General features: G+C 38.2%; 1 protein-coding gene across 1 annotated transcript; it reads right to left on the minus strand.

The window, feature by feature from the left end:
• Positions 1 to 14,457: 14,457 nt before the first annotated feature.
• Positions 14,458 to 103,987, minus strand: FCHO2 (FCH and mu domain containing endocytic adaptor 2). The gene is made up of 26 exons (XM_054397861.1): positions 103,946 to 103,987; positions 96,498 to 96,589; positions 91,978 to 92,052; positions 90,549 to 90,690; positions 90,319 to 90,471; positions 85,124 to 85,228; positions 79,311 to 79,409; positions 78,083 to 78,179; positions 57,952 to 57,996; positions 55,732 to 55,804; positions 51,613 to 51,637; positions 44,347 to 44,413; positions 41,723 to 41,907; positions 40,682 to 40,693; positions 40,226 to 40,250; positions 39,433 to 39,472; positions 38,714 to 38,808; positions 33,129 to 33,232; positions 31,410 to 31,539; positions 26,829 to 26,940; positions 26,088 to 26,243; positions 23,487 to 23,619; positions 19,079 to 19,278; positions 17,709 to 17,773; positions 15,042 to 15,206; positions 14,458 to 14,833 (listed from the first exon to the last, which is right to left on the minus strand). The coding sequence occupies exons 1-26, from the start codon at positions 103,970 to 103,972 to the stop codon at positions 14,811 to 14,813; spliced, it is 2,445 nt and encodes an 814-aa protein (XP_054253836.1). The 5' UTR covers positions 103,973 to 103,987; the 3' UTR covers positions 14,458 to 14,810.
• Positions 103,988 to 117,841: the final 13,854 nt, after the last annotated feature.

Raw genomic sequence — 117,841 nt, forward strand, 5'->3', positions numbered from 1 at the left:
TGAACCCTGCACACCCGTGGGTGTATCCCATTGGGTCCCATGGACTTGAACACTTTCAGATTCTTCAGGTGATCACGAACCTGATCTTCACTTATGATGGGCAGTTCTTCCTTCTGATTCTTGCCATTAGCTTCCATGAGTATTCCAGGAGTGTGGCTGGAGGCCCTTGCAGTGAAGACTGAGGTAAAGAAGTCATTGAGAACCTCAGCCTTTTCCATGTCACTTGTGACTGTTTCACCTGTTTCCTTTCTGAGGGAGCCCACACCTTCCCTAGCCTTCTTTTTACCATTAATATACCTGTAGAAATTCTTAGTGTTCCCTTTGATCTCCCTGGCTAGATTCAATTCAAACTGTGCTTTGGCTTTCCTAACCAGGTCTCTTGCTGCTCAGGCAGCTTCCTTATATACCCCCATTCCAGCTGTCATTTCTTCCACTCCTTTGTAGAGCTTCCTTTTAAGTGATGGCGTGTCCAAGAGCTCCTTGCTCATCCAGGCAGGCCTCTTAGGATTCTTCCCTGCTTTTGTCTTAGTTGGTATACATTGCTCCTGAACACAGAGGAGGTGATCCTTGAATACTGACCAGCTGTCCTGGGCCCCTCTTCCCTCTAGGGCTTTGTCCCACGACACTTTGGCCAGCAGATCCCTGAAGTGATCAAAGTCTGAATGCCTAAAGTCCAGGGTCGTAAGCTTAGAATATGTCCTCCTGGTTGCCCTGAGGATCTTAAATTCAACTACTTCATGGTCACTGCAGCCAAGGCTGTCTCTGAGCCTCACAATGGTCACCAGCCATTCCCTGTTGGTGAGAACAAGGTCCACCATAGCACCTTTTCTTGTTGGTTCCTCTACCATTTAGAGGAGGAAGTTGTCATCTATGCAATCCAGGAACATCCTGGATTGCTGGTGCCTTGTTGTGTTGTCCCTCCAGCAGATGTCAGGGTGGTTGAAATCCACCATGAGGACCAGGGCTTGTGACGTGGAAGCTGCTTCTATTTGCCTGTGGAGGGCCTCATCTGCTTGGTTGGACTGGTCAGGTGGCCTGTAGCAGACCCCTACAGTAACATCTCCTTCCCCTGTCTAGCCTTTAATTTTAACCCATACACTCTCAACCAGCTCATTATCCTTCCCCAGGTGGAGCTCCACTGATTCCAGCTGGTCACCGATGTAGAGGGTAACACCTCCTCCTCTCCTTCCCTGCCTATCCTTCCTAAAGAGCTTGTACCCATCTATCCCTACATTCCAGTCATGGAAATCATCCCACCAAGTTTCAGTAATAGCCACTCTGTCATGACATCCCAGCAGCACAGTGCCCCTTAATTCACCCTGTTTGTTGCCCAAGCTGTGTGCATTTGCATAGAGGCACTTCAGCTGGGCTGGCCCTGTCCTCCTCTTGTGACAATTCCCCTCAAGCTGAAAGCCTTTCTCTAAGTCGTGGTACCTATGTGATGCTACTGCCACACACAGAAGCTAGAATCATAGACTCAACCAGGTTGGAAGAGACCTCCAAGATCATGCAGTCCAACCAATCACCCAGCCCTAAGCAATCAACTAGACCATGGCACTAAGTGCCTCATCCAGTCTCCTCTTGAACGTCTCCAGTGATGGCGACTCCACCACCTCCCTGGGCAGCCCATTCCAATGGGAATCACTCTCTCTGTGAAGAACTTCCTCCTAATGTCCAGCCTATACCTCCCCTGGCACAACTTGAGACTGTGTCCTCTCGTTCTGCTGCTGGTTGCCTGGGAGTGATTTAAGTGGCTGTGCAGCACCACAGGTTGTTGGATTCTCTCAAATTCAGATTCCTTTTATTCAGGAAACTTGTAGCCTGAGGCAGTTTTGGAGACCTGTGAGATAAAGGGAGAGGATCGATTTACGTGTCACAAAGAAAAATTTCTCAGTATCATTTTTCTGCTAGATGGCCCGTAGGCCTTTGTAAACCATTAGTGACTCCAAGTGGGGAGTCCTTGATAAGCCTTGAATTAGCTGGATAAAGAATCAAGAAACATAAGAAAGTGTCTAGGAAACTGCTTAACCAAAATTTGTCTCTTCTCTGTATGATGCACTATAGAATTCAGATCAGCTTTGTGGGTGAGAGCTGTTATTTGAGGGGTGGGAACATCTGACTTGATCCCATAACATGTGCTCAAATCATACCAAACAGCCTAATCATCTGTAAGGGTCTGTGAGACAGTGGGAAAAGATGGGTGGAGATTGCAGAAAGGTCCTTGGAGAAAGCAACAACATAAATTTATGCTATACAAATAAAGAAAATCCAAGCTTGTTAGCATTTAAGGTAGAGAGTGTTGCTTCTGTCGTGGATGAACAAGATTTAGAACAGGATAGAGAAAGGGATGGTTTAGAGTATATGAATTTCAAAAATTACCTTTCAGTAGGGACTTGAGATCAAACTGAAGTGAACTTTGCCTTTGAATGTCTTTTGTATAGGCAGATCTGTAACACAGGCCTGTATCTCTTCTGGTCATTGTAGCTGAAGTAAAAGGCACGAGATATCAGGTTTTCAAGAGTAAATGAAAACAAGGCTTTACTTCACTATTCCATAAAATCAAGCTTTCTTCAGGAAGTTCATTTCTTCATTACAAGAAAAACTTGAAGGCAGATGCTGAGATTGGAGCTTGAGTCAAGTGCATGTGAAGCTTGAAAAGGGTAGATTTAGACTGGATATTAGAAATAAATTCTTTACAGTGAGGGTCATGAGACACTGGAACCTGGAGTTGTTCCAGGCCAGGTTGGATGAGGCCTAGAGCAATATGGTCTAGTGGAAGGTGTCTCTGCCCCTGTCAGTGGGCTTGGAACTAGATCTTTGAGGTCTCTTCCAATCCAAACCATTCTATGAATCTATGAATAAAAGTAGGAAAACAGTAAGGTAAGAATTACAGTTAAATAGATATTCAGTCAACTAATGGAAGGTCTACAAGGCAAGTACAGCCTAGAAAAGGTTGTTTTGGTAAATGGGGGAGGTGATTGATTCCACAGAAATCACTCTTTTGGACCTTCTCTTTGTTAAACTACATTTTAATCTCTTTGAGGGATTCATTAGTCTGGATCATTACTTTGGGAAGACTTCAGGTCTTTGTCCCTGGTTTGAGCAGGGGAAATGACTAAATGATCTCCAGAGTTCCCTTGAAGCCTAAGCTTTTCTTTGATCCCAAGAACACATGCAGATTTTCAGCCCTGGATGTCTTTTTAGAATAGTTCAGAAAAATCCTTAGTTATCCCAAAGAAATGTTATTTTGTCTTTATTTATTTGATCCTAAAGTCTCTTTCTACTATTTTGTGTGATGATTCAGTGGTAAAAACTGCTTATACATAAGATCTCACTTTTTTTGCTTTCTCCTTCCATCTTTTCTCATCTGCAAAAGTTCAGGTTTTTAACCTCAGGTAATTGGAACAATATTAGATACTATCAACTCTGCAGGAATTAACTAGAATTGTGCTTAAAGATAATTCCCTCTTTATTTACATCTTAATAATAGTTTTTTAATATATCATCTTCTTGCTTTGCTGTAGTTATAAAACAAAATATTGTGTACAACTAAATCAGGTGTCTTACATAAGTCTTTTTTCCTTTGACCCTGTTACTCTTATGATCCAGATTTTCAGCCTATCCTAAATTAGTTTAAGACCTCCATTCAGTACATCCATGACTGATAATAATTATCTTAACTGTATTTTAATTTTCTTACCAAGTTCTACATTATAATTACTTAGATTGCCACCTTTTCTTTTCTTTTTCTTTTTTTTTTTGGTTGTTGTTATTTTTGTTAAATGTAATGGTGCAGTGTTATCTTCATTCTAATCTTCTAATATTTTCCAGCCTTTTAAGACTCACTGAAATAAAAATTAACCGTCCATAGAATGGCTTGTTCAACTTCCTAAATCCTTGGGATAATGTTTATCTGATCTGCTCATTTAAAAATATTTAGCTTCTTTCTTTAGATACTGTTGGATTGCAAAGTATTTTCACCATGTGACTATATAATCTAGCTAGCCTTTAAGAATTTGGCAATGTGTTTATCACTTTTCTCTCTCTGTCTTTTGTGTTCTTACTGATTCCAGCATTTCCAGCCAGTAATGGGTCTACCAACACAATGGAGATGAAACATTTTTGTTGTTTTACAGAGCAAACTCCTTTCTATCATCCTCAGTTAAACTATCTACATGGACTTTCCTGCCCCCTGTGTTTATTTGCTCTTTTTATCAATCTCTTACAGTTTATGACATCAGGGTTTATAGCAACTATTGAGAAGTCTTCCATTGTGTCAGTGAAGCCAACTGCTTTTAATTACCCTTTCTGTCTGTGGTGTAGTGAACAGCTGAGCTGGACTGGTGACACATGGCTGCCAAAAGGGAGGTATCTTATTCCCTACAACTCCTCTGCTCTTAGGTTGGCAATTCCTGTGCCTGGTGTTGGTCAAACCTGATGCAAGCTGGTTTAGTGGGCTTAGCTTCGCATTTTTTTTTGTGGTTATAGTGTGTCTGGTTGGTGAATTGACTCATGAACAGATACTACACATGCTAGAGCTGGTATAGGTGTGGTGGGTGAAGATGGAGACCATGGCCTGTGTCTTCAGGCAGTATTGAACTGCTCAAATAGCTCATTGTGAAGCTGTAGCCTAATGCAGTTTGGTTGGCTGTAATAGGTGTAGGCATCTCAATCATAGGATTATTGCATTATGAACATCTAGCAAAATCTAAGTTTGAAGCACCTTTTAAAGTACTACCTGCCTGTACTATTTGAACCTAACTATAAACAACAAATGCAATCCAGTAATGCTGACTTTGTTGTCACTAATATTTGGTTGTGTAGTCCAGCCAGTCAGCTTAAGATGGGGTATTTTATGATTCTTTGGTGACAGCATCAGAGAGTGTTCAGTTTTTGTTCCTTTCTTTCCAGACCCTTTATGCTCCAACTTCCAGTTTTGAGCTCAGTTTGAAGCACTGCAGATGAACTGCCCATAGTCTGCTCACAGCCAGCAAGTGTGGCAGCTTCTGCAGAGTTTAGGACCCTCCCTCCCAGAGGAATGTAGCTGCTGTACAAAATGATCAGACCACAGAATTTCTTAGCTGAGGAAGGGGAGAGGCCAAAGGGAGTCTCCAAGATTAGATATGGCTGGGAGCACATTACTCCAATGCTAAAAGGATCTTTCTAAGTCAAGGTGTGAGCTGACTGTAAGTAGTTTCAATATGGCTCTTACCACTAACTCCCTGTATTTTAAAGTACAGCAATAAGATCTCTTGAATGTCAATGCATTGAGCTTTCTTCTACAAGGATGACACCAGATTATTCAGAAATACTGCCACATTACTTTTAACATATTCTTCACCTGGGATACAGAGATGACAGCAGAGCGTGTGCAAGATTCTGAGAGTTTTCTTTGGAGAGCCAGTAAACAAACATTTTTGGGAAATCACAGAATCACAGGGGCTGGAAGGGACCTTGAAAGATCATCTAGTCCAACCCAGAGCAGGATCACTTATAGCAGATCACACAGAAACACATCCAGGAGGGTTTTGAATATCTCTAGAGAGGAACACTGAAAGTACCTGTTGTGATCTAACACTATTTTGAATCATTATTTACAAATGTCTACTGCTAATGTCAGCAGTAATAATAAAAAACTCCTGCCTTTCTGGGAGAGAAGGTGGAGACATGGAGGCAAGCAGAGAATGTTTTAAAAGGTCTCAGAGAATGGAATATGCTTTAGCAAAAGGAAAATATTTAACAAGAATTGTAATGCAATTGGGTCACCCATCTTTGGACTGGCATACAGGTGATGGCAGATAATGCTGCTCACTATGCACACTAACCAGTTTCTACTGTTCTCTTAGTTCAAGAAAAACACAAGGGTTTGAATATAGTAGCAGGACATTCCCAATGCTACCAGTTAACTCTTGCAGGCCTTGATGCAAAACTCTTGTGTTCAGACTGTGTTGTATGTGGCCCAGTACGTTATGGATACTTTGCAGCTTCTGTGAAAAGGACATAGCAGAGTGCTGGTGATGCTGGACATAGGGGCAGGCTCTTAAGATTTGCTTCAGATGCTAAAATAATGGCTTGGACACTGTTTTGAGTAATGGACATGTTTTACTAGATACTACTGTTCCCTGCTGTGTGTAGGTACAAAGACACACTTACCTTTACCGATGACCTGAATAGGAGGTATAGCTGCAACTATGTTCCTCTGGGCTGGGAATGACTCTCTGAAGGTAAAACTCAGCACCATTTTTGCTAGTAAACTGGAATTGAGATGACAATCACCACTTTCAGGAAGATGCAGCATTTTTTGAAAGCTTTGACTTGTGAAAACTGTTGGCTTTTCCTAATCATTGGCAGCAGAGGACTCCACTGTTGCCGCCTGTTGCTCTACTGTTGCCACACAGGGGATGAACTGAAGCACAAATTATGGTTTTACCATTTTTGACCAAACCCAGGTTATTTTAAGACTTGTTCATTTTGAATCATCCCTTCAAGGAAACACTAGAAGATGCTGTTCACCAAAAACCTAATTTCTAATGTGTGTTTTCATGGTGTCTTTTGGGGACCAGTTGGCAAAAGTGCTGCCACCTTGAGCAATCTTGGGTCATAGCTGAGGGATGTAGGGGTACAGCTTCCCCATTTATTCCTCTAGGAAACTTACTGATGCCTGGAAGCAAAGGCAGATGCTTAGGTAAACTGTGGTTGACAACCTCAGTTACGCCTGAGTGCAGTAATGTAGCTCACAGCTGCACAGACAGAGCAGCACTTCTGCAAGGGAAGACATCCTGCATGCTCTTCCATGATGCTAAAGATACACCTTCAGTTTTGAGAAGGTTAAGTAGCTTCTCAAATATCTTGCGAAATGCCAAGAGAATAGCTGTAATGGCCCATCACCTTGACTTTTTTTCAACTCCTTTATGGGAAAGTTGTGTCAAATACATATTCTCCCCCTCACCTAAAGCAAACAGTAATCTTTTGTTTGTTTTTCCATGTCATTTCCTTATCCTGTCTCCTGTGAGTGCCAGAGTAACACTATGGTTATTTGGGACTGAGTTTGTTGTCCAAGATATACAATTCTTAAAACTTCAGAACATGGAGGAGTAATTTCAGAAGGAGAAAAGCTGCAGCAGCATTAGGCCTGTACAAGAGATTAAACTGATGGAACTTCAGAGATGTCAGCTGCAGAGATGGTGAATCACAGACTGTAACTCCTGTGTGCACAGACTGTAGTATTTAGTGTGTAGTCAATCTAGGAACAGCTTAGAAGCAAGAAGGGACTTTGTACACAGGGGCTCTGACATCTGGAGAAACTAACATCTAAGAACAGGGTCAGGTGCTTAGCGTCTGAAACTTTATCTGTTCAGACTTTGGTTTTCTGTCAAATGCCATTGTCCTGCAAGGCTCTAGAGAAACAGAGTGCAGCAAAAGTGGGAGGTAAGTAAGACTTCTTGAGCTTCTTTCTTGTGGGTTTTTTTAAAAAGTTGTACTGGGACATCTTGCCAGGATGCAATGTTGTAACAGTAGTACCACTGGAACAGCTTTAGTATGTCTGTATTAGTGATGAGTATTTATATAATCTACCAGTGACAGCAGTGAGAAGTGAAAGGAAAGGCTATGAATACTATGTAAGGAGTTCATCTAATTACAAAGAAGGAGGGGACATCTTGAAGGGAGAATCAGCAATTTTAAAAATTGACTGCTTCATTTAACCACAATGAATAAAAATTGCACTGAACATGTTACCTACCACTGCCAGCCTTCTGTCAAGAGAAGACTTTTTAAAAGAAATACAGCCTGGGACAATGGTAGACAAAACAGCAAGTTATATTAATTTAAAAAGTCATCCCAAATTTAAAACCAGAAAGAATGGATCCCGAAGGAAGTGAAAGCAGACACAGAAACTGCAGAATATAAGTATTAAATGTTTAATAAGTAATCCAGAAGAGGACTGCTTGTCTTTTAAAAGATTATTTTATTTATTAAAGACCGTATGCTTGCTCTTTTGGTTATTGAATGAACTAATGGTGAACTTAAAATTCAGCATGTCGGTAAATATGGGAGGTCAAACTGATTTGGAAGGAGTGTTCAGTAATGATATACAGAGTTAAAGATAAACTTTAAGTTTTCAATTAAGAGGCCTGGTAATCAGTTCAGTCAAGGGCACCACAATAAATATGTTATTTGCTTTAGTTCCTTGAACTGTTTTTAGCTTATTCTATCCAAAGCTTTTTTTCTTGCTTGCTCTAAAGTAAAACTGCCCTTTCATGACAACTGAAATGGAAAGCAATTATCTGGCAATTCCAAGAAAACAAAAGGTACACAGATATTAAGATCCCTAGCTTATGATTCTCAAACACATGACTTGAAATGTAATCCTTTTTGGAATGATGCAAGACCTTAATTTGTAGTTAGGGTAGCAAAACCCACCACATTTACAACTCCCACACTGTTCCAGTTGATAACCAAAAACCTTAGCTCCTTCAAATACTCTGCATAAACATTACTTGGCAGTGGCAAAGGTACTTATCCCTGAAAAACTACCTGATCATGTACCTAGATAATCATGAACCTGCTTGAGCAGTATAAATCCAGTTTATAGTAGTTGTGAGTAGTACATGGGCACTGACTTGACAATAACAAAAGTCAAATGTTAACAGAAGTGCCAGAGCAGTAATCCCTGACACTCAAAGTTCAGTGAATGCCAGAACTGAGCACCCTTTTACATCCCTAACCGATAATTGATGATGGTGAGTGGAGTTGAAAGTAAATTGCTAGAGTGCTCTCTGTGCCACAGTCTGTCCTTTGGACATTATTGAAGACAGACTACTGGGTAGATGGACCATTCCATCTGACCATCAGGCACTTGCATTCTTCACTCCTGCGTTCCAACAGAAGATAAGAATCAAGCTTTTGCGATTGCTGTTTTCCAGCACAAAAAGCACAATACTTATTGCAAAGATATCCATCCAGCTGAGAAAGTCAATTTTAAAAGTATTTCATTACCAAGATTATACAGGCTGTGGGATTAGTAGGAACAAAACAGATTTTGGCGCATTTGTTCAGTTTTGACTTTTGTATCTTTTCTCACAGCTTAGAAGGACTACTCTCTCAGACTGCTGAGGGCAGTAAAGTAGTACAGGTATACTTAAATTGTCTTCTTTTTTAGACTGGTGCCACACACAGAAAAGATAAATAATTTCTTCAGTCTTGCCACTGATTTTCTTCTTCTTCACTCAACAGAACACTGGTTTATAAAAAAAGTTTGGCAATGTACAGCCTTTGGTAGCATTACCTACAGAGAGCAGCTCATGCCTACAAAGCTGAGATCTTTCTGATAAACATATCCACAGTTTTGCCTAATCTAAGGTATTAGTTAGGCACAGCAATTCAGTAAAGGCATAAAGCATTGCATACATCTCAGGCTTTTGTTTAGTGAAGATGCAACTCTGCAGAAGTCATCTTTCCACCAGCTCCTCTATAGTGTTTTTCAAATATATAAAGAGGTCATGTATTATTTCTGCTCCTTATCACTTAAAAAAAAAAAAATCAATTAACAGTTTTATAATATTCAATACATGCTCAGAAGCTCTGTGGGACTAACTGCAAAAGCACAGGCAACATAAATCTGTATTTAAATTATATATTACATGTTTATTATGGGTGCATTTTTTTCTTTAAATTTACATATTATGAAAAATCAGCAGTATTTACAATTTTTGTACGATAAACTTGTATGCTCTCATTTACAGTCTGATGAATAACAATTCATAAAAATTCAGATCCTTTAGAGTTGTGTTTACAAATTAATTTTCTTAGGAGGCAGTTACAATGGATATTGCTGTATACACAAGCAAGAACCAGCTTGCTACATACCTTTTCTTCATCGGACAGCTACATGTACTTTTTACATTGTTTTTTAATTTCTTTTTTACAAAAAGTCTATATAAACTTGTATGGCTTCCAAATTGTAACCTGCACCCAATTCAAATATATGTATCCCCTGAATGAAGGCTGGTTCAAAAGTGCTGAAACATAACTACTTCACTTTACTTAGAAATGAAAGTAATGCTTCATTAAAAATAGCAACACAATTTTGGGTTTTCATTAATAAAATATTGCCATGTTAAACACAGTTTGATTACAGAGCAGGTTACAATTAAGATTCCAGCAAAAAGGCTGTACCATTTTATGAGCTACAAATTTACCATTCAATACGTTTAGCAAATTAAGAGCCAAATATCCCCTTATCATCAAATCTACAGTACAGTATATGCTTAGTGCTAACAATGGAACTCTCATCTGCAAAACTGTGTAGTATACATTAGAATTTACATAGCCTCTACAAGCTTGTAAAGCTCCAGCAGTCCAGTTCATTACTGGTTCTGCATGAATTAGTTCAAGCATGCTTTAAGGTTCTAATAGAGAATTTGAAGTAGATACTGGTATTCAGAATGGTCCTATGAAGTTCCTATTCCTATGTGCAGTTTATTGAATTATGTTGCACCAATATTTTTGTTTTCGCCATTGAAAAAAAGAACACTTAATACAAATATATAGTAATTTTTCTAAATTAGTGACTTGCTTTAAAAGCCACTACTAACATGTCAGTTCCCTGTGCTTAGGCTGTGTCAAGCAGATTAGATGACAATACAGTTGTTAAAATTGGTGGTTATAGAAAAAACTAAGAGACATGGCAGTACTTGTCATCCTGCTGCCTCCAAAATGCTATTCCTCCCACAGCACTACGTTTTTACATTCACATCACACAACCCCCAAAGCATCCAAAGTCCAAAGAAGTGCAGTCAAAGTGAAAGGAAATACTGTTTGCTTTTAAGAGGATGCTTTTACCATCTTCTGTGATTTTTCAGGATCCTCATCTTTGGTGACGTTAAGGTTACTATCTCCAAGTTTCGACGTCCTGCATGACGCATCTCCCTTTACCATAACTGTGTTTATTGCAATTACCCCATGAGGAAGCAATCCAGTATTTTAAACCTTTCTTAAAATGATCCCCAGTTTTTGCAAACCTGCCTTCTAAACAAATCCCAGTCAAAGGAATTTTCATAAAGTTGCGTGTATTATACAAACACCATGCTTTCTTGATGAAAAGCCAAACTTTGAAAAAGGAAGCGAGGCACATGAGTAACAAATTGGATAGGCACAGTTGTTTTAGAAAGGCACAATGTTATGCAATTCATATAAAAATAAATTAAATCTACAGCATTTAATTCAAACAATCACAACGCCCCAAAAATTTACCAACTGCAGAAGCAAATCTCTGCTGTCTTTTGCAATTCTGTAACTGGGCATCATGTTACGTTTCTTCTATACATCTCTAACTCAGCTGGTTTTGTGGCATGATTAGATAGAAGAACTACATGAGACTTTGCCTTGGCTTCCTTTAAAAACTGGTAGTTAAAGAATCTGAAAAATGAGTATTACTTGTGGAAAGCTCAAATATTTCTTACTCTCTTACATTTTTGTGTTTAATGTTTACAGAATAACATACAGTTTCATGCTTTTGTGTGATGGTTTGAAGGACCTGACAGAGAAATCCAGTTTCTGGGAGTGCGGTGGCAAGATGGTCGCCGTCACATCCAAATGGATGTGATAAACAGAGTCTCCACCATGGCAAATCCCATCAACAAGAAAGAAACTCTGCGTTTCTTAGGCATAGTGGGATTTTGGAGACTGCACATTCCTGGATACAGTCAGATTGTGAAACCTCTCTATGATGTCACTCGAAAGAGAAACAGTTTCCAATGGGGTCCTGAGCAACAAGCAGCCTTTGACCAGATCAAGCGAGAGGTAGTCCAAGCCATGGGTCTGGGACCTGTCCGAACTGATCCAGACATTAAGAACATTCTGTACACGGCCGCGAGTGACAATGGTCCAACCTGGTGCTTATGGCAAAGAGCTCCAGGGGAGACACGAGGACGTCCTCTTGGTTTCTGGGGTCGTGGCTACAGAGGCTCAGAGGCAAACTACACTCCAACAGAGAAAGAGATTTTAGCTGCTTATGAAGGAGTGAAAGCTGCTTCTGAAGTGATTGGAACTGAGTCACAACTTCTTCTAGCTCCTAGATTGCCAGTTCTGAATTGGATGTTCAAAGGCAAAGGTTCTTCACCACATCATGCAACAGATGCTACCTGGTCTAAGTGGATGGCTCTGATAACACAGAGAGCTCGAATGGGAAATCTCGAAAGGCCTGGTTTGGTGGAGGTGATCACAAACTGGCCAGAAGGCACAAGCTGTGCTAAACCTCCAGAGGAGAGAGTAACTCGTGCTGAGGAAGCTCCTCCTTACAGTGATCTGTCTGATGAAAAGAGATATGCTTTGTTCACAGACGGTTCCTGTCGTCTGGTTGGGAACAAGCGAAGGTGGAAATCTGCAGTGTGGAGTCCAATGCGCAGAGTTGCAGAAGCGAGAGATGGAGAAGGAGAATCCAGTCAATTCGCAGAGGTAAAAGCTGTCCAGCTAGCTCTTAACATAGCTGAACGTGAGAGATGGCCAAAGCTTTATCTCTACACCGACTCATGGATGGTAGCCAATGCCTTGTGGGGTTGGCTGAAAGACTGGAAAAAGAATGGCTGGCAGAGGAAAGGAAAGCCAATCTGGGCTGCAGATCTGTGGCAAGACATTGCTGCTCGCATTGAGAGAATCTCAGTGAAAGTGAGACACATCGATGCTCACATTCCTAAGAGCAAAGCTACTGAAGAACAACAACACAACCAGCAGGCAGATCTAGCTGCAAGAGTTTCCCAGGTGGACACAAACTCTGATCCTGATCCTGATCTTGACTGGAAACACCGAGGTGAGCTGTTCTTAGCTCGGTGGGCCCATGACTCATCAGGACATCAAGACAGAGATGCAACCTACCGATGGGCTCGTGACAGATCCATTGACATTTCCATGGATGCTATCACACAAGTCATCCATGACTGTGACATTTGTGCTGCTATTAAGCAGGCAAAGCGGATCAAGCCCTTGTGGTACGGTGACCGATGGTCCAAGTACAAGTATGGTGAAGCCTGGCAGATTGACTACATCACTCTACCTCATTCTCCATCTGGTAAGCAGTATGTGCTGACTATGGTAGAGGCAAGCACTGGATGGCTGGAAACTTATCCAGTTCCTCATGCAACTGCACGTAACAGCATTCTTGGTCTGGAGAGACAAATCCTGTGGAGACACAGAACTCCAGAGAGGATTGAGTCAGACAACAGAACTCATTTCAAGAACAATCTTGTAAAAAACTGGGCCAAAGAGCACGGCATGGAGTGGATATTCCACATTCCCTACTATGCACCAGCTGCAGGGAAGATCGAACGCTACAACGGTTTGCTGAAAATCACTCTCAAAGCCATGGGGGGTGGATCTTTGAAGAACTGGGAGAAACATTTAGCACAAGCAACCTGGTTAGTGAATAGTAGAGGTTCAGTGAATCGAGCTGGACCTGCCCAATCAGATTTGTTGCGAAAGGAAGAAGGTGATAGAGTTCCTGTTATCAGAGAAAAGAATCTGTTAGGCAAAACTGTTTGGGTATTTTCTCCTTCAGGAGAGGCCAAACCTGTCCGAGGGGTGGTTTCTGCTGAAGGTCCTGGTCACACCTATTGGGTGATGCAAGAAAATGGTGAAATTCAGTGTATTCCACAAAGAAATCTAACTTTGGCTGAGAGAGGTTAAATTCAGAGTGTTGCGCAGATACAGCATCGCGCCCAAGAGGAGAGTCCATGAGATCTACGGTGCACGAACCCTGAGAGCCCTGAGTCACCTGAGAGTCCCTGTTCCTTTCTTCGCTCCATCTGCGAGGAAACAAGCTGTTTGCTGTTTTTCCTGTGATTTGACTCTTTTGAATCACCTACATCTGAGATAGCCGGAATGGACTATGGTCTTTATTCACCTATTGTTGTAGATATTATTTTAGATTAGATAAATGATAGTAGCAGCCAATGGAACTGTTTAGAAGGGGTGGACTGTGATGGTTTGAAACTGTCTTTTTAATTTTTCCTTGCAAAGTTCAGAACAGAGAAAGTGAAAGAATGTGAATAAGTCACATGGGTGTAAGAAAGCAAAATACTGATTGTTCTAAACACTTCCATTGGATAGGTAGAAATGTTTAAGAACTATTACCCAAAACAAAGTGGGCACTCTGCACATTCTGCGTTCTGCAGTAGGGGCAGTTGCTGGGCTGAATGGCTGCTGTTTCTTCTTCTCTTCTGGCTGAAGATAACACACTGACCTTGGCAGCTAAGTTAACTACTTTCTGCTCTAACTAACTCTGCTTTCTGTTCAACAGGGGTCTGAGGGGGAAGCTCCTGGGAGAGGGAGGCCCCTTTGGGAGGGTCCCCTCGGGGGGAAGCAAAGGGAGATCGGTTGTGCTTTTCTGTTGATTGTATATATATTGTAAATGTTGTGAATTTTGTAAATGCAACCTTCATTTGCTTCCAGACTGGGCTAGCCTGGTTATTGTTGGGGGGGGGGGCAGAATTTCAGCTCACACTGACACATTTTGTTACAACTATGGATTACTATTTTGACTTCATCTATATAAACTTTAAAAAAATTTAAACAAATTTTTCCAGGTATTGCAGTTGATCATTTACAGACAGTGTTGAAGTTAACTTCAGTGCTATTATAAAGTAATAAAAAGTTTGCAAAATGACTTTTAAAAGTGCATTTTCTGTTCTGTAGTTCGGCCTCAAAGTAGGTTAATGTTTTGAAAAAATTAATGTATGTTGAAATAGTGTTTGAAAAGGATAGAGGGCAAGGTGAGCTTCCTGTACTCCTTTGATCCAATGACTTTCACAGGTACATCAGCAGTCTGCCATATACCGCCCTGAAAAATAAAAGTAGTTTTTTGCAGTCAGTAGATAAGTTTTTTGTCAGTACCTTCCTTGGAGCACTTTATGTAACTATGAAAAAAAAACCAAACAAAAAACCCCCTGTGAAAGTCTTCAGCCATGTTTTAACAAAAGGTAATTATTTATGCATCACTTAACAGTTTTGTATTTTATAATTTAACACTATAGAATATATTGTCTTACCAGTGGCAAATCTCTTCTTCAGGAGAGAAAGCCGATAGCCAGTGCCTACAAGCTCCACATCTACTCCGGAAAGGGTGCCTCCTTCACTAATGAATTGCACCGCAAGTGTTGCTGGTTTACTAGGTCCTTCTGAAACTTCAAATTTTGCCCTGAGGGATCCAGAACCTTAAAAATAACAAAACTGAAAAGCTGGCTGTTTTGCAAAACAAGGCAATCTCCCAAAACTTTTAGTATAAGAAGTGAAATTAACGTGGTGATTTTTGAGGGCTATTCCTAGCAGCAATCCTATGTAGATATTCAAAGAGGAGAGGACAAGTCTAGTTTTGTCCAGTACTGTTTACAGCAATGACTACTGAATGGTTTAAAGAGAAATAACACTCATCTCTGCAAGAGTATCATGAATGTGTGTATCAGACAGTCTGGTAATGGCCTGTTACCTCTGGTTGGTCCCTATAATCATTTGTGCTTGCTGCTCTGTTAGCACTTAATACCACCTGTACTTGTATGCAGTATTTTTCATTAGCAGATGTGCAAGTTCATCACAACATTTAAATGTTGTCATGATCTGTCTACGTGAATATACATGAACAAAAGCATTGGAAGAAATGCAGCTGTAGAGCAGTGTACCCAGAGGGAAGGAAGTCTTACTTTTTCTGATAAAGACAAGGTCTGATTAAATACTTTTCTCTAGAAATTTCTTATTTTTTATAGGCAGCGCTGAAGCACCATCACATTGATGCTATTAGAAAGCACTAACAGTTCAAAATTATTGTAAGTATGTTTCTATAGTCAATGTGAGCCATTAAACCTGCCCAAAACATTATTTCTAGTCTATTTTTCTAGTTTTTAAGCAAGTATTTTCTTATTCTTGCAAAATATGATGGAAAAAAGAGATTTAAATCATTAATAATGGAATAATGAATGTCAACTATTTTCACTTAAAAAGAACTTGCTACTACTAGTCAATATGAACTGCTAAATTATGAGGAAAGCAGGTAACTGAAATATTAGTGAGGTAAAAGTGGGAATTAATGCATGAAATTGCTTTATGCCATGGCTTTTTCTTGATAAATTTGGTTTAAGGTCCATTTAGTTTATTCAGTAGTGTCTGTCGTAGTTTGGGTTAACTGCTTTCCACTTTAAGTATGTAAACTCATATAGTCAAGTGCTTAGGAAGTTTGTTCTCTATCTGCAACTGAAGATCACGTAATTGTGTTGGACCATAAGGAAACAAACAAACAAACAAACAAACATTTTACCACTGTGTACAAGAGAATAAAGAAGACTTAAAGATATTTGTCCTAATATTAAGTGTTTGTGCAACTTCTCTCTTTGTTTCTAAGACCGGTATAGTATTACTTTCTCTTAAACACTGAATTGTGAGTAGTATGTGTTTATATTCAATGAAAAGGGGATGAAAGATTGTGGGAAGAGATGTAAATATAGCAGAAGCAGTGGCCTATTTGCAAGTCACATCCAAGAACACATGTAGGATGCCATCTGCACCACCGGCATTTTATGCTGCTGTGCAGGTGTATGGTAGCTCTTTGGCTGGCTGCATTTATGTTTTAGTGTATTTTTTTGTTTGTTTGTTTGCTTGTTTTTTTAAAGAAACTCCACAGCTTAAAAATGGTGGAGAGGGAAAAAAAAACAACCAACAAACAAAAACCAACAAAAAAAAAAATCAAGAAGGCTACATAATAGTAACAGAAGACAGAGGTGGCAAAGAACTGTGAGGTCAGGGAACAACAAAGTACACCAGATCATATCAACAACCTGTCAAATAAAATTATCTGATTTTGTTTGAATGATGATCACAACGTTGAAGCCTCTGCAGGAATGGAAGATGTCTTCCTTTCTCAGGCTTGTGGTATCTTTATGAAACCAGTCAGATTTAGCAGCAAATCTGTACTTTCATAATGCCCTTCATTAAATTCTTAGCAGGGCTAAAGGACTTTCCTTTGCACCACAAATTCAGTTCCCCACACAAAGTTCTGAGGATGAGATGCCTCCCTTCAGCTCCTGTTTTTTCTGCTTCAATAAAACATTGCACCTGCAGAGGCTGCAAGGGCTGTGACATCAACTGGACCTCACAGAAAGGCAGCTGGGCAGAGGACACCAATTGATACCTTACACAATGCTATATAGATGACCACTCTGGAGCAGCTGTGCACAGATTAATTTTTTTCCTGCAGTCATGTGTGGTCAGAATTAGCAACCTCAAAATGCTAGTCAAGATTCAAGGATTGCTTAGTCTGTTTCAGCAGAGGTTTTTCTAATTTTTTTTTTTAATTCCCCTCAAGTTTTCTGAGGGGAACCTCTCTTTCTACTTTATTTCAATCGTCAGTGTCTGAAAATACAAAGATACTAAACATATTTTCCTTTGAATTACCAAAGAGCATTTATGTGATTATTTAATTACTTTAGAGCTACTAACTGCTTTTAGAGGACTTCACTGTTTTTTTTTTTAAATAATTAATAAATTTGTATTTTACAATTGCTATTAAAAGAATTTCTCAGGAAGAAATTAAATGAGAAAAGATGAACAGGTAAATAGAACAGAACATGCAAAGACCTCTACGCAGGTGTGAGGAGGTAAAGGCTAAAATGATTAGTTTTTTACTGTTACAATGTTTCTGTATGAGAAAACAAAGGAGTTCAACTTGCCTCCATTCTCAGACTTCTCTGAAATGCTTGATATTTTCCAATATGCTTTCATCTGCTCTGCGTTCCTGTAAGAGAACAGTGGATTAGCAACAGGTACCAGATCCAGGATTTCCATTTCCATTCTAGTAAAACGAGTTATCATAAGTGGCACAGAGTTTAAGCTAACTTCTGACACTATGAAGGGTCAGAAAAGAGCACCAAGCACCAGAGTCTCTAAGCTGACAGGGCATTTTAACTCCTGGAGCACTACGCAGCAGTTCCATCAAAAGAAAGTTAGCAACTGAAAGCTGTGAGCAGTGCAAAGGGCTGATAGGCATTTGTGCAGCACAGATGTTAGTGGTTACTTGCAGGTCAAGTTACAAGACATTTATTTTTAATAAAACAAAACCCCACCACCTAATCCACTAAACCAAACAGGCAGCACAACACAAATACTAGAGATGCCTGGGACATGACTTTTTTTTTTAGTTAGCTTTCTAGGCTCAGCAACTACTTTGTCCAATTAACACATATCAATGAATTGCCTCTAGAAATTACCTGATAAATACATCAGATTAATTATTCTTCTGAACCTTGCTTTATAAGGTAAACTAATCTACAAGTAACAAGGCTAACAAAGCCCAACTTCCTTCAACTTATTTGCCCTCTTCATATTAAAAAGACCCTCTTTGAAATAAACAGTCCAGGAATTACATGACAGCTGGGCAAGTATCTATGTGCTGCTAAACCACAGACAGTGGCTGGATTCTGCTCACCTTTTGCTCTAGGCTTTGCCTAGTTCCACTACCCTCTGCTTGTTTTCACAAGCTTGTAGAAACATAATTACCTTAGATCTTTGCCTCACTTTCAGGTGCTACTGTAAATGCAGGCTTCTAAGGTGGTGGCAGGTAGCTAATAGTCAGATAATAATATGTTTGACTCTTGAATTGAGAGACAATGACATCTGGCTTATAAAAAGCTCCTCAGCTATTGAAATTAATTTTAAAAACATTTCAATTATAAGCTAATTTTTAAGTTAGAAACCCAAGATATCTTTTTAACAACTGCATTTTTTTCTACTCTCTCTCTAATCCTTATATTCTTATGGATATATCTATACACACACACAAAATGTTTTTAACCATTAAGAGATTTTGGTTTTGAATTACTGTATTAGAAGTATGTATCCTGTCTACTGACTGAAAGAAAGCAAACAACAAAAATATCATAAGCTGTATATTACTACTCCACTGGAATGGGTGTATATCGTCTCATTTTATTAAACAAGCAAACAAAATTATCTGTTTCTTCCTGTGACGTTTTCTGGGCTTCAACACTAATGATACATTGAAATAAATCTGAAATAATAAAACCGAAAGTATTACTCTTACCATTTTGCAGGTGGAAGTGACTGCATGTTTGTTACTCCTCCATCTACTGGTACCACAACCTGGACATTAGACAGCACACTAGGCACGTTCATAGACTCTGGGTTGTACTTATAATCCACTCTCACATCAGTAGTGCTAGCATTACATTTCCAGTAAGTTGCAAGATTCAAAGGAGTAGACTGGATGCCATTTGAAGATACCTGTAAAAAACCAAACCATTGTAAAAGAATAAACCATTGAGAAGGTAGCCTAATTAAATTTATTCCCCTTTTGGGCAGAACTGAGGAATGATAGTAATGAATGTAACTCTAAATCCTGACAAAGGATCAAGAGAGTATTTGTCCTCTGAGTCCTTAATCACAGACTTCTGAAGACTGCTGCAGTCTAAAGTAATTCCCATTCTTTTAACTTTAAACTGCAATAACTGAAATTTACACTCCTGGCCCAGAAGACTCCTTCCTGTTTTGGTTTTATAAGGCAAAAATAGTTTGAGTCTTATGTGAAGCAGGACACAAGACTAAAACAAAAGAAGCATACTTGTGGCAAAATGACTTCATCCTTAGTAGTTGTTTGCCATATCAATTTGTCTGCCCATGCAGCCAGAGCAGAGGTTAGTACCTGTCATTATGGGACAGGCAGTCAGCAAAACAGTTCTTACCTATTCAAAACATGAGGGCTGCATGCTGCTTCTGTAGCTGAGCTTGTGATACTGCACTGCCACATCTCTACCAGCTTCCTATTCTAATTGAGGAAAATCCTAGGTCATGTCCTGGTGTCCCCTCTGACCTTTCCTTGGCAGCCCAGAATCTTTTCTGTCTGCCAGGGCTTCTGCATGCCAATGCCTTATTTCTCCCTGATAGTAAAGACCTTAAATAGATAAGACACTTCCACACTACTCATTTCTGCAATCCCAGAATCATATAATGGTTTGGGTTGAAAGGCATCTTAAAGGTTACCTAGGGCCAACTTGCCCGTTTTGGGCACAGACATGTTCCACTGGATCAGGTTGCTCAGAGCCCCACCCAACCTGGCCATGAACATTTCCAGGGAGGGGAGATCTACAGCTTCTTTGGTCAACCTGGTCCAGTGTCTCACCACCCTCACTTCCTTTTATCTAATCCAATTTCTTTCTTTCATCTAATCCAAGCCTGCTCTCTTACAGCTTAAAACTATTTCCCCTGCCCTATTACTAAACTCCATGATAAAGAATCCCTCCCCATCTCTTTCTGTAGTTCTCCTTTAAGCACTGAAAGGCTGCAATAAGGTTCCCCCCACCCCGAGAGCTGTCTTTTCTCCACGATGAGCAACCCAAACTCTCCAGACTGATTCTCCCAGACCTCCTCTGGACCCACTGCAGCAGGTCCATGTCTGTCTTATGCTGGAGACCGCAGAGCTGAACACAGTATTCCAAGTAGGGTCTCACAAGAATGGAGTGGAGGGTCTGAATCACCTCCCTGACCACATTTCTTCTTATGCATCCCAGCATGTAACTGGCTTCCTGGGCTGCAAATCCAAAGTGATGTGTTTTTCCTTCCATCTTTCTAAGGAATTCTGTGTGCCCAACATGTTTTTTCTAGATTCAGTATGCCAAGGTTTTAAACTATACTGGGAGGATATGGACACTGCAATGGTACTAATAGCTGGACTGACAGGCTTATTTATTTTTTCATATAAAGAGCTGTCTCAGATGTTCAACTGTTTCAATGCAGACCTAGCAAGCACCTGTTCTCCTTTTGAGGTGAGTCTGCCTGTCTTGAATTTTTATGATAACCCCAAACATCTTGTCACAGAATAGTTGAGGCTGGAAGGCAGAGGTGCCAGAGGTGATCAGGTACAAGTACCCTGATCAAGCAGGGCCACCTTAAGTCAACTGTCCAGGACCATGTCCAGATGGCTTTTGAATATCCCAAGGGGTGGAGACTCCACCATCCCTCAGGGCAACCTGAGCCAGTGCTTGGTCACCCTCACAGGAAAAAAGTGTTTCCTGATGTTCAGAGGGACCCTCCTGTGTTTCATGCTGTGTCCAGCTCTTGTCTTGTCACTGGGCACCAATGTAAAGAGCCTGGCTCTATCCTCTTTACACCCTTCTTCAGAAATTTGTATATATTGATCTCCACTAAGTCTTCTCTTCTCCAGTCTGAAGTGTCTCAGCTCCCTTAGCCTTTCTTTATGGGAGAGATGCTCCAGTCCCTTCATCATCTTTGCGGACTCTCTCCAGTACGTCCCTGTCTCTCTTGCAATAGACACCCCAGGAACGGACAGAGTACTGCAAGTGTGGCCTCATCAGTGCCAAGCAGAGGGGCAGTATCACACCCTTTGACCTAAGAGCAATGCTTCTCCTAATGCAGCACAGGAGACCATTTGCTGCCTTTTCAGCAGGGGCACATTGCTGGCTCATGTTCAACACGGTGTCTCCTTTTCTGCCAAGCTGATTTCCCGATGGGTGGTCTCTAGCATGTATCAGAGTGCATGGGCTTGTTCCTCCCTTATTGAAGTTCATGAGTTTCCTGTAAGTCCGTTTTTCCAGTTGGTTGAGGTCCTTCTAGATATCTGAATGACCCTCTGAAGTGTTCCGAGGGTGCTCCCAGTTCTGTGCCATCAGCAAACTTGCTGAGGGGACACTTTGCCCCACCATCCAGATCATTAACAAAGCTGTTAAATGAGGCCTATAAACTCAGTATTGACCTCTGGGGTATATTGCTAGTTACTGACCTCCAGCTATATTTTATGCTACTGATCTCCACCCTCTGGGCCTAGCCATTCAGCCCATGTTCAGTCCACCCCAGTGTTTAGTCAATCAGCCTGTACCTCACCAGCTTCTCTGTGAAGATTCTGTGGGAGACAGCATGTTAAAAGCCTTCAAGAACTTTAAGCAGACAATATCCACTGCTCTCCTCTAACCACCAGGGCAGTCATTTTATCAAGTTTATCAAGCTGGTCAAGCATGACTTTCCCTTGGTAAATCCAGGCTGATGACTACTGATGACATTCCTGTCCTTTATGTGCCTGTCAATGGTTTGCAGGATGAGATGCCCATTATGCTGTGAGAGGTCTGAACGTCATATGTTCTCATATATTACAATTCATCAGCTACAGCATCCAAAACTGAAGCAATTACAAAATCAAGGACAGTACAAACACAAACTCAGAGAAGGCTTCACCAAACGCACTAAATTGAAAAAAAATGTGACTTTAGAACCATAGAATCAGCCAGGGTTGGAAGGGAGCACAAGGATCATCTAGTTCCAACCCCCCTGCCATGGGCAGGGACACCTCACACTACATCAGGCTGGCCAGAGCCTCATCCAGCCTGGCCTTAAACCCCTCCAGGGATGGGGCCTCAACCACCTCCCTGGACAACCCATTCCAGGCTCTCACCACTCTCATGGGGAAGAACTTCTTCCTCACATCCAGTCTGAATCTCCTCACTTCCAGCTTTGTTCCATTCCCCCTAGTCCTATCACTACCTGATAGCCTAAGAAGTCCCTCCCCAGCTTTCTTGTAGCCCCCTTCAGATACTGGAAGGCCACAATAAGGTCACCTCAGAGCCTTCTCTTCTCCAGACTGAACAGCCCCAACTCTCTCAGTCTGTCCTCATAGGAGAGGTGCTCCAGCCCTCTGATCATCCTGATGGCCCTTCTCTGGACACCTTCCAGCATGTCCGTATCCCTCTTGTAACAGGGGCTCCAGAACTGGATGCAGTACTCCAGGTGGGGTCTCACCAGAGCCGAGTAGAGGGGGAGAATCACCTCCCTTGACCTGCTGGCCACACTTCTCTTGATGCAGCCCAGGATCTAGTTGGCTTTGTGGGCTGCAAGTGCACACTGACAGCTCATGTTGAGCTTCTCATCCACCAGCACCCCCAAGTCCCTCTCCTCAGGGCTGCTTTCCGGCCAGTCATTGCCTAGCCTGTATTTGTGCTTGGGATTGCCCTGACCCAGATGCAGGACCCTGCACTTGGTCTTGTTGAACCTCATGAGGTTGGCTTGTGCCCACCTCTCCAGCCTGACCAGGTCCCTCTGGATGCCATCCCTTCCCTCCAGCGTGTCTGCTGCACCACACAGCTTGGTGTCATCAGCAAACTTGCTGAGGGTGCACTCAATGCCACTTTGCTAGCAAATACCTAAAGGAGCAGCACTTGAACCCTGCACACATGAATTGGAGTGACATGCTAACAAGCTGAAATGGGTCATGAATCTAAAGAAATGACACAAAGCATAGCCGGAATGCACTACGCCTAGACAAAGCCTATGCATTGTAAATAGTGCCATACCCAGCACTGCTTTAGATGAGGGATGACAGCTCATCTGCACGCTAGCAGGCAAAGAACCATTCTTTTAATTTTACTGTTGCTAATCAAGCCTGCCAAAGCTCCTTAAAAAAATTCCAAATGGAAAAAAATGTTTACCTGATACTTTAAAACATCCACATTGTAATAGGATGCAGATGGATTCTGCTCTGATAATTTCTTGAGGTAGACAGTTATAGCTTGCATGTTCATCCAAAAATCCTTAGTACTGGAGTCACTTTGTGACTGATCACTACAAAGAAAAAGAAAAGCAGGAGTCAGATGGTGACACTGAGTCTTATTATTATAGACTTACATGTTTAGAATTTTAAGTGAGAGATTTTTCCCTTTCTTCACTGTTACAAGCAAATTTTTTCTTCTCATGGTTTGTAACACATAATTGTACTTTCTTAAATATTAAGACAAATTAACTTCTTGCTGTATATGGTGAGAATTCTCCTTCCAGGTTATGAAGCAGCGAGTTTCCTCCTTGTAATGATCTACATTACAAGAAGTAGTTAATGCTCAGTTTGGATTTTACATATAACACCATGCCTGTGATATAAATACAATAGGGTGCCATAAGGATGTGTGGGAGGTGGGGATAAAAGTGGTAACTGAAAAGGAACGTTACCCAGTTTGGAATAAATCTTAAAATCATTATTAGCTTGGCCTGTGGCACAGTTTCACTAACACAGTAAATTACGATTTGTGCTTGTTTGTGTTACCATAGTTGCAAAAACCTGTGGAGAGTGTAGGCTTTCAGAATTTTTATAATGATTTTCAGATCATTATAAACAATTACTTCTCGGATAACTGCATTCAATCCGAGTAGCAATTTATTAGATCACTTCTCCATGAAGGTAAGAGTTCACGTGACAGCAGAGGCAAAATCTGCTTGGGAGCTACTGGTGCATAGAGTGCTGCAGACCAAGAACATTTTCAGTTCTGATTGCTGCAGGTTTATATAGAGTTAGGATGAAGCTTTTAAGGAAACTGTTTCAGAAACAAAATTCAAATTGCACAAGAATCTCCTACTGTCTGTAGATGCAGTGAGGTACTGCACTCATCTTAAGGGGGAGAGCAGAATATGCCTGGGGAGTGAAAACTGACAATGAGCACCTGAAACACAGTAAATATGACAACGATGGGTTGAATGTCCTGTAACAGTGACTTATGTCTGTCCAATTACCTAGATTTTGGTTCTCAATGTGCTGTTGTGATTAATGAAATTTCCATTTTCAGTAAACGCACAAACACCTACTTATCACTGCAGAGGCCTTCCACAATTTAAATAAATGAAACCAGTAGTAAAATCTTTCTGCTGCTCCACAACCAAATGCAATTTTAATCACAAATTCTGACACCACCACAAATATCACTCTTACTAAGAGCTTTAATCTCTATGAATACCAAAGAAATCACAGAATCACAGAGTGTTAGGGCTTGGAAATGACCTCTAGAGATTGAGTCCAACACTACTGCCAAAGCAGGATGATCTAGGCCAATCTGCACAAGAACGTATCCAGGCAGGCTTTTAACATCTTCAGAGGAGACTCCACAATCTCTTTGGGCAGCCTGTTCCAGTGCCCTCTCACCGTCCTATAAATAAGTGTCTCCTCGTGTTAAGGTGGAACCTTCTGTGTTGTAGCTTGTACCCATTGTTCCTTGTCCTATCATTGGGCACCACCAAAAAGAGACCATCAGCTTCATCTTCGCACCCACGCCTCAGGTATTTACAGATGTTGGTAAGATCCCTTTCTCTGCCTTCTCAAGATTAAACAGCCCCAGGTCTCTCAGCCTTTCTTCATAGGAGAAATGTTCAAGTCCTGCAATCAATCCTTGTAGCTCTCAGTTGAACTCTCTCCAGCACATCCCTGTTTCTCTTAACTGGGGAGCCCAAAATTGCACACAATATTCCATGTGTAGCCTCACCAGGGCAGAGTAGAGGGGGAGGAGAATGTCCCTAGACTTGCTGGACACACTTTTCTTAGTGTACCCCAGGATGCTGTTGGCCCTCTTGGCCACAATGATACCCTTTGCAGAGTATGATCAAAACCCCAATTATGCATGTGGTTTGACCTTCTTTTATTTCAGTAACTTAAAAAATGCAACATCTAAAAAAAGAAGAGTTGTTTTCAAATAATTTCTCCAGTAAGTGAAACAGAAAAAGCTCAGCTGAGACAGATGACTGCTAAATAATTCCAGATTTTTTTTCTTTTAAAAGATCTCTAAGAACCGATTCACCAATTATTCTACTTAATAGCAGCCTTTTTAATTAAGAATTCTTCCAAGCAGATACAGTTATGTGTCTGATCCACTATAGAAATGACACACCTTAAAAATACACTAGAGAGATTAGGTGTAGCTCCTACTATGGGTTTTCTGTTTAAAGCTACTGTTTCATGATTTAATCTTACTAAATTTAATTTAATCTTTATACTACTTTATAAAGAAATAAAATATAAGATGCAAGTAAGAACACAGCTGTACTTACAAACTATTTTGTATGATTCCTGTTATACCTGGAACAATTTTCAAGTCCAGTAATTGCTGACATTTTAAATAGTGGCAGTAGAGAGAATTGAGCTGAGCAAGATTAATTCAGGAAATTAAATATGCAAATCAACAGGACTGTAGGGAATTCTGATTTACATACACAACAACTCACATTTTACAAATAATGTAATATATTATGATAGTAATTAAAATATACAAAACCTGTATACAAGCTGCGCATTGGGAAGAATCTGATCTAGTTTGCTTGTGTTTTTCACTCGAAAGCAGAGCACAGCTGGAGATGGGTTGCTGGTGAAGACTTTAATAATCCCACTAGGGAATGATACTGTCATATCACCAGTAATCTTCACAATACATCTAGAAGAGAATGAAAACATCAGTTTCACTGCAGCTCCTTAACTGCCTAGTTTTAAATCTAATTTTAAATCAATTGGGTACTTTCACAATCTGATGAACTGAATTAAACCCAGAAAATTAATTTCAAAAGGGGTAATGTGACGAAGTACTGTCACATTCAACTTGGAAGTGAGATGAATTAAGTAAACAAAAATAAGTTTAGCTGGTTAAGCATACAGTAGTCTTGTGAAAATATTGCACAACTATGCTTAGGCAAGTAGCATAGTGAGGCACATAACAGAGAGGATGAGGTGCTTTTAAATGCCTATGTTTACATGTAGCACCTACTTGTTTATGATAAAAACCCTTCTCATTTTCAGCGTTCTTACTGAATGCATTTTTGTAAAGCAGGGATATATGAACTGCCAGTGGGATGCAGGCCAATACAGAGCAGTAACCCACTGTTGTCACTTATACCAAGGGAAAAAAACCCTTTTAATACCCCTTCTAATGTACATACATTTTCCCCAAAAATAGTAAAAGTAAAAACAATGTTCTTTCTCACTGTAACTTATCACATTCAAAACATTTCACTATTTAACTAACTTTGTGGGATCTGCTCCTTTAAAGTAGGCATTAACAGACTCAGTAAGGGCTACTGCAACAGGCAAGGTGTCCTGGTTTCCAAGGCTGACGGGGCTGGGACCACGTGAAACACCTAGAATACATACAGCGTATAGGTTTAATTTTCAAAAAGCTTAATAGAAGATTTCAGAACAGTCGACTAAGTCTGTAATTTTCACAAGAGGTTACTACCATCAAGGTCACAGAAGTGTCTGAAGTATTACTTCCAGAGTGGGTAGAAAGATATAAATACAGTGCACTACAATCATACCATCAGAACACTGCTTAGCAGCCTAAGGAAACAGGACTATCAGTATGATAGTAAATGGACGGACACAAGAAAGTACGTATGAGACAGAAGAACACTACATTAAAATGGCCATTGAAGAAAGTGAAGTCAACACATCCAAACAAAATTAGACACTGACTAGAGTACTTAATCCCTACTGTATGCTTATTGTATGGGAAAAAAATAAGTATGATAAAATAGTCACAAAAATGCAAGGCATACATTTACAGTATGCATGAACTTAAATGCAAATACATTAATATTACTCCAAATAAATAAACCATTGAACATTCTTTTAATTATTTCAGCCAACGATTATGATTCCCAAGCAGAAACTGCTGGCAAAGCCTTTGCCAACAAAACATGGTTGCAATGCATAAAATATAACCCCCAAATCAAACTTTATGCTAAGGCTTTGTTGAAATGTGTATGTGTGATTGATGAAAAAGATTTTACTCTTAACCAATTTTCTATATGTGCACTGACAATAGCAGAATTTCCACCTTTTTATTAGTGTAGCAGAGATCATCTTACTAATATTTTGTACCACTGCTAAAATAGCCTGTGTCACATAAAATTACCTATCACAAAGGAGGCACAATGCTTCTCAATTCATGAACAAAATGTGACCTTTTTTTCTCAGATTATAAAGTAGAAACAAAATTATTCTCTACAGTATTGTTTACAGCAAACTAATCCTATTTACTCTAAAACGGTGGCTATGCTTTCTGAGCTCTTTCAGAAGCAAAAAGGAAGTTGGGACCTTGTTCTTCACAAATAAATTATTAAATTCATAGATAGTGAAAAGAAATAGTAATAACAAGAAAGTAAAAGTCAAGGGTTGGTCTAATTCTGCTGCCTCGTACCTCACTGCACTAAGGTAGCAGAAAGCGTTCAGAATACTTTACAGCACCATGATGTAAAAATGGCTTAGTGCAACATTTAGGCCTTCTTAGATCAAAAGTGATACTCTAGTCACAAGCATTCATACCCCAAAATTCTTATATGAATAAACTATTCTGATGCTGGCTACAAAACGTATTTTTTTTCCCCAATATGAACAGTAGGTTGCTTTCTTTAATTCCTTCAGACAATACTTGGTTGATGTTTTCTTTCTCTCCCTGAAAACTATCAATAAAAGCTGCGATTCTCTATAGTCTCAGGAATCCAAAAATCATGATTTTGAGAAACAAATGAGCAATGGGACAATGAGTTAACAGCAACCAGAAACTCTGGTTGGTGAAATACTGAACTCTGTGAGTGTTCTCCACTAAATCTAAAATACACACTCAATGGATGTGGCACTATGTTTGCTCGAGTGTTTTACTGTCTTTTCCCCTCAGTTTACTAAGGAACAACAAACAACTGCAGAGCAGAAAGGAGGTGATTACTTTGCATTAATTATACCAGATTGTTTAAAAATGTACAAATAATATAATATTTTACTTGTAATGGCCTTTTGTGTATTTTAATGTTGGTATCTGAAAATAATGCAGAGTATTGCAAATACAAAAATAATATTCCTACCAGTCCAAGATAAATATCAACTTCTGGACTGATGAGTCAAGAGAAATAACAACAGTGTTTTACTTTTGTTGAACACCAAAGTGAAAATAAATATATGTGACTGCATACACATTTCTCTCAGATGTATTTGAGGGACTACAAATGAGATAGCTTCTCTCTTATTTGGCCTCTCCTGACTGCCACTTTTTGATTCACAGAAATCTCTCTGTTCTCCTAAAAAAATTAAAAAAAAAATCAATAAACTGAAACAAACACAACTGTTTCACCTAACTTCTAGAAGTCATTGCATTGTTGCTTTGCAGCTGGAAATACAACACAGTGCACTGGGCCTTCCGCACTTGCTGTGAGCATTCAGAAGGATGGGACATCACAGAGCTGCACCTCAGGCCGCAGCCCAGCAAAAGGCTCCAGTGATAGCAAAAATGGCTTTCATGTCCTGCCACCTGCCTCAGCCCCAGCAATCATTAATAGCTCAGGAGCTGTGCTTACATGCAGACAGTTGCACCAATACACTCAAGGAGGTTGCTAAACTGCAGAATAAAAGACTGCATCATTGGCCATAAAAAGGGCAAATAAACAAACTGGGTCAAATGGTTTGAGTTCAGTCTAGGAACAAAGATTCGGACAATTTTAATACTGGCTAAACAGATGTCATGAAAATATTTTTTTTATTATGCGTCTCTTCAAAGATTTGTATTATATGTAAATATAGAAACATTTTTTACCTACTTCTCTTATGAGAAAAAAGATTGTGAAAGTAAAAATGTATTCACTTTACTTGAAAGAAAGCAATGACACACTGAACAAGCAAGACCAAGTTTGTTTAGGGGGCATGGAAATAGACGGATGATTATATAAGTGGTTATACCAAGTTTTGGTGATTTCAGCAACACGTAACCTGTTAAGCAGTTGAGCTTTCAATCTACATGTATCTTCCAGATACCAGAAACAGCTGGAGAAATTTTTTTCAAAAGAAATACAGTTTTATTAGGTGTAGTGTATTAGGTTGATTAGTTAACATGTAAATCTGCTCTGAGTACAATACCTGGTGGTGTCTCACAAAGTTTTTCAATTGTAGGAAGATTTCCAATCAAATGATCATCCTCTATTACATTTAAATGAAACAAAACATTGCAAGAAAACAAAATATTTCAAGCAAAAATAGATGTTAAAAAGTTATATAAAAATACTTTGAAAATGAAAGTAAGGCTAGAGCATAGAAGAAGCATTCAATTATGCATGCCTTAAAGTTTGCGTGGAAAAAGATAAATTAGGGTCAATTCTCCAATATTAAGAACAAATGAGGTAAGGCCAACACTGGATTGTGACAAAGTCAAAAGAATATAGAGAGCAGCGCAGGGTATATCCTTATCCCCCAAATTAATTCAGCTGTCTGCACTAACCTTCCCTGCGCTCCAGGACCACTTAATTCACACAGTCACTGCAGAGAGAACTAGCCATGTTTGGTTTTGCTAGGCTAAGCTGACAACCATGTCAAATCTCAGTCTCAGCACACACTTCTTACGTCCTCCCTCACGATTTCACTCTGTCGTCTCCAACAACAAACACTCAGAGCTGGGGCTAATGATGCTGATGCCACCAGCAATCAGGCCTGAAGATGTGAACCTGGATTAACTTTGTCAACCAAAATATCAGTTATCTTTCTGTGATGCTTCTCAGTACTTGCGAACTCGTGGACACCAAACTGCAGCAGCTAAGGCGGAGCAAACCACCTTGGTAGCTTTGGTCCTACGCAGGGTGGAAACAGCTGCACTGCTTTCAGTGCAGAAATCCCACTAGAAGCTGTGCAGACACTATCCTGAGCTGCTAAGCCTCTGCAAGATATTCTTGGCATCAGTAACACTGACAGGTAACTGTATTAACTGAAGAATCTGATTTAACTTGGGACTACAGTGGTGTCAGTGTTCAGGAGTGAAATACTGAAATTCTGCCTAAGAAACAAGTTAAAGTGTCTTTTTAAAAAAGGGCAAACCAACCAAACAAAAAACCCCACCGCTACTATGTTTCCTTTTAATTTATAGAACCAGGTATAAGAATTGAAGGACTTTGCTTCAAAAACATGAGAAAACCTTCTGAAATACACATGAACACTAATATGCTTTTCATCTTCTTCCTTTTTGTTTGACTGGTTTGCTTTTACTAAACACCTCTGCTTAGCTTATATACTTCACTAACTTGAAGAGAAAGATGCATTAGTTTCACTTTTTGGAAATTGCAATTACAGGGTAACCAACAAAAAGAAAAAAAACCTCAATTTTGTGAACATTTATCACAGTTCATGTGAATTCAAAATTTCCAGTATCCCAAAATATTCCTGCTTTCTACATTAAAATCTTTATCAGTTGGACTTGGTGATCCTGAGGGTCTTTTCCAACTGGAATGTTTCTGTGATCTTCTGAACGGATACATGGTAACACCTTGTGCTTGATAAATGGATATACAAACATACCAAATAAGAATTCATGAAATATTAAGTTTGAAAAGTATTTCCCTATGGAACATACCATAATTGGATCCATGGTCTAATCTAATTAAATCCACTGTCCTGTCTCTGAATGTCATTTGTAAGCAGGTATTGAAAAGAATGCTTGAGGTACCTAGACTTCAAGACTAGCACTGAAGACTCACATATAGAACAGCTAACTCCAGCAAATGGTTTTCCTAACAGATGGAATCTACTGGCAGAATTATGCTACTTATAAAATAAGTTTAACTGGTTAATTTACCAACTGTAGGTGTGTTTGCTGCACTGAGAGAAGCAGAAGACGATATTGAGGAAATACTCTCTGCACGTGCCAAGGGAGCTGCAGGAGGTGGACTTGAGTTACAGGTCGATGGAGGGCTGAACGGCCTAGGCTGAACAAGAGAATTACAAGAGTATTACACAAAGTGGCTTTCAAGAGAGAAAATAAAGACTATAAATATAAGAGTTCTTAATTTCATGCCCAAATCAATTTCATAGTGTTGCTCAATATGCCTCCTTTAATGCTTTATCTACCCTAGTGTTTGGTGTAAAACAGAAGCCCCACATTTTCCATTGGAATCAATTCATTACTCCATAGATTATAATTTTTTTTGCCTCAGTAGTTAGGTCTAATACATTTGATTATGTAGTATAATTGTGCTACAACACAGTAGCAGAATCTAAGCCTACAACCCTACATATGTGTCCAGCAAATATGGATTTACAGAGCTGAAGAAGAGCTACTAACAAACTGGAAGTGAGTCCTGCTGAGGGCAACTAAAATAGTTGCAGGAGGTTGGCCTACAGACCTTCAAAAGTCTCTTCCATCCTAAATCCCTGATGGTTTTATGATTCACATAACTAATGATTATTTTGGGATTAAGCTATCCACTAGGTACTGGAACCCAGGAAGCTCATAGACCATGGGAATTGTAAAAGGAGTTGATACATAATGAACTGGCCGTCTTCCACTTGTATCCAGATGATAGCCAATTTCTAAAACAACAGTATAAAATGAATCTCGCTCTGTGCAGAATCATACCTTATAGAACAACAGCATCAGCTAAATTATTATTATTTATGATGACATGAAGGACAGATTCTTTGGTCTAAGAGCAGTTACTAGAGTTTTATATTGGAATGATAAAGGAATCTCAAAATTAACTGTATTTCAACCTTGTTCTGACCTTAAAAACATGCAAAACATTTTAAAAATGTTTCAGTTTTGTCAAAGCATAAACACAGAATTTTGTCCATAGCAAGAATATGGTGAAAATATCTTGCTGCTTTTGGAAGACATTAAGAGGATCTTAACTATTTTTCAAAGTCAGTAAGTCAAATGAAACTCAAAAGAATGCTAATATTCACAGAGGAGATTAGGCATGGCTTAGTCTAATACGCTGTTTGGGTATTTGCATTCTTTGCCACATTCCTTACCGTTAGGTGCACCTGCACTGCAGGCAGTGAGCAGATGCAGGCAGCGTGCAACCTCTCACTACCCAACTGGCAGCTGCTGTAATCTGCCAACTCCCATCTATACCAACCAGTACCAAGGGCAGGGAGAAGTCACAGCAGGGCTACTTGTGTTGACACATGACTGATAAAGATCTACTTAATACCACTCATTCCCCAAAGCTTTGGTGATATTCTTAAATCAATGGAGCTTTGTTAATATCATGCTAGTATTTCACATATTGAAAACTTCAATCTCATAGACATCATAGCCTTTCATTATCGAATTACTGATTTGTTTAATTGAAAGCATTCATCCATTTGGACCTCGGTGGTTGTGTTAAGAATTGTATTGTTACAGTAATATAGCTACTGTGAACAACTTCCATGCCTATCTGGCTACGGTGGAAAGTTGCCTATGTGATTCTTTGAATACTGGCTGGAAATTAACTCCACTGTAACAGTGTAAATAAATGGCATATCTGAAATGATGTTACAATGAAGAATTAAAAAAGCAATCAATACATACTATTTCATTAATCCCACTAAGTTTCGCAGTAGACAGCTTTGGTCTTGAAGCAGGCCTTGGAGGGGGTACAATGGTGCCTACAGAAAGAGGAGTTGTGGGTCTTGCTGAAAGAAAGCAAATACAAGAAAATAAATATTAGAAAAATCACAACTAACATAAATACGTACTCGCTTGCATAGAACAACCGATAGCTCCTTTTTAAAAATAATCATAAATGCTTTTAAAATAGGGTCATGTGATACTCTGAAAAGTGACTCTAAAAATGGCATCATGGTTTTTCTCATGCTTTCAAATAATTTTATACCAACTATTCTTCAAGGTTGTATGTAAAGAGATGGTTTTACCCAAGTTTCCTTTTATGCATCAGCTATATGAATTCAGAATATAGGACAGTCTTTCACGTCTCAACACAAATGGAAAATTCAGTGGAAATTCATATTTGGTCCTGGTTGATAATGGCATAACTGTGTTTACACCAGATGTTTGCCACTGAAATCCCATTGACTTCAGTAAGAACACACCAGTGTAAGAGATAAATTATTCCACTGAATGTAAGAACACACTAACTCAATATTCTCTTAGATGAGCTATCAGAAGTTAAAAGCAGTTAAAAAAAATACTGTCCCAAATATCTTTCTAACCCTAACAACTAACGGATGGTGGCAGTGTACAAAGATGCCACTTTTACAAAGTCACTTTTCTGAATAGAACAAATAGGAATGTATTTCAAAATAAATGTTAGATGCCATCCAATGAGTATGCCAGATCTAAAATTAACTTGAAGATATGACTGAAATCCTAATATACAAGTATGTTGTTGTGGCACGTCCTATTATCTTCCTCAAATTATTTTGGATGGTGCTTTTTTACTTAAAGCTGTTAGTTATTTTAAAATGTAACTTCTAAGTATGGTGTTTTCTCAGGCATTCAGTATAAGCCTGCTGTCATTTAAGCACAGGAGTGTCACTACCTTGGGAAAAAAGAAATGAAGCTAACAGTGAAGACATCCACCTTCAGAGCTGCAAACCCAAATGTCCCCAGATAAATTAACTCTAAAATATTAATCCTTCCTTTAAAAATCTTACAATGCCCCAAGACATCAGTGTGTGCCAAACACTAAGTAGCCTGCAGAAATACCATGGTACTCCGTGGATCATGGCATGCTTGCCAAATGCACTTGTCATTTGCTTTCTCACTATGCTGTGTTACCATCACATCATCTGCACTTCAACATACTGAGTGCTAAAAAGAAACAGTTTTAAATCCATTTTATTTAACTTGATTTAATATGAAAATATCTATACAGAATCATTTAGAATGGAATTGTTTTTACAAAATCACTCACTTATCTTTGAGATCTCACTGACATTCCACAAAACTACATTCCTGTTTCTAGAAAAGGAAAGTGCTGCAGAGTTAAGAGAAATCAATGCCTTTAGTGCAGTAATTTGAATCTTTCTTCTTATTTCAAGCCAAGTATTTACTTCATTGTCCTCATTTTCAAAGAAGCTGGTGCTAACAAGCAGTTTAGTATACTCAAGTAAGAAGACGAGTTAATTTTAACATCAGGTGCGTGGTAATAATAAAAAAGAAATAATGAGTCCAAAGCTTGCTGTTTGGAGTCAGTTATTAGCAAAGAGCAGTACACAATGCATGCTTGCCATACCCTTATTTGTATGAGCACAAGAAGACACTGAACTATAGTCCAGTAGTGCTGAAGATGATGTGGAAGAAATTTCAACAGCAGTGCCAGTTTCTTCAATGAGTAATTGTTCAAGGCATATAGTACTATTGAAAAGGTTACTTGGGTCCTCAGAAACACAGCTGTTTGAAGAACTCTCAAGCAAAGCAGAAGAGGCAAGGCAGACATTTTCAGTTTTAAAATGCAATCTTTGGGGCTCCTTCTTGTCTTGGCTTGTGTGTCTAATTGTAAGATGTCCATCAGCAAAGGAAATCCACTGACTCTGAGACTGTGAAACACTGGATAAAGTAATGGTACTCCCTGGTGGTGCTGCTGTAACACCAGATTTGCACAAAGTGCTAATGGTAAAGTCCGGTGAGGATGGGCTTGTAGACCCAGAATCTGTCTGGTGTCCAAGCAAAGACTGAGACACTCTACAACCAGGCAAATCAGTGGTAGATGAGGAGGAGCTCCTACTGTGCTCTTTTAGGGTAGCTGAAGAAAAAGGCAAGAATTTAAAGTAGGACCAACACTGAAAAGATAGAAATGGCAATATGAAAAAAAGAATTCAATAACTGCATGAGGATTACTAGCCAGCATGAAATATACCTGCTCTACTAGGCTAAAAATATCACACTTAGAAATAAAGTTAAAAAGCCAAACCACCAGTCACATGTCACATGTTCTTTGTTCATATTGCCAAATAATTTTCCATTTTGAGTAAGCCCCAAAGTAATTTACTGTGTTGCTCTCCACTTGAAATCTTATTTCTCATGACTTTCCTTATTCCTCTAATCTCCTCCCTGTAATTGTTTAACTTCCTCTCACCTTTGTCTTTTCTTTCTTGTGTCCTAATCCATTTTTATTTCCTCTCCATAGATTTCTGCTTTTAATTTTTTTAAAAGTTATTTAATCAAAGCTCTCCTATCCTGTTTCTTCTGAACCTTTTTATCCTTTTAACCTCAACATTTGCAATAGACACACCCAACATAAACGTCTGTCTGGTGAATGAATGAAGACAATGTTGTCATGAGATTTTGATATCCTTCTGTCTGTATTAACCCGTACACAGTCCCTAACTGTCCGAACAATACACCATCATCCCCAGTTTATTTTCTCCCTTATCCTATAGTCTTCAGGCTGCTGGAAAATAGGAGTTTTCCACAAGTATTCCCTGCTCTTGGCTGTTGCCTGGTGCAGTAGACGACAACGGAAGCAGAAAACGCAAGGTTAGTTCTTGACATCTTGCAGGTTGGCAAAGCTAGGAGCAACAGCAGAGTGGCATAAAGAATCAAAAAAGAAAGCAGCATGTTTAAAAGTTTATATCAAAAGTTCTCTCTGCAATGATTCTTATTCCCTAAGCCCCTATAAATAGGGTTTTAACTCATCTTTCCCTTTCTTACACTTTACTTTAAATATCTTGCAAAGGCTTTAAAATCTGACTATTAATACTATTCAAAAAACATTTAAAAAATACATATGGGTGAAAATGAGGAAGAGAAATAAAAAGAAGCATTTTTACAATATTTGTATCTGACTAAAATATGTGTGTTGTGTTTGTTCAAGATAACAAAGTTAGCTTAAACTTCTAATAAAGCAAGATTATTCATGGATGACCAAAGTTTACTTCAGTGATGCATAAACTGCTGTCTGCTCAAATACCATGGTAGTTTAAGTGTTCAATGATTAACACGGTTACGAAACAATATCCAACGAAAAGGTGTAACAGTAAAAAAAAAAAAGTAAGCTGTGGGACACACTACACCATGATATGTAGATATGCTGGATAAAACCCAGCTGATTCATGTAATTTAAGTTTTGGGTTGTGGTTTTTAAAAACTTTAAGCATCAGCTTACATGTTTTAAATTTCAAGCTGAAGATAAAGCACTGATTTCAAGGAAAACACAATCGGATCAAAGCTGTGTATTTTTGAAGTCTTTAGAATGGAAGTGTAGGTTAGTGAGCACCAGAACTTGATTTAAACAACATGACTGACATCGATCCAATATTTTTTCCCCCAGTTGTATTTTTTCCCCCAATTCATTATACTTTAGACCACTCACTTTCTTTTTAACTCCATGGATCAGTTCACAAGTGTAAATACCCTAGATAACTTCTGAAATAATTATTCAGCAGACAAAGTTTGCCAAAGTGCAGACATCTTTTACCTAAAAACCGGCTACTGCCCATAGGACACTACACTCCACCAACGTCAACAAAATGTAGGGCTCTCTTTCAAACACGAGGGGTGCAGGTAGATGATGCCTCCCCCCACCTCCAGATACGGCTACAGAGAGTATTATGGATCCAAATTACCTGTCACTACTTATCTGCCAGAGACTATTTTCTTCATGCAGTCCCTCCTGGCTGCAGAAGCTGGTACATTTCCTAACCTGCTTCAACTTCCCATTGGGGTGTAGCCATAAACAGACAGCCACCAGAACAACAGATTATGTATCCTCTGCCTTCCTCCACAAATTCCAACACCAGACCAAAGCTAGCAAAACAGATTATTTTGAGATAGGGCCACTTCTTTTCAGCATATTCAAGGAATGGAAATTTGTAGTGAAAGAGTAAGTTCCACTTAAAAATCAAAAGGGTTATACAGCTGTGCTGGTTGCTGCTAAAAGGATACTAATATGACCAAGAAGAATTGACACCAGCTGTGCAGAGTTCCCCTATTAATACACATACTTGCTGTTCTTCAATATGAATGTTTAAGCACAGAGGCAACCAGCTATGAAAGCCATGATAGTGAACAAGTGAGATCTATTACAATTTTTGGAGTATGAACACACAGCTCAAAGAAACTGTTAACAGTTTGTTAACAGGTGTGTGGAAGGAAAAGAGTATCTTCATTAAGACAGCAGGGTTTGGAAAACAGATACTCAGTGGGCAGAATGAAAAGAACTATGGAAACAGCATACCTGCACTGCTAGTAAATAGTAGATGCTGCTTTATGTCCTCTGAGATGAACAACATGAATAATTTAAGTAAATACTTTTTAGTAAGCAAGTGCTAATAAAGCCATAATATTTGGGTTTGTTTTGGTCTTTTTTTTCTGAACAAGTTTCTCAACATCTTCTGTTCTCAGGCTCTTCAACACACATACCCACTCATGCCATTTTGCCACCTCCTCCTTTACTGTCTTTCAACTGGACACTCAATATTGACTATTTTTTTCCAAAGATGAGGCTTCAGGAAGATCTGCCACTCCAGCGTCCTGCTGACACTAGTATCACTCTAGAATTTTGTGCCTCAACATTTCCATGCAACATCTGCCTTCCCCCTCCTATACTCCTGGGACCACCCTTTTCCTCCTAAATGTCCCTGCTCTCAGGTGGTGCCAGAAACTCCTCCTTAATTCTAGTCTCAGTCCTGCCATTTTTTTCTATCTCCCCATGGATTATGCCTCCGTATCTCCTAACAGAATCATGGTTTCCTACAGGAAACAAGCTCCTCACAGAAAAGCTTTGTGGTGCCTCTGTACTGCATAGCTCACTGGACCAACCCACCTCTGTTAACAGTGCAAGCTCAGCTTGTCTCAGCTACTGTGACAACCTCCATATGCTCTCCCAGCCCTACCAGCTGAAAAAAAAAAAAAAAATCACTAGAGGGTGCTGATTTTTTTTTCTTTGCAACTGAGAGAAGGTGATAAAAAAAGGCAGAAGCAAGATAAAACTTTCCTAAGATATTTACTGTTCCCTCTTCACCCTTGCTCCCTAGCTTGAAAGCCCGACACACTGCACCTTCAGTTGTTTATTACTTCCATGACAGTATACTGCTTGACAAAGTTCTTTAATTTCAACAGTCAAGACATGTCCCCTTGCAAGAACTAAAAAAGCAACAACAGAACACATTGAAGTATATAGAGAAAATATTTTCTACTATTAAATATTTCACCTGAGGAGGATGAAGATGTCAAAGAAGCAGAAGAAGAAGATTCAAGAGAACTGCTGAAGAGTGGATCCCATGCCAGGAGGTCACTGTTGCCCTTTCTATATTAAAAGTTATAAATTGGAGTATAAATGAAAAGTGCACAACAATTTGAAACATTTTTCTTTATTAGTTAGCCTTTGCATCTAAAAATCAAAACTACTTATAAACTCCAAGTCAGGAAAATGACTTTCATATAAGGAGACTATTTGAACTGACAGACTGGTGCAAGTTTGTGTGTGGGCATACTTCATAGTGTTAGATAAATGACTGTCATTTTCAAAGACACATATATCTTCCAATCATCTTATTTCAGTATGTAAAAGCAACTTCTATAGACCTGTCCAACACTGGGGCATGTAAACTTAAATACTTTATCATGGAACACTGTAGGACAAAAACTAAACCTCTCCTATTTAAGACATGAAATTTTAATAAAAATCAGTATTTTGTAATCATGCCATTATAAATGAGACAGATCACAATGAAACAAATGCATCAGAAGGGGAAAACTAATTAACAGAAATCTCCATTGTTATGTAAGTACTCTAACACTTATGATGCAATAGATGCCCAACTTAAAATAGGAGTCAGATGGCATTTCCAATGACTTTCTGAGTAGTAGCTCAAAATAAGACCAAATTCCTACAAAACTGTAATTGATAGAATTTTAAATTTGCACTTACTCATTAGCTGGAGCAGAAAGCTTTGATTTTATGTCTTCACCTAAGCAAAAGACAGTATTATCACCAAAATTGTGACATTCTAAAATAAAAATTTCAGTGTCACTGTAAAAGGACAGTAAATAACAGTTGGAATTTGAAACTAATTATGAATTACTACAATGAAAAAGAGAAAATACATTATTTCTGATAATACAATTCAGATACTCCTGAAATACTTTCTAATACAAGAGGGTTAGACAGAGCAATGTATTTTGAGATGAAGCATTGTTCACTGGAAATGTCTTTCTTAAATTATACTGTTTAAATCAATAGTATTCTTCAGCAAATCTGGCTTGGTTTCCCACTGAAAAAAACCTACAGGATGGAGACCGATGCTCTGTGTCCACTATCTCCATGGCCACGTTTTATGTGTTTGACTATAAAACCAAGAAAGCGTGCTTTGCTGAATTTTGGATCATACTAAACTTGAGTGGGCAGAAGGGTTTTAAAAACTTACACAGGAGTCTTTTCCACTGAGACTCCCCCTTTGGCTCATGGAGGTGGTTCCTCATCACTGCCATATATAGCCTCAGCTGCTTCCCAGAAAACAGGGTAACAGCTGAGTATGAATGTGTGTGTGTATATATACACACATACATATATATGTACACATACATATTTATATATATATATACACGCATATATGTACACACGCAGAGAGATATGAGAAAAGAGATGCCAAGAACGTGTATTTCTTCAATAATTAAAAAGAAACAACCTAACAATAGACTAAAAGTTAAAGATTTACACTTACTTGACGAATTTGGATTCATTAGTGCCTGAAACAGGTGAAGAAAGAAAAAAAAAAGAAGAATAAAAGAAACAGAGAAATAAATTGGTTTACCAACGGTCAAAAACCCCACTTATAAGTGACAGGGCCTTCATTTGCACTCTACTTTCTAAAAGATAGTTTGCTCTCAATGCCAGGCAAAGCACTCTGAGCAAGCAGAAGATCAGAACCTGAGCGGGATACAGGAGCTAGTGTGCACCTTCCACAACTGTTAGAAAACACAGGAACAAACATGGTAGAGCTGACAAAAGGTGTAGTATTACTAAATCCCTTTTACAGGCTGGGCCAGTAAAATCAAATAGCTTACATATCACATGATATATATATAAATATTCCTAAGGTTTTTGTATGTCCCCTTACATACTACACTTTAGTTGGTTTTAATCTAAAAATGTGAATAAAAAGCCATTCTGTACTTACAGGACTGTGTCTCTGCTTTCAAAATGTGGGGAAAAAATAGAGAAAAAACATTATTATTTTAACATGTTATGCACAGTATTTTCACTAAAATCAGAGCAGTTCTGATTCCTATATGAATACAGTACTAGCACATTCTGATACCATTTATAGGTAATCATAGAATCAACCAGGTTGGAATAGACCTCCAAGTTCATCCAGTCCAACCTATCACCCAGGCTCCATCCAATCAACCAGACCATGGCACTAAGTGCCTCATCCAGTCTTTTCTTGAACATCTCCAGGGACAGTGACTCCACCACCTCCCTGGGCAGCCCATTCCAATGGGCAATCACTCTCCCTGTGAACAACTTCCTCCTACTATCCAGCCTAGACCTCTCCTGGCACAACTTGAGACTGTGTCCCCTCGTTCTACTGCTGGCTGCCTGGGAGAAGAGACCAACCCCCACCTGGCTACAATCTCCCTTCAGGTAGTTGTAGACAGCAACGAAGTCACCCCTGAGCCTCCTCTTCTCCAGGAGGATCACTTGATGGATTGACAGAATACATCAGTAAACACACACTGCAAATGTTACATAGGTGTTCAAGAGGGGATTGGACGTGGCACTTGGTGCCATGGTTTAGATAGTCATGAGGTTTAGGGTGACAGGTCGGACTCGATGATCTTTGAGGTCTCTTCCAGCCTTCCTGATTCTATGATTCTATGTATCCACATTATATGTTTTAGAAGTTTGTATATTATGAAATACCAATTAGTAAACTACAGTAAAAGCCACACTCAGCTCCACAGTGTATTCAGATGTGCTGTGGTGGCAATAGCAGAAAGAAAAGGAATGAGCACTCCCAAGACTCAAAGTTAAAATCTGAGGAGCAACACTTAGTGTTATATTGCAATATTGTGTACCAAAGGTGCAAAGATAGAGGGTAATGACAACAACAAAAAAATCATTAAATTTAAAACTAGAATAAATTCTGAACAACAAAACACTAAAAATTGTTTGTCACTTTTTTTCTTCTATGCATTAAAAATACAAAATAACTTACAGATACAGGTGGGAAAAGAGTGATGTTCCCTATAGATACTTTTAATTCATCCAAGGAAGGCATGGTATATTGAGAGAGATTATTTGGCTGGACAGGTTTTATTTCCACATGGAATCTCCTGGGTTCATCATCTTCAGAGTCAGAATCACTGGATGAATAGAAATGGTTCTCTTTGGTATGTTTTTCTCAGTTAAGGTGGAAATACTTCAAATTCATCTGCTCAATCCATTTCGTAATTACACTCTACAAAACACTCTGTGAAAACCACAGGTAAAACAAAGCTGCCTAACCCCTTTGTGAGCCTACACAGACACTTCCTACATGTCTGCTGTCCAAAATCCACAATTTAGATTTTATACTCCATTTATTTTCGTAACTGGATTCTTTTCTGAACAGCACTTTGTATCACATAACTGAACAACTGCAGTATCTGCTATAACTGAATAACTGCATATTTGAAGCCATCCAAATAAATTAAGAATTCTAGACCGACCAATATTTCTGCGTGTTAAGCTCATGATTTCTAAGACTCAGCCAGGGATTCTAACACGTGAAGAGAGCACTCACCTTTTTGATTGGCAGTGAAAAAAAAGGAATCACAGCAAAAAACCCAGCTCTCAAAACATACAGATTAATTTAGCCTTAATTTTATATATGAACAGCAGCTGCAGTGACAATAGCTCTGCAAGGCCTATGCCAAGTTTTAAAATATTCATTTTTCTTGACAAGAAAGATTTTGAATATTTTACTCTACATAAACACAGAAATTTCATACCACCTATGGGGAGCATACATATTGTGTACCTCACTTGTTATTTTCACTTGGAAGTGTGTCAGCCATTTGAGTTAAATCTCTTCAAAATATTCCTTGACAAAGATTAAAATTTGACCTCTACAGACATTCCAAATTAATTTCAACAGAAAGAATCCCTGAATTGTGAGGAAAAAGTCAAACATTTTCATCTTGCAGCTTATCTGTCCCCTAAAATGGATCACATCTAGAACAGACAAGTTGTTCTTCATCAAAAGATCTTGTCTTGAAAGTTATCATCAAGTTTCGATATTAATTTCCTATGAACCAAGCAGCTCTTGTAAAGTGCTTTTCCAACACTTAAGATGGGCCTTCAGAATGACTGCCACTAGGGCAAAATAATGTCCTCCAAGAAATTATGTCAAGAGTTACACAGAATCACAGAATGTTAGGGGTTGAAAGAGACCTCAAAAGATCATCTAGTCCAACCCCCCTACCAGAGCAGGATCACCTATACCAGATCACACAGGAATGCATCCAGGTGGGTTCTGAATACCTCCAGAGAAGGAAACTCCACAACCCACTGGGCAGCCTGTTCCAGTGTTTCATCATCCTCACAGTGAAAAAATTTTTCCTTACATTTACATGGAACTTCCGATACTCCCATCAACAGATTAAAGATCCACATTTGGAGGCTAAGAGAGGAGAAGAGGAATAGAACTGATGATTTCCTGAATCTGGTCAAGGTTTTCAGAAGCTTAAGTACTACGTGGCTAATAGGGATTACAAATCATTGAGCTTTTTCACTGTTTGTGTAGCCTTTTCTATTGTTTCATAACAAAAAGGATAAGGTAGAAAAGGATGTCCAGATGAATCATTTACAAAGCATGAATGTTGTTCACCCCTCTCTCCCCTTAATAAATACATGCAAAGCATGAAACAATGGCCCTCTAAGTTTTTCACTTTTACATCAATTTTGTAAACAGGAGATAAGAGGAACTGCATTTGTTAGTACAAGAATATTCAGTGAGGCCAATAGAGGCATATTCTGCAAAGAAAAACAGGGAAGCTAGGATAATACACCAGCCCAGTCTAAGGTGCTGTTAATTACTTAAAATTTTTCATATAATTGCAAAGTGCTTTTATCCGTAGTATCCAGAGAATTCAGTGAACACATTACCAAATATAAGCTCTCTTGCTAACATATTAGGCTTGCTAAGACCTACAGCAAATATCCCCAGCTCTTAATAGAGCTTCCCTTTGTTTCTGATGAGATGGAAAAAGAGGGCAATTTTTCTTTTCTTTCAAAGGAATAGCAGAGAAAAAATAATAAAAAAGAACTTAAATCTATTCTACACATCAAAGCTATTTTTTAAAAGATAAAAATTAGGAGTGCCAATTAGAAAAATAGCATGTGGTGTAATGACTTCATTAAGTAACATAAATTTTATTTTCAGACTGCTGAAGCTCAGTTTTTTTTAAAGGTGTCAAAGTAGGAGGGTGCAGATACAGAACAGATAGCCACCCTATTTGCTTTAAAGAAGTTTACAAACTTTACCAATTATATGAGACTTTGTCAAGAAGAAAGATATGCATGATCACCTTAAAGCTTTTGTTCAGGCTTTTTTGGAGTTATTTTGTTTTTTTAATCTCAGGGAAAAAACATCCTCTTAATGTTTCCAAAGTACCTGACATCTTTAACATTTGCACACACAAAAATCCAAGATAGACAGAACAGTGCACGTTTTACAAAAGCTATGAACATAACACAAAGTTGCGACATAAGCATGAATGTTATTTGTCTTCCTTTACTTAGAACCTTAATCAGTATTTCCTCTCTCCAAAGCCCTATAATAACATGCTACAATAATACTGAAAAGGATATCTTGTGTTGCTTCTGGTTTAATGCTGTATCCTTCATCATCCACACCAGGCATGTTCTAAAAGCAATAAAAATTAGGATAATGTCAAATAACTAAAAATCATGTTTTTCTTACATCGGACTGAATTCTGTATTATTGAAAAATAAAAATTTTATTATGACAGCTCATGAAAGTCATTGCTATTCACCACTAATTATTACATTCACCTCAGTTATGATCTGTAATTCAGAAGTAGCATGACAAGATACTTCAGGAACAGAACAAAATAACCACCAAATTTCCTGTGAAAATTGCCAAGTTTAAATGCATCTGCTTTTACTGGTTAGAAACCAAGTGAAGCTTTTATCTTTACTACTGGGTGTTAAATAAGCTCACAGTTCTCTTGGCCCCAAATACTTTGCTAATTTTAACTTCTTATTCTCTCAGTGGAGTCACTAGAGACTCTGATGGTGCATGAGTAAAACCTTTCGTAAGTACCAGTCAGTACTTTCATTGTGAGTTAAAGCTTTCCAGGTCACACAAGTTGCAACTTCTTCTCCCTTGTTGAAAAGGCAGCAAGAGTGCATTGCTGCTTTAGCAAAGAATATCCACATTAATTAAAAGGCATGGAAGAAACTTAAATACAAGTGCTTAAAATTCCTTTACACACCTCCACCACCAGCCTGGATGTTTGAAGCTAATAAGCATCTGGCAATTAAATATAAATTGAAGAGAATTACGTTAAAATAATTTATTAGAACACTTAGCTAAGAGCTTGGTCTCATAAAAAAGCTTTGGGGCAGAGGGAAACAAGTCTCTAATAACCAAAATTTCAAAAGTGTGCAAAACCTCACATTTGCATTTACTGCGGATAGAAACTTGGATATACAGATACTTTTCCCATTCATAAAAGCCTACTCATGACTTTGCATGCAAAGTCAGTTGACACGAACTGCTCAGATGCTTCAGTATGTGTATTATCTAAAATCACAACCCAAGTACCTTCAAAATGCAGTGATTTCACCAGTTATAATAAAACTGACAAGGTTCACATAAAGAAGTGATTTATTGTGCCAATCGGTTTATTCTACCAGAAAGTAGGTACTGGAAGGCAGTTTGACTAATAAAGGTATATAGAGTATTGTCCAAAACAGATCTTGCTGTTTTAAGTCATGAGATACAAAAAAATTACTTGTACTGAAGACTTCAAGTGGACTAGCAAACAACTATATGACTTCATCTAAAATTTGAAGCCAAATTTAAGGATATATTCATTTTGAACATTTTTTTTTTGAGAGGATGATAAACGTAAAAATGTAGTTGTCCCTCCATTCTTTCTACAGATATCATAAATTGGGTGTCTGATATTTTACTAGTAAAGATTCTCTTCTGTACCCTTCTTTCAATTAAATGGAACTATTTTAAACTCAGATAAAACTTTCTGCTAAAAAGAGTAAGAAAGACAATTCTACATAGAAGTAATACTGTACCAAACTAAACTGTGCATCAAACTAAGGCCGAAGAGTAGTCTTTAAACTTGAACCTCAAAATACAGATGCAGTTTCTTGACATACTGGTAATATCTGGACCTTAGTGCTATTTGATTATTAAAAAAAATAAAGGAAAAAAAGAGAACTGAACAACAACAAAAAAAGCAGTAATAGTAGGATCACACGGTCCACTACCTTAGCTCTACTTGCTCAAATCAGAGTTCTTAGCTACGCTTGACCTCAGGCTGACCTTGTTTATATACCAAAAAACACTAATGACACTTGACATCAAAGTAAACAGAACAAAAACATATAGCTAGAGGGTAGGTACATTTTCCTACAATACCGCAAGTTCTGAATTCTGAAATTGTAGTTTTTATACTAGGTACTTTTCAATACTTTTTAACTGATCAGGATCATTCACAGTTAAGATGAACTGAATAGCAGCAAAAATCTTAATTAAACAACATACAGTTTTTCTTCCAGCTGGGCCATATATGTAAAGGATATTACTAGGCACACACAGCATACACAAAATAGTTGGCAAATCTGACTATTTTGATATATAATTATAAATTAACTTAGCTTACAGAAGTTATTTTCATTGCATTAATTTTAATTTACTAAATCTCTAGGATAACGTAAACCCTTAGAATGCACTAGAATCTTAAGTTTTAAAAGTATTAAATTTCTTTCTTAATATTTTTCTGTTAATTATTTCTGATCTTGATTGAAAAATAAGGACCATGAAAAAAAAAAATATCACCTATTCCCCAGCAATGTCACTTTACCATGTAGCCTGTATTGATAACTTTAGACAATAAGACAAATTTAATCCATACATAAGAGAGATGGATGCTTTACAGCTTAAGTTCTGAATATGGAACTGAAAAATTCCTTCCTTCTTTTTAATCATGCCCACCTTACTACTTTCTTCTAACATTGTGCAGAAAACCTACTTGCTTTTTTAAATTTCTAAAACTAAAATCTATGTAATTTAAAACATCTGACTCCACACAGGGTATACAAAGTCAGAAATTATCCATTTTGTATGTCCTACATTGTCAATCTTTCAGATACTGAATTCGTATGTTTGCAGAAGAAAAGCGTGTGATATTCAATGGACTTTTGTATTGACCAGACAAATTATGGCACATCTAAGCACAATGGTACCTTGAAATTTTACTTACAAGTTAACTAGTAATTTCAAAATATCATTTTCAACAATTTGAACAGTCAAACAAGTGAACAGTTTTGCTTTCTGAAACATCAGACTGACTTACTAACTTACATTCTGTAAAAGTGGCAAAGGACACAGCACTTTGAGAGATATTCACAAATCTGATGTTATTTAAGCAATTTACATATACCTGACTAACTCTTTGCCCCTTCTCCATGCTCCTGCAGTTAGAGAACTACATGTTATGTTGGTAACAGTGCATCGTTTTAATAGTAAAAAGATTTGTCTACTGTGCTGATCAAACACAATCTTCATGTACACATGTCATTTTTGAACTTCAACACAAAGGAAGTACACCTTTAGAAACTTTGGGCTTCTGTAAGAAGTAGCTACTAATATGATGGGGATGAAAGCCTGGTCTAACCCCCTAGCCACACCTGTTATTTGTAGTCTTTGCACTGAAAAACACCCTCAATATGGATGTGAGTTGAACTCTGCTGAAGTAACTGGAAAGGTGGACTTCCTTGGAAGTTTTCACATTCTCAGACATTCTGTTAAGCAATTAAAGACATAGGCATAAAAACCAGAGTTCTCCCTGTATTTGCAGATGTCAAGCAACACCTTACTAATTAAGGTATTATACATATTTTAAATATACATTGAAAATTTAGGGCTTGTAACTGTCTTTGCTTTAGGTCTTTCCAGGATGAGTAATTTTTTAAGAAATAAAACACAAGGACATAATAGACCATAAAGTGAAAATGCTTATAAAAAGAGCATGAGAACTAAGTATTCTATTAGCAAAAGTTATTTTTGAGTTTTGGCAAATACTGTCTCTGCTTCATTGCCCTCTCCCTATCTATTATCCAAAAGCAATTGAAGAAACCACACTACTACCCTGTCATTAGTTCCTCTGGGCTATATGCAAAGGACAAGAGAGGAAGATTTGGAACATATTGCAGTCTAGCTACTTCATTTGGCCTTTCCTCAGCAACATTACCACTGCTTTCAGATTGGTCATTGATCACGAAGGAAAAAACCTTCACTACACTTCAGCCTGACTTCTATTTTCTTTTCTCCTAGGATATCCACAGTGGTTATAAGAATTTCTTATGAAAACTTGACATGCTTCAAGATACAGTGCAGCTGAACAGCTCTTTTTTTCTGCCAGATAAACTTTCTGCATTTTACTGAACTGGACTAACTTCCTGATATCCTAATGAGACTGCAGAAAACTCAAAGTCAGCAGATAAAGTTCATAGCCTGGATCAAGATTTAAAAGAACCTCTCTGCTTTTTATATATTTGAGATGTAAATTTGACTCAGGTATAACCTTAGGTTAAGACACAGACTTTATGTATTATCTTCTGTTTAGGATGCCTATTAATCCAAAAGGCATGGAAGAAAAGAGTTAGGCAACAGTTTCGTCCATTGCCAGAAAGAAATAAAGAGGTAATCACAGTGCCCCTGATTTGTGTTGTGCCAAAAATATTAGAATTTCGCTAAATATACTTATGTTCCACTAATTAGAGTTTGAGTATTCCAAATTCAATCAGTCCTCAGGAATAAAAATGGTGTATAATCCTATACAACTGTAATTATGCTACACTAATAGAGGTAAAGAGGTAATGAGTGAAATGAAAATGCCTTATTTGTTTGCATTCCAGTTTGTGATAAAAAAATGTTTCAGCATTATGTTCTGTGCATCTGTGACTCCCTTAATTACTTTTGAACTTACTGGACAACTTCAAATGGATCTGACAGACAGAACAGAGGACTCAAAGATAATTACATTACTACAGTCTTCATGAAAATAGGCAGTCAAGTAGAAGGAGGAGATCTGCAAGTATCCCAACCAAGGGAAGGGCTGCAAACTAAATTCAGATTTTACTGGACACAAGCAAAACCTTTTAAATGGTTCCTCATGGCTTGTATCTGCCTATAGACCATCCCTAGAGACACAGCCAACCCACGGGAAACACAGCAATTAGTTATGTCTTTAGAAAGAACTTTCTAGGTAATAAACACACACAAAGCCAAAACTTCTGTTTCTTATATGTACACAGCTAACTTTCTACTTTTTAATTATCAAGGCATAGGTTAATGGAAGTTACATGTGTAGACTGACATAGCACAAGAATTTTAAACCCCATGACATACTGTCCTCTATATTTAAACAGAGATTGCTTATTGAAGTGGTCAACTCTTTCAACAAATACCAGTTCTCAGTTCACAGCTGCTTTCCTACTCATAAGCACATAAACATGACTTACAGCAGTTACGAAAAATTATTGCTAGGAATTAATTTATTCAAATGTTTCATATTTTCCCATACATATATGTCAGTTACAAAAATGATGTGCACAAGTAGATGACTCGCTGTAGGTGCAACTACAGCGCTTCTATTTTGGTACAAAAGGCATCTTTTAGGACTGTTCTGTTTTCTGGAAACACAGGAACAAACTGCATTATACAGTTTGGACTAGTGAGAAAGCCCTAATGGTACCAGCCTTACGTTCAAAGATCCACAGTATCACATGGACATGGTAGGTAAAAGTATTGGAGTCAGTTCTTACTGGTATCTAATATTCCAAAATGTCAGTATATTTACCTCACTGTTTATAGTTATAAATATTGTAGAGCAGTTACCTTTTAAATTCCTGTAACACAATTAAAACTCTTGACAAATAAATAAATGCCATCTTTCAAAATAAGATCATGTTCAGAGTACAAAAGCAAGACAGATTTTCTGTGAGTGACCAAAGATGAACAAAATCATAATTGAGACACCTTAAATAAGTTGAATTTTCCAAAGGCTGATCCTCAGTATTTGCTAGCAATCAAGTACAAATTATAGCTGGTTTCAGGTTTCAGGTTTATTTTATTCTTTTTTCTGCAATACTACTTTTCCGAGACCAATGTCTTGAAATGTATAATCTACTGCAAAGATCCAAACAAAACAAATCCTTCTAGAGATAACAATGGAGATGGCTGTAACTACTTAGATCAATTCTGAAAACTTGAATAGAAAGGAAACCTTAAAGTAAAAGCAAGAAAAATAAAAATAGTTTTAAATACAGTACATTCCAGAAGAGGACACCAACTATAAAATGTTAAAACAGTCTGAGGTGCTTGTTTATAAGAGGTGCAATGAATCTCGTCTATATATTATGCTACATTATTTTTTATGAGAAGTAATGGCTTCTATTAAAGAATTCTACCATTCAGAATAATACAGTTGCTTGTAAAAGGCAAAATAATTATAGACCAAATTTTAATTGCCAAATGCAGTCATAAAATATTGGGAATAAGAGAATATTCCCAATATTCTCTTATACCAACCATGAAAGTTGGGTCTTTTTTTAAAAAATCAAGTAAAAACTACATTGAGACAGAACAATTAACTTAGATGATTATATGGTATGCCTCATGCAGCGAGAAAGAATGACACATTTATGGTTGAATACTTTTTAAATTAATTAAAAAAAAGAAAGAAAGAGAAAGGTAGAGACCAAAACAAGCAGAAAAGAAAATAAAATTGCAAACTAAACCCAGTTATGGTTCACACCGATTACTGAACTGTCAGAAGATATTATTTCCATGAACAGTCTGATAATTACAGGGATAATTCTAAATTTACTTTAAGTGCACCCAAGAAAACAAATTTGTCTCTAAATCAAGATGACTTTGTATAACTGTCTCAATAAGTCTGTTCTTACATATGCTGTTATGTGACAAAACTTACTTTCCCTTATCTAAGAATGGTTCTACTAGATTTTTTAAACCATGTTTCTCAAAAGAAGTTGCAGCATCTGGTACTAAAACCCCCATGCACTAATTGCAAAAACTAAAATCCACAAAACAGGTGAACTTGGAATCTTAAATTGCTTAATATAATTGGCATCTCCATAAATGAATCGAAAACCAATTCAGTTTACAGAAAGTCACTTGAAGTACTCTGCAAATTATTCCCTCCTATAGTTATAGGGAGATGCAATCCCTCTTACATACAATTCAAGAAAACATACGTCTAAATAAAAAGAAAATTCTTAAATAAGGAAATAAGAAAGCACTAGCATACCAACTTAATTTTCAACTGTTACTTATTTGAATTTAATATAAGATGTATCACAGATCCAGATCTAACTGATAGCAATGAAAAACAGGCCATTAATAAAGTGCATCAGAAGATACTGCATTTAAAGTCATATTTTTAAAAGTATAGTCCTACACTCTATTGTCAGTGATAAAGCAAAACCCTGTTGTTACTAGAAAGTTTCTTCTAAGTTGGGTGTGCAATAAACCAAACCTTACTCTTACAATTTAAACTAACTTGAAAAATAAACTAGCAAACACTTGCAGTGGAAGCACATTGTTTAAAACCAGAAATTTTTATGATACATGAATATATTACTAAAAAATATTTGTATATACTGGTAGGGGATATGTACTGAGCAAAATTAACACTTCAGCTATGTTATCAAAACACTAAATCCTCTATCAGATCAACAATGCATTGCAGGGTTTGTATGTAAGTTACATTTCATCTGACTGTAGTGCTTGACAATACTAGCATATGCATTTGTTTTGGAAATAAGTGTACTTACAATTGAGTCTGCATCCGGACATTCCCTATTAAAAAACAAATCAAGAAAACATACAATTATAAAATGCACAAATTATTTTACTCATACAGTTCTGGTACTTTAATATTTTCAATTAATCTGAAATATTGCATTTGATCCCTTTGGCTCTCAGACTGGCAACATTTTCACTTTAAATAATTTACATTCAGAGAAATGCAATTTAAATAAAAGCTGAAAGTTTATGTTCAGAACACTGCAGAAGAAACACTCAAAAGAAATGCTGAAAAAAGCAAGCTCTCATTACAGTGAAGCAACTCTTCCAAAACAACAAGAAAACAACACAGAACAAAACAAAACAACATCATATGTCCCCAAATCTGAAAACAAATAAAACAACAAAATAATCAAGGGAAACCAGGAGGATCATGCTGTATTCTGGATGAAAATACTTTAAAAGTTAGGACGCTCTGGTTGATGCACACAGTAAGTAGAAGCCATCAAATCATGTGCCACTGCAAAATGTTTTGGACAATAACCAATCCCCAAAGAAATTAACACTATAGGAGAATTCAGAGTGCGCTTCTTTTGTAAGTTAAGCACTAGAAGACGTCAGAAAAAAAAACCCCAAACACACCAGACTACCCTCCTAATTGGAACATAAAAAAAAAAAGGGAAAATAAAAAGAAGAAAAAAAGAAAACAGGAAAAAAGGAGTGATTGCGAGCACATTATTCACAAGTGTTATATGTTTCCATTGTAACTCTGATTTAAGCAGCAGCGAGTGACAACAGATTCTCTCTGATATCTGCAAGAAGCAGAAGCAATTACATTTACAGGTTGTGGGAATATCTGAGCAACATACAAGTCTTCTCTAATTTCCATCCTGATAAATAAAGCAGTAAGTGCCAGTGTAGCTAAACGACAGTGTTTTAATATAATCAAAAATAGCCTCCTAAACATGTAGGGGGGAGGGAAGAGGGAAAAAATTTCAAACTTATTGCTCTCTGAAGTCTAAACATTAAAACTACTTTGCCTTTAAAGGAAGGTATGAAAACTTGCTAACATGGAAGCATTAATATGAAATTCAGTACAGCCTGTAAAGGAATCGACAGCCAGCTGAAGGATCTCATCTCTTCTGAAAGGCCTCACACAAAAGAAAACATGTGACCAAGTTTCTAATTGACGTCTTACCTCCCTCTGCTGGGTTAAACTGGATTCACAACAATAGTAAAAGCCATTTGAAAAGCTATTTTTACAGCTTGAATAGATCTTGATCTTAAAAGGTGCAACAAACCGAATTTAGCACACATTGTTTAAAAAAGGGCCTGTACTTAAGGCAGTGTGAATTCCATGAAAGTTAGGAAATATGAAAGATGTGAGACAAACTACAATTAAAGTAATTCAGCCCACAATAAAGATTATAAAAAATTAGTGAGCTAATAGATCTGAAAAAGAAATGGCAGATCTAACTGCATTCAGAGAAGCACCAACAGTACCTCCCACAACACATCCTCAAGATAGAAAGGAAAACTCAACAGTTTGCAAATACTGTTTAATTGGAAAACGAGGAGACTGGCTTTTAGATAACATGCTTTTTGCATCACTAGATGCATGATTTTTCTCCTATGACTTAAGAACTCGGGGTCTACTATAAGGTAACATTTCAAGTGGGCCTTCTGTAAGGAAATTTAAGGATTGTAGATTAAACTGACCAAATCATGCAAAGCAGTATTTAGAAAAAGAAGTTAAAAACCCTTAACTAACCTGTATAGCAGTATGTAGTAACACACACTGTGTATGGTATTCCCCTGTGTAAAACCATTACTCAACATAGCATCCAGTTTCACTGTCAACATTTCAAAAACTGTGCTGCTAAGCTGAAAAGCTTATGTACCATGAGAATTTTTCTAGATGTGGAAAGTCTTCTCCACACAAACTAAACAAGCTTACAGCCTGATTTAACAGGAGATCTAATAAAGTACTTGACCTCTGTGCAAAGAAGTTTCTGACAATATGGAGTTTTATCATGTAGAGTTTACAACAGGTTCATAAGCTGAAGATGAAATCAGACAATACTTAGACTAGCAACACGTTTTTTTAAAGAGATCATAACTATTACAATATTCTACTTAAGCAGATAATTAATTCTTTGTCATTTATTTGTGATGTTCTAATTAATTTAGAAGTTATGGTTTAAAGTAAAAGCCCATGGCATGTATTAGGAGGTCAACATCATGACCTCGTATTTCTCTCTTTCTTGCCTCAGGATCTATCCATTTTTGTAATATATGTAAATATAGAAAAAATAGAATAAATAAAATTTTAGTCCAACTTGTTGAAGGCAAGGCAATTTTTTCCCAATCCAGAGTAGCGGAGCTGATCTGTATTTGACATGATCGCGTCATGAAACACAATTTTTTTATTTTTTCTTAGAGACCCACACCACTATCTTGCATGTCTTTGGGAAAAAGTCACTTTCAGGAAACTATTTGGATACCACAATGGATAAGCACAGGTAGAAAGTGTTCCACATAGTGCAGAAGCCAGTTATCAGCTCTCAGTGCCCCAGAAAATTTTCTTTCTGTTACAGGTCAAAAGAAAAACCTGATCTCTTGAGTAAGGATGCATGGAGTCATACGTCTGGGAAGAGTTAATTTAGAACCTCCAGGTCTTAATTGGCTCCAGAAAACTACATTTAAGAGTCCTAAATCTTTGTTAGGGCCAGACCATATTTCATTTTCTACTGAAGAATGGATGGAAGGAGATGCCTGGCTTGCAAGGAGGCTTCTCACATTTGTGACACAAGACTAGCTGGCAAAGATAATTATTTTGCTGGACGTGGAAAACTGGCAGCTACAGAACTCAATCATATATTACCACTCAATACTATCAAAATCGCTACTTTAAGTAAATGCAGACCAAAATAGGCAAATGATAAACATTTCCTCTTTTTTTTGCTACTGATTTTTCATCATAAAAAAGTGTAGCAAGTAATTTTCCAGAGAACAGAATACTTTTTTAAAAGGGCACCAAAGCTGTCTATTATACAAATTTAAACTAAGTCTTTATCAGACAAAATGGTATTTTGTAACAAAATCATGTTCTCACATTAATGCAGAGCAAATTCACATAATATACAACACTTCTCTTACCATTTAGCCAGATTAATAAAGTACAGAAAAGAGTATGGGTGAAAGACTAAATAACAGAAAGGAACAGAAACAGAGGAATGACTTTAAAACCCAGCAGCTTCAAGCCGTAGAGACATCATGATAGAGAGAAAAGGTGTTTAGTTCAGAGAGAATTAACACTAAAAATAAAATAGCTATAAGGTATTTTGTATGTGCAAAATTAGCATCTGCACTTCTTAGGTCATTATCTTTTTTCAGCATTATACTGAAAACTAAGGCAGGTAAAAATATTTTGTAAAAGTATTTTTGTAAGTTTGTATGCAGATGTTCCCTCCGAGAATATTTCTACACTGCTGAGTCTGTTAAAATAGTAAGTTATTTCTGTTAAATACTTTTACTGAGAAAACGATTCTAGAAATTATGAAATAAATTGGAATATAGTAAACATAACCACTAATACATAGACTGCAACCACCCCATCTGAGAACTTTAATTCACTTTCTGGGAAGTTTTAACTTCTGGGAGAAAGAACACGTGCAATGAATACAGCAAATGGACATCTGTCATGAGTAGCAGCAGTCTTTCACAAATGAGTGTGCACATGATATACTTTCAAAGCTTTTCCTGTCCTTCAGTACTACACACAAGTTTTTCTAAGAAAAGAATAACTGAAGCTTCATCTGCAAGCACAGGCATCTAGTACTTTTTCTGAGTACAAAGCTGTTATTTCATTAGGAGTACACACAAAGAATCACATTGTCTAGGGTGCTCAAATGTGAAAAAAGGGACAACCACTTAGAAAGGATAAAAAACAAGTAAGACTATATTACATTTATATTGCTTCTTCAAAATACTTATTTACAAAGAAACTTAAGTAGTTGTTATGGTTTCATATTCATAGCATTCCTCTAAACTTCTGTTACAAGTTCATTAAACATCAGCTAAGGTTTATCCCTATAATTGTACTAGTTTTAATACAGGACAAGGCTTCAAGATGGAAATATACTTACATAGATTCAGTATCTTTTTCCTTTTTCATTATTCCTGATAACCCAAAAGGCTTCCTCTTCCGTGGTTTTATCCCTATAGAATGAATACTTTTCACTTCAAGACCAAAGATATAAGCACATATTTAACAATGTCAAACACAGGTGCATACCAGTGCCAATACACTTTAAATGCTGCCACAAGTAATACAAAAATCTAACAATGGAGATAGGTAGAAAGCCAAACTAAGGGAATATTATTCCAATTTGTTGTTAAGTAACATATCTATAAAAAATTAAATTAAAATATAGTTCAACACAATAATAACTTAAGTCCTTACAAAACTGATTTGCACTGTACATCCAACTCTCCAGACTGTTTTGGGTTTTTTTTAATAGAAAATGAGTGTACTGCCAGTTTTGAGCAAAGGGACTTGCCTCACAGAAACACAACAGGAGCTACTGCTCTGGCCAATCCTGAACAGCTAATGCACTTGGATAAGAAACTGAACCCTGCCTCTTCCAGCTACTGCAGTTCAACACCCTGTTGTTATTTCCCTGCACGTTCCTGGTAGCTGCAAGCCCCTGTACTCTCCTAAGAAGCTGCATCTTGGTCCTGTAAAGAAAGAGAATGTCTCTTGGCTTTTCAGTTGATGCCGAGTTCATGATTTCCCTGTGCTGTAGCCAGCTCTAAGGCTGGCTTTCACCGAATCTGGAACTACACCTTCCCTCTGTCGTTTCCTCCCTCTTGCAGTGGATACATATGAAGGAATTGATTTAGGGACCAGAACCCCAGACACTGTCTTACTGATAGAAGGAGATGCTTTAACCCTGACGGGTGGCAAACCCTGGGAACAGAGCGCAGCTAGAAGGAAAACACAGACAGGTCAGCTCCCTAGAGACCACTGTCACCTAAGGGAGTTATGCAGGGACCTGATAACAAGAACAAAGCAAAACTTAGGACAGAATTATGGAATCCCTTTATCTCTTGCCTGACGTATGCTTAAGCCTTGGAAAAAATATATGTGTTTGTGTGATACTTTCTCTCTGTAGCCAGTCATGAATTTACAACTGTAGTATGGACATACCAATGACCAATTACAAGCTGCCTTCTGATGTTATGTTAACCTATATAAAGAAAAAGCTTTGTACAATAAATCGACACTTGGCTTGCATCAGGCCGCGTCCCGTCTCTCGCATCACAGCATACATATATAGTACAGAAAATTTTGCTTACATATCCATTTAATGTACTGAAATTAAAATACATTTAAATATTCCACCAATGTTGCTATCATGTATGCTTCTCAATTTTTGTGAAGCGGACTAGACTGACAAAATGACTAAGTGCAAGCATCTGATTCAGCTAGTCTACAATTTTGTTCTGTGTATAATAATACTGACAGCATGCTTTTGAGCAAAATGGTGCAAATAATCTGATTTCCAAAATTTAACAACTGACAATTCAAGTACCTCATTAAAATAATAAATAACTATATTCTCCTTTACAGAAGTACATTACACAGCACATAAGGAGTCTCTCCAGTCTTAAATCAGACATGACTGATACTTCAATAGAGACAGAATTTGCTCCAAAATTATTTTCAGATGCTTCTTTGGGCTTTACTTCCTTTCTGTGCATTATGCAGTCCAAACCAATGACTAATGAAGTGTGAGCACAGTTTCTGAACATGGATTCTCTTTGCTTCAGTCAAAAAAGATTCTAAATCTCAGCTGTGAGCTTAGCAACTTAAAAGTTGTTGGATGCTACAGCCATACTGTCAACTCTGTCCCAAAATAAATACATAGCTTATGCAAAGGAAGCAGTTCTTAACTGCTTAAAACAATCCCTGAAACAAAATAACCCGAAGAAAGGCTTTGCAACCATGAAGCTGCATGAGACTGTAACAATGGAAATAGTCCAGGTCATGTTTTAATACATGTAAATTAAGTTTAAAACACAGTCATAGGTAAACCAAATCCAAGCCCCTGCAACAACAGGGTCTTAACCAAAGTATATTTTCAGGAAGCATTAAAATTCTCTGACCTTTGTGCATTAGAATTACAAAGTATCATAGGTCTTTTTTTTTCATTGAAGTTTGTTTCTCAAAGAGAAAACTACTTTTTACAATACTGGAGTACTTTAAAGTTGCACAGATTCACACACTGAATAACATTCGCTCCCTAGTTTCTGGTCTTTAACTACAGGATTCTTACATTGATCACTATGCTACAATAACTCACCTTCAACCGCAGTGGATATATTACATTCTTCAAATTCAACAGGACCTTACAGAAACGACAATGAACATGAACATCAGTCAAATTTTGTCTAAGATATTTTAACAACTATTAGCATTTCCTAAAAATACCAGATAGGCTTATTTTAAATTTAGGTGCTTACTGAAAGAACAAATACCCTTCCAATGGTCAAAGAGATTGCAAAATCATACATGTACAACAAATCAGTAAATAACTTTTTTTCATAGAGAAAAATTAAAATAGTAGTGCATAATTCACTTGCCTATGTTATTACAACCATGTGAAACATCTATAATTGGGTGTCTTCATTTCATTAAAAGTTGCATCACTAAAAGTATCCATGTAAACTTTTCTATTTATCTTTTTTTAATGACCACCAGATACATAGAGAAAAATCAAAAGACAAAAACATATAGCTATAACCCAGATTTTTAGTTTTGCTAACTTTGTACAGTTAGTTCTTCTGTTTCCTCTTCACCATCACTTACCTAAGCAGTTTAAAATGGTATGCAGAATCTTAAATATAGCAGTAGATAAGTAAAAAAAAAAAACTTAAAAAAAATTGTTAAAGAGTTAAAAAAAAAAAAGGTAAAGAACACTAGTTAAGTGCTGTATCTAAATAAAGTCATTATTATGGTTTCCCATTGCAGCTGGCAGAAGATAACAATTAATTGTCACAGACTCAACCAACCAGGTTGGAAGAGAGGTCCAAGATCATCAAGTCCAACCAATCATCAAGTCCACCAACTGCCCCATCCAGTCTCTTCTTAAACACCTCTACAGTGGCTGACCCACCACCTCCATGGGCAGCCCATTCCAATGGGCAATCACTTTCTGTGAAGAACTTCTTTCTAAGACCAAGCCTAAACTTCCCCCTGCACAGCTTGAGACTGTCCTCTTGTTATCACAGAACTGCTAGGGCTGAAAGGAATCTCAAAGATCATCTAGTTCCAACCCCTCACACTAGATCAGGTTGCCCAGAGCTACATCCAGCCTGGCCTTAAAAACCTCCAGGGTTGGAGCTTCTATCTGTTCCAGTGTCTCACTGTCCTCATAGCGAAAAACTTCTTCCTAACATCCAATCTGAATCTATCCATTTCTATTTTTTTTTTCCATTCTCCCTAGTCCTGTCATTACCTGACACCCTCACCAGCTTTCTAATAGGCCCCCTTAAGATACTGGAAGGTCACAATAAGGTCTCCTCAGAGCCTTCTCTTCTCCAGACTGTTGCTGGTTGCCTGGGAGAAGAGACCAACCTCCACCTGGCTACAACCCCCTTTCAGGTAGTTGTAGACAGCAACAAGGTCTTCCCTGAGCCTCCTCTTCCCCAGGATGAACTCCTCCAGCTCCCTCACCGCTCCTCACAGGGCTTGTGCTCCAGAACTCTCACCAGCTTTGTTGCCCTTCGCTGGACACGTTCAAGCAGCTTAACATCTTTCTTGATTTGAGGGGCCCAGAAGTGGACACAGTACTACAAGGTATGGCCTAACCAGTTCTGAGTACAGGGGAAGAATGACTTCCCTGCTCCTGCTGGCCACACTATTCCTGATCCAGGCCAGGATGCCATTGGCCTTCTTGGCCACCTGGGCACACTGCTGGCTCATGTTCAACCAGTACCCCCAGGTCCTTTCTGTCCACTCTCTAGCCACTCTGTCCCCAGCCTGTAGTGCTGCATGGGGTTGTTGTGGCCAATGTGTACAACATAGCACTTAGATGTTAAACCTCACGCCATTAGACTCTGCCCATCTATCCAGCCTGTCAAGGTCCCTCTGCAGAGTCCTCCTACCCTCTAACAATGCAAAGCAAAGCAAAGTCGGAACCCTCGTTCCTTCAACCTGGCCAAGTCCAGAATTTATTTAACCCCATTATGAGCCATTTTAGGGAATAAATGTGCAGAAAAAAATGGTGATTTTCTGTAGAACTTTGTTCATGGCACAGCAGCATGACATCAGCACTTGTATAACTACAAAGAAAACAGCACAGGCGGGCAGGTGCTGTTAACTTTGAGTTCATATTCATGCAACTGTATCCATAGAAGAAAAAGCAAAGTTTAGCATGCTAGCCCTCTGACAGTGGGTTTATTACTTATCTTTCTGTAATCATTTTGAGGGAATACATGCAGATTTATATAGGCACATTACAGGCAAGGCAGAAGGGAAGAACATTTGTTCCAAATTCTGTACTCGAAGGCAGTCCAAATCCACTACCCCAGCACTCTCCTTCTCTTTGCTCAGCCCCCAACACTTTTGCAGCTACTTCAAGTGTGAGTTTAACATCTTAAAAATGTCAACTAAACCCAACTGAAAGACTGCACAGTAAGGTAATTGTAGAAATCTCAAATACAGAAATTACTTTCACTCCCACGGCAAAATATACCAAGTGCTCCAATTTATCTTTATTATAAAATTATGACTATTTGTGAGTACCCACCTTAAATCCAAGAGCTGTGCAATTTTCAGGGCATTTTCACATAAAATAATAAAAGGTGAAATAATTTTTCAGGTTTTTCATTTGTATTCTTCCCAAAATGAATGTCATATTCAGTCTCAAAATAAATAGCTCATATAAAGTGGTCTCAGATACAAGAAACATGGAGACTACAAGCTTCAGTTTGATTTTAGTTAGCATACCATTGCAAAACATTCTGAATTAGCACTGTAAATAATGCAAGTGGGATTAATTTGCATTTGATTAATGCATTTAAGTACCTCAAATGGCTCTATTTGTAATGTAATTCCCAGTATGTATATTTAACTCTTGCAGTGAAAAATCTACTATGTCAAACTCAGTATAAAACACTACATTTTGATAGCATTTCTCAAAACTGTAAACGAAAAAAAATGCTTATGACAAACAAACAGAAGGGCAATCAACAAGCTGATGATGTAACTCAATAGTCACAGTTTGCTGTGACTGAAAGCAAACTGAATTATTTTAGATTTACTAGATAAAATCTACCACGTTTTTTCTTTGAAACTTTACTGGTGTGCTTGAAGTAATGACTATTAAGTCTTGAAAACTTTCCCTGTGAACTAAAAAAGGTCCAAGTGCTAGCAGCAGGATGAGAATCTAGGATTAGAATTCACAAAATCAGGAAAATGTGTTATGTCCCAACACAAAAAAAACCAAAATTCAGAAGAACTGTATGTGCCTACATACCCACACTGATTTCATCAATATTTTATTTTAGGAATTTAAACTCTATTGTTGAAAATATACTGAAGAAGAAATTCAGAAAAATATTACAGAGAAGCTGCAGACCAAATCTATTAGTTCTTCAGTACTACACTTGAGACAATACATTTTTCATCACTTCAACTACTTGTGTTTCTTGTTTCTATATATATTCCCATTTGGCCAGGAAAAAAAATAACATAAGCCAAACCAACCACAAACACTCATCCTCAAAACAAAAACAGATGGGAAAAAAAAGTAAATAACAGAGACTCAAACATATTTTTAGAGAAAAACACTGCTCCAGCTTTTTCAGAATACCACCTTTTTCTTTTCTCTTTCCAGCTACCAAGACTGATCCCACACAATGACTGAAATCAATATTCAAGGCTCAAGTAAAACTCATTCTTATTTCACATCAGTACTGTTAACTTTCACAAGCATCCAACACATCCAAGTTCTAGTATGTTGTCCATTACACTTGCCTAACACTTGAAGGTGGTGCGTTTTCCCAGTTCGATAAACCTTTTATTTGCAGAGACAAACATTCGTGTTTAGAACACAAACACACAGTTAGCATTTTCAATTACATTCAAGAAAAGCTGTTTTACCTGCCCCGTGCCCCCCAGGTGTACTTATCTTTTGCAACAATGTATATTTTTATCACACAAAAAACCGTAAAACACAAACTGGAAAAAAATCTCAGTGACCGAAGAAATGCCAGAGATAGTAATGACAAGGAAGCTGCACAAAAACTTTCAGTAAGCAGGTCCCACTTTTCACTAAGGTCCATGAAGTTGAGATTTTAAAGATGTTTTCTTCTCAATTATAGCTATTAGCTTATTGTATGCCTCACTAAAATGGGCAGTCACCACTGGAGTTCCTCGCACCCACACATGTTCTCTTTCCTTTCCCTGCATCTACCCAGCATCTGCTTTATTGCAGGAAAGATAAATAACAGTAATGAAAATAGCATTTTCTTACAACAAATTGTGTGAATCAGTTACAATTAAAAAGCATTCTTTGATCCTAATTCACTTCTACTTAGCTCAAATTTCTATAGGGCACTTTGTCCTTTGCAAACTCAGAAGTTCAAGATGCCAGTGGCTGTCCCTAATTGTTGTAGGCTAAGCAAAATCTCGAGTTAATAACCACAAAGAAAAGTCTTCCAGAGGCTAGTGAGTCCCAGGGGGATGGGATCTCAGGATATTGTAATCTGTTATTCTACTCTCTTTCCCTGTATTTCTCTATTTAACGGAGCGTACAGGGAAATCTCTCTCTCTCTCCTCTGTCTCAGGAACTACACGTGCCTTATCTTTATGGTTTGTGAGGAAGATGGCTTCCTCTTGGCCTTGGCTGGCAGCAAATTTCGAGCTACCCCACTGGGACTGTCAAGCCTGCAGTAGAAGCAGCCTGGGTTTGCGAGGGGGGTGGGGGGGAAGTGCAGTTTGGACTGCCCTTGGGCCTGCTGAGGCTGAGTGGAGTGAAGGTTTCTGGAAGGCTCTGGAAGGTTTTGGGCTGGTAGGCCCATGTGTATTCCTTTCGCCTGAACGTCTTTTGTATATAATTTTAAATAGAATTTCCATTTAAACTGCCAATCCGGTGTGGAACATTTTTTTAGTTTATTCCTTGGGAAGTGGTAAAATATCTTTTCTGTCCTTTTGTCCTGGGCAGCTCATGGCTCAAAACTAGGATACTGCTGAATTCACAACACTTAAAGCATTAATCTCTGCATTTCCCTCCAATACCAAAAGATGTTTGCGGATTCTGTAAAATTCGTGTTTAACCTGCCTCTACCAATACAACACATGTTGAATGATTTGCTTGCAGCAAAGGCAAATTCATACATTTTGCCATTTTAAGTGACCTAAGTTAATATTTTGAATTTTTTAATTTTCTTAAAAGTTTTGCTCTGTAACTTCAGATCTTCCACCAGTTCTGCCTTCTATGTGCCTGCTGTAGAGTACCACATTTTGCCTAAAGAATAATATTTTTAAACCAAAGTAACATTACAGAAATAGATATTTCTGTGGTTCTCTATGGTGAACCAGTTTAGGAAATGGGATAGCTGTGACGAGTTTTTGGTAGCCCACATAACAGCTGGAGTCTCCTGTGGGCAGCTGTTTTTGTGCCCAAAGAGATAGTAGTACCGCAGCCCAGCCAAGAAGCATGCACTGTGAACACACGCGCACAGAATCACCCAGAATGGCAGTGTGGAAGAGTCCAAACTTTCTAGGTATTAGTGTAGTTTAAATGAGATGGCCCAGCACCCTGTCAAGCTAAGTCTTACAATTGTCCAATGTAGGGGAACCCTGTGGGAGATTATTCCAGCACCTAACTGTTCTCATGGTGACATATTTTCCTCAGAATTCCAATTGCAATCTCCGCAGGAGTAACTTGTACCATCGCCCCTTGTTCTTTTCATGTGACTCCTTGTAAAAAGGAGAGTCTCCATCCTCTTGGTATCCACTATTTATGTACTAGCACATGGTAATAAGGTCTCCCCTAAACCTTCTCTCAAGGCTGAACAAAACCAGTTTTCTCAGCCCTTCCTTATACGACGGATCTTCATGGCTTCTGACCATTCTCGTGGCCCTTCTCTGGACAGTTTCATAGAATCATAGAAGCAAATAGGTTGGAAGAGACCTCCAAGATCATGCAGTCCCTATCCAATCAACAAGACCATGGCACTAAGTGCCTCATCCAGTCTTCTCTTGAACATCTCCAGGGACGGTGACTCCATCACCTCCCTGGGCAGCACATTCCAATGGGCAATCACTCCCTCTGTGAACAACTTCCCCCTAATATCCAGCCTAGACCTGCCCTGGCACAACTTGAGACTGTGTCCCCTCATTCTGCTGCTGGCTGCCTGGGAGAAGAGACCAACCACCACCTGCCTACAACTTCCCTTCAGGTAGTTGTAGACAGCAATGAAGTCACCCCTGAGCCTCCTCTTCTCCAGGCTGAACAACGCCAGCTCCCTCAGTCTCTCTCCTCATAGGGCTTGTGTTCCAGGCCCCTCACCAGGTTTGTCACCCTTTCCAGCCTGTCCACATCTTTTTTGTATAGTGTAGACTGAAACTGCAGGTAGTACTTGACATGTGGTCTGATAAGTACTGAGTGGTATAGTGAATTTGATATCTCCACTGGTGATGCCCCTGTTGATACAACCCAGCATCCTGCTGCCTTTGTCACTGTAACCCATCATCTTCTGTTATAACCTGCTGCAGTCTTCCAGCCAGTCAAAAGGCCTTAAGCACATGTAGTACTAAGGAAAGACAGCATCAATAAAGAATTTGCTTGCTTTCTTAAGAAATTCCTCCTCACTGTCCGCTGTACTTGTGTATAGGGAAATGAAATCACCTGCTCTATCACTGCAAAAAAAACCCAAACAAACTCAAAAAGCTTTCTTTGAGGATTCCTGATTCCTTAACCAATATATGGTATAGTCATAAAGTACCAGTGTGTTGGTTTAATGGAGATTGCCAGACAGGATTTCAGATCAAAATGTGGAATATCATAATGGCCATGATTTCTGAAGCTAGTACACAGATTCACTGTCTGTTGTCACACACAATGAAAGTACTTGTTTTGCCTTTAAGAAGCACAATACAGTGCATAAATGAAGGTTAGTCTTTGTGATAGAAAGAGGTATGCATATCTAGTGGGATTTCAATCACTTAAGAGATACATACCTAGCTATCAGGATGCTATCAACAGTTTAGTACTGTATAAAGGAGGAAGCAGGCATCAAAATGAGTAAGCTGCTCTAATTGTATGTAAACATTTCCACTAAGTCTCATCCTAAAACATTTTCTGTGGCAAGTTGCTGCAGTGTACAGCATTCTCACAGTGGGATAGATATGAGCATGAAGAAAAGCCAAATAGGCAATGGTTTTACAGACATGTGGAAGCAGACAGCTGCTATCTGACAAGAGACAGAAGCAAATAAAGCAAGAGTGGGTTACTTATGCTCTTGAAAATGAGAGAGAGTTAGTTTTAGAACAGAAAAGGCAGAAAGTAATTTGAAGAAATGGAATTTTTTTGTAATTAATCTAGTAATTTAAAATGAACCACTGACATGAATTAAGTGAGTCTGCAGCTTAGGGTGAACCTCTGAAACAGCACAGATATGTGGTTTTTCTTGTTACAAAAGGCCTATGAGTATGTAAGCTTTCATGACACTAAGAGGAAAAGCAGGTGACTAGCAATAAGGAGATACTGTTCCTAATCAAAGTTAAATGCAGAAAATGCCAAAGCACTGTACATTATATTACAGTATCTACTACATTCTTAGCCCACATCTATGGAAACTATTTTCAGAGCACACACGAGGCAAGTAATGAATATAGTTTATAAATAACCTTACACCTGCTACTTAATTTATCTACAAAGTGACACTAATTATCTTGAAGACAGTCAAGTTTGTTGGCAACTGCCTTGAGAAGAGTTATAAAAAGCCTATGTCCACAAACCCCTAGATATAGGTTTTTTAATCTATCTGCACACCCCTTACACAAAACCTCTGTGAGGGAGACATTGGGAGAATGTTTTGCTAACGTCAAAAGAATACAGTAATTTACACTTTAAGCAGCTGAGGGAGACAAAAAAAGTTTTACTGTTTGAATTCTTAAACATGGCAAACACAAAGGTCAACTGCCATTACTAGGAAGGAAAACATAATATTATGTCAAACCCTGAAAAAGCCCCCAGAAAGCGTATCAATGAACTGGAAAATCCTGCAGAGCTAAAAAGCTAAACAAATCAAAAAGTCAATAAATCAATGAAAAAATACTTTACATTTGCATCTGCTTTTGGAAACTGTCTCCTTTCTAGTTTAACGCAGGGCTAAGCAGGGCAGTAAGTATGTATTTTTGTTAACTACAATTCAATTTCAAGAACCAGAAACACTCGACGATGCCCAAAAAAAATCTGCCCTTCACTGCATCATGAGGAATCAGTTTACATATACACATGCACACAGATAAACATTAACATTATCTGTTTCAAGAAAAAGCTTTTACTAAACCTTCATAAATCTGTGCTTGTAGTTACAAATATGATAACAAACCGTATTTTTGTTTTCAATAAAAACAAAAGTTTTTCTCTTTGAGTGTAAATCATGCATGAAAGGAGGACAATTTTTTTTAAACTGCATATGCTTCACATGCTGCTTCAAATGGCAAAGCTTTGCGTGCCTGGCTCAGTGCCAGTTGACAGCTCAGCTGGATATCAATGCACATTCTGCCCCCCCTTGCAGTGTGTCACTTCTGAATTGTTTCCGCAGTAGAAAGTTTATTCAACCTCTCTCTCAAATTCAGTGGACCGACCATCATTCTGCTATTTAATCATAGCAGAACAGATTATTTTTCTGACAGCACTAAAGCCAGATAGCAATTCCTAATGAACAGCTTGATACAAGTGGAATTTCAACTGGTTTAGCCTCAATTAATTCTGCTGTCAAAACAAATGACTGCTTTTAGTGTTTAGATGTCACGCTGCATCACAAAGGTCAATTTTGTATGTATACAATCATACAAGCAATCTTTCTCTTGCTATCATCCGATCCTGTGACATGTTTATATAAAAAATAACCCCTCCCCCCGCAAACCCCCACACCACAAAACCCTAAAAAACTCCAAACAAAACAAAACTTTAAAAAAAATTAAAATAAAAAAATCATGCTTTCAAATTTAAAAGCCAAGAAGCCAAAATGTATTTTCTCAATATTACTATTTCTAACACTAACTTCTTGGGTTTACTGCTTGTCCAAAAAGCAGAAGTGATTTTTTAATACAACATTAAGGAGAATTTTTTCCCCCCAGGAAAGTACTTCTTATGCTAGATTTAAAAACAAACAAACAAAACCCCCAACCAAATTCAAACATATCTTATTTGTAGGAATGCAGATTAAAGAGGAATGGCTGTTACCATCTTTGAGGTAAATATTTGTGATAATGTTTATCACGCAGAACCAGACTGCTGCAAGCAAACATTAGTTTGTGGATTTGATCAGCAATACCTGTGGCAAAAAGACAGTAGCAGGAAGAAGACGACAACTGGCCTTTTAATATGCCAGTCTGAAAGAAAACACTGAAATAATACTGCTAAAACTGTATCTTTTAATCTAGTTCTACAAATACAGAGTTCCACCACAATAACCACTGAATTACTGATTAATTTTTCTTACATCCTGAAGGTTATATATTGGCCTGCCTGATATGTAGTCTCTAGAGATGCTTCTGATTTGACTGAATCCTTCTTCAAAACCAAACAAAAATCATGTTGAAAAAGAGAACAATGGCATAGTGATAGTACTCCTTTTGAAACATTAAAAAGGTGACAGTGGCAGCATAATTAACTACAATTACCAGTAGTAACATATGTAGCACTTCAAGGAAATTAAGTTGTTTGGTTTGCTGTTTTTGATTGGTTGGCTGGTTTTGTGTATGGTTTTGTTTTGTGTTTTTTTTTTTTTTTAATAGATGAAGAAATTAACATACCAGGAGAGCATCTACTAAACAAGCAATCAATTCTAACCCCAATTCTGTTACTAGATTTCCAGCCCTGCAGCCAGTTCACCAGATCAAAGGAAACATTATTCATCTCATGCTCTTTTGATACTGTCGGTATAAGCTCTGTGAATACAGCAAGTACACTACTCTCAAGGACAGTATTTCCATGTGGATTACAGAGCAAAAAGGAAGTATACAAGGATCATAACGTGAGTATCTTTAAAGTAATTATTAGGAATTCAGGTGTTTATCAGCAACAAGGAGAGGTAGGATTTTCTTTCCCTCTAAACTAAAAAGAGAAAATAGTTTTTCCTGCTCAGATATCAGAAGAATTTTCTGTAAGAGACATTATATACACATGCAAGGCAACATTTCAAGTTAGGAGATCCAACCAACCTGCAACACCAGGATTTGACAACAAACAGCAGAAGTTGCATCTGCAGTTTATGAAAGCATGAGGTGTGCAGTAAAATTAATGCCAGCTAAGACACCAATCTGCATAACATCACATTCCCCAAGTCCAGTTCTCCACACCATTCCCAACCCTTTTCTCATCCTTTTCTATTCTTCTACTGCTTTAAACTTCAACTACACCCCAAAGTTCCTCTCTGGCTGCATGACCAACAGGCTGTGAGGTGTGGCTGGTTTTAACCATCCACAGGCTGAGTGGCTGGCCAACATACACACACATACACACACTCAGTTGTGTCCCAACTCTCCAAAGGAATAACTTGCGTCAATACAACTTTCTTTCCCTTACATGACATGACTAGTTTAGGCTCTCCTATTCTTACCAACACCTAATATTTATGGTCTTTGAAAATGCTACTTTTCTGTCATACTGGGTTGAAAGAAGCAAAGTCTTGTGAAAGCCATACAAGTGCAGGGAAAAATATTAAGATGCAGCAGAACTACATAAGCCTAGTCTACAAATACTGGTAATAACTGGCTTTGCCTGACCACATGATGCATGATTCACCTACTGAAGGCAAACCATGCAAGTACACAACAATGAAAGAAAAGTCAGCTAAGATTTTAGAATATTAGGCATTGCAAATATTTTTAAATTTTGACCTTATCTTTAATGATTGCTTCAAAGAGTGACATCTTTGTAACAGTCACAAACTATAAACCAAGAGCTACAGTTTCACACTGAAATTCTGAACTTAAATGCATTAAATCTTGAGGTTAATATGTTTAACGGGACTCAGTTCCTGAAAAGGTTAATATGTTTTCTAGCATCCAGAATTTTTCAGACAGAAAAATCTACTTCCAGATAGAAAAAAATCCTTTCCACAGGAACATCTTTCTGCTTTAATAGTGCTCTGAAAGTGTCATCCTATTTACACGCAGAGAAAATTAATTCTGTGGGGCAAAAGAAAAGCATATGCATTTAATGTCTTCACCAAACTGCAAAATGGGAAGCATTAATTAGGGTATGAAAGTTTCCACACATGCGCCATCAATAAGCGAAGAAAGTCAATGTGGAATTTTTCCTGGAGTACTTCTGCAGCTTATAGCTGTGCGGGCATGTGAGGTTTATCTCAGACAGCTGTTTGAGGGTGCCATGGAGGTTTGTCTCAAACAGACAGCTTCTCTGCTCTGTGTTCTTTGTATTCAAGCGACCGTGACAGTCTGCTCTTGGAGCAGCCTGCACAAGCACAGGCAAAGCAGTGGTCACCTGGAGTACTGGTGTGCTCACCATCCTGTGATCACCCTAATGCTATGTGCAGGCATCCCACAAGAATGCCTCAGCCAATACAGTATCCTCATGTGTCTGTGCCATCACATGAGCAATGTATGATTCACCTTGCTATGGGAACACCTCTATCAACCACCCTCTCTGGGCAGAGAATGAAAGGAAATTAGCAACAAAAGGCAGCACCACGAACTGTTTGCATGGACCCACCACCAGCACATCCAGCCCATGGAACATCACTGGAACTCTGAGCAGAGATACTATCTATCCTCTTGCCTCTTAGTCTTATCTCACTTCTCTCTCTGGCAGGTACTAGGTAATCACCCTTCAGAGCAACTATAAAATCAAAGATTTGCACAAACATACAGTTGATAAATCTACCATCATTCTGGCCACTTTGGTGTCAGTTTGCCCAGCCTCATTTCTTGGGTATGCCTAGAAGAACCTCCCATGAACCCTTCCTCTGGGGTTGGGTCTTGACAAGGGGAGAAAGCTGAAATCACAGGAATAATATTAAGAGACATATTATTAAGGATTACCACCACAAAGTCATCCTTTCAAAGAGCTACTTGGAGCCTAAAACAGAAGAAGTTTAACATTGAAATATGTCACAGCATTTAAAGTCACAAAATACACGTTATCTGTAATAGTATCCAAGTCAGTGATTGCAAAGATGTGACAAGACCCTGCCTGTTCTTTCTTAACTAGATTATCAGAAGTGATACAAAACTACACAATCCTCTGAAACTCTGTGCAGCTGTGACAGTTAAATGGTGTGGGACTCTCTGAAACTAAAATCCCAAAGCTTAGGAAGAAGTTTAATGGTAATAACAGCATTTCTGACATTGTTTTTCTAGATAGCACGGACACACAAGGTTAAGTACAAGTCAATTGAGAAATTATTTTAAAATGCCAAATATTTTAAAATATTTTAAAATTATTTTAAAATTTGTGTTCAAGAAAGTATATGACATACAGAACTAGATGACCAGACAAAGAATTCAATGCAGAAACTGCCCAGTAGTAGTTTGGCCTGGTATAACCATGGAATCATAGAATGTTAGGGGTTGGAAAGGACCTCCAAAGATCATAAAGTCCAACTCCAGGATCACCTAAGGCAGGCCACACAGGAACACATCCAGGTTGTCTTTGCCTTTGTTTCCATAGGAGACTCCACAACTTACCTGGGCACTTGTTCCAGTGCTCCATCACCCTCACAGAAAAGAAGTTTCTCCTCATGTTGAGGTGGGACCTCCTGTTTCCTAGCTTATATCCATTATTCCTTGTCCTATGACTGGATGACACTGAAGAGACCCTGTCCTCTTCTTCTTGACACCCACCCCTCAAACATTTACAGACATTAATAAGATCCCCTCCCGGCCTTCTCTTCTCCAGACTGAACAGTCCTAGTTCTCTCAGTCTTTCTTCAGACGACAGTGCTGCAATCATCCTCATAGCTCTTCACTGGGCCCTCTCCAGTAGATCCCAAAACTGGATACAGCACACCAGGTGTGTTCTCACCAGGGCAGAATAGAGGGGGAGGAGATCCTCCCTGGACCCACCAGTCACAGTTTTACTAATGCACTCCAAGATACCATTAGCCTTCTTGGCCGCAAAGGCATACTGCTGTCCCATAGATAACTCACTGTCCACTAGGACTTCAAGATCTTTTTCTTTGGAGATGCTTTCCACAGCACGACACCCAATCTACACTGGTGCCTGGTGTTACTGCTTCCCAGGTGCAGGACTCTACACTTGTCTTTATTAAACTTCATGAGGTTCACCTCCGCCCAGCTCTCCAGCCTGTCCAGAACTTGTTGGACAGCAGCACAACCTTCAGGTGCGTCAGCCATCCCTCCCGGTTTTGTATCATCAGCAAATTTGCTGAGGGTACACACCATTGCCTCATCCAGGTCCTTAATGAAGATATGGAACAAAAACTGGATCCAGTACGGATCCCTGGGGTACACCACTGGCCACAGGCCTCCAACTTGACTCTGTAACACTGGTCCCAACCCTCTGAACTCTGTTGTGGAGCCAGTTTTCAATCCACCTCACAGTCCAATCATTTTTTCCCACTTTTTTTGAGTTTTCTTATGAGGATGTTATAGCAGACTGTGTTAAATGCCTTACTGAAGACAAGGTGTATGACAACCACTGCTCTCCATCTACCCATTTGGTCATGATTTTGTAGAAGGCTATCAGATGTACTGTTGCACTGCAGCATTAATACCAATATCATTATGAGTTAATTAGAACTGGGACTCTATGCAACTCAACTTAGTGGCCACTGATTCTAGACTGCTGTCTGCACAGTTTAGGATTTCTTTCAATTTCATTGGAAAGGTAGTCAGTTAATTAAGATGGTTTTGAGTTTAAGTCCAGCCTTAGCTTCTCATGTTTGTTTCCCTAGTTTGAAACCAGTTTTCCTAAAAAAGCTTGTTACAAAACAGACTCAAGGAATTGCCCTTCTCTAACACTGGAGTCTACTAAGAATGAACAAGTGCAGAAGCTACTAATAGGTTTCCAAATCTTTCCATATTTCAGAAAATTCCATTTAAGTTTTCTGATAGAATAAAACAAAACAAAACCAAAACCCATAAATAAAGTTACTCTAATTTTGCCAAGTACACTTCTGTGACAATTTCATGTTTGAAAAGGAAATTTAATGGCCTACTTAATTCTGTCCAAAGAAGATTTCCTACCTTACAAGAAAAGTCTATCTCCAAACCTTTCCCTCTACATTAATCCCATATAAGGTTATGCTACTTTATGTAGCTTATTTACTTTATGAGCATAATGCATCTCAGCTTGTTATTTCTGTTCACAGGTGTTTAAAAGCTCTTCAACAGTTGTTTGGTTTTTAATTATCACAGTAGCACCTATCTAGAACACTACTGCATTTCCTGCTCACTATCATCTAATATCTTTTTCCCACTTAAATTACTCCTGCAGTCCCCCAAAATTATATGCCTCAGGCTGCAACTGGTTTTGTTTGTTTAGCAATAAAATGCAAGAGGACCCAACAGTACTTCATCTTACTGAGTTTAACATCATTCAAAACCCAGCTGTCACACTGTTATATCTAAAGATGTTGTCTAACATGTTTTCATCAATGCTCCTAGTCTTCTGCTTGCTTTAAGAGATTTTTTTGAACAAAACCTATAGCGTTAATTAATTCTGCAGACCATTAAAATTAATAAATCACAATCTAAAACAGATTTGCAACTTACATATATATAATTATTAGAAATATATGCTGGAAGGTAAGACTTCCTAAAGTCCACATCAGTTCTGGCAGGTTTGAGTTTATGAAGGGACCCAATTTTGGTAGACAAAATAAAACAGACATCTAGGACAGGAATTAAGACACGTTTGTTAGTGTTACTACTTGAGATTTCAACTCCTCATAGAAAAAAAAGCTCAGTATGATCCCTATATACATTTTTACCTGCCGCAGGCCCAGCTTTCCATAAAAATCCTCACATGTATGCTCAATTTCTTGCAATAACTTCTGAAATACACCTATGATCTGCCTTCCTTTATAAAAAATACTTTTCTGAATTATTTGGATACTGTCGATGAACTAAATTCAGTCCTCTGTCAGTGTTCTGTGTAGAATTATGAGTTTGGTACAGACTCTGAGAAACTGTGACAATTCAGGCTATTTATGCACTTCATCACAAATACTGGCAGCATTAAAATATTCACAACATTTTCAGAAAATAAAAAAAAATTTATAAGAACATAAATACTTGTTTTGTTACACTTCCTTGTGGAAAAGAGTCTCAAAGACGTCATGCAGAGCTGCTAAAAAAATTAGTATTAACCATTCTCAGTGTTTATTTCCATCTACTTTGTTGCTGTTTAATGTCCTTGAAGACCATTTTCTTAAGTGTTAGAAGCTATTATGTTATCAAACAAACCCACGGAAAAAATAAATGCCACACCCAGCACTGTTCCAAGTCTTTCTCTCAAAGCAGAGTTCATTATTCACACACATAAAAACTCAGTAGCTCTCATCAAAGCAAGTGTCCTTGTTCTGTGGCCCTTGTTTTGCCCCACAATCTCTGGGAAAGGACTAGCTTGCTTCTAACACTCTTGTGTAATAATAAAATTAACATGGAGTGAGCACAACTGCACATTTATGTTATTTGCTATACTTGGTATACTAACAGGGACGCTTTTGCATTCACTTTGGAAATACACAGATAAGGTATAGTATACTCCGTAGGCATTTAGGACTAAAATGCCCATATAAGCAAGTAGAAAAGACTTGTTAGTATGTCATGAACTCCCACCAAATTTTGCACTACCCCCCCTTGCCAACCAACGGACAGCCACCTAAAACATTCTAATCAAATAATCAGTAATTCAGTGGAGATCAATGAATCAGAAATAAGTTGTATTAAAGCCTAGGCAAAATTTGTTTAAGTGTTTACTAAATTAAAGCTTTAATGCTTTATGATTCTGGAAACAGTCAATGCTGGCAGCATTACCAAACTTGTCAGGAATACAGATTAAACTGATTTGCTTACTATTTAAATAGTAAACATTATGGTTCATCAACAGTTTTGCAGCCCATGAAAACTCCACATTGCTTTCAGCAGACATGTCATACCTAAATGAACCATTATTTTTTAAGGGTTAAAATACAAAACGTGTCAGTTCTCCAGCTACAGAGCTCAAAACTGTGTTTCCTCAGAGCAGACAAGAATCACCAGGAACATTGACAAGAATGCCAGGATTTTTTTTCCTGATACGCGCTATCTTGTGAGGCACTGGAGATCTCTACATTGTATCTGTTCTAAGTCATTGATAAGTTTCTCAACTCTACATTATTTCACAGCCTTCTCAGAAAGAATTTCAAAATTATGGGAAAAAAAATTCAATTATGAATTAACATCTCTATTTGACATGCACAAATTTAAACTTTCCCATCAGTGGAGTTACCAGGACCCTTGAGACAATTTGTTTGCATGGGCAAATAAAGCAAAATTGATTTCAGCAGATCCAAAAAGGCAGCAGACCACATATTAATTTAAACTAGCATTAGTATCAATTACTGAAGAAATTGCCAATTTTTGGATTTGGTAGAAGAAGCAACTGGTATGTGACTACTCCTCTTTGACAGAGCTCTGCCTGTGTTGCAGTTGCACATCACGTTCTGGCTTATCCAGACTATGAAATAAGGATCAAGCTAGCACAGAACTAATGCTTTCACTTTCATTATACTTAAAAGATGACCCAGCACCTCTCTCACACTGAACAATGGCAGAGCATATGTAATAATTACCACCTGCAGATTAAAGGGCTAAGGAGTTATGGATCATGGATTTCCATTTTTGTCCCTATTACAATAAAAAACTACTTCCTCTTTATTGTTTAATGAAAAAAAGCAAATATAGGAGAAACAGCTTAACACATTATCAGCAGCTGCTAACAATAGCACCAGAATGGATTAATGAAAACTGATCATCTAGATTTATCCTTTGTTCCTGTTTTGTTTAGAAAATGCAGCACAGCTCAATCTTCTCACTTAGTCTGCAAGGTACCTTCACAGGTAAACTGTGCATTAGGCAAGAATTAATAAAGAGACATATGCACACAATTAGTTCCCCACAGATGAGAATGCAGTAATTTAGTAGCTAAAAATTAAAAATCATTCATGACCAATTACAGTTATGTAAGCACTCACTAACCTCATCAAACACATTAGTTACTATCCTGCCAATTCAGACATTAAGTCCTAGGAAAAAAAACAAAGCAGTTTCTATTTCATGCACCAACAACTTTTCACCCAGGAACAACCCAAACTTTTAACAGATAGCAAAATAACTTCTTTATTAAGCACATACTTTTGGTAGAAGCAAGCAAACGTTTTCTGCCATGCAATAAATGCATTTTCCAGGAAACAGCCTATCACAAACAGAGAACTGATTCATCAAAAGCACCCACAAGTTTCAACCAGCACTGCAGGACCATGTGAGTGACAACAGCATCTTCCAAATGATGGAATCAAGCCTGCTGTTAAACCCGAAAGCAGGAACATATAGCAGAATCATAGAACAGTTTGAGTTGGAAGGGATCTCTGAAGGTGATGTAGTCCAATCTCTGCAATAAACAGGGACATCTTCAACTGGGTCAGGTTGCTCAGAGCTCCATCCAGCCTGACCTTGAATGTCTCCAGGAACAGGGCAACCACAACTTGTCTGGACAACCTGTGCCAGTTTCACCACCTTTACTGTGAAAAATTTCTTCCTTCCATCTAGTCTGAATCTACCTTCTTTCAGTTTAAAACCCTTACTCATTGTTTTACCACTACAAGCTCCATGTTCTTGTCCCCATCTTTTTTGCAAGCACTTTTTAAATATTGAAAGGCCACACTAAGATCTCTTGTCTAGGCTAAATAACCCCAACTCCATCTGTCTCTGCTTGTAGAAGGGGTGTTCTAGCCCTCTGATCATTTTTGTGACCCTTCCTGTACTGAGGACTCGAGAGCTGAACACAGTACTCTGCGTGGGGTCCCACCAGAACAGAGTAGAGGAGGAAGAATTAACTCCCTTGACTTGCTGGCCACACATCTCTTGATGCAACCCAGGATACAGCTGGCTTTCTAGGTTGTGAATGCACTTTGCTGCCTAATGTAACTTTTCACCCACTGGTATCCCCAAGACATTCTCTGAAGGGGTGCTCTCAATCACTTCATCCCTCGGTCTTTAATGATGCCAGGGGGTGTCTCAACCCAAGATGCAAGACTTTGCACCTGGCCTTGTTGAACCTCCTGAGGGTCAGTCACATGGTCCCACTTCACGAGCTTGTTCAGGTCACGTTGCATGTTAGAAATGGTTCAGAGAACACATCAAATTCTGACCTAAAACCTTACTTGTTATTGCTGGTCCTGCCAGCTCTTCTCCTGATTGTCAATGTTTTACAAGAAGTAAATGTTTCTTCAGTTTAAATTTAAAAGATTTGCAACTGGAAGTTTGAGGATTTTTTTGTTTGTTTGTTTTGTTTTACACTGAATGGAAGCGAGAAAGCAAACAATGAATACAATTTCTTCAAATATTGCATTACTAAAGATTGTAAACTAATTTCAAATTTAAAAAAATTAAAAGTAAATTCAGTAAGAAGTAGCTGATAAAGCTAACTAGGTAAGTTATTTAGGTAGCAGTTAAATAAGAGTCATATTCTGTAAGTGATGTTAAAACACCTTGGAAAGCATTACTGATTGAAAGAACTACTATTTGTTCTAAGAAACACAGTGTAAAACCCTAGAAACCCCCGTGGATTATAACTTCGGGCGACAGAAAACAGCCACCAGAGGGAGCCCACTTAAACTGGTACAGAGAACACGGCTGTACAAAGAGAAATTCCAGACATGCAGATGAAAGTTTGAGAAAATTGCCTAGGATTAGAAAACTTTAATACAAACTCTTGCCGTAAGACAGCCTTCCTCAGTATATTTCAGATTCATTCTTGTTTTTACAGATAAAAGAAGCGAATTTTGCTATGAAGAACTGTAACGAAGGCTAAAATACACTGAAATAAATTTAAATACTTTGTAATTCATCACTTTTTTAGTTTACTTTGTCCTCCAAAATCAGTATTTCAAAAAGCAGCCCACCATCTAACTTAGCATACTAGCCCACAAACAATATAGAAGGGAGAAGGCCTACATAGTCTGGGGAATTTAAAAGTAGTTCCTTCAAACGATGTAGTTCTGTAATCCCAAGCAACAGTGACATAAAGCATTTTTTCTACATTTGTTCTGTAGAAACAAGTCAGTATTGTTTTAACATTTTTAATTTATCTGAGCAGCTATCTCCTTCTCCATCTAATTAATAAACACATCACACAGGGAAAGACAGACAAAATTTGCTCCGTGGCTTAAAACACCTTTCTGGTAAGAATAGTTCTCAAATGCAGAAAACTATTTTTTTAATCACCGAAGATCAGTCCTTACCACACTGGAAGCTTACATATAATTCTTAGAAGGCTAACACCTCACTTGGCCTTCCAGATCTTTGTAATTGTTAAAGCTGTATGATTCTAAGCTAATAAATGAATATAACAGAAGCAGAACCTTAACTAACATCAACAGCAGTACCGACAGTCTGTCTTTTAATGTCAGACTAGGAAAGTCGTACAGAGCACACCCAAATGAGCAGTACTGTCTGATAGTGCTACTCAGTTTGCTGCTTAGTAAAGAAACAATCTATATAAAACATATAAAAATAGCTAATTTTGTAAGCTAACCAAATAAACTGATGCAACTGTTCCAACAGTTAATAAGCAGTTTTGTAGACTGCTCTAAATATACTCATACATTCACATTAAATAAATACTTTTACAGTATTTTTTTATATTATGCAGAAAGAGAGAGATGTCATACAGTTTGTGCAAGGAACTTAAGTATCTTCACGTATTTCACTGATGTAACGTGGAACAGTATAATTCAAAAGCTTGCTGTAAGGTCTATGTAGAGGGACTCAGCTACAAATTGCCATGCTTTATGAAGATGAATATTACATGTACATAATAAATTGTATGTTATCAATTTCTGTGAATTATTTGATATCAAATCTAGAGAATTCTAAGAAATTTATATTTTTAATGTACTTACAATTTAACACAGTAACAGACAGGGGTTTGACCTTTTATTAGTAGTGGAGATCTAGTTCTAAAATTACCATTTCCTACTCTGTTATTTTTAATCTCTTACCAGGTCTTTCCTTGCCAGTTCCTTTTGACTCAGCAAATTTCTGTATTAAACTCTCAACTGTAGTATTTGTCATGTTATTAATAAACTCTTCATGCACCTTCAAAAAGAAAAACAGAAAACAAACACACCACACACACACACAAAAAAGGAATTTTAAAACCAGTATTTGAAATTAAATTACAAAGTAGTGTTCTCTAGAGTTAAGGTTCAAAAATATTTCCCTCTAAAACATAATGCAGAGCTTCCAGAAATCAACAGGCATTTTATCAAGGAAATTCCTCTTTTGCTTTATTTACAACTGTGTGCAAATTACAGATACAAATTAGGCATGAAAATACAGTTTGATGACAAGTCTAGGATTTATACCCATTTTTTCTATCTAAATGACTTGTGCATATATAATTTTCTGAATGTCAGCAACGTGTACCACTACAAAGTCAGGAAGACAGGCAGTCCCTTAAGCCAGCAGCAGTTAAGGGTGTGAACTGTTACTACTGTGTTATCACAGTTTCCACCTGCTTGAGTAAAAGCATTACCGTTGTAATGTTTTCAGTCTGACAAAGAAACAAACGTATGTTGTTGTTAAAAAGTTTTTCCAACAACGTGGTGTGTATAAAAAAAATAGCATAACCCTCGCAAAAAAAAAATAGCATGACCCTTGTGGAAAGAAAAAACAAAACAAAACACAAAAAGCCAACAACAACTGACAAAAATAGTGATTAAGTGTATGCAAATAAAACTACACTTCAAAACACTCAAAAAATTAAGGAATACTTATAAAGATAATTAATTAAACCAACTGAAATCTAAGGAAAAGATGTTATAGTTTCTGTTACTGAAGATCTTCTGCTCAAACTCCAAGGTGTATAAAAAATTTGGAAACTGTAATTGCAAGTTTTAGTCAAAAAAGAACAGCTATCCTGCTTATGTGTGAAGTAAGTGCTGATTTAATACCTAGGAAACAGAACTTCGAAGTACACTAAAAATTGTTTGAATTGTCAAAATATTTTGCTCTTACAGTAAAATTTATTCACATTTTGTAAATTTAGATTGAGCTTATAAATGCAGCAGGAAGCCACAAACATTCGAGCTTATGTTAATTCCTTATAACTTAAAATATGTGATCTCATAATTACAACAAGCCAAGTAAAAAAATATTCTATTTAAAAGTGAAGAAAAGTATGTAACAGAATGCACAGAACAAGAAATAAGGTAATACAAAAGTTACCTCTCCTATTTGTAAATGAGTTTCTTTTATGGTATTTGACAATGACTCTATAATTTCTTTCATACGAAGAAGGTGTGTTTCTTCAATGTCTTGAAATTTCTGTAAACCAAGACAGTCAATTAGTCATAACAAAAATATTTCTTGGAATATTTACTACTTAAATTTTAATAATACACTAAATGGAAAAACCCACCCAACTGTTGTTTTTTTCAGATCTTGATAATGGTGATTACAATACTTTAGAAAGGAAGACACAGAATTTACAGAGTTATAAAACAATGTACTTTAAAATACTGTATCATTTTAGCACCCTTATCCATTATTTTTACTTACTCCTTGAACTTCAATCTACCTTGATTTTGCAAAAATCTGACCTATTTCTAGCAAAAAAAAATAGCATTAGAGGGTGTTTATAAAATAAGCATGTTCTCTATTACTGGAAAACCTCATTTTCTTTTCATTAAAACCCAGAAATCTTATTTCTAGATTGGTTTAGCACTTCCTTCTAAGCACTCTTTCCTCCTGCTCACAATATACACAGGCCTTCTCTTTTCCTAGTTAAATCTGCAGCAGTTGCTTTTTAAATGCTTTTTTAAATGATTAATTTGTTTGATCTTCAAACTCATGGTAAGTAATCTTTACGGTTGATTCCATTTTAGTTAGACTTCCAGCTGACAGCCATTTTAAAATCACTTGCAATGTTTCAAATGACCCCTTCACAAAGCCAAAGGGAACTAAAAATGTCTTCATCCTCCTCAACAGTCAACCATAATTGTCTTGAAATCTTTGTTTACTCCTGCTATTTCCTCCTATCTCTCTTCCTATTTCTGTAACTGCACATTCGAGTGTGTACAAATGTCAGAGTACCATTTAATCCTCTCCAGGTTCTCCAAAACCATCTCTTCACATCTTACATCTCCTGCTACTCTGCTACACAACTCCATGCAGACCAGTCAAATATCTCGAATTCCTAAACTCTCCATCTTTTTTTTTTTCGCATACCTACATATGTCTCTAGCCACTGATCAAGCAGATTTTTTTTCTCCCCAGCAGCCTTCCCCTGAACTAAAGACAATATAGTCATCCTCTGTAGCCTCCTCCATAAAGTTACTTGTTTAACTATTGCCTTGTTACATAAATTATACTATTTTGCTTTCAAAGCTATTTATGGTCTAACCCTGTAGTATCTGCTATCAGTCAGTATTGGGGTGTCAACATATGAACGCAATATATTCTTCAATGTCTGATTCCACAACCTAATTATAATCAAAATACAAAGTCAGCTTTTGAGCTTATGCCAATGATGCTTCCACCAGGTTTGGTCTGGGCTCTCCACAAAATCTGCAAAACAGAGATACCACTCTCCTTTAAACCCTTCTATTTAATGAATATCAAAACAACTGGCCATCTAGATTTTTTTTTTTTGTCAGTAGGAAGGTCACTCTTCCCAGTTGTTTCCTTCTTTCTTGTTTATTGTTTTATAATAACTAAGATTTAAAGCCTTTAAAGTTGAGCCATCCTAGCTTTTTACAGCACATAACACATAGAGGTTCTGATCAAAGAATAAAGCTCTGTACTTTATTACAACCACATAATTCGTAACACAGGCATAATCATTAACCAAATTGTTTACTTTCACTGTTGAAAAGTAGGTCCACTTAAAAAAGATGTACTCAAATGAGTCGGTAATGTTAATAACCCAACAAATGCAAGCCATTTCAGAGTACATTAAGCTACAATACAAAAGAAAAATCATCACTGGCAGGATCTTAAACTGTCCAACTCAGTATACGCATTGAGTCATGCTTACTTGAATTTTTTATAAACATGTATATTTTCCTTTAAGTTTTACACCATTTAAAAAAAAATAATTACTACACATTCTTGAACTTTATTTCAAGTTAACAGCATCCAAATTCAACTCTACTCAGTTCTGGATAAGACATAAAAATTTCAAAGAACATTTTAGCACTTTCAACTATTTCACATATTCCAAAAAAAATGACTATGCTATGTGACCTTTAAAAAAGTTTCTAGCAAGGTAGAAATTCTGGCAAATAAGATATGGTGTTTTCTGAGCATCTATGCAGTAATTGCATAATACAATTATAGCTTTACTCAAAAAACCCCAAAATAATCTTTCAACAGGAGGAATTTCTGTCAAATTCTAAACAGTGAACCATAATACTCCTACTTCTTCAATCACAACAAAACCTTCCATATTTATAAGAGCAAAAACCAGAACTTGAAATTTGAGATTAGGAAGACGGTATGTTTCAAAATTCAGTCTCTCAAAATAATGTATCATGAACCCCTTCAGTTTAATAACTGCAGGTAAGATAGGAAATGAGAAGACTCAGAGAGGTTACAGTCTGAACTCCAAGCCCCATGATGCTTTGCTCCAGCCAGCATATTTGTAATAAAGCTGGCATGACATTAGCATGGTATCAAACACCCATCAGCTGATTCACAGGTGGTCCTCACTGGTTCCCAGATGAAACCAGGACATACATATTCACAGGAGTTATTTTTCCCATCACATCATCTTTATAGTAGCCCTCTCGAAACCAAAATAGAGATGCAGCTACGCAATATACTTAAAAGAAACTCAACAGATACGGCTTATACTGGCAAAATGGCACTTTTCATTTCCAATATGGAGAGATATGGAAAGTTTCCAGGTGGCCATTACCACATTAAGTGCAAATTTAAATTAAACTCTCCTTATGTCAGCCTGTGAGGTTTTTCATTTTGTTCCAGATTTTCCTTCCCATCCCAGCTGGGGTGGAGGCAGTTGTGTGAGCAGCAGAATGGGGCTCAGCCGTGGCTGGACCTGAAACCATGACATCTTAGCCTATTTTAAATATGTTATACCTACCTAATAGCACAAAAGTGAACAAAGAGCACCTTCATATTCTGTTTCTGTTACTTTTCTAATTTTGTGGACTGTTAAATGGATTTATCTTTTTTTTTTTTTTAAGTACATAATGAAAAACCCAGCTAGTTTGCTTGCTGAGTGCCCTATTTTCCTGCCCTAATTCACTGACAATAAAATCAATTTCAAACACTCTTCATGTTTATCTTCTGCCAGTACCAAACAGGAACTCCTTTTCATGCTTTCTTGCTCTCTGGGGACAAATTTATGCTGCAATTAAGCAAAGTCAGCTTATTGAAGTTATACTTGTTATTTTTTTTCTTATTTTGGAGAGCTTACAGTAAGTCAAACTGCTCTAAACAGAGTCTTGTACAGTAAGGAATATATAGCAGATAGCTTTTGTGAAACTATAAATAAATCCTTAATACAATCTGACTGAACTTGCTCTGCACTGGAACAGAAGCACTCATGGGATCTATTTTCGTGGGGGTTCAGTAATTTCCAGAGAAAGGTAAACAAAAAGCAGGGCAGGAACTTTTTGGTACAGAAAAGCCACACTTGTATATGACTTGAGACAAGCAAATGGAACAGTTCAGTACTTTTTTTCTGGTATTACTGTATTTCTTTGTAGCAAAAGGTGGGGTCTACAGCAAAAGTCAGACTGCACTACAATTTATACAAGACACGCAATGACGGACTTACTGGAACCCTTACTGAGCAAACTCATTAATTACATTAACAGGAACACTACCAAAAACCAAACCAAAAACCCCAAACATACCAGTTTGATACATTTCTCCAGGAGAAATGTTACAATTCAATGATTCTGTTGTTGCTATCGTATTATACTTGCTTCCAAGACTTCTTTTAAGATACATGTTGGTTGAGTTCAAAAAGCTTGCCTCGTCCCCAAATTCTCAAGTGATTGTAACTAGACATGTCAGTTCCGACTGTAATCCCAAATTGCCTAGGGATTGCAACCTGATCTAGGCATACCTGTGTTAGCAGTGGGGTTGGGGTAGACAATCTCCTGAGGTCCTTCCCAACCCCTACTGCTCTATGATTCTATCAATAATACGCAGATATTCTAAGTTACAGCAAGAGATACACAATGCTATGTAAATGCAGATGTCAGTGTGTATAGTGGATACACACTCAAGTGAGTCCAGGCCAGTGGCACATGCATTGCAATGTCACAGGTGGCATTGCATTAAAGATGCAGTTCTCTATTCTTGGTACCGCATTGCCTCTACCTTTGGGCCAGCAAAAATGCTTGTGTGATCTCTTAATAAACCAGACAACAGATCTGTTTCAGGTTAAAAACTGATCTTCTTTCAAATATTAGTTTCAGCTGGATTACTTTTACAAGGAAATTACTCATGCAAATACTGGACAAAGGAAGAAACATGGAAACATGGTAACTGCTATTTTTGACAGCAATATTAACTTAAAACATGTATAGAAAACACATCTTCACATGGATGACAGAAGTAAACCAGCTTTTATGGCCTAAACCAGAATATCCATGAATTTTCTTGAACTTTTTCATAAAGCCTGAGTAACAGCGATTATCATGGTTTACACTCTTTAGTAATAGTAATTGTAAAAGGCATTTACAAGGCATAGGTGTGCTTTTTTTTAAGGGAAGAAAAATAATGTACATAAGCAAATTTAACCCAAAATAGAAAGAAAGGCATAGGGAGTTTCTTAGCCAGAACTGAGTCAGAATATTGCACAAAAAACATGTCTTCCGCAAATGCTTCAGGGAAAAGTTGCAAAGACTCCTTACACAAGTGTCATGTTAAAGGCAAATTATGTAGTAGCATGCCATGCCTGAGCCACTACTTTCTTGCTAATGCCTGGACTGGGGAGTGGGAAGAAAGAGTTCTGGTATGCGATATATGTGGTGCCCTTCCTGTAACAGCTGTGTTGAGTATCTGTTCAGAGATGAACTAGATAAAATTTTAATTAAATTCTCAGTGTAGGAAAGCAGTTTACAGTTTAGGACATGGCAGCTTTTTACATGTCAGCCTACACAATCCCCATGCTGTGAAATCTTAGTTTTCAACAAGTTAAGGGAAATTGTAACACTTTACCATTTAAATGTTAGAATACAAGTATGCCTGAATCACCCTAATAATTCTATCTATAGCTAAAAATGGACCTTCAAAACTAATGAAAAAAAGCAAAGAATTTTCAACCAAAAGGAAAATTCCTATTTGCAAAAGCTTTCCTAAACTCAGAAAAATATAAAAATAAATATGCCAGCTAGTCCTCAACTAATTGTAACTACTAATAGCAAAAACTATAAAGTTTGCTGCTTGAAATCTGGGGCAGTGGGGAAAAAAGTCTGCTATCAATAGATTTGAAAAAGCAATTTCAAAACATAACAAGAAGCAGCATATGCAATGATATAGAGAACTTGATATACTCTGGAATACAGATTAGAAGTCTTTAAAAAAATAATAAAGAACCTTGAGCAGATGTTAAGAGCTTTTCAAAACCTTAGGTAAATACTGGGAAAACACTTTTAAAAGCTGTAAGTAAGGTGTTTTGCCAGAATGATAATGAAAAAAACATGATGGATCCCAATATTAGAACTCCTAGGAACAAGAACGAGTTCTGAGTGTCCAGCAAATCACAAGATTTCTCACATCATCACAATGCATCCAAAAATATTTACACAAGTTTTGCTTTCTTCCTATAAATTTCTTCCATTAGAATGCTAATGCTAAGCTGTGTCATTCAAGGACACTGCCATCACAATATATATGGTCAGTATTTGCTCTTCAAACGTAATACTTCTGCCGTTGCTGTTTATATGAATTTCCTAACGACATAATTCTGTTTTTCAAAAGCTTTGTTTTCAGATGTCTTCAGAGATATGAAATACCATATTTTAATCTATTTTAAAAGCAACTCATTTAATGTAACTTACCTGTGCAGTTTCTGTCATTTTCTGTTCAAAATCAGATTTCAATGCAGCATATTTCTCCACATAGAGTTTATAGGTATCTGTAGCTTTTTTTGATTTAACTGCAGCCTGTAGATGAGTAAAATAAAAAAGAAAAAAGTGTCAAACGTCACACATACAACCAGACCCAAGGTTTTTGAAGTCGCTATTAAAAAAAAGGTTAAGATGATCCATTAAAAAAATCTCCAGGGGCATATGAAAACAGAGAAGTATCATGTCAGATTTCACCATCAAATAACTCAGATTCAAGCCACTAGAGATTTCTGTTCAAAGCCATATATAAATCACATTAAAAAGGTAAAAAAGCAATTACCTTTTTTGAATTCCTTCCTCTTATCAGCAATGACAAATTTATACTCGTTCTGAAATAAAATTTGCATTGCTGAACTTAACTCATTAGCTCTTGACTAATGCTTAGACCTGCCACAGAAAACCATGAAGAAAGCAGGTTTGGATTACAGAACAAGCAGTTATTTTTTAGAATTCTGAAAGTTAATGGGAAAAAAACACAAAACCAAAATAAACATTAAGAAGGTCAAATTCGATGTCAATTCAAATATACAAGCATTACATCAACAGAATTTCTAAGATTAAGAGGTATTTGAAAGTGAAGTTTATGCAGAACATACTGACAGGCAGACTTATGCAGCTCAGTGTTGTTTATCATAGTCCTTTTTGACTTTATAATTTGTTCGTATTTTTTTATTGTTAATAAAGAAAAATAACCTTTCTGGGAGTTTCATATTCTCAAAAGAAAAAAATTCACGAAAATCCCAATATTAGATGGACAAAAAAAATCAAATGAAGTGACTGTCTGCGGTAGAGAAAGTTATTTTCAAAGTTTACAGCATAGTATGTGACAGAGTTTTTCAAACTTTGACATTGTTGCTATTTCCAAGTTAAAAGCCAAAGAAACTAAAAATCATCTTGAATTTCAGCTTTTATTCTAGGCTCATAGTTCAACATGCCTATTCTATCTCATTGACATTTCTCATCAGTTTAATTAAAAAAAAAATCTCAATTTGTTAATGGCATTAGTGAAGACAGTTATGTATTTACTATTTGTTGCAGTTTTCAACAGCTCTCCTCCCCTATTGTAAATTAGTTTCACCCATTCCACATTAAAAATATAAACTATTTGTCACTTGCAAAGACTTATACAGCTGACCACTATCTATAACTTTCAAATTAATTAACACAAAGATGCCCTTTGGAAAGAGAGGGTTATATTTTCCTCTTGGAAATTGCAAGATAAATTAAGATCCTAAGTAACAGTATAGCATTAACACTTGTTCAGCTGAAGAAACATCAACCAGGACTTCAAACAAAAAGGAAGCAAAGATAAAGTTCCATTTTTCCACTTAAAAACAAAGCTTAGGCAGATATTTAGTCAGGAATCTTCTAAACCTAACATTACAATGACAGAAAATCACTGTATGAAGAATATGTCCCCTTCAGGCATTAAAAGAAGAACATGACAGAAATCAGAAATCAGGGTTTTTTTGTAAACCATTATGTAACTGAACCTCATATGCATGGGATTTTGGCAAAACATGTTTGAAAAAACATTCTCTGTCTCTTACAATCATGTTTAATGACAAGCAGAACCTGACTTGTGCTGAAAAGCATCTACAAAAAACAACTACTCATCAGGACAAAATGATGTAACACATGATCGCTGCATCACTAATTAGCAATATCTTCTGAAAACAGCATGTGCCTGTTCTCAGGTGAAGTGGCAATTGCTACAACTCTATTTTGTGGATTTACTGTATGTGAAAGGATCAGTCAGGAATTTTAGTTAAGTCACTATAAATAGAGAAGTTCGTATGTCAGAGAATAACAGGAAATTATTGCACAAGTTAACACTAATTTTCTGCTGCAATGCAAATTGCAAGGTCCCAGATACCTCCTCAGATTCTTCAATAAAGGATTGCTCCAAATATTTGGATTTGCTATAAGCTCTCAGTACATCAGTTAAGATTCCCTGCTTTTTGTTACAATAGTTCTGCGATTTTGACACAAAACATTTCACATGGTGCTGAAAGTAATAATCCTATTCTCTACTCTCTGCCAAAGGGAAAAAAAAAAAAAAATCAATCAACTATGGTCCAATTGTTTAAAGAGAAGTATTTTGTTAAGATGCATAAACCATTAGAAAACAGCCTTCATCCTTTATCCCTTCTCATGTAGACACCAGTTGCACTGAGTATTTTTTGTTTCCAAACAAACAAGGATGATGTTACACCTTAAAAAAAAAGTGTTCTGTTCAGTCAACCTTTCCTACAGAAAAGTTTCCAACAATTCACAAAAATTCAGAAAAAATATACTTTGAACAGACCGTCAGGAAAACATTTCCAACCCACATATTTCTGATTCATGTCTAGAATACCACATTGACTGTAATTTGAGACAGAATACAGGAAAAAAAGCTAGATTTATATCCAAGATAAAACAATCACAACATGTTCAACAAGATCATTTCATCAGTTAGAAGACAGTAATCAGCTCTCTATGTTCCATCTAGGCAGCAGTATAAAAGGCACTAGGATCATTCTAAGAAGATCAGAGCTGCACGTAGTTGTGATTGAAAAAGAAACAGTCAGAGCAATCAAGACTGAAAAAGGTAAGACAGGGAAACACGACCTCTTTCCTCTACTATTTAAATTCCCTTAAAACAGGAAGAAGTGATAGTGATGCCAGCAGAAGGAGAAGCGATTCTTCCCCTCAGATCAGTCCTGGTGAGGCTACATCTGGAGTACTGCGTCCAGTTCTGGACTATCCATTGCAAGACATGGACATACTGGAGAGACTCCAGTAAAAATGATCACAGAATGGGAAGGGTTGGAAGTGACTTCTAGAGACTGAGTCCAGCCCTCCTGCCAAAGCAGGATCACCTAGGCCAGGCCGCACAGGAACACATGCACGTGGGTTTTGAAAGTCTCCAGAGACAGAGACTCCACAACCTCTCTGGGAAGCCTGTTCCAGTGCTCTACAGTAAAGAAGTTTCTCTGAAACTTCCTGTGTTCCAGTTTGTTGCTCCTCATCCTATCATAGACCATAACTGAAAAACAGACTGACCCCTTCTTCTTGACACCCATTCTTCTGACATTTGTAAACAATAAGATCTCCTCTCTGTCTTCTCTCATCCAGACTAAACAGCCCCAGGTCTCCCAGCCTTTCCTCGTAAGACAGGAAGAGTTCCAGTCCCTTAACCATCTCCACAGCCCTCCGTTGGACACTCTCTAGTATCTCCCTGTCTCTTTTGAACTGGGAAACCCAGAACTGGAGACAATACTCCAGATCTCACTAGGGCAGGGGAAGGGGAAACTCCCTCAACCTGCTGGAAACATGGTTCTTAATGAAGTCCATAGATAACTTTGCCCACCAGAACACTAACGTCCTTCTCCATGGAACAGCTTTCCAGCAGGTCAATCCCTAATCTGTACTGTTGCCTGGGGTTATTTCTTCCCAGGTGCAGGACGCCAGGCTTGCCCTTGTTGAACTTCATTAAGTTCCCCTTTGACCAACTTTCCAGACTGTCCAGGTCTCAAGGAATGACAGCACAGCCTTCTGGTGTACCAGCCAATCCTTAAAAGTTTGATTCTATGAGCAAACTTGCTGAGGGTACATACATTGCCTCATCCAGGTCATTGATTCTATGCTGAACAAGACTGGACCCAGTACTGGACCTGATACTGACCCTTGGCTACAGGTCTCTAACTGGACTCTGTGCCATGGGTCATGACCCTCTGAGCTCTACTGTTCAGCCAGTTCACAATCCTTCTTACTGTCCACTCTTCTAACCCCCACTTTCCTGAGCTTACCTACAACGATGTTACAGGAGATGGTGTCAAAAGCCTGCTGAAGTCACAGTAGACAACATCCACTGCTCTCCCTGCATCTACCCTTTCAATCACACCACCATAGAAGGCTATCATAGAATGCCTTGGATTGGAAGGGACCTTCAAAAGTCATCCAGTCCGATACCCACAAGTGAGGAGGGACATCTTTAACCAGATCCTGTTGCTCAGTTGAAACAAGCATCACAAACATCTTTAAGTACAACTGAATTGCATTCTCTGGATTTAAGTGACACACTAAGTCTCTTCCGGGTATTTTAAACCCGCTCTGGCCCTGCAGAAGGCAATCAACCAGATTGGTCAAACATGATTGATAAATTCATGCTAGCTGCTCCTGATAACCTTTTCTTCCATGTCCTTAGAGATGACCTCCAGAATGATGAAAGGACTGGAGTACCTCTTCCATAAGGAAAGGCTGAGAGAGTTGGGACTACTTAGCCTGGAGAAGGGAACTCTTAGGGAGGATTTTACAAGTGTACAACCTGAAAGGAGGGTACACAGAAGAGAGACAGGGTCTTTCCAGCAGTGCCCAGTAACAGGGTCAGAGGCAATCGATGCAGACTGAAACACAGAAGGTTCCCTCTGACCATCAGGATGTCTGAGCAATGGCACATTTTGTCCAGAGAGATTGTGGAGTCTCCATGATTGGAAATATTCAACAGCTGTCTGGATATGGTCCTGGGTGACTGGCTCCAGGTGGCCCTACTTAAGCAGTATGGTTGGACAGGATGAGCCTCAGAGCTCCTTCTAACCTCAGCCATTTTGTGATTCTGAGAAAGGATCAAACTTCCCTATAATCCAAGGATAATACTTAATACAAAATCAAGATACTAATCCTTGGGATTTTGGTATATGAAATTGGCACCCTCTAATTTAGCACTGAAAGTAATGTTAATTTGTTTTTCTTTACAATGGAACAGACTTCAAATACTCGTGTAATTAGCTACTTCCTTCTCATTGAAGGGACAAACCAAAACCTCCTACTCCTTAATTCAGTAACAAGAGCACTGAGTGTTTGTGTATTTATCTAAGGAAATTTCTCCAAAAACAGATGCTAAAACAATTACAAGCGATTTCTGTAAAAGCCACTAGAAAAGATTATCATACAAGGCAGGTATTTCCAAAATAAGCAGAGCTGCAGTGCAGTTACAACAGATACGGAAGCATCAACAAAACTAGGCATTCAAAATATTGTAGACATTACGAAATAGCCACATCTACTACTTTTAACCCCTTCTGAGCACTAATGCAAATGTGTTACAACACAACGAATTAAATAAGATGCCACGGAACTACCTTATCAATGTCTCTCTGTGTTGCTCCTTCCTTTTTCAAACGTTCTTGTTCAACACACTTTGCATTGTAGTTTTCCTTTGACTTCTGCAAGGCCTGAGTAATACTTTGAATATTTTGCACTGCTTCCAATGTTCCTGAAACATCATCTTTAGTCTGCAAAATATCACATGATTGTTAAAACCAAACTGCTTTCATGTTAAGTTATGCAGAAGAAGACCAAAATTAATCACCTTTTTATAAGCTTTGATTTGTTCGTCTCCATACTTGTGAACTTCTTTTATTAGCTCTTGTAACCTCCGCACAAGATCCAAGTGACAGCTTGCTAGTTTCTCCGTTGAGGTTTTGAAAACATCCCAAACCGGTGCAAAAGTCCTAGATTGAGGAAAATGATCCTTAGTGTTCATCTGAGTTTTCTTCCTTTCACTTGGCTATGATTGTTTTTATTTTAAATAGTGCTAAATTATAATTGGTAAGTTTACAGAAGTTCACTTCCTTTCCAAAAACCGAAACAAAACAAACCTCCAACAACTGCTATACATTCTCACTAAATATTTTAAATGTACTTGAAATTCCATCTACTGATTTTTACACATTTTTTTTGGTTTACCTGTATTGACTTTAATGAGTAAAATGAAGCAAAGCTGACAACCTTTCCTATCATCAGCACTGAATATTGCCTATTACATCCTAAAGATGGTGTGAGAGCAGCTCAAAATAAAATGCAAAAGTATATTTATGTGTATACTTGAGTAATGCAAACAAATCACAAGTGACTTGGTTAGTTGTCTTACATGATTTACAGCCACAAGATGCAAGAAAAAAATACTGCAAAAATGATCTGCTACTCATTAAGAGATTAATCATATGGCAAAGAAAGGTGGAGAACAGGTCATTTCTCTAAGTCATATTTCTATAGTGACTGGAATTCTACTGTAAATATACACCCCTACCTCAGTTTCCTGGTTAAAGCTGCTGTAAAATTAAAACTATATAGGGCCTTTAAAGCACTGATACTCACACTAGTACACAGAGACAGAATCTTTGAACATCAGCAACAAGCGGTATCAAATTATTCACTGATGAAAGCTCCCCATATTTCTAGCTGTGATTAAAACAAATAGCCTTTTCTGAGAGTCTGAGTTCTGACTGGCATAAACTTTCTAATAAAAGAACATCCAGTTTTAAAAAACATACTCCTTGTATAAAATTTTCATTAAACTATGGAATAAACCTACTGAAAAGTCTCATTCTTAGGATCTCTGAGGACAGAGATAACACTTCAAAAAGCAGAAACAATATAAATAAATAAATTTACTGCCACATTTGCAGACCATATGTTCTCTCTTCAGAGTAACTACCACAGGCTTAGGAACACAGAACAGAAAGTCATTCTTTATTATGTCTACAAAGATCTCAGCCTTAAACACATGGGAAAGGACAATGCCTCCACTTTAAGGATTTGTTTTTTTCTTTTAAATTGTGAAGGAAGAATTGTATTGCCTTTGGTTTTGTCCTACCTGCACAGTATTTTGTATGATTATTGAGGAACTAACTAGCAGTTTTAAAGGTGGCAAAGTTACACTACCTTCAACATCATCAATAAAATATTCAGAATCAAACTTTATTTACATATTTGTTTCCCTCTTCTCACTTACATACCCAAGTTGTGTGTAATTGCTTGCTGATTTGGCTAGTTTTGTCATTGACCTTGAATATGCCTCCTCTATTGTAGCCCTGTCAAAGAAAGCCATCAAAAAAATATAATCAACATTTTGAAGATATTTGAAGACAGATTAATAATGCAAACAGGAAACTTTTTACTTTACTGAAAATTACTCCATTCAAATGGCCACTCAAAAACTGTATGCAAAGTCACACAAGTATTTTTAAGAACAATAATGTGAGAACCCTGTGACAGAACGTAGCTGGAAACACAGAGAACAAAACCTAGAGACTCAAGCCTTGAAAAAGTTTATCCCTTCTGCCTCTGCTGTTCTCCTCTGCCTTAGTAACAATCAGAACAAAGCGACCTAACAATCACCTTCCTCGCAACGGAACAACAAAATCACATATATTTGTAGCAAAAACATTAAAATAAGCAAACTGAATGCTTAGTAAGCAATCTCACTAAATGGGGTCTTGTCCAGACTTTTTGTACTACTACAGTTCTAGTGTGTACACTCATTTGCTAAGAAGGTTGCCTCAATAAATGACGATTTACTTTGGAAAGCCTCTTCCCCACACTGAGTTTCATTGTATCTTCCTGCACTCAAATCTACCATTTTACTTGAATTTTGCAGATTCCTTAAAGCCTCTGCTGGGGCAGGTGCCATGAAATAACAGTCATATGTAACACACAGCACTGACTCTCTACAAGTCCTTCTCCCATCACTTTTCTTCATTTTCCTATTACTAAGGTAAACATAATTTTATTTTTCTACCATAAATCAATATTCAATATGTAAAGCATCCTGGATTTAAGAAAATACTGTAATTGCCTTTTCTTAAAAATTCAAAAGCTTGAAGGAATTTCTTTCCTCTTTCTTAACACCTTTAATTCACAAGTTAAAGAGAGGTAAAAAAAGGAACATGAAGAATTCAGCCTTCTCTCAAGCTATACCATAACTATAAACAGTTATTGTTGAGGTAGAAGGCTATTATTTGCACTTTCCAAGCAAAAAGAGTTTTATTACGAAAATATGAAACAAAGTAGCAGCTGTCATCTGAAACGGGCATGTTTTTATTCTGATTGAATAACTATCCAGTCACTTGGACATTTTAAATGGATTAATAAATCCGTTTGGAGAAGAAGCTTAAACCGCGCAACAGAAAAAAATGGAATGAACAGATTTCAAACATTTCTATCTTCTTCAGAGGAAACAACTTTGCCATTTCAGAAGGTTTTTGCAGAAGTTTGGAAAGAAAAGTATTTTTTAAAAAGTCCTTAAGCTGACTATAACTATTTCCAACATGCTACACAATTTTTCTTTTTTCATTACTATTTCTAGGGCTGAAGAACAGGGAACAATAGACTCTTCCTTTATTACACTGCAACAATCAAAACACTATTCTGACCAGCACAAGTAACAGAGACTGGCTTCACACAGACCAGTGTGCCCTAAGCAGTCTGTATATCCAAATAAATTCAAGCACCTTTCCCTTCTCTTTGAAATCACTCCAAAAGCAAATTCTCTGGCTAGTCTGGAGACTCCAGGAATCCTGACTGACCAGGTGACTACTGTCAAAGAGTACACACAAAGGTTAAACACTCTAACTCATTGAAAGCATTATCACCAACTCAAATCTGCCTCCTCTACCTAGCCAGTGGTGTTCAGTTTTCACTCTCCTATGTCTTCACTTCTGCAAAAAAAGGCCAGTGTGTTCAAAAGAAAGGAAAGAACAGAAGCGAAGGAAGTTCAAATGTATACAAGTTTATTTTTCATGGGGTGTTCAGAAACTCAGGTACATGGAAATGAGGACATAAAAACATTAGGTCTAGGGGTCTGCTAATAAATATTGTTCACCCACTTACATACTGACAGCAGAAAAGACTACTTCAAACCAATATTCAAACTAAACTTCATGGAGGAAGGAAGGTAACAGATAATTGTGTGCATCATCTTGTAATTTCTTTGTAATAAACAGAGATGCAAAATAGAATATGGTCAAGACAACTGGACTGTTGTAAAATAATGTTCAAGAACTGTTGCATGAAATTTCTTTTGAGATCAAGAATTTGACTGACATGAATAAATGTGTGCTACGGAACTGTGTTTATTTCCTTGGAAATTAATTGACATCCCAGTAATTTCATAGTGCTATTGAAGGGCTTCACTGTCTGAAATGGATATTTGGAAACATTTTAACTAAAATGAGGACACCAAATACTTACAGTTCATCTGTTTCTTTGAAACACAAAGTACCACCAGTTTGGATTGGTATTGATCAATGATGCACCCCTCACTTAAAAAGACCTAAGTATTTGGCATTCAACTGTATGTTTCAATGGCAACTCAGCACACTGAGATGCACTGTAAAGCAAGTTTAAAGAAAACACAGTGGAACAGATAGCATACTAAAGTTAGTATCCTGATGGGAGAAGGTCACCTGGAGAGTGAACCTATGGCTGCTAGCCCACATCACTGACAGGTGTTTTTTTAACCACAGGGCAAATTGTTCTCAAGGAATTACACTGAAGCCTTGTCAAATAAATTAAAATGTAGCACTAAGTTTCCAGTGAACCTCAGTGTGTTAATGAGAACTGACAATTTTCACATTTCCCAAAAAAGCCATTAAGATGGCTGCATATCAACTTGGTATATCCTCATCCATGCAAAAGAACTGAAACTACATTTTTTCATCTCTCATTAACAATAAAGTGCCCATGTAGATCCCCATATATTCTTATATAGTCATTAATGCTTAGTCTTAAATGTTACGCAAACTTGTTTAGCTAGGAACAAAAATTGACATGTCACTACAATTAACTAACAGAAACTTAATCTGAAACATATTTAGTATGTTGAGAAAGGTCCAAATATTTTTTTTTCACTTATTGCAAAGGCACATCTCATTAAAAAATTTATTTTGAAGGAGCTTACAGAATGAAGACAACTAAAATCCCACATTCTTTTTACTAGTGATTTTCTGTAGGAAGAACTGTCAAGTTTTATTTATGCCTCTATAATAAAGCAAAGCATTCATGCCAGCTATAAGAGCAAGTTATTGTAACCATTTACATAAAACCTTTCACCTTAGGACCAGTATGAATACAACATAAAGAAGATAAGAAGCAGAGTGAAAGAACTTCGTATCTAAATGTGGAGGCAAATAAAAATATTATTAATTTTACATCAATTACATTGATTGTATCCAGGTGAAATACAGCTTAGGTCTGGTTTACTGCTATGAAACCTGAGTGATTCCAAAAATTAAAGCAGGTTTCAAAGGAAAGACCCAGGCACTTGTAACGATAAGACAAGGCAAACAGTTGTAACAGTAAATATTAGAAGCGCAAGCTTGCGAAGCCTTAACCACTTCTACTAAACTTAAGCAGTGTGATATCCCTCCACTCAATCCAACATAGGATTGCACTGGAACTCTGCTTGGCTTCCTAATGGGTTCTCTAAAATCAGGGATTCTTGAAACACTAGATTCCTTGGGTTGTGTAGATCTTCCAACAGAAGATCGCCCATAATACATGGGCTCTGCCAGGTGGAACAATTTTGTAATTCTGTCTAATTCACTTGGAAACTATGTTAGTGCAACTGAGAACACATCAAATTTGTGGTCATAACATATTGTCAAATTTTAAAAGAAATTCTTAGTTGAGAGCTATTTGAGGCCAAAACTGAAACTGACCAAAAAATGTCAGAAAACAAAAGCAGTTTCTGTAAACAGCTTTTACTGCAAAAAGCCTTCACTGAAGTCCTCAGTCAGTCACTTGTAGTTTTCCTTGTATCATCTGGAGTCAGTATCTGAATTAAGACAAAATACTAAGGTGGGCATACACTTAATTTTGTCCAGAATGGAAATGATGTTCAGCATAGCAGCAGCAGTGTTCCTTCACAAAGCACTGAAAACATTACTACATCATCTGCTCTGGAAGTTGTCACAACTGCATTTCAGTTCTGTCCTTCAATCCCACAGAGAAGAATCTGTGTTATTTTTCTGCATATTACTTACTTGTCCCTATGTATCACTCCATTTCTTTAATAAACCTAGTTTCCCAGCATCTTAATCTGAAAGTATAATTTCTTTAAAATCATACTAGCAGTGCTAACACCCTAATTCGACATCTTCAGTAAAAGACTCTGTAAGAGTAACTATTATGGCTAATTCAAATTGTTACTATTCTTCCAAGCACAATGAAAATTTTGGGTTAGTTAAAATAAACTGCTGGACACCTAATGTGACACTTCTATATTTTTAGTCTTGTTTAATTAAATTTAATTGTGAAAAATCAAAAGCTATTACAAGTCATTAATTGATGCTTAATAGTTACTATTCATCTTAATGAAGCAGATAAGAACTAGATACTCTTGTAGGTTACAAGAGGTATTTTTAAGAGATGTTTTTAAATGTTCATTGATTTTTATATATTTGCATGATACTGTTAAATGCAACTGCAAACTAAAAACTATATTAAAGAGCCAGGATTATCAAGAACGAATACTTACCTTTCTCTTATAAAGTCTGCTAAGTCTTTTGTTGACAAGTGCCCATGCTTCATGTTATGATAGAGGACATCAAAGCCATTGTTCCTTTCCCCCTAAAGATTTGATAATAAAAAAGCAGAACTATGAAACAACATCCTAAAGCAATTACACAAAGTACAGAGCCTATGCATTTTAATAACTGATCAGATTTCATGAAGCAATTTCTAACGCTTCAGCTTTTAACCAACTGCTGTTAGTTCCCCTCTATAGGCAGAGCAAACTAAAATCACCTCAGCAGCTACTGCTAGCCTTCTAATGGCAACTCTTTCATTATATATTACTAGGCTAGATACGAAACAATTTATTTTCTAGATTTCTACAGATTTTGTATTCTGTCACTTCCCGTATTATTAAAAACATACTTAATAATGTACTTCCTCTTCATTCTCTCATACCTTTCATTATTTTCCATGAACTAAAACTCATACTTTGAAATCACTGGATGTCCCACATCTCCAGTTCTTTACATTTCATGTATCTTTCTCTGCTTTTCGAAAAGTTGGTTAAAAAACTAATCTCTTCCTTCTCACAGACAGCTTCCCTTTGACATAAATTTAGTTATAAACCAACATTTTCCAGCGAGTAAGGGTATCTCACCGTTAAAACCAAGACACTGTCCTAAACTCTGATTTAATAAACTCAGCCATCTTATCACCTCTGTCACCACACTGAACTTCCTCCAGACAGGAGAAAGCAACAATAAAAATGAAAGGAAGGAGAGGCACAGCACAGCATAATAGCACTGCTACAATTAAAGCTTTCCTGTCAAACTATCCATTCCATTCCTCCCTTCTAGAAGCTTCATATCATTAACACATCTGCATATATGTTCAGAGTAGAAGAGAAAGTAGAGTACAGCACAATAGAACAATTTCAGTTGGACCTACAATGATCACCTTGTCCAACTGCCTGCTCACAAGTTAACCAGGTTAAGGGCAATATTGAAAGCCTGTTCCAGTGTTTGACCACCCTCTCACTAAAGAAATGCTTCCTAATGTCCAGTCTATATGTCTCATGGTACAGCTTTGAGCCATTCCCATGCATCCTATCACTGGATCCCAGAGAGAAGAGCTCAGAGCACTTCCCTCTCTACATCCTGTCCCCTCCTCAAAAAACTGTAGAGAACAATTAGGCCACCCCTCAGCCTTCTTTTCTTCAAGCTAGACAAACCCAGAGTCCTTAAGCACTGATCACAGGATATGGCTTCCAACTATGCTGACCTGCTCTAGATGTATTCAAGGACCTTCACATCTTCCTTAAAATCCTCAGCTTTTCGTAACAGCAGTTCTACACGTCTACAGTGAGAGGAGCCTGAGGTAACAGACCCCTCAAAACATTTCTGTGCTTTCTGCTCTGGAAAAATTTGTATGTGCAGCAATAAGGTGCACCTGATCAGGGAAATCACACAGCTCAAAAATAAAGCTGGAAAACAAAAATAAAGATCAGTGATCCAGATCACTATGAGGACGTAACAGCTGCACTGCTGAGCAGTGGGAGCAAAACGGAGAAAGGATCAGCCAGGTTAAGTAAGTGGAAGGGATGGATGGAAGAACTTTGCAGTAGCCATGGTAGGAGACCAGCTTCTGTGAAGTGTTAACTGCACTAGGTAATGTATCAGCCAACAATACAGCAAGTCGCCTTATAGGACACCACACACAGACACACCTCAGTGCACAGAGCAGACATTTTTCTGCTTAGAAAGTTACACAGTCTGTCCACAACTATTTCGTTCAGTAGTTATGTTCATGAAGAGCAGCTCAAGTAATTCATAAAATAAGCACAAGAGTTAAAAGTCTGTATTTAGAATAATGACAGAGATGTAAGCTGTAGCTGAAAGGAAAAGTAGTTAAATTTAGAAAAGCCAAGTATGCATCCTCTTACATGCACATGTGCCATCCACATTGTTTATTTTTGTTTTGGTTGTTCTTTCTCAATGCTGTCCCTCCTCACATATATTGTATAAAATTTTCTATGCAGAACTGTTGTATCCAGACAGTATTTCTTTGTTGAATGTTTTTACCTGACCCTTCTTGGTGACAACAATAATAGCTGGGAGCACTAAAAGCCCAGTAGCAGCATACTTAAAAATAAACAAACAAATGCAGCACCTAGCAGAGGGAACTGGTGAGACCTCCCACTCCCATTCAGAAGCAATTATCATCCACAGCTATGACAGACACCAAAATCAGATACAGATTCCTCTAGAAGTTGCATCTTGGAGAAACAGGATCCTCTCTTGCCACATACAACATCAGGTCCTGCGCCACGTACCTCCAGATCAGTCTGGAAGACTCAATGTCATTTTGCAAGTAAAACACCATTGTGTTGAGGATCTTGTCATTACTCAACAAGAAACAACAGCACCTGAATGTAAAATATAGGTGGTCCCCTTTGCATACAGGCTTAATTTAATTACTTTACAGTTCATTACCAGTTTCCTCCTTCTTCCCAAGCGCTAACAAAACTGTATTCAAAATACGTGTTCTTGCTGACATTTCCCATTTTACACTGCTACAAGAGAGCTCTTTCATGTATACAGTATAGATGTCTCCTGATATCAAGCCACAAGAGGAAACAAGACTTTGAACACAAGTAAACACATAAATAAGCCTGCAATGAAGTATTACTGACTGACTTAGCGTACAAACTAAATAAAATCATGGAAAGCAAAGGCAAACAGCCCTTCCATTTCCCTTCATCAAGAACAAACTGGAATGATTTTCTCATGGAAATGAAAGTAGCCCTGTCAGCAGATGTGAAGTCAGAATTCAGCATTTCCATGTGCACAACAGGAAACAGATTACAGGAACTCTGTTTTACTGAACTACTTAACAGACTTTGAAAATTTTTAAGAATAAATTTCTTACATATAAAGATGATTCCCTTTGGCAAACTAGACAAGAAATTTCTAGGCAAGGTCAGTATTTATTTCCTACATGTTTAATCAAATTGTATGACTGCAGGTTCTGTCTAATTTGGACAAAACATGCTCAGTATTAACATCTATTAGTGTAAAAAGTTAATACTGTCTCTTAAAGCACTGTCTTTTTAACCAGTGTAAATGTTTTTCAATTACAGTGACTCTAAAGGTCCCATGACTGGTCAGATACATACTACTTGTTTAGCTAGTGTAAGAAGCAAGAGAAGAACAGCTGAAAATATTGTTTTCACAGCAAAACTATGCATACAAGACAATAAAAGGCACATGCAGTTCTTAAAAGCAATTTGACCAAACTTTAGAAGTTTGATGTGAGAAGTTCAGAAAGTTTGTCTTTTTCTAAGTTTAGAAAGTAAAAAAAATATTTGACAATAAGTAAATTATTGTAGTTTCAAACTATGCTTTTAGAACATGTATTAGCAGTGGTTAAGCATACACAATCATTCTTTAACCCTTTAAGCGTGACATTACAAAAAAAAAAAAGGAACAGACTAAGAAAACTGTACTTTTTTAAAAAATAATAAATTTAAGTCATAACCTGCCTAATCCCCCTTTTAAAACAGCCTACCAAACCCACAACTTATTCTCCAGAAAACAGGCACACAAATACTCAAACTGCATCGCTTGAAATGGTACCCCCACCTTAATTACACGATTTCTTTTTAACTGTAAAGAAGTTTAGGTCTCTAATTTACTTCAAATTGTCATAAAAATAAAACCAGATAATCTCCAAATCCTAGTCAAACCTCTGGCAAACATAATATATTAATAAAATACTACTAACATCCCCCACCTTGGTAGGTAAATGCCAAATGGAAAAGCCTAGAAAAGAGACAATGTGGGAAACAGAATCACTTCAGTTTTGGGGGCAAGAATAGAGAAACTTGTCTCCTTGTCCTCTTGTTTTGGTCATGCCCAGAGAAGTCCTACAGCTAGTTAAATTATCGCTTATGCTCCTCTGTCAGATAGAAGTATGGGAAAGGCATGCCTCTGACCAACAGATTACGCATGCGAGAATTTCTAATACAGATACACTAAAATGGCATCAAAGTCTTATTGCTTAAAAAAAAAAGTTTCAAGAAAATTCAGAGTCGCATAGATGTGTCAAATAACTGTACAAAATCCATTAATGGGGAGTGTGGGAGCACAACTCTCTCATACAGATGCAGCTCAGTATTTGCTGAAACTAAGTAAAACTGCTCGGCAACTACATGATTTGATTTACGCAGCTTAAAAGACATCCTATTTTAACAATTAACAGATGAATTTTAGTACAACAGACTGAGTGGTCAATCCTGAAGTTCTAAAATGAAAGTTCCAAATATTAATCAATCTTTTATTTACTCAAACTTAGGAGGACATACACTAGTCATTACTCTTTGTCCATCTGTGCTGTCAACTTCTTTTCAATCATTCATGAAGGAGTAACACTTTAAAGAAATAAAGAAACAGAAATTCTTCTAAACCCAGAGAAATGGAGACTCATTTTAGACACCCTGAACAATATTGTTGTAATTTTCTTTAAACTGTCACTCCTTGTTGCAGTTTCAAGTAAATAAGGTGTGCATCATCTTTGTCAATTAGGCAGATGCTCAAGGAGCCTTGTATATATTAACATGCTCCTGTGATTAATCTTATGATGTTACATTTTTGAAAGATAGCTATCAATAAATTTCAATTTCTCAGTGCCTGAAGGAGCTACAAAAAATTGGTACCATCAAAACATGGAAAGAAGCAGTCACCTGATGTTTATACAGGCAACCTATCTTATTCAGCATCTTATTCAGTTCTGCAGGTTTTGAGAAGTTTGAACACAAAAGCAACCTGGCAATTTCAACTTCTTTCTTCCAGCTTCAAAAATTAAATTAAATTGAATTGAATTAAATTAAAATCAGCTTCAGAGAAGAAGAAAGGGAGATACTTTACTCTAGATCTTAATAACTGAAGATATTTTTTGAACAAAAAGATGGAAAGTTGCCAATTCATGCTAGAGGCACACATGCAGAGGGAGGAAACATAGCAAACACCGCACAATAGCCCTCTCAAACTGAGCATCTAACTGTATGCCAAGCAGAAGAGCAGCATTGTTTAAACATATGAATGGAACTCCAGATAGAAATATGACAAGTCTCAGTGTTATTCATATCATATATGATTGACACTCTATAACTGCCAGCCCTTGTGTTTAAAAAGCTCTTGAAAAGAAAGGAACCCTCCCCACAGCCATTCTCAAAAGCTACATGTAACACAAACAATTAAAAAGATAAAACAACAGAAAGTCAAACCCAATTTAAATACTTTTCTGTATCCCAAACTTCCAGTGTTAACAAGCATAGCATTTGAGACATTTTAATCAAATTAATTTAAAATCACTAATTAATAAACACTCAGTGGTTTAGAAGTGGTTTTGACATAGTTTAATAGACTTAAAATCAACAAAAGTAACATCTGCACAAATTTAGATACATCTACGCTTATGCAATACTTCCTAAGTAGTGTTAAGAAAACAGTAAGTGAATTATACAAGAAAACAGTAAGTGCATTTATTTATTAACAGTGTTAAGAAAACAGTAAGTGCATTTATTCTGCTGTATCAGTATAGGTGTACTCAAAATGACCATGTGTAGCTATGTATAACAAAAATAACTTATGAAAGCGTTGCCCTTAAATTACATATTGTTTTGATGCAGCAGCAAGCACCCAATGTTTTAGGACAACATCCTAATTAGGAGTTGAGAATGTTTGGTCATGTGACTTGAATGTCTAAAACTTAGTCATAAGGATCTCAGCCATTTATAGTCTGTACTACTAGTCATAATTTTTGATGCCTCAAAAAAGTAACTGTATCCTACTGACTTGAAAAGCTCCTGCCCTAGAATGCTGTGCTCTATCAGCAGACCTCTACTTTTTTCAAACGACAGTATAATTTTTCAAGTGACAGTACAGGTCTCTGTACTTCAACTTCACCCATAGTCTTTGTTTACCTCTCAGTGACCCCTTAGAAGCAGTCAACAAATGGCAAGCCTATAAAAACATACCTTTTTCTTACATTCTCTAAGAACAACAACAAAATAAATTAAAAATTGCAATGATTCAAACACTTGTAAAAGTACTGAAGATTAAAGTCTCATGGCAAGTGCAAGACTACTACAATAAAGAAGCTAATATTCGTTTTGTTTAAATGAGCACTTTCAGAAGTTCTTAAAAGACAGCAGCCTAAGTGTGTAACAAATTGATACTAATTGACACATATGTGACTCCCTTTTTCTGAAGAAATCAAGTTTCTGACGTCTTTTCCTACCAGTTACAGCAAATTGCCAGATCAGGAGTCAGCACCCTATAGCTCACAATCTGGACTCCCATTTTCAATGAACGACTGACACCGCAAACTGATGATGGCATGTACATCAAATTATTATTAATTATGTTTTGGATTAATTTTCACATCACTGATTTAGAAGACATAACTATCCCATTCCATACGTGACAAAAACATTTTGTCAGGTGTTGCCTAGAAAGGCAAGTCAATTTTTCCAAAGTTCTACATAGTAACACCTTTCTTTCTCCTTATGGATTTGTCTTCATTAAGTTATCATGCATCCAGTGCATTTTAACAGCAAGCTGCTAATCTCTATCTTAACTTTCTCACCACAACTCAAAACATAGACAGATTGTATGTATCCCAGGTTTTTCCAAGAATTGCACCAGCAATTCCTAACAATAACCTGCTCTGAAAAGGCAGTTGAAAGAGAAGCATAATGATTCAAAATGCACAAACTCATAATTTTTGCTTGATTCTGTGGATATATAGAAACTCAATACTTTCTGACTTTAAAACTCGAAAGATATTTACTCCAGCTGTACCTTCTGACATGCAGACACAGACATGTTATCGGTACAAAAGCACAGAGCTCCGAGGCGCAGCTTTGCGTTTGCGTGATGCAACTGTTAAGTTGCACGGTCAGTGCTGTTTCCCCGAAGAACTGCATTGTTTGGGAGGCTTAACGAAGGGGGATCGGACGGCAGCCCAGCCCACATCCACGCACCACGGTGCCTGCGAGAGCCAGACCCGGGCGCAGGGTCTTCCTTTCGCGTCCCCGCGCGGCGCCCCCGCGACGCCCAGCAATCCCTCTCCTCGCCAACTGACCCCGGAGCACAGTGCGGCGTGGGGGGGCCGGGCAGAGACTGGAGGTCCCCTCGCCCCGCCGCGGGCTGCCCCAGCGAGGGCAGCGGCCGCGCAGGCAGGTACAGCGCTTCCCCCACGGCCCAGCCCGGCCAAAGCGAGCCGCGGCGGGCACAGTGGGTGGCTGCCGCCTTCCGTGCCGCGTCCCCCGCGGCAAGGCCCCGGCCCAGTCCCGGGGGTGAGGTGAAAGCCGAGGCTGTTCCCGCAGAGGGGACCCCTGCCTCACCGTGTCGTACCCTGCCCGTCCCACCCGCGGCGCGGCGGAACTTGCCCGCGGCGCTTCCCTACCCAGAAGTTCTCCACGAAGTACGCCATCACCACCTCGCCGCCGCCCTGGCCACCGGTGAGCCCGGCCGCTTCAGCTGCCGAGACGCGACGAAGAAAACGGGCGCCGCCGCGGCGCACCGCCCTTCCCGTGACGGTAAAACCCCCTCACCCCGCACAGGCACACCGCCCCCCGCTCCGCGCACGCGCCCAGCTGCCGTCGGGCCCGTGCGCATGCGCACAGGCGATTGGAGGAGGGAAAGGGTTGAGAGTGAGGCCTGTTATGGCCGTGAGGGCGGCCAGGGCGCGGGGCAGATGGCCAGCACTGCCGTCTGCTTCCCCCTGTACCCGGTCGGGCGGCGAACCGCCACCGCCGCACGTGGGCAGAGCACGGCGCTTCCACCGCACCATGGGAGCGCCCCGAAAGCCCCAAACCGCGTCGAATGGCGAGGTGGCCATCTCGTGAGTGAAAAAAACCTCCTTCTGTAGAAAACCGAACGTAGCTGCGGAGGGCAAGCTCAGAAATCTTGAGTAAAACCCTCTCAAAGGTGTTCTGCAAACACTTGGGAACGGCCACAATACAGCGTTACAGTGCATGGAGGGGAAGAGGCTGAAGCTGTTTCAAGTGGCTTCACAACCAAGAATTGATCCAGTCAAGTAGGGCAAGATCCCTTAAACTGGGCGACGATTATTTCCTGTGGGAACGTTGCTGATAGGACGCCACATTCCGCTGAAATACCTCCTCTCATAGGATTTTACAGTTAAAGCGGCATGCTTCTAAAAACTATGCTTTTCTTTTAAAACTGAAGATTATGGAGAAACTGTTTAGTTGAAACCTTCATCTTCAGTGACAGTGTAGTTTAGTTTCCAGACCCTTCCATTTACTTGAGGTAGATTATTAGTCACTGGGAGTGATGCTGGTTGCTGAACCAGAACCTAGAGCCACTCGAGTGCCATCTGTTGCCAGCCTGTACCTGGAATGCTGCTTTTCAGTGAGAGAACCTTAATAGATTCTTTATGGCAGAGTCAGAACCACTGGCCTCTTTCTGGGACCCCAAAACCCTTCTGCTCTATGTTCATGAGACAATGTATTGCCCGAGACAGCAGTTAGGTTTGCATTATTGGCTGAAAAAACCCTGATGGAGATCTAAGTAGTGATGTGAAGGACTGCAGCTCATTGTCCTATGCAAACACATAGTCTCATGGTCCTGTGCAAACACATGGTATGTGCTTTATCCAAACTTTATCTATGGTCTTGTCAGCACAAATCTTTACCAAAGATAAAGTAAAGCTGGGTGTTCAAGGTCCTCCCTCCTCCTTCATGGAAACCCTCACAGCTCTTTTGAAAAACCTGCCTCTGTTACCAAAGTGGCATGCACTTAGAGGATTAAACTGTTCTTTTAGATGACATACTGGAACAATGAAGAAAAGGGCTTCTAATTGGGTTGTCGTTAAGAGTTGAAACATACTAGACAAGTATATAAAAATGCAACTGAATAACATAGTCAGCTCTCACTTCAAAATAGTGTCCCAGACTGAACTACTTGTTATAATGTTAAAATACACCCCTCCTAGCTAGAAGGCCCCTAACCACCCGAAATAAAACACTCACTCTGTGAGCATACTTGGTGAATTTAGGAAAAGCTGGACCTTGAATGCATAGTGGGCATGAGACTAATCAGTAGGTGTTGAGAAGAGGCATAGCTAATACATTTCACTGTGTAAATACTCACTGCATATTTCAACTGGTGTGCTAGTTTTGTGGAAATACCCACACCCAAGCACCCACACTTGTGCAACTTTGTAATAAACCAGCACTGACTTTCTTCTTTGTTGTATCAGAAATACTGCGTCCAGCAGGAGTAGAGAGGTCATTGTCCCCTTGTCCTCAGCACTGATTGGGCCACACCTTGAGTCCAGTTTTGGGCACCTCAGTAGGAGGTGAAGGGCCTGGAGAATAAATCTGATGAGGAACGACTGAGAGAGCTGGGGCTGTTTAGTTTGGAGAAGAGGAGGCTGAGGGGAGACCTCATTGCTCTCTACAACTACCTGAAAGGATGTTGTAGAGAAGCTTGTGCTGGTCTCTTCTCACCGGTAATTAGTGATAGAAAAAGAGGGAATGGCCTCAAGCTACCACTGGGTAGGTTTAGACTGGACATTAAGAAGATTTTCACAGAAAGAGTGGTCAGGCATAGGAATAAGCTGCCAAGGGAGGTGGTTGAGTCACCAACCCTGGATTTGTTTAAATGTTGTTTGGATGTGGTTTAGGGGTGAACCTTGTAGAGTGGGGTTATTGGTCAGACTTGCTGATCCCAAGAGTCTTTTCCAGCCTGAATGTTTCTGTAATTCTGTGATTCGGTTTGGAGAGTTTTCTTAGTTACAATTTTCAGTAACACCTTTATCTTAATACTGATGTCCTTTGGCCTGAACAATAGTAAAATTAAGGCACAGAGAAGAAGATCCAAGTCATCCCTTAAAAGCCTGATGAATTCACCAACTTATGTCAAATTTATACTGATTAAAGACTTCTACAGAAACCAGACGACTAGGGAAAAATATATCAGACAGGTTTACAGAGCTATAGAATTTCACTATGCAAAAAAAAAAAACCACTATTCAGGACAAACAAGACAAAATCTGTATTGTTCATGTCAACGTAAGTCAGTGTGATTCATTCTGCACTGCAAAATTTCAACTACCTTTATCAAAGGTACTTTCATGGAAAATGAACAGTGTAATTCTAAACAGGTATTGTAGTCATTGGTAACTGACTGTAGCTTTAGTCCATCACTTCCTGTAGCTTCATGGAAAGTTTAGAATTTCCTTTCTAGCAACGTTCTCCCAAAGGTTCAGTATATGCAAAGCTTGAAAAGTTGCCAGTGCCAACGGAGAACTTCTGGACCCCTCATTTCTTTAGAAGTCCTGAGACTGGTTAGATCTGGATTTCTCTCTTTTGATAATAGTAGTTAAGCATGCATAGCCCGATTCTAAACAGTAACGACCTGCTGTAGGACTACTTATAAGAAAAAGTACTTTATGCATTTGCTTACTGTATGTAAGAGGCAGTCTGCATTATGATCTGAGGAAAGATGTGAATACAGTGGGGTTTTTTTCAGTGTCTATTGCCATCTGTAAGGATGCCCATATTATGCTGTGATGGAAGGAGAGTCAGGTTCACTTCCAGATTTCAAAGCTATATAGTAATCCCTTATCTACTGCTACATCTAGACGTGAAGCAACTGCTGCGTTTTGCAGCAATCTACCATCACACAAATACCAACCCACAAAAATTTGAGTGAAATGTAGTATCTTAGACCTGTACTTTAAGGCATCCTGTAGGATAGGTGCAGTTATATAGAAAGCCACTTTGACAGGGATGATGATCAGGATGAATAGTTACATTTTTAAGGAACACTGGAACTCCCCATAACAAAATTAATTTCTTAAGAGTGAACTTTCTCTTGAACTCCATGTACTACCATAAAATATGCTCTATCAGCAACAATGGGCTTTTCTTAAACTTCACCATCCTACATGCTGTCTGACAATCTTGTCACTTACCTTTTAAAGTAGGGCATACTGAAAAATCCTTACCAAGGACAGTCCTATAATGTAGGCTTCTTCTTTGAGATTAGCCTGTATAGATTACTAGCTACCTTGCTTTATGTGCTGCTGGATATTACATAGTTAGCATGACTGAAAAATCAATCCAGGTACTGTGCCAGTGCCATGGAACCATCTAGTTGGTGTTTCTATATTTTTTCAGTTGTGCTTCTTGGATAGTACACAGCAGCAGATGATACATATCAGCACTCAGTATTTTGCATTTCATCTAACATTCAGTATAAAGAAGTATATGGAGTAGTGACAGGGAAGTGATTTTTTGTGCTGCGTTGGCTATTTTATTCCTTGGTCGATATTTGGCCAGTTTATTAATGCCATTATAGAAAATGGCAGATTCTGAGCTAGATTTACATGATATCTTGAGGTTCAGAGACCAGACCAACTAAGCAGAGTACTTAAAGGCAGAGATTGATACTCAGTCATATTCTAAACAAATTGTTAGACATATTAGGAAAGGCAGAGAGTGCCTCATCCATTGTGTAAACCTGTGTGTGTGGGCGCCTGCACCATGAATGCTGTGCACAGTACTGGTGTTCCTTATCTTCATAGTGTCATAGAGTGCGTTATGTTGGAAGGGACCTTAGAGATACCTGCTCCAAGGCCCTGCCTTGGGTAGGGATGCTTCTCAACTAGACTTGGCTGTTCAAGGCCTCATCCAACTTGGCCTTGAACAGCCCCCAGCAGAAAGCATCTACAACCTATTCCAGAGTCTCACCACCCTTGTACTGAAGAACTTCTTCCTAAGATCTAGTCTAAATCTACTCTCCCTCAGCTTAAAACTATTCAGCCTTGTTGTACTGCTTGACATCCTTATGAAAAGTACCTCTCCAGCCTTCCTGTAGGATCCCTTTGGGTACTGGAAGGTTGCTCTAAGGTCCTCTCAGAGGCTTCTATTTTCTTCTCTAGCCTGAACAATCCCAGCTCCCTCAGCCCATCCTCACAGCAGAGGTGTTCCATCCCTTGCATCATCATTATGGCCATCCTGTGGACTCATTCCAACAGCTCCATGTCCTTCTTAGGGTGGGGACACCAGAACTGGATGCAGTATTCAAGGTGGGGTCTCATGAGAACAGAATAAAGGGCAAGAATCACTTGTCTTGACCTGCTGACTACACTCCTCTTGATGCAGCCCAAGATATGATTTGCCTTCTGGGCTGCATGAGTGCATTGCCTGTTGATGCTGAGCTTCTCATCAATCAACACCACCAAGTCTCTTTCTTCAGAGCTACTCTTGACCCACTCTGCACCCAGCCTATATTTGTGCCTTGAATTGGCATGAGCCAGATGCAGGACCTTGTACTTTGTTGAACCTCATGCAGTTGGCACTAGCCCACTTCTCAAGCCTGTCAAGATCCTTCTGCATGACATCCCTTCTGTCAATTGAGTCCACCACACAGCTTGGTGTTGTTGGCAAACCTGCCGAGGGTGCGCTCAATGCCACTGTTCATGTCACTGACAAATATGTTAAACAGCACTGGACCCAGCACACATGCCTGAGGAACTGCACCTGTCACTGGTCTCCACCTGGACACCAAGCCATTGATCGCAATCTTTTTAGTCTGTCCATGTAACCAATTCCTTATCCATCCATCAAGTCCATGTCTCTCCATCTTAGAGAGGAGAACGACGTGTGGAACAGTGTCAGGTGCCTTGGACAAGAGCAGGTAGATGTTGTCACTGCTCTTCCCATGTCTACCACATCTGTAGCTCTGTTGTAGAAGGCCACCAGATTCATCAGGCATGATATTTACCTTAAAAAATACAACACAGGACTCCCTCCCCCCAATAAAAAATGCAGCACCCCAAACACACACCTCAGGAGACTGGTTAAAAAAGCAATGAAAAGAATCCAAGATAAGGGAACTAAGATCCACGAAATACACTGCAATTCTTCAGGCTGGAAGAGAGGTAACTGAGAAAGGCTATGATAGTAAAGAACGCATGAGTAAGAATAAAGAGGACAAAATAAAAGTGAAAAATAATGCCTTAATGAAAGCATAAGCAGATAATTTAGTCAAGCTAGAAGGAATGGGAAACTGGACAAAGTTTTTACATTTCTCTAGATAGAGAAATCCATAATGGATTACTAAATACAAGGACATATATCACTTACTCTTGAAGTCTCTGATCTGCAAGTTAGTGAAGGCTGTGAGAATACTTTTTAATAATATCATTTGTAGTGCTTTTAATCTTATCCTCTTCCCTAGATATTGGTTGCCAGGCTATACTAGTTAGCAGTTATAGTGCATGATTATAATCCTAACTTTAGGGGAAAAAAATGCCATTTGGCTTTAATGTGGTTTGCATATATGTGAAAGGAGGTATTTTGCTGAGCCCCCCTCTGAAAAAAGCATTCCCAATCCTGCTGTTTGCTCTCTAAGTCTTGGTTCACCTGTTTGATTTCCAATTTCCACTTTCATCAATCAGTTCTTTTAAAGGGTGCACATCACCTGAGATGTGGCATTACAGAATCATGGAATCACTACAGTTGGAAAAGACTTTTAACATCATTAAGTCCAACCATTATCTAACTCTAACAGAGCCACTACTACACCGTATCCTTAAGCAACGTGCTGTGTTTAACCCCCTCCCCCTTCAAGCCTAGTTGAAAGCCCTTTCACAAGCCCCGCCAGGATCTTTCTCCCCCTCTGAGACAAACGTACCCCATCTGTCGCTAGCAGACCCAGGACCCTATAGAGTTCCCCAAGATCAAAGAACCCAAAATTTTGTGGGTGGCACCAGCCTCTGAGCCACTTGTTAATCAGGCATGATTTCCTGTTCCTTTCAGAATTCCTACCTGCGAGTAAGGGTATAGATGAAAAAATTATCTGTGCCCCTGATCCCTCAACTACTTTTCCCAGTGCCTTGAAGTCCCTTTTGATTGCTTTTTGACTTGTGGTATCTCCCTCATCACTTCCCACCTGCATAACTAGCAAGGGATAGTGATGCCATTTCCTCTTGTTCTATCACTTGTGGTATCTCCCTCATCACTTCCCACTTGCATAACTAGCAAGGGATAGTGATGCCATTTCCTCTTGTTCTATCACTTGTGGTATCTCCCTCATCACTTCCCACTTGCATAACTAGCAAGGGATAGTGATGCCATTTCCTCTTGTTCTATCACTTGTGTCTTGTGAAAGGAGACCAACACTTGCCTCTCTATAACCTCTTTTCAGGTAGTTGTAGAGAACAATAAGGGCTCCTTTCAGCCTCCTTTTCTTCAGACTGAAAACTCCAGCTCCCTCAGCCACTCCTCTTAAGACTTGTTCTCTAGACTCTTCATCAGCTTCATTGCCCTTCTCTGGGCAGCACCTCAATGTTTCTCTTATACTGTGGTGCCCAAAACTGAATACAGTACTCAAGGTGTCGTCTTACCTGTGCAGAGCAGAAGGCGGACAATCTCTCTCTAGTCACGCTTGTCACACTTCTCCTGATACAGGGCAGGATGCTGTTGGCCTTCTTGGCCACACAGGCGCACTGGCTCATGTTCAGCTGGCTGTTGGTCAACACCCCCAGGCCCCTTTCTGCCAAGCAGCTTTCCAGCCACTCTGTCCGAAGCCTGTAGCACTGCATGGGGTTGTTGCAGTCCAAGTGCAGGACTCAGCATTTGGCCTTGTGGAAGTCCATATGATTGGCCTCAGCCCATCAATACACTATATACGCTAAGTTGTTCTTTGAAAGAACTTGCCAAATACAACACTAAAGAACAGTGCACCTGGATAACAGACAATATGATTAAAAGCTAAAGACTGTATATTGTATTTTTTATCTATAACTAAGTTAACTAGCCTTGTGTCTAAGTAATTTGAAAATGGATTATGAACTCTAGGTAAACAACTGCATTCAATTATTAGTAAAACCCTTGACACATGAACCTACAACTGAATGTATAAATATTTTAGGATGCTAAAAATAATAAAAAATCCAAATAATGAACCAAAATAATTCATATTACATTAAAATAATAACAGCCAAAAGCTCAGTTGATATTTAAAGCTCTATATAAATTAAAAATTAATAAGAACAGATTCAGCTGAAACATATAATCTAATTGTGCCCTTAATTTTAAAAGAGTACCTGAAGAAGGAGATGGAGGTAGACTCCTTTTACATACCAGATAGAAATTTCATATACCAGACTGAGGATATGTCTTGAAAAATGCATTTTCTTTCTTTACTGTCCTTGTTAGAAGAACTACACAAAAGAATTATGATAGGTAAACAAGAAGTTATACTGACAGCTGAGGTATGTATGATCTGAAGATTATGATCACCAGAAAGAGATACAAAGAGCCTGTAGTGGAAAACAAAAGATGGGGAAAAAGAATACAGGGTGAATTGTTAGCCAAGTCCCTTTCAAGAGTTATTTAACTTTGGTAAGTACTGTCAGGTTACCTTGTAGGATTTTAAGAATGCTGGGATCATATTCCAACCAAGCAATTGTACCTGAACAGTGGCAGACATTACCCAGAAGTTAAATAATTCACTTGTTTATGACCTACACATTACTTTCATGCCTAGATATTTATTGCAGCCATTTTGTAAAAAACAAAACAAAAACAAAAACAACAAACCACAAACCAGTAATGAAATTCCATTGACAGTATTTAATCCTAGAAGGGCTTAGGGGGAAAAATAAAGTGTCTGGGAGAAAGAGGCTATAAAGTTAGCATCAAACAGAGCTAACTTGAAGTAATTTATTCAAAGGGTACTGTGAATTCTACAACACAATGTTATGACAGGCTGGGCCCTTTTCTGAAATATTTGCACAAACTGTGTATGCACAAATGAGAAATCACTGCTGAGGTTATGGCCTACATTACAGTTCTGGGTAGGATGGACATTTCTAATGTATTTTTTTGACTTTTAAATAAACAAAAATTCTTGTGTACATATTTATAGATAGCCACTGTGAGAGATTAACTATTTTTTTTTCCAGTTTGGTGCAAAATCTTATCAAAGTTCTTTCAAAACTAGAAATCATTTCTGAAGACTTATAGGAAGTTTTGATTACATTGTTTTCAACATCCCTGGAATGATGTCTTCTGTTAAGCTGCATCATCTGACTCACTGCATGCTTAAATGCATGCTTCCATTTATCTAGTCACCAAGCTTGATTGCATCCCATTCATTACTTCAATTACTTAAATTATGAATCCAACAACATTGTTTCACAGTGAGTCACTTGGTGCCGATACCCCACCTTTATTCTATTCTGTCTGTGCTGCCCAAAGCATTTTTCATCAAATCATCCTTCAATCAAACAGAAGGATTAGAAAGCATTAATACACACTAGAAATGACAAACTGAAATAGTTTAATGGTTGTGGATTCCATTTTGACTTCTTCTAGCTACATTTATCCCTGCATGAAAAATTCTGGGAGATTTATAATACTGAGGAGGTACTTATTACAGAAACACCAAACTGAGTTTTTACCTCTGTAGTCACAGAATGTTAGTTGTTGGAAGGGACCTCAAAAGATCATCCAGTCCAACCCCTCTGCCAGAGCAGGATAACCTATACCAGATCACACAGAAATGCATCTAGGCAGGTGTTGACTATCTCCAGAGGAGACTCTACAACCCCCTGGGGCAGCCTGTTCCAATGTTCCATCATAGAACCTTATGGAATCTTATAGAATCAATCAGGGTTGGAGGGACCACAAGGATCATCTAGTTCCAACCCCCCTGCCATGGGCAGGGACACCTCACACTACATCAGGCTGGCCAGAGCCTCATCCAGCCTGGCCTGAAACACCTCCAGGGATGGGGCCTCAACCACCTCCCTGGACAACCCATTCCAGGCTCTCACCACCCTCATGGGGAAGAACTTCTTCCTCAAGTCCAGTCTGAATCTCCCAGCTTTATTCCATTCCCCTTAGTCTTATCACTACTTGATAGCCTAAAAAGTCCCTCCCCAGCTTTCTTGCAGGCCCCCTTCAGATACTGGAAGGCCACAATAAGGTCACCTCGGGGCCTTCTCTTCTCCAGACTGAACAGCCCCAACTCTTTCAGTCTGTCCTCATAGGAGAGGTGCTCCAGCTCTCTGATCATCCTGGTGGCCCTTCTCTGGACACGTTCCAGCATGTCCATATCCCTCTTGTAATAGAGGATCCAGAACTGGATGCAGTACTCCAGGTGGGGTCTCACCAGAGCTGAGTAGAGGGGGAGAATCACCTCCCCTGACCTGCTGGCCACACTTCTCTTGATGCAGCCCAGGATCTAGTTGACTTTGTGGGCTGCAAGTGCACATTGACAGCTCATGTTGAGCTTCTTGTCCACTAGCACCCCCAAGTCCCTCTCCTCAGGGATGCTCTCAAGCCAGTCACTGCCCAGCCCGTATTTGTGCTTGGGATTACCTCGACCCAGATGCAGGACCTTGCACTTGGTCTTGTTGAACCTCATGAGGTTGGCTTGTGCCCACCTCTCCAGCCTGTCAAGGTCCCTCTGGATGCCATCCTTTCCCTCCAGCGTGTCTGCTGCACCACACAGCTTGGTGCCATCAGCAAACTTGCTGAGGGTGCACTCAGTGCCACTGTCCATGTCACCAACAAAGATGTTGAACAAGACTGGTCCCAAGACTGATCCCTGAGGGACTCCACTTGTCACTTGTCTATGTGAGATGGGAAAATAACATGGTAAGTGATTATGCTTTGATGTTGCCAAGCATACATTCAGTGGTTAGCTGAATTCAAACTGTTGATATATCTACATTTGACATTGCATACATGTTTAGGCACTCGCCTGCAAATATGTCAAAGAACTTGAAGCACCTTTTTATTTGCTATCAACTAGTAAAAATAACCTAAATGGAAAAAAAGACTGAAGTAATTAATGCATTTGAATTCAATGGGTGGGGAAATATAATATATTCTCATTGCATAACTTCATTTTTACCTGTATTCAATAGTACCTGCCATTCAAGCTGGATGTGTCCAGATCACAAAAATCTTTTCCGTTCTAGTTATAATATAGAACAGAATCAGGAAGGGTAATTGATGGTAAAAGGGTCAGATGCTAAAACAGTAATATTCCATAGTATCTCAGGAAAGTATTTAACACAACATAGTGAAAGAAATGGTGTGTTCTTAATTAAACTAACTATAACTTATAATTATTACTGGAATAACAAAGATGAAATGGAGAGGCTTGGGAATGAGTTAATTGAAGATAGTAAATTAAATAATGAAAACTACTACTCTGGACACATGTCTAGGTGAGAAGCAGCTACTTGAAATAATATGAAATACGTAGAAATTATTTGATTCCTTACAACATCCATAGATATACATTAGTACTTACTAGTATTAGCCACCAGCTTGAATGTCTGGAAGAACTGAACTTTACAGTGTCCTTATCACCTTGATTAAACTCTCCAAGCCTAAGTGCTTATGAAGATATGCATATTTGTACTAGTAATGAGTTAGAGTGCCTCCATCTCCACAGACATGGAGTAACCTCCTCTTAGTTCTGCCAGATTTGAAATTTTTAAAAAAGTATCCAAGATGCCTATGGCTCTTAAATAGATGAACTAAACTCAGAGTTGTTAGACCGGGCAATTATCTGCCTGGCAACCCCACTAACCACCACCATTTTATGGACTGAGAAACAGTTACACAGACTAATGGATGCTTGCAATAAACAAATGAGAGTTGTGGTCTGAGGTTCCTGCTAGCCTCCATCTGGTTTTGGCCCAAAGACAACAATGGGTTTGGTGTGCAAGGCCTTGGGGATAAAGGACAGCAAAATCAGCTACATCTTCCTGTACTGGAGAAATTGGTGCAACTATCTTACCCCCTTATGCCATGTAAACAATTAAAGAAAATTATTTCTTTATGGAATTCTTTGTCATGTGATTTATCTCTTCTTCCAAAATATTTCCAAAGCTAGAAGGAAGAGGTGCCTATATTTACCCCAATTGGGCTTATTTGGAACATGGTTTCAAAGGGTTTATTCGAGCATTTACATTTCAGAATGAAAAATGACCAATGTGTTAAGTGGGAGGAAAAACAGAAAAAAAACCCCCAAGAAACAACAAAACCAAACTCACCATGTCAGACAACTTTTTTTTTTTTTTTTTGGTGCATGTGTGGGTATGTGTTTCTGTTTGTTTTGTTTTTTTTATCTTATTCACTATGTTTGTTTTCAAACTACAGGATCCTTTAGTTTCAGTATCTGCAAGTACAGAATTCCCTCAAAATGTTAACATGAATATAAAACAATGATAGCTTAAGGAAACACAACTAAATGTGCCCCACGCATAAGGGCACTCGACAGTAATTTCAAGATAAAAGCACTGCTGAATTCCATCACTTCTCATTGTGTGCAGTACTTTATCAGAGAAGCAATATTCTATTTGTCATTTGTATTAAGCTGTGGAAGTGCAGAGAGAAAGAATGGAACATTTTAAAGTACTGATATGTTATTGTATTACTGCACTAGTTATGCATCCAAATTAATCTCTATACTGTAAACATAGGGGAAGACTTTAAGTTCCCCTGTATGTTTAGCAGAGAGAATGTATGACTATCCATTTAGCCAAGGGGCAATAAGAAAAACAGGTAAAGCTATCAGCATAAGAGGTCAAAATGTTTTATTTCTGTATTAAATTAAGATTTGACAAAAAGCAATTTATACCTGAAAATACAAAATACATGTGTTCACTTTGATGATTCAAATAGAAAGTCTGGCCAAAAAGAAATGCTGTCAAAAAAAAAAACCCATGAAAAACTACAATTCAAAAAGAATTCCTCATATGCCATCAGTCATGCACATATGCATTAATATCTGCAGCATAATTGCATCCCTTAAAGTGCTGCTGTTTCCAGTTGTGAGTCCACTTTTTAAGTCCTCCATTATTCAGATTAACCTTTGAGTGTCTTTTGGGAAGTTCTGATGCTATGTAATACTCATTTTATGCAAAGAAGGGTAAATGCCTCTGAAAGAAACAGTTTACATATGAATACTTTAAGTAGTATGTTTCATTGTGAGGCAATCTGGGATAACAAAAGCTAATAATGTCTACTCTGTGAGCACTTAACGCACATAAATTTTACACAAAATGTTCCTACTAAAATTGCTTTTTCATTAATTTCTAAAATAGATTTTATTTTCAGTTTTTAAGGAAACAGCATGACCTATATTAAAAGTACAATCCTTTGCACTTTTGAAATCTAACTACAAACTTAAATCAGAACACTCAACTATTTAAGATGCTAGCACTTACCTCTACTCATCTTCTGTTTGTATATCTACAAAAAAGGACTAAAGGAGGATTCAGAAAACTACAGGCCTGTCAACATGGCCTTGATTCTGATTTTGATGAGGGGATCAAGTACACCCTTTTCAAGTTTTCAGATGACGCTAAATCAAGCAGGAGTGTTGACCTGCTCAAGGGTAGGAAGGCATTGCAGAGTGATCTGGACAAGTTAGATTGTTAAAGGAAGACTAAGCACTAGGTCCTATACTTTGGTCACAACAACCCCAAGCAACACTACAGGCTGCAGGGAGAGCAGCTCAAAACCATCCCTGTGTAAAAGGCCCTGGGGGTGCTGGTGGATGGATGGCTGAACATGAGCCAGCAGTGTGCCCAGGTGGCCAAGAAGGCCAACACCATCCTGACCTGTAATCAAGAACATTGTGTCCAGCAGGAGAAGGGAAGTGATCATGCCTCTGTGAGCCCTGGTGAGGCCACAGCTTGAGTAGAGTTCAGTTCTCGGCACCTCAGTGTAAGAAACACATTGAGGTCCTCAAGTGTGTCCAGAGAAAAGCAACAAGGCTGGTGAGGGGTTTTTGGAGGGCATGGCAGACAAAGAGTGACTGAGCAAACTGAGTTTGTTTAGTCTGGAGAAGGTTAAGGGGAGATCTCCTCACTGCTCTCAACATCTACCTGAAAGGAGGTTGTAATGAGGTCAGTGTTGGTCTCTTCTCCCAAGTAACTGGTGAGAGGATGAAAAAAAAGTGGTCTTAAGTTATGCCAGGGGCAATTGACATTGGACATTAGGAAACACTTCTTTATGGAAAAAGTAGTGAGGTGTTGGAACCGGCTGCTCAGAGAGGTGGAGGAGTCACCATCCCTGGAGGTGTTCCAGAAGCCTGGTTATTGTCGGTGTGGGAGGGGGATTTCAGCTCTCACACTGTTACATCATGGTAGTTGGGTTACAGTTGGACACAGTCCTGAAGGTCTTTCCGGCCTCAATGATTATATGATATACACATACTAATTAACCTCAGACTTAAAACTAGAAGCCACAATCTAAGATCAGGCTCTAAGCTTGATATAGGCAACTTGAACAAA

The sequence above is a fragment of the Indicator indicator genome, chromosome Z, assembly GCF_027791375.1.
Source record: "Indicator indicator isolate 239-I01 chromosome Z, UM_Iind_1.1, whole genome shotgun sequence".
In the NCBI taxonomy this organism is placed as follows: domain Eukaryota; kingdom Metazoa; phylum Chordata; class Aves; order Piciformes; family Indicatoridae; genus Indicator; species Indicator indicator.

Bases quoted from the DNA above. Each gene is read 5' to 3' on its own strand.
- FCHO2 (XM_054397861.1), bottom strand. From the start codon at position 103,972: ATGGCGTACTTCGTGGAGAACTTCTGG. The intron at 90,472-90,548 runs GTGATTAATTTT...GATATTTTGCAG, and splicing joins AAATCAAAGCTTATAAAAAG to ACTAAAGATGATGTTTCAGG. The intron at 23,620-26,087 runs GTTTTGTATATT...TTTTCTTTGTAG, and splicing joins AATGCGCAGCTTGTATACAG to TGATCAGTCACAAAGTGACT.